Here is a 144,179-nt window from a genome sequence, read left to right on the forward strand (position 1 = left end):
TCAATTTTTTTTTCTCTCTCTCCCTCTTCCTTCCTCTCTCTCTAAAGAAATAAATAAAAACATTAAAAAAGATGTTATCATATAACCATCAGATTTACTTACATTTATTTAAAGTTATATAACTTGTATATTGGAGTTGGAGAGAATATAATATATACTATGGTAAAGAATATATTTTTAAGAGTTTAATTAAAGGATCAGTTTGTCATCAACTAGTGGCTATATTAAGAATTAAAAAGCAGGGGATAGAGAGAAGCTCAGATCTCAAATTATTTACATTGCAGCATTGATAATATACTTAAATAATTGTCTTTCTCAGGTTTTGTTCTATAAAATTGACTTATTTTTTGTCAGATTGGGCTGGACTTAATGTTGGATTTAGCATTTGGCAAAAGTGAGCATGTGATTTACAGGGCAATTTTTCTCATCAAAACCTGGGCAGAACCATTTATTTTAAAACCAATATTTATTTTACAATGGGAAGATGGAGCAGATTAAAGGAGCATAAAACCATGATAAATTACCCAATCTGTATCCCATAGAAAATCTTTTAAATGGCTCTTAAAGTAAATGGCAGTAAAACCGTCTCACAGGGTTTGTATTGGGATGCTTTTCCAGCATATGGTATAGTTATGGAGATTAAAGTCTAATTAACAAGGAATTTATAAAAATTTAGATGTTGTCTGCAGGATTCTTTTTTCAATAAAAAGTTCAATGTGTTTTTTTCCTTAACTAAGTTTGAGTCTTACTCATGAGTAAAGGGATTCCTATTTCATGTTCATAGCTCTTTCAAATCAAAGACCCAAGAAATGAAATCTTTTAGTCTTTTTATATAATAATCAATTTTTATATTAAAATTTAAGAACATATATATTTATTACAGATTGTTATGCAAGAAAGGAGTTTTTACAACATCTCATTTTGTTTTATTTGGTTCCCATTGATATCTTAGGTTATAATAATTTCTATAGTTAAAATAATGGAGCTACATGTCTCTAATTGTGTTCTTTAATGTTATTCTAATGGTAGGAAAAGTTATATGACAAAGAACCTTTGGGATGATTAAAATATGCTGAAGAGTAGAAAATATTTGAAGTCATTGTGCATTTTATAAGATGGAGCTTGTGTCCTATTGTGGAATAGATATCCTATTATGAATGTCTGTCTCTAGCTAATTGTAGATTCCAGGTCCATGGTTGGCAAACTTTTTCTGGAGAGGACGAGAGACTAAATATTGTAGGCTTTCTGTCTCTGTTTCAACTCTGCTCTTATTGGGCAAAGCAGCCTTAGGCAATATATAAATGAATGTGTATTTGTATAGCTTTTGACCTAACAATTCTATATCTAGGAGTGTTTCCTAAGGAAATAATCAGAGGTTTGGGTATAGAAGTGTGTACAAGAGAATTTGTTATGGTATTAGTTCATAATGTGGAAAGCTGCTTATGAATCTTGGTTGATTAAAAGAAAAGTAACAGAAAGGAATTTTTGATATAATGTGCCTATGTGTAATAAGTTGAGATATGGAATTACTGATAATCAACATGTGAATTTTATATGGTCAACCTAAGATGAATGCATAGAAACTGAAAGATTATCCACCTATAATTTTCTGAGAGAAAGAAATAGGATAACTTTTAAAAAAATTATTTTTCATGTGCTCATTTGTTATAATGCATTTTAATTAGCAATGAGAAAAATGATTCACGTTTTCAGGACAAACTGTGGTTACACAGGGAGGAAGCAGTTCTGTTTGGAGGAGCTGGGCCTCTTAGGAGGAACTTGGAGCTTTGTTTTTCTGTTGGCAAGGCCATTCCTGTTATGGCAATGGATCCACAGAGCCGCCGCCAGCACACGCTGCGTATTCTTCCCCAGACTCTCTCCATGCCACTAACATCAGTTCATCAGGTGAACTCCTCTTGTTCGGAGCCCTTCCACATCAGATCGCTGTGTGATGAGGATTTGGCTTCAGATGGAGCGCATCTTCAGGAAGGGGACGCCCTGGTCATTCTTACGTCTGTGTGGCAGTTATGTGGCAAAGCGTAGACTTCTGCTTGAGCACTCTGGTTTTGTGCAGTGGTCTTGTGAGCTTCTTTATAGCAGACCACGTCCTCAGAAGGAGATTCATACTGTGTGTTGAGGACACCAAGGCCCAGGGTACCAAATCTGCTGAAGGAACTTCCCAGGGGATCGCTGACCTTTAGCTGGGCCTCCTGCTAGGGAGCCTGTTTGTCCTTCCCCAGACAGCGTCTACATTTCTGCACAGTAGGGCACCGGATTCTTTTCCTGCTTGAGACTTTGCCCCTTTTCAGCTCTCAAATTCTGCAATTGTTTTTTTTTTCTTCTCTCTCTTCAGCCCTTGTTTGCTGTTTTCCACATTGCTTCTTATCAGCTGGCAGAAACACAGTGGGGAGGGCCTGATACACAAGAGACTTCTGATGCTGGTATTTAACTTTCTCCTGCAGTTTTCCTTGGTTGACATTGATTTCTAGTGCCAGGGGCACTCAGCTTTGGAGCTGACCTGTGGAGAGACAGAGCCCTCTGGCCTGCTGCGAGGCTGAAATCCCGAGCCAGCAGCCTCAGGGGCTGACATTTGTGTGAGCCTGCAGGACAGGCTCCGGTGCCCGTGCTCCTCCGGGTGACCACAGGTGTGGAGGGAAAGCAGCGGACCATTTCTTTACCTGAGGGAGGCAAACTGTGTGAGCTCCCGTGGTTTTCTCCTCAGAATCTAAGATCTCATGTGGTTGTATTTTGATACAAATGTTCACCTACACATCAGGGCTAATTTCTGCTCCATTTGGAGCACAAGTCATATTGATTGTGCCTCCCTTAGAGAAAACGAAGAGGCCTCAGTAACTGACACTGCTTCGTTAAAGAGAAGGTATTTTCTCAGTAGCAGAACTCGCTGGTTAACATTCAGCCCCAAATCAAAGGTCATTTCTCCCAAGAACTCAAGCCAGCTTCCTTTTTCGTGAATTAAACTGGGTCTGTGGATTTTACATTTCCTACAAAATATTACCCATTTCCTTTTTCTGCAGGTAAGAGAAAATCCTAAGTCAGGACATTCTTCTGTCCTTTGGGAGGCTGATGGGGAGAAGAACTCTTTGTAGTTAAAGGAACCCCCAACGCTACTGGTAAAACTGCTCACAGAGCTTGAGGTTACACATCTTGTGGAAGATTCAGGTCTGAAAATTTAAATGACTTCAATTCACCGTGTTGATTGCATCACTCTGCTTAGCAATTGCAGTTAAGTCATTTTTTAAAAGGCAAGTGAATACATTTTGGCCTCATCTATGAAATGTATCAAGAAGCATAATGGTGTGAAATGACGTTAGGAAAAATAACATTTCATTTTTATTTGCGTTGGAAAAATGAAAATGACTCTCTTTTCCTTTGAGTTCATGCTACAAAAACTTATCAAGTTTATGTTAAACATTTAGATGTTTATGTGAGGGAAACATTTATAAATCTGAATGCTACCAAAATGACAATTAATTTCAGAAAATTGTCAGTCAGCAGACATGCTGGGCCTAGAATAAGATGATTCATTTACTGTATAGGCAATAATGTATGTTATAAAAATTCAGAGCATAGTCACACAGAAAGGGGGAAAATGAATGTAGATCAATAATTTAATTTAGCTCTTATCTGGCTAAGTTCTCTATAGCATGGTTCATAATTTTTCAATGAATAGACCGTTAACATTTTACATGTAGTGCCTCAGTTGTGTATTGATCTTCTCTAATGCATTCTTCATTTCACAGAAGGAATAGCCTATCTCAAATCCTTAGGAAAAATGCACTGTGTCGGCCTGCAAATGTTAACCAAATATGACAACCTATTAGTGTTATTTATCCTGTTTTCAGAACTATTTTTTTCACCTGGATAAATAATTTAAATTTTTAGAAGCAAAATGGGTAGTAAATGAATGATGACTTGGAGGGCAAGTTCATGGATTTCTCACTTAGTTAATAGATTCTTAGTCTTTCTGCATTACTTAATTGCTTATTAAAAGTGGAACTCTTGATGTACTATGTATAGTGTATATTTATTCTGTAGAAAATTATTAATTTTTAATGGAACTAAGTGGCTGCTTGGACAAGAGACTCTAGCTATTAATCATGAGGCATGTGATTGACTTTCATGATCATGAATTATTCAAGAAAGTTCAATTGTAAGGTTTGAAACATTAGAAGAGAGTTTTTATTAGTAATCTACACTTATATATGTGATTACATTAGTACATTTTAGTATAGAATTTATTCGTTCATTTAAGAATACTTTATATGTGCTATGTGCCATGAAGTGATGATCCAGTGATGAACAAGACTATCATCCTCTGTCCTCATGAAGGTTGCAGAGCAGTGAGTAATCAAGAGTGTATCAGTGCTGGGAGGGTAGGTGCAGAGTGCTGGTGTATCAGTGCTGGGAGGGCAGGTGCAGAGTGCTGGTGCATCAGTGCTGGGCAGGCAGGTGCAGAGTGCTGGCAGGGCAGATGCAGAGTGTGGTGCTTCAGTACTGGGAAGACAAGAACATCAGTGCTAGTGAGCAGTTTAGGAGATTTAGTTTTGCTTGACTGCCCTGTACATAGAAAATTATTCTTTTCTGCATAAATTTTCTGAGTCTCCTGGAAATTCTCTCTGGCAAGTTCTAATTGCCATCTGAGAAAATATTTTGTTTAGCATGACAGAGGCACAGGTTCTTAGAGCTGAGGAAGACTTGAGAGGTCACCCAGGGGCTGCACTCTTGTGTGCCCAGATGTCAGCCTGGGCACATCGAAAGCTTTAGGAAAGTGTGCTTGTTCATGGGAAAGTGTGCTTGTTCATGATTTCTGGGGTGTGCAGTTTGTTTGAAAGTTCTTCCAGATAGTGAACTGAAGCTTATTCCTGCACATTCTTTTTTTTTTCGGTTCCAGTTTTGTCTTGTCCAAAGTCTTAAAATCTCACTTACCTATTACTTGAAGCACTTGTCTCAATGTTCCAATTAGCTGTGAGATCTTTATTTTGACTTTGTTGTTCCTGTGAGATGTATGAGCCCCGCCCTCAGACTGGTGTCTGCTTTGGCTCACTGTTAATTTCCTCAGACCTACCACAGCCCTGGGGAACCAACAAATGACTGTTCTGTCTTGTTCCAAAAAGGCTTGAGGGAACAGTACATGGATGGAAACTTACATAGTATTCCATTAACTATTTGACAGAGCTGTCATGGTACTCTCCCTACTCCATTTTTTCTTATCCTCAGGTTAAGATGCTCACGTCTTTTAACTTCTGTTGTTGTTTATCTTTCTAAATGACACTAGAGGCCTATGCATGAAATCTGTGCAAGGGGCGTGGCCCTCAGAGCCTCAGCGGCTTGCCTAGGCTCTCACAGCCCCAGTTTCATCTGAAAGGTCTTCCAGAAGGTTGTTTGGCTGGCCAGTCTAATTAGCATATTACACTTGTATTATTATAAATTAGAGGCCCGGAGCTCAAAATTTGTGCTCGGGAAGGGAGTTCCCTCAGCTTGGCCTGCACTACTTCCAATCTGGGACCCCTTAGGACCTCTGGCTCCTAACCACTCACCTACCTTTCAACCTGATTCCCCTAACTGCTCTCCCTTGACAGCCTGTTTATCCTAACTGCTCTCCCCTGCTGGCCTCGTCCCCCTAACTGCTCTCCTGTATCTGACTGATGGCCTCTAACCTCCTCTGCCTTGGCCCCACCAATATGGTTTTGTCATGAAGGAGGTCAGGAAGAATATCTAGGAGAACGTCCGGAAGATGTTCAGTCTAATTAACATGTTACCCTTTTATTAGTACAGATACCACCTTGTCCTAAAAACTCAGGTTGTTCCCAGGTTTTTCTATTGTGGAAGTGGAGCCCCCGCAGTAGCATCCTGGTTTCTGACCAGGGCTTATGTGCTTGTGCTTTATCTCAACAGATGTGATTCCTAGGAGAAGACCCTTGGATGTACCTTGAACATTTCTATTGAATTTGCCAAATCATCCTCCAAAAATGTTGTAGCACTTTAAACTCACACCAGCAACCATGCGTGTGCCCTCTGTCCCACTTTGATGCCAATATCATTGATTTCTCCCTAGAAGCTTCCCTCTCGTCAGCCAAGACTGTTTGGTACTTGAGGCAACCTCATTGTTCAGCTGGAGACTTGATTTCCCGAGATAAAATTATGGAGGAGGAAAAATAGTTTTCCTCTACCTTTCTGAGTTCTTAGTGGAGGCCCTTGTAATGAAAGACAGATCACCAAGAGAAAAACAAGAGTTCATTAACATGTGTACCTTGTGTAGATGTGGGAGATCCCAGGGAAAAATGAGTAACTCCCCAAGGTGGCTTAGAATGCAGATTTAAATACCTTCTTCCTAGGGAAAGGATTGGGAGATGTAGGCCTCTTAGAGGAGAGTAAATGATTTCTTTTAAGAAAGATAAATGGGGGTGAGGGTAAATAGTTTGTAACAAAGTTTGGGTGCTATGCCAACTTCTACTCTCCTGTCCTGTGACAGGAGTCAGTCTTCTCTGCCTATTTACACTTCTCCCTTCAAGAGGACCTATGACATTTAAGCTCCTTTGGGGGGGTGGGGTGTGTGTGTGTGTCTGATTTTAGGCAGATCAGGAGACTTCAGTGAAATCCTATGCATGTGTTTGATGTTTTTCAAGCATCTGCAGCTCAAGGTCATCAATATAACAATACAGCATATGTTGGGGTGGCATGTTCTCTGACCTTCAGAATAAACCCAACAAAAGCTTGTTTCCTGTCTTAGATGATTTGCCACAGTAGTATTTTTCCCTGGAAACGGTATTCTGACCAGACCTTCCTGGGAGTGGTCATAACATGTCCTGTGTTAGTAGAAAGGTGTGGGCCACATCACTAAATAACCCAGGGGCAGTCTTCTCATCTTGTGGAAAGGGAGATAAAGTTATGATAGTTTATCTCCCTTTCCACAGTTTTCTTGCGGGTTTGTGTCTCTGCTGCCCACCCCTACCCCTACCCCTCCAGCAGCCCCAGCACCTCCACCTTGGGCCTTGGGGCTGCTGGGTGCCAGGCCTGCAGGTTTGTGTCTCCAGCCCCCCCCCCCCCCCGCCCCGGTCTGCGGTGGTGGGACTTGGGGCTTCTGGATGCCAGCCTCCCTCTATGGGTTTGTGTCTTTGATCCAGCCACCCCCAGCCCTAGCACCACGGTGGCAGGGCTTGGGGCTGCAAGATGCTGGCATCCCTGCAGGTTTATGTCTCTGATCCTGCCCCTTGCACCCCCAGCACAGCCATGGTGGGGCTTGGGGCTGCTAGGTGCTGGCCTCCCTGTGGGTTTGTGTCTCCCATCTACCCTGGCAGCCCCAGCACCAACTGACCACTATGGGCATCGCCATCTTGGTTGGGTTAATTTGCATACCCACTCCTATTGGCTGGTAGCGTAGCAGAGGTAAGTCAATTTGCATGTTTCTCTTTTATTAGATAGGATGGTGTCTAGCCCCTCCTATCAAAGTCATCTCCCTCCTAATGCACCTCACTTTGTTGATATAAAACAATGCTGAACTTACCAGGTGGTTTTGGGAAACTTCACAGAAGAGGTGCACATTGGTCCTGCACCAGGTCTTAGAGAATGAGAAGGTGCTCCCTGTGTCAGGGAGGGAAGGGTGCTGTCACAGGTGCACCCAGAACATGGTCTCAGAATGTTCCCCTGCCTCTCAGACTCTATGGGGCCATCTAACCTCCTGGATCCTCTTTGAGGAATGTTTCCTCTTTAATTTTCCATCTTCCTCATGAACGTCACAGTTCTTTTATCTTTGTCACTTCCTCACCATTGTCTCAAAGCTGAGGCAGAGCAGCTTGAACCCATATTTTGCATGGCCTTATTAAGGTAGGGTACTTCATTGAGATTTGGCATTTTCTCCTTTAAAATGGAGAAAGCATGTTCATCTTATAAAATAATTGTGGCAATTATCAGATAAATTACCTGTGAAGTGCCTGACTTGTGGTAGGTACCTAACACTTTGTAACTATTATGCTTGTGCCCCTCTAGTGAACTGCAGTAGCTCACTTCTGGTGGTTAACCACCTGTCCTGAGGCCCAGCATGTGCAGTGGCTCACACATATTTCCATGGAAACCCATCAGAGGATAATAGAGGGAGAGCTTTTTCAATTTCTTCCAAGTTCTCAGTCCAATGTCTTTTTTTCTAAACCTCTCTGCGCATAAGATCAAGTGACTTTTTTGTGAAGGGAGGGATACTTATCTGATCTGACACATTCTTCTCCTGTAGTTCTCTCTCCAGTTCCATGTCACCTGGTTCTACAAAGCCCTGGGTTTCTCAGATCTTGCCTCAGCTTCATCTGGATGACAAATGGATTCATTTCATTTTGGTCAAGATTTACCTCAATAGCTCTATTGCAGATGGCTGCAGCTGTGATCAGTGTTTACAATCTGATGACAAGTTGGAGATTAAGGCTTGTCATCATTATTTAATTAACATAAAATTAAGTGGCTTCTGGGCCCAATCCATGCCCTCCACAAGCCCAGGAGAGCTGCTAAGACAGTGCCTGGAGTCCTCCTAGATTCTGTTTGCAACACTGCAAGGCAGGGGCTGGCTTACCAAGGGCTCTGAAGAACAGCAAGTTTGATCCTTCCTGCCTGAGGGCTGAAGCTAGGCAGCTATTCAAAATGTATGTAAAGGGAGGAGAAGAAAAGAAGTCATTTTTCTAGTTTGAGGAAGCATGTAGCCTGTGAACCACAGGGACCGTGAGCCAAGAGGTATTCAAGAGACAGAAAAAATGCCTCTGGTCTTAATATTTAGAAACAAGTTTATTTATTTTTTTATTTTATAGAAGTAGTATATGTCAATAGCAAAATTATAAATGATAATTGTAAAATAAGTGAGAAAAAGAAGAAAGTAAAAATTATATAAATTGCTGCTCTCCACACCTGTTTTTAAGGCTCACCAGAGCTGTCCGATCTAGAAGCCACCAGCCATGTGTGGCTCATGAACTTTTAAAATAAGGAAAGGCTGGATCGACATGTGCTATGAGTATAAACTACACACCTGATTTCAAATGCTTCATATAGAAACAAAGATTTTAAACTATTACTATTTTGTTTATGTTTGGTTAATTAAAATATAACATTAAATGAATTTCACCAATTTGTTTTTTTAATTAATTTATTATTTTTTAAATATATATTTTTATTTCAAAGAGGAAGGGAGAGGAGAGATAGAAACATCAATGATGAGAGAGAATCATTGATTAGCTGCCTCCTGCATGCCTCCTACTGGGGATCAAGTCTGCAACCTGAGCATGTGCCCTTGACTGGAATCGAACCTGGGACCTTTCAGTCCACGGGCCGATGCTCTATTACTGAGCCAAACCAGCTAGGGCTGTTTTTAATCTTTTAAGAGCCAGAACATTTATTGTGCAAATAATCACTGAAATCCTTAGGGTGGACTGGACGCTGCAACAACTGCCTGCCCGGGTTTATGTGTCATTCCCTCATGGAACTCATGCCCGAATGTGCATCGCATGGTTCTGGTGTCTCCTTGAACCAATCCCGGTGGTATTTTGTCTTTTTAGCCTTGGCACTCCAGTTATACTTTGGCTTCCTCCAGGCAGGGTAGCCAGGTTTGCACAGGCAGACGTCTGGAGGTGGCAGCCTTAGAGCCGCAGCAGTGGCACAACCTGTGCATCTTATTGTGACACATTCCAAATGATGATGTTCTCTTCATTATCTTGCTTCAGCAACCGAGACCAAATAACTGTTTTTACTTTTTTTTAATGTGACTACTATACACATTAAAATTGCATAGGTGCCTTGTATTATATTTCTATTGGACAGTGCTATTTTAGACTTTTTCCTTTGCATACCTTAAATTTTTAAAAAAGAAAAAGTGGGTTATTCTCCATATAATTCTATATCCTTGTGTGTGTTTTTTTCCAGGTAATAATATATTGTGATGTTCATGTCAGGAAATGTATGATATGATATTATCCATAATCATTTGTAGTGTTTCATTATATGGTGTTTCATATAATTGAATATTATTGAACACTGAGCTTATTACCAGTTTTTAAAATTATAAATTATTCATGAACCTACTTATAACTATATCTTTAGGCTCATTGTTAATTATGTTCCTAGGATTTGTTTCTGGAAGGCAATTAGTTGAGTCACAAGCTTGCTTGTGGTGTTTAAGCAAATTGTCATACAGAAAGATGTCACTGATTCATAGTTACTCTAGCTGTTTATGGGAATGCTCATTTTACTTTATCTTTAGCAATACCAGCTATCATCATTTTTCTTAATACTTGCTTTAATGAGCAGCATTGTTATGGGTATATACTGGCCCTAAAGATGCTTCAGGAGACTTTCTTCTTTCCATCAACTTTTTAGCATAATTTTATCAAGAAACTGTTGAGAATCTGTAATGTGTCTAGCACTGTGGAAAGATTTGTAGATGACAGGGTATTTTACTTCTAAAAATTCCTTATCCCATATAATAAAAGCCTAATATGCTAAGTGTCTGGTTGACCCATAGCTGTTCAACAATTAAAGCATAATATGCTAATGATATGCTAAGGACACTCAGCCACTGGCTATGTTGTGCATTGACCACCAATGGGTAGATGCTCCAAACAGTAGGTTAGCTTGCTGCTGGGGTCTGGCTGATTAGGACTGAGCGAGATGGGCCAGGCACACCCTGGAGTTCTCCTGCAGTTTCTCCCCAGTCTCTCCCCAGCCCCAATCATGCACTGGTGGGGCCTGCGCCTTGTGGCAATCCGGGACCCCACTGGTGTACAAATTTGTACACTGGGCCTCTAGTATTTAATATTTAAGTTGGGAAGTAAAAGAAGAAATAATACATAGGGCATTGGCCATATAACTCATATTTACTATAATATTCCCAGCATCTGAACTGACTGCCTGGTATGTGGTAGACTCTCAGTAAATATTGTTGAATGAATTCATAAATAAGTATATGATAATAAGTGATGAAAAACACAAACAAAATAAAGGAGCAATGATTTAAAATAGGTGCAATTGGGGAAAACTTTGTTGTTTTGTTTAGTTTTGCTTTTTTTGTAGTTTAATGAAGGTAGAGAGGAAGGGTAGATAGACCTGAACATATTAAGAAATATTGTCATTATTGGAATAAAAATGTGGATGTGGAGAGTGAGAGAACCTAGTGGGGGAATGATAGCCTGGTCTGGCCTGGCTCTGTTTGTGGGTGTGTGTATGTGGAGGTGGGGTCCTGGGGTGAAGGGTGTCTTGTGAAATCTCAGGTGGTGAGATTGGCTCCATGGGAGAGGTTGGGTGGCTGTTTTCAGATGTGTGATAGAAGGGAAGGCTTGAGAGAGATAAACCAACTGCTAGAGGCCACCTGCTTTCTTTGGCAGAAAATAGATGACACGTTCAAACTGAGGGACTGTAGGAGAGTTTAATTAAGGAAGTATTGACAGAGGTATGTATAGAGTCAATGTATCCAAAAAAGGTGGTGAAGCATCTGTGGAAAGTCTGAAGGGGCCAAAGGAGAGAGGAGAGTTGCCCAGTGAGAGCCTTAGCTACGGAAGATGGGCTTCCTATAGGAAGTGGAGCCACAGGTAATGGTCACGGGCACTTTCCAAAACTCACAGCTGTGTGGTAGGAGGTGTTGGGGAGAGAGAGGGGGTGGGGATTAAAATCCCCCAACTCTTTCTCGCATTTCGGTCCTCTGATGCTACCTACTCTTGTCCTAGTCCAACAGAAACCACCGGGCAGGGGAGCTGAGTCTGTAGAGGACAGGCCACCAGCAGCACAGAGAAAGGAGCCACAGGGACAAATGAAGGGAAACCAGGGCTCCAGCTCTCACACCTCCTCTCTGGGATGAGGCGCTTGCTTACCCTTCTGAGCTTTGGTTTCTTCATCTATAAAATGTCCAAATAACCAAAGGAGAACACTTACCACAGTGGTCTTTTCTTTACTTGTATTGATCAGTGCTTAGCTATATCAGCTTTTCATCATCTTGTGCACTTATCCTTTCTTATAAGTTAATCAGGAGAGAAGACAGAGGAGAAACTTACCCTGAGAGACCTGGACCTTAGGCTTCCATTTGAAAGTGCTACACACCCCAGTAAAGTGGCCATTTGCATTCTGAATTGTGCATCTCAAACCCTTACATCCTGGTAAAAATACATGGAATTTTTCACGTAGTTGGATAATTAGGCCACATGCTGTTGGCTCTGCTCAACATAGGTCATTTAAGTGTCCTTTTATTATTTTTGGCATCCATCGGGAAGTTTAAACGGCCGCTGCCGGTGTGGTTTCTGTATGCTCTTTAAAAAGTGCTGAAACTGAGCAGTTTAATAAAATTGCTGGACTGTTAGCTTTAGCAAGTTCTCCTGGAGATAAACCTGAAACAACAAATCCCAAACCCCAAAATAAATACTTCTGTGGGTCAGGGACTGCCATAGGCGTTCCCCGGGGAGGGTAGTTAGACTCCTACGGAGTTGGTTTACAGGCCAGGGGGGAAGTGGACAGTGTCTGAAGCAATTTGACCCCTTCATTCTCTTTGCTTAGTGGAGCTCTGTACTAAAAACGAGTGGCAGAATTTGAAGCTAAGGGATGCTGAAATATCATCTCCTTAATTCTCATGCAGAAAAATGAATAGTGCCGCAGTGTAAGATAGATTATCATAATTGCAATATATGAATGCTCTTAAATTATCAGACCCCTTCAGAGAGTCTAATGATTACGTGAATAAGGTTTCAGTTGAGAAGAACATCTTATATTCATTCAACTTTACTAGGGCCTAGCCGCTATTTAAAAGGCTTTACGTATAATATTTTATTTAATGCTTACAGTAGCCCTGTGATTGGACAGTGTTTTCTTCATTTTGCTGATAAGGAAACTGAGGCTGCAAGAAATGAAGCCAAGTGATGACAGTAAGTAGCAGAGATAGTAAGTAGCGGAGATAGGGTGGAAACATAATATTCAACTCAGGACTGAACTCTGGGCTGCTATTCTATGCCATTTTTTTCTTAAATGTTTATGAAGTAACTTGAGAATGTGAGAAAGTTTGTAAAAGATGGCAACTCAGGTAAAACTGTTGGGTGCAGTTTTAATTCCCATAGATTATTTTCAGATTGTAGACTTGTTCCTTGGATGATTACTAGAAAAGACCTTCATGGATTTCAAATCTACTAGTTGAACTAAAGGAATTTTACAGCCAATGAAGCAAGACATTTATCAAATATTTGGTTCACATGAATGATTTTCGATTTTTAATGGCCAAAGGTTATTAAAATGTGACTTCTGTATTATGTGTTGAAAGGTGTACTAATTGTGCTTGTGTTGACTGTGAAAGGATGTGAAATGGATTCATGGTTTTAGTGTACATGCTGCCAAAACCAGCCCAAGGACTCCACAATTTTAATTAACAGTTCCCCTATGACATTTCATTGCTGGTTTTAGAAGTGATAGAGGCAGACATTTGTGTGTCAGAATTTCTCTATAAAGAAGCGAGGATAGAGAAATGTTAGCGTTTTCTTGGTAATTGAAGAGGAAAGGCATAGAAAGGAGGGAATGGCTAGAGTAACATTAATAACATGACCCATAAATAAAGCTTCTGTCATTTTAGGTAAATTAAAAAAATTTGATCATGTAAAAGGCCAATTGAAATAGAAAGTAAATCACTTACTTCAACTGCAATTTTTATATTGAAAGAACAGTACCTCTCTCTCTCTCTCTCTCTCTCTCTCTCTCTCTCTCTCTCTCTCTCTCTCTCTCTCTCTCTCTCTGTCTCTCTCTCGACAGCACCTCCCAGATATCATATATCTTTGCCTGAAAGAATTTCTGAGTCAGAAAAGGCAAAAATGTTAAGGTCAGCTGAAACCGGTTTGGCTTGCCGAAACCGGTTTGGCTCAATGGATAGAGCATCGGCTTGGGGATTAAAGGGACCCGGGTTCAATTCCGGTCAAGGGCATGTACCTTGGTTGCAGGCATATCCCCAGTAGGGGGTGTGCAAGAGGCAGCTGATCAATGACTCTCTCTCATCGATGTTTCTAACGATCTCTCTCCCTTCCTCTCTGTACAAAATCAATAATATATATATATATATATATATATATATATATATATATATATATATATAAATGTTAAGGTCAAAGAGAATGGGTCTCTATCTCACACTGGGCTGATTTGCCAAGCACCTAGGATATATTTTTATTTCTGTTTTTTTTATGGTAAAAGCCAAAGAACACCACAGAGTTTAAGCACAGTCTCTGTATCTGGTGCCCACATGGGAAGGAGAGGATAAGGAGGCCAGTTTACCCAGCAAATGTGCCCAAGCACATAAGGACCTCCCTTGCCACCTACAGAACCTTCCCCAACCCCATGGAAAATCTCTGGGCTTTCGTTCTGAGTTGTTTCAGAGCTTTCACCATGGCCATGGCTGTGAGCTCGTTTAGTTTATTTATTTCCATTCTCAGAGCTTTACCTTTCCAGACCCCCTTTTAAGGTTTACCTCCAGCATAATGAGTGGAGACAGTCGGTGTTTCATTACCAGGTATCTCCCTGCTGCAGGCTCTGCCTAGAGAAGGTGCTCTGTGTTTGGCTTGCGAGCCTCATTTATTTTCCTGAGCTTCCTAATGTGGGCAGAGCCCAGCGGATACATTATTAAATTACCATGACACACTGTGATGCTTTGCCATGATCGCGGGAAAAGTTGGTGTTGGGCGGGGAACATGTTCTCTTCGTTTCTGGAGCTGCCCCCTGTGGTCCTCGGCTGACTGCTGGGTCTGTGTCAGCACTGAGATTCCATGACGACAGAGGGGAGACCTGTCTATCCCCGAGGCACTTCTCCAGCTCAGTGTAAGGATTGGGCATTGCACTGTTTAGTAGGATGCTTTGATTTGCGACCAGCTAGACAATTCATAGTGTACAATTTGGGGGAGAAGTTCAGCATTTGACATTCAAAGTTATTAATATATTTGCATGTGATTCATTTACAGTTTACAGAAGCTTTCAAAGATGGTCTATTCTCAGCAGAGAAGTTTTAATTAAAAATATTTTATTGCAACGCCAAGCCTCCTTAAATTAAGGAACTGCTCTTTGCTGCTCTCACATGCTCATGTAACCAACCTGAGGTTATCTGCAGTGATAACCGCTGTTGTTGTCACATTGTGAGTGTTTTCTCATTCATCACTGCATCGCCAGTGTCTGCAAAGTGCTAGCACATAGTAGGTGTCCAGGAAATTCTTACTGATGGGTGGTTCCACACTGCCCACGCATTTTGTGTTCTAGCCATACTGGGATATGTTTCATCTCATATGCCCTGCTTGCTTCCACTTTTGAAATTGCACCACTCTCAGACATGTTCTTTGCCTTTCAAGCCTTAGCACTTTTCACACTGCTTATTTGTGAGGTTTCTTCTCCCTATCTAAGCACAGTGCCAGGATATATTAGATGTTCCAAAAATATATTGGTTAATGAATGACTTTTCCAATGAACACACACATATGCAGTTAACCCAAGGAAACTTGTGTGACTTTTATAAGCCATTTTAATAAAAATGCTAGTTTTAGGCATTCAGTAAAATGATAAAAATTAAGTTTGAAACACCAGTTGTCTTGTTCAGTCCTTGACTCAAAATTTTTCAATGGCTCCCATTCCCTTGTGTAGTGTTTTATTATTTATTTATTTATATATTTTTTAATATTTCTTTTTGTTCTTAACTGTTATTGATTTTAGAGAAGAGGGAAAAGGGAGAGATAGAAACATCAATGATGAGAGATAGTCATCTATCAGCTGCCTACTGCACACCTTCTACTGGGAATCAAGCCCTGATCTGGAATCGAACCATGATCTCCTGGTTCATGGGTCGATATCAACCACTGAGTAACACCAGCTTGGCTTGAGTAGTGGTTTTTAAACTATGATGATCTGAACATGGGATCATGTCTTTTCCTTGCTTAAAATTCTTCAAAGGGCTTCTCATTGTCCTCTGGAAAAATGTAACTCAAACTCTTTAAACATGGCTGAGAGTTCTACTTCTCTGGCCGCAGTTCTTCCCAAGCCCCCTCTACACTTTCATGTCTTGTTTGAACCTCTGATGTTTCCTCTTCCGCAGGATCTTGGCACTTTGGGTTCTCCTTGCTGGGACTACTTTTCATCCACTTCTTTCCTTAGCTAATGCCCACTGTACTTCAGCTTGGTCTTATTTAAATACCACCTTCTCCAGGAGTCTTACTGCCCATCCCCTGCCCCCACCGCCTGTCACTGCAGCCGGCATCACAGTCCTCCTCTGCTTACCTAGATAATGTTCCTCCTTTGTACGCCTTTGAGATATTTTATTGGTAAAATAGAAAAATGTTGGTTTGGGTCCAATTCACATGAAGCATTAAGTTAATTCAATCTAAATCAAGAATGTTCACAATTCAAGTCTTTTTTCACATAGTTTTTCTTGAACATTTTTGGTGGTTAATATGACCCTCTCCCCATTTCCGCTTCCCCCAGCACATACTTTTATTATGGGCAAATACTGTGCAAAGTCCTGGATGTACATTTACTCATTTGCTTCTCACAGCAGCCTTGTAGTGAATACTACTTAATTAATACTACCCCCCACCTTTAATTGAAAACAAAACAAAAAACGAAAGTCAGTGAGCATAAGAAATTCACACAACCAGTAAATGGCAAGCTGAAGTTTAAATCCAGGCCACTGTGCTCTTGTTCTCTCTCTATAGCCCAAAGCCCAGCACAGCTAGTGATTAGACAGTGGTCAATAAACAGCAAATATTTGAAAATACAGGGTGGGCAAAAGTAGGTTTACAGTTGGGAGTTTGTGAAACAACAGAGTTTATTTGTGTTTTTATTTATTTATTTATTTATTTATTTATTTATTTATTGCATATTTTATTGTTACTGTTATTAACCTACTTTTGCCCACCACTATATTTGCAAATAGCCTGTTTGTGTGCTGGGTCTCTTCCATCTATCCTCTTACACCCACTTTCTACTCTGCTTTATGCCTCCAAGCTTCTCCTCATGGACTTTATAAAGAGGCTACTCCCTTATCCCCTGGCATTGCAGTAACCCTTGGTTTCCCCACATCATCACCATGTCTTTGTAAATAGTCTGGATCGGCGATTTTCAACCGGCCTGCCACGGCAGGCACTGGTGTGCCACAGACATTTATAAAACATGCAACACCTGACTGTTTAGTTGGGGGTATTGACCTCTTTTCCCCTAGATTAGTGGTCGGCAAACTGCGGCTCACGAGCTACATGCAGCTCTTTGGCTTCTTGAGTGTGGCTCTTCCACAAAATAACTACGGCCTGGGCGAGTCTATTTTGAAGAAGTGGCGTTAGAAGAGGTTTAAGTTTAAAAAATTTGGCTCTCAAAAGAAATTTCAATGTTTGTACTGTTGATATTCTGTTGACTAATGAGTTTGCTGACCACTGTCCTCGATCGTCAAATAAAAAATGACAACGGCCAACACAACAATAGCTGACTGATGTGAATGAATCAAAATTATAAATATATTTTGTCAGATCAGTAAAAAATATATTTTTTGGTGTAGTACAGAATTTGAGTAATTAATTTGTGTGCCATGAGATGGAAAAGGTGGAAAATCGCTGGTCTGATTACCACAGGTGAGTGTTTCATCTGCTTCTTGCCCAGATCCTAATTGATATAGGCAGGGTTTTTTCCCATTAAATCTGTAGTCACAGTTGTGCTTTTTTTTTTTCATGCAGTGTGAAATTGTGTGCCTTTTCTGCTTTGTCTACCTCAGTCCGTGTTGACAAGAAGAGGCATACCACCTGCAAAGGGCATGTTTCCAAGGAATTTGACTTGTAAACAGTTGGAAAACAACCGTCCTAGAGATTATTTTCCAAAATCCATAGCCTGCTGAGAGGCATCTTGCATTTAAAAAATATATATTTTATTGATTTTTTACAGAGAGGAAGGGAGAGGGATAGAGAGCTAGAAACATCTATAAGAGAGAAACATCGACCAGCTGCCTCTTGCACACTCTCTACCGGGGATGTGCCTGCAACCAACGTACATGCCCTTGACCGAAATCGAACCTGGGATCTTTCAGTCCGTAGACCGAATAACTCCATATATAATTATATGTTCATTAAATACTTGCTGAGTTGAATGGATCTGACACAGAGTAAGTTAGATGATGTTTTCTCAACTATGGGTATAGTTCACAATCATAGTATGATATTGTGTCTGGTTAGGGTGCACGATTTACTTCTTCTAGTCTTCGTGAAAGTTACATCCTAGTAGGGGATATAATTAATAAGTTGATACACATAATGCAATGTAAAGTGGAGCAAATGGTATAGGGAAAGTCAATCAGCGTGCATTGATAGAGCATTGGGTTGCTTTTTAGATTGGGGAGTCAAAGAATCCCTCTCTGATGATGTGAGATTTGAGGACAAAGGTGAGTGAAGTAAAAGAAGGATAATACTTGGGGGACAAGTATCCCAGCCAGAAGCAACAGTAAGACCTGGGAATCTGAATTGGGTCTGTGACTGTGGAAGCCCATGTGGGGAGGAGGAGGAACAATGGGGTATGCTATCGGAGAGGTGGCCTTTGCAGCCATGGTAAAGATTGTAGATTTGTATTGTGAGGGAAACCGCTGAAGGACTGAAAGGAAGGAAATGACATGGCATGATTTATATTTTCAAAAAATCATTGCAACCGCTGTAGATCACAGAGGCAGCAGGGAACAAGAAGAGAGGTAGACTCTGGCTGTATGCCAGGGGAAGTGAGTGTGGCTTGGGGTCTGTGATCCTAGGGGATGAGCTGACAGGTGGTTGAATCAGGAATAATTTCTGAGGCCAGAGCCAACATGCCTGCCATGCCTTCTCATTTACTTACTACACTAAAGTCCTTTCAAAGTAGCATGCTCTGTTGGCATTTGTTTTCATGTTAGAATTCTGTTTACGACAAGATTTCTTTTCTGTTTACCAAATATTCTTATATTTATAGTTGTTTTTTAGGTGACAATTATTAATTAGCCCATGAAAACCTTAGTTCTATCTGGGGCAAGAATGTGTTCCTATGCTAAATTTATTTATCCATCATTTTCAAAAGTAATTGCATTTTTTTTATTCATTCTTAAATACTGTTTCAGAAATGTTATCTTCCTCAAACGACTATTTGGGAGGTGGAGTTTTTAACGCTAATCTAATCTGTGTCCTCTTTCTTGTAATACCCCCATCTCTACTTTGTATTACAAACTTCATCATACTGCTGCACGCTGTTATAGCCGTCATCACCACGGGGAGAAAATGACTAATTGAAGCTGCTTATTGATATAATAGAGCAGGTTGTGACACTTGGCGAGAGTGCTGGAACGATGGGCTCCAGCTGATGATATGTAAAAATATGCAGCCATGAAATATGCACTTAGGGATGGCTTTTTGCAGATGTCTGCAGAATGCAGATAATCTGTATTCTGAGGAGATCTGCAAATTAAAGATCTATCTGACCAGTTAGAATTATAGTACAGTAAGGACAGAGCGGTGCGGTGGGTGATGAAATGGCTTTCAATCTTGGGCAATAACAATCACAACCTGCCTATACTTATAAGCAAAGATAAGGTGATAGTGCCCTGGACGGGTGGCTCAGTGGGTTGGAGCATCCTCCCATGCACCAAAAGGTTGTGGGTTTGGCCCCTGGTCAGGGCGCATACAGGAGGCAACCTGTCAATGTTTCTCTCTCACATGAATGTTTATCTCTCTATCCATCCCCCCTTCCCTCCCCGTCTTTAAAATTAATAAACATATCCTCCTGTGAGGACAAAATACCGCAGCCTCCAGTTAAGAGGGAAAGGAACAGTTGGCAGAAAAAGGTAGATGAACTTTTGGTCATTTTTGAGTTCCTTCAGTGCAAGATAGATTGGTCTCATGAGTGGCAGTGTGAATGGGTACACTGTTTCTGGAAAGCTAGTTGGCCATAAAGTTCAAAATAAGAAGCACACCAGCCTTTGACCTAACAGTTTCACTTCTACTAATTTATCTCAGAAATACATTCATGCAGGTGCACAGAAATATTCATTATGGTATTTTACTTAATAATAAATTATTCTAAACAGCTTACTTGTCTAAATTATGGGGGCGTGGAAGTAAAGTAAATGGAGGATAGGAAATACTATACTTTATAATACAATGAAGGTTTTACAAAGAATGAAACCATGTAGAAACATTTCGATGACATTGTTAAGCGAAAACATGGTTAGAATATGATCATAGAAATGTGCAACATATGTATATATATTTATATATGCATATGTTGAAGACTGCATAAGAGATTGTTAGCAGCATGGATGGGAAGACTTATTTTTCACCTTACTTTAGTATGGTCTCAATTTTACTTTGTGTGTATTATTATATATTCAAAAATTCAGAAAATTTTACATGACATATTGGTACCCTTTTACTCCCTCACATAAATTTGTCTTTGGTTGATTCTAGGCTATATTGCACCTCACTTCTGTTTTTTGCTTTTCTTTCTTTTTATTGTTGACACTATTAAAATGTCTTCATTTCCCCTCCTTTGCCCCCCTACACCCAGCCCCACCCCTGACCTTCAACACACTGTTATTTGTGTCTGTGTTTATGTACACATGTTCTTTAGCTAATCCCTTCACCTTCTTTTGCACAGTGCTCCCCTCCCACTTCCCCCTGCCTCCTGTCAGTCTGTTCCATGTGTCCATGCCTATTTTGCTATTTTGTCAGTTTACCTAGTTTATTAGATTCCATATGTAAGTGAGATCATATGGTATTTGTCTTTCTCTGACTGTCACTTCTATTTGAGAGTGTTTCTTGGCTTGGGATTTATGACTTGTATTAGCACACCTTTTATTAGGGTATTATTGCACTGGCACTTTTAGAATTGATGTGGTGATGCCCCTTCTATTTATTTCTTGTCATGACTCTACAGATTATAGCTCTACCACTTTCTTCCAACATTCCCATCTTTCCTGTCCAGGACAACTATTTAGAAACTTGTTTGAATAAATGGCAAAATCATTCAAATTCACTGGCTCTGAATTTCTTACGGGTACATTTATGAAAATGTCAGGGAGCCTGTGGAGTCATGGGCCTGGTCCTTTTCAACAACAAACAGAAAGTAAGAATGATGCCTTTTATCAACTTTTTAAAAGTCCTCTTTACCCCCAACGAGTTAAAGAGCAATTGTTTGAAATGTATGGCCAAACACTGTGTCATTCTCTGCGATTATAATGTGGTACAATGAAGCCCTAAGAATAATGTTTAAAATCGTTTTAATCATTATGTTAGAAGGAATTAATGGTGATACTATTCAGAAACCCCCATTGCTCATGTTATGTTTGTGAGAGAGGAGGACAAAAAATAAGAAAGAAAAATAGATTCCTAAGGAAGTTAAATAACAACTTATAATTTCATTCTCTGTTGCTAGAAACCCAACTCATTATATGTGAATGTATAATAAAACAAGTGTTTGGCACATTGAGGTCTATGAACTATGTTGTGTAATCAGAGCTTATTTTCCTGCCGTGGAGATTGAAATTTATATGTTTCCTTTAAACAGCACCTTTCATTCCATGTTTATTTTCTAAGGGAGAGTGAAATGTATAAGTTTCTGCTTAACAATACCAGAAGTGCTAGTTCCTATGCAATGGCTAGGAAATTTACAGGTTGCCAAGGGACTATCCCTGCATTTCTGTTTGTTTGTCCTCCACCCTCCCATAAGGATAGTAAAATTTATAAGGTTAGTAATAACCTTTCATTATTAAGACAAGGTGATATTGCTGGAGGGGATTCCACAAATGACTTATGAACATGTCTAAGGGGAGAAGTAAAGGTGGATGTTATGAGGCAGGACATTCTTTCAGGAACATTGAATTTATAATCATCACCAGAGAACATGCAGGGACACTCATTCATGGTGTCGTGTCCCCATGACCCTGTTCCCTTGGCTCCATGGATCTTCAAGGGTATTTCACTGGGCCTTCTTTCTTAACCTCCCTCCTACCCTCCTGTGCACAGCTTACCTAGGCTGCGCTTCCCTCCTCTTCCTGGTCCTCTTCTTCCACCTCTGTTCTCTGAACACTCGGTGTGGTTATTGTACACAAAATAAGCTAAACGAGTAGTTCATAGCTTGGGGCATCATTTTTTATTATTTTCCTGTGCTGCTATTTAAATATTTCACTATTATAGTATGTCAATATTAACATTTTAGGTCTGTATGCCTTGTTTCACCAATTTTATTATAACAAGCTCCTTGAGGGGAGACATCATGCTTTAAAATTCCTTATGCTCCCAATGGGGCTTGTATATAGTTGTGTGACTGAAATGAAGTGAATGTTTTACTAATCATGAGAACAGGGAGTGGAAGAAAGTGAACAAACAACAGGCGTCTTGTTACAGTAGCTGCTCTGTGAAATGGTTGCCAACAAAGTCGTTCCATTCCTGGCTGTGCATTCCTCTTCTCCCATCAGGAGAGGAAGGCTTCTTCCCCTCCTCTTGAGTTTTTGTTGACTTTTTGACTTGCCCTGGTGAATAGGAAATAGTGAAAATAACACTGTGGGTCTAGACTTTAAGATGGCTGCAGATGCCATGCGCTAGGAGCCCTGTGCCACTATGTAAACAGTGTGATTATGTTGTAAGAGAGAGGCCACTAGGAGAGAGTCCTGGAGGACCACAAGACCTGGTGGGAGGCCCAGCCAGCCCTCAGCTTCCCAGCCATGCCACCCAAGGGGCAGCATTTATTTTTTCCTCCTCCTTTTTCTCCCTCCTATTCCCCCAATCCCTACCCTTAGCTTGGATCTTGCAGTCTGTTGAACTTCCCCAATCAACATCATGTGGAACAGAGATGAGCCCACTGAGCCCTGCCCAAATTAAAGAGTAGGGCAAAGGCATGGTGGTTGTTCTTGTAGTTTTAGTCACTAAGTTTTTTGTTTTTGTTTTTTAATATATTTTATTGATTTTACACAGAGAGGAATTGAGAGGGACAGAGAGTTAGAAACATCGATGAGAGAGAATCATCGATCAGCTGCCTCTTACACCCCCCCCACTGGGGATGTGCCCGCAACCAAGGTACATGCCCTTGACCGGAATCGAACCCGGGATCTTTCAGTCCGCAGGCCGACGCTCTATCCACTGAGCCAAACCGGTCCCGGCTTAGTCACTAAGTTTTGGAGTAGATAATTATGCAGCAAAGATCACAGAAATATACCCCAAATGGGATCAGCTGTACATTAAATTCTGTGTTCTACAGCAACACTCTTCAAACTTTAATATGTGTACAGAGGATCTTGATAAAATTCTGATTCAGGAGGTTGGGGTGGGGCCTGAAATTGTGCATTTCCAAGAAGTTTTCAGGTGATGCTGATGTTCTGGTCTTTGGGCCACATTTTGAGTAGCAAAGTTGAAAGCAGGGAAGACTATCCATTCAAAGATTAACAAGTTCTTATTACAACCAGGAAGGTTATACTTGCCTTTCTCTTAAAACTTCAAATCTTGCACTGACTCTATTATCTGCACTACAGACATCCCAATTCCAAGAAGATATAGTCAGACAAAGATATGCTTTGACCAAGGTAGTGGGCTAGTTGTATTTCCTTCAAGTCTAACTTTCCACAGAATCCCTTTATGCCCCCAGCATTGGTGTCTGCTTAATGGAGATGGATGCTCTGTGACAGTCTTTAATGATGAGAATAGTAACAGCAATCACTTCTACATACTAAGCACTTTATATGAATTTCCTCATTTAAACCCTGTAACATACATGACTGTCACCATTTCACAGATAGGGAAACTGGGTTCATGGAGGGTCAGGGATTAGCACTGGTCACCAGTGAGTCTCAGGGTAATGTTCTATGGCTCACATAGCTTCTTTTTTCCTCCTCCTCCTCTTCCTCCTCCCTCCTTGTCTCCCTCTCTCATGCTTTCTCTTCCTTTCCTCCTCTTCCTGCTCCTCCTCCTCCATCTCTTCAGAGCAGTAGTAGTGATAGTATAGATATTTTCCCTACCTGCAGACTTGGGAATATCATGACAGAGTATCTGAAATATTCCTGTGCATGTTTAACCCAGAAGTGGAAATATCTATGAAACCTATTAGTTGAGAGATTTAATTTTTATAGCAACATTCACATAATTATTGTCAGCGTTTTTCAGTGGTATTTAAAGTGCTGACATGAGGAAACTTTTTGCTAGAATAAATATAGATTATTCTTTTAAATTTCACTGTGTGTTGCCTATTACAACAAAATAATTCCCCCTTTCCCTTTGCTTCAGACTTATTGTTTCACTCACCATGGCATTTATTCGACAGAAGCTACTACTGTTGAGGTTTCCATCAGAGTAGCATAAAATGCTTTTTTAAAAACCATAAAAAAAAAGACTCTGAAACCTACTTTGAAATTAGACAGCCAGGACATCTCTTTACTTGTCGGTTTGAATGCCACTTCTGTGCTCTTTTAAAGGTTAAAGAAACCTACAGTGTTGGAAATGGCAGTGCTCTGTGGCCAAAGCCAGTGCCCTGCAGAGAACCTACCCCAGGGGCTACCTGGATTTGAATGAAGACACTAGACACCAGCAGCTCTGGCCAGGAGGTGTTACTTAGCTCTCAGAATTCTTTACTGCAGAGGTGACTGTTCTCCAATATGATGAAAATGGTGGTGGCGACAGTAAATAAGAATGTGTGAGAGAGTATGTGTGAGTGTGTATGTGTGTGTGTGTGTGTGTGTGTGTGTGTGTGCATGTGTGTGTGTGTATAGAGTTTCTTTAAGGCATGATAATTTGGCTGCATACTTTCTGATGGGTTAGAACAGGTTTTATGGTCTTTGGGTGAGGGAGCAGGTGTATAGAACTGGTGATAGGACCTGATTGAGACTTGAATCATTGCTTAGAACTAAGGAGTTATTTTTCAAAACTACAAAATCCATTTTTCTCTCATTGCTTCAGAACTAGAGCTGGTCATTTCCTAGTAAAACAATGATATCATTTGTCAAGATAAATGGTCCAATTTGATTATTTCCTAATCTTTTGGGCATGAAACATTTGATGATGCTTTTGGGGATAATATCTAACTATTTTTTAATAAATGTGATATTGTAAGTAGCTTTTGAGAAATATTTAGTAAGAACCAATTTTCATTTTCCTTGTATTCTTGAGATATACATATGCGGAACCACATGGAAGAAAATCTCTGGACTTTTATTACTTTACATGTCTCTAATCAGAAAACCATAGAATATCCTCTACTAACTTTTATTGCCCTTTAACTTCTTCAATGAGAAATCCCAAGAGAGGTTTGATTTAATGGAACATTTCTAAAGATATTTTTCTTGCAAATTTCCAAGAATCTTGGATGTCTAATATAACTTGTCCGGGGAGACATGGACTAGTGCAGATGTGACACATACTTGTTCTCCCTAAATTTTTAAAAACCCACCCCAACCCTGTATGGGGGTTTTGGGTGTTTCCACCACAAGCTGCCTCTTCTGCATTGTGTAGCAATATGCCCTGAACACCACTTTCTTTCCCTGCACCCCGGTGTCAGGGCCATTGTCTATCGGCAGCACCAGGTGGATGCACTGTTTGCTGGGTTACAAGACGATAGCATTGGGTTACAAGATGATCCTGTGGACTGGTGGAGGAGAACTTAAGTGCAACTCTCAGTAGGAAATAAAATGTAAATGCCCTTTATAAAAGGGTATGCTCTATTATGTACCCTGTGCAATGGAGAATGAAAATACATGTTTGGTAAATGAGTAGCACAGAAAAGGATGTTGTTAAGTGAGACGTTTTGTAGTGTCAACTTAATCCTTTTTTTTCATTTATAGCTAATTAAAGGACACAAGTATTTGAAAAATGTATAAAGGCTGTCTGTCCCATGACTTGTTTTGTGAAAATTGGTTACACATCTGATGTTGCAACTTATTGTAAACCGCAACCCAAAATGTGTACAGAAACAAAATAATAGCTTGTAGTAGATATTCTGGAAGTTGAATATAACATTTTGGTTCCACCCTTTTTTTTCTGCCATAAAGTTAAGATATATTATTTAAACTTGTCTTAAAATCTTCAGATTCATTTGGTTGTGTAGGGGAGAAAAATAATTTTCCTTCTACTTTTCTGAATTTTGGGCTGAGAGCCCTGTAACAAGAGGAAAACAAGCAGACATTTATTAACATGCATGCAGGGGAAATACCGAGAAAAAGAGTAAAACTCCATGAAATGTCCCAGGTCACCACCCTAAGTACCATCTTCTGCTAAAGTTAAAAAACAAACAAACAACAATAGATCAAGAGTGAGCTACAGTTTAGAGAGGTTACCAGGAAAAGCAACAAAACCAAGGTAAGATTTCCTCTTCCTGGTATAGAAAGGGAGACATTTAAAGAGAGATTTAAAAATAAAATATAAATGCCCTTTATAAAAGGGTATGCTCTATTATGTGTTCAGAGATTTCTTTCTGTGGTTTCTTAAAAATAATTATCTTCAATAATTCTTATGCCAGAAAGGCATATTTGGGGATGGCATATTCTGCTACTGTTTAGTTAGGTGGGCAAAATCTAATTCAAATTATATCAAGAGAAAGGTTAAGGTGAATATCTGCTCACATAATTGCAGGGTTCAGTGGGGTGAAACTGGCTTTTGTCATCCATGGCTGTGGGTGCTTCGCTGTGTATTCAAACCTGTATCTCCCAGGGGTATACCTAGCTTTTGTGTGGCCTGAAGTTTATGCAGCTTTATATATATATATATATATATATATATATATATATATATATATATATATATGTGTGTGTGTGTGTGTGTGTGTATATATACATATATATATACACACACACATATATATGTGTGTGTGTATAGCTTTATAGCTATATATATATATATATATATATATATATATATATATATATATATATATATAGTCAGGACCCTGTGCCCAGAAAAATAGCAAGATAATTGGATAGTAAAAAAAGTCCCCTCCTCCATGTCCCTATAAGAACCTCAGGTTTGAGCAGAAAAGGAGATGAACTTTGAGATGGAGGGGATGAGATTGGTCTTGGAGGCTAGAGTCCCCCATTCTTTCCAGTCCTGTGGCTCCTGCATAGTTCTCTTTCCTTTTGCACCAGCACTTGCCTCATGAGTTGATTTTCCTTGCTGCACACAGCCAAGCCTCAGTTGTTGTTTGATTACAGTATTAGATAAGGTATAGCTGCTTGGGAGCCTCTTTCTGTTGTATCTTCCTTTACCCAGAACTATTCTCAGATATGTTATGACAAATAGTCATTCTCTTGGTCTGTAGGAGTCCTGTGCAAATGACAAAGGAAATAAACATCTGGCCCTAAAATTCCATATTTATTTTTTCATTTCCTTTCCATTTCCTCATTCCTTGTTCACTTCTCTGAATTGGAATGATGGAATGAAAATGGGATGATATGGAAGTGTGCTGTATCCAAAGTTGCAAGCATCTGTGTATACATAGCACCACTTAATGATGCTTCCCTGTATACTATCAGCATATCAGAAATATAAGTACATCCATTCCCTCATGAACTTAGTACAGCAGATGCAATAAAATACCCTCTTTTATAGATGATGTAACTGTTATAATTTTTAGAAATATACATATCCTATCTATTTCTCTGGAGAACTCTGACTAATAATTATTTATAAAATCAAATCTCTCACTCTCTCTCTCTCTCCATATATATATATATATAATATTGTTTCTGTTTCAAATGAATCATATATATGATTTATTATATATATGATTTTATATGTGTACTAGAGGCCTGGTGCACGAAATTAATGCATGGGAGCAGGGGTGTGTGTCCCTCAGCCCAGCCTGTACCCTCTCCAATCTGGGATCCCTCTCGCAATCCAGGACTACTGTCTCCCAACTGCTCACCTGCTTGCCTTCCTGATTGCCCCTAACTGCTTCTGCCTGCCAGCCTGATCACACCATAACAACTCCCATGCCAGCCTGATTGATGTCTAACTGCTCCCCTGCCAGCCTGTTTGCCTTAAACTTCCTTCCTCTGCTGGCCTGGTCACCCCTAACTGCTCTCCCCTTTAGGGTTGGTCACTCCCAACTGCCCTCCCTTGCAGTCCTGGTGCCTCCCAACTGCCTTCTCTGCTGGCCATCTTGTGGTGGCCATCTTGTATCCACATGGGGGCAACCATATTGTGTGTTGGAGGGATGGTCAATCTGCATATTACTCTTTTATTAGATAGGATAGAGGCCTGTGCATGGGTGGGGGCCAGCTGGTTTGCTCTGAAGGGTGTTCCGGATCAGGGTGGGGGTTCCTTTGCAGCATGGGGTGGCCTGGGCAAGGGGCCTGTGGTGGTGTGCAGGTCAGCCACGCCCCCTAGTGACCTATGTGGAGGCCCTGGTATCTGGAATTTATTTACCTTCTATAATTGAAACTTTGTAGCCTGCAGCGGAGCCAAACCTCCTGCTCACTCTGAGGTGGCAGTCATTTCTTTTGGGGTTGTGTATCTTGTATAATTGAAATTTTGTGGCCTTAAGTGGAGGCCTGGGCTGGCCAGGATGTACAGAAAACTTTGCTTCTTCCATTGCTGGGGGCAACCCTAGCCTCATTCTTAGCTCTTTCCAGCTCTGTGGCTGCTGCCATTTTTTGTTTGGATTTGTTTACCTTCTATAATTAAAACTTTGTAGCCGAAATCGGTTTGGCTCAGTGGATAGAGCGTCGGCTTGGGGACTGAAAGGACCCGGGTTCGATTCTGGTCAAGGGCATGTACCTTGGTTGCGGGCATATCCCCAGTAGGGGGTGTGCAAGAGGCAGCTGATTGATGACTCTCTCTCATCGATGTTTCTAAATCTGTATCTCTCTCTCCCTTCCTCTCTGTACAAAATCAATAAAATATATTTAAAAAAACAAACAAACAAAAAAAACAAAAAAATTTTGTAGCCTTGAGTGGAGGCTGAAGCTGGCAAGGGCAGGCGGAAAGCTTGGCTTCCTCCATTGTCTGGGAAACCCAAGCCTCCCTCCTGCTCTCTGTGGCTGTAGCCATCTTTGTTGTATTTATTTATATACTCACTCTGATTGGCTGCTGGGTGTGACTGGTAGGTGTGGCTTGTGGGTGTAGCAGAGTGAGGATTGATTTGCATATTGCTCTTTTATTAGGTACACACATATATATATTTATTAGTCATAAGGAATTAGTTCACATATGTATGGAGGCTGAAAAGTTGCATGAACAGCCATCTGCAAGCCAGAGACCCAGAAAGTTGGAAGTACAGTTCCAACAACCAGAATGTTTAAGAACCAAAACTGATGGTGTAAGTCATGCATAGTTGAGAGCAGGAGACAGATGTCCTGGCTCAAGTATTCGGGCAGAGAGCATGAATTCTGGTCTCTGCCTAATTGTTCTGCTCAAGCCCGGGGGACTGGATAATGACGTCCACCCTGGGGAGGACCGTCTGCTTTACAGGTCCATTATGCCAATGCTGATCTCATTTGAAAAACCCTCGTAGACACACTAGAAATAATGTTTAATCTGAGCATCAGTGTCCCAGGCAAGGCAGCACATAAAGTTAGCTATCACAACTGAGGTGTGGCAGAAATAATTAAAATTATACTTAAAAAATAGGAACATGTGCCTGACTGGTGTGGCTCAGTGATTGAACATTGACCCATGAATGAAGAGGTCACTGGTTGGATTCCCAGTCAGCTCAATCCCCAGTAAGGGGCGTGCAGGAGACAGTCAACCTATGATGTTTTTCTCTCACCAATATTTCTATCTCTCTATCCCTCTCCCTTCTCTCTCTCTCTCTCTCTCTCTCTCTCTCTCTCTCTCTCTCTCTCTCTCTCAAAATCAATAAAAACTTATTTAAGTAAATAGGAACATGCTCCAAGGAGACTCTTTTCAATAGCTGGGGTCTCTGAGGGTAAGGGTCCCCACTTTCTCCTTCCTGAGTCCTTTAAAGCTTCGCAAAGTACCTTCTATTGTAGGTGCTGAAGGAAAGTGAACGAGTGGCTCAATGAACAGCTCTGCTCTCACTGATCCTCTTTGTCTGTGGCCTTGTGTTTTCAGGTTTCCACTCTACTCATGATTTCTATCTCTTCGCTAGTCCCTTTTCATTCTCAAAAGCCTTATATATCTTTTTATTTTAAAGCCTGATATTTTCTCTTTCAACCTTTGATTCGTGACATTTCCCTTTTTCATTTCTCACTTTCTTTTATAGTACATCTGCCTTTATCTGTTTCAGTTTCTTCTGAAGACACGTAGCTTTTTGTGTCTATTTTTTTTTTTCTTTCATTTTGTGACTTTGCTCTTTTTTAGATACTGTTGATGACCTGGTTGCTCTGTTGAGTTAAAAAGGGCACCCATTGTACCATCATGAGAGAAAAACTGATTATTTGACTAATGATATAATTTCTACTGTGTCAGGGTCTTCTGCAGCTACCAACTGAGGAAATAGAGCTCTTTAAAAGGGCATTTTTAACATAGTCCAAACCTCAGAGCACAGGCCTGGACTCTTTTTTCCTTTTTCTTTGATTTATTCAACCTACTAGATATAAGTATTGATCCTTTAACTTTCACTGTATTCTCCTTTTTAAAACTAATACCCATAACTGAAAATGTATACTTTATATGCTATGTTTATAAAATCAAACCCCATCCCTACCCCAAAACTGATCGTATTTTCTAGCATAAGAAAAAGAACTAATCAAAATCAGTTGAACCCTCCAGAATTCTATGTTGGGAAATTAGGAGATATTATATGGATGTAATCATTAAAAACTTATCTGATTAATATGTTTGCTTTACTAATCAGCTTATTTCATATTATTTGACAAGCATGCTCAGTAATCTGATATAGTATTTATATAAAGGGAGGAAAACTTTGTGGCTATGATAATGAACTGTGAATCTAAATTTCTTAGGTTCAAATCATAACTACTCTGATTACTAACTTGAGAAAGTTATTTGACCTGTATAATACTAAACTTCTTTCTGTATAATGAAGATATTATTAGTATCAATCATATATAATTATAATGATTAACTGAGTGTTATTGAATTTCCCTCTGAATAGGGCTCACAGATGATAAATTTTAAAATTCTAATTTTTCTTGATTTACTGTTTTTATAGGCTATCCCAATTATTTCTCCCCAACTTTTTATTTTGAAAATATTGAAACTTTCAGTAGAGATAACACACATACCTACCTTCACACAAGAATTCAGTTATGAACATTTTGTCACAATTGTTCATTTGCTTTCTTTTTCTCATTCATATAAATACATTTTAGTTACTAATTTTTAAAACATGTTTTATTGATTTGAGAGAGAAAGGATGGAATGGGGAGAGAGAAGCACCCACTGGTTCTTTCCCATACGTACCTCAACCAGCATGGAACCCAAAATCTGGGTATGTATCTTGACTGGGAATTGAACCTATGACCTTTTGATGCATGGGATGACACTCAACCAACTGAGCCACACTGGCCAGGGCCATTTACATACATTTTGTTTTTATTTTTTAATTACTAGAACTGATAAATGAATTCAATATAGTAGCAGGATACAATAAATATCCAGAAATCATTTGCATTTTTATACACCCATAATGAACTATTAGAAAGGAAAACTGAAGAAGCAATCCCATTTGTAGTTGCATCTGAAATACCTAGGAATAAATTTAACCAAGGATATAAAAGTCCAAGTCCTGTATTGGGAAAATTATATGATACAGGAGAAAGATACAAATAATGGAAGCATATACTATGCTAATGAATAGGAACATTGATAAAATGTTCATACTGCCCAAAGCAATCTGAAGATTCATTGCAATTCCTATCAAGATGCCAATGGCGTGTTTCACAAAAATAGAACAAATATTGCAAAAATGTCTATATGGAACCACAAAAAATCCAGATAGCCCTAGCAATCTTGAGAAAGAAGAACAAAGTTTGAGGAATCATACTATCAGATATCAAGCTATACTACAAGATCATAATAATCAAAACAGCATGGCACTGGCATAAAAACAGACAAAGAGATCATCGGAACAGAAGTAAAGCCATTCCTTTATGGTCAATTAATATTTGACAAAAGAAGCAAATACAGTGCAGCAAAGGTAGTCTATTAAATAAATGTTGTTAGAAAAATTGAACAGATACTGTGTAAAAAAATGAAACTAGACCATCTTATATCATATACAAGAATAAACTCAAAATGAATTAAAGACTTTAAAGTTAGATGTGAAAACACAAAAACCCTAGAAGGAAACAAAGGCAGTCAAATCTTTGACATTTCTTGTAGCAATATTTTTTTCTGATATGTCACCTCTGATAAGGGAAACAAAAGAAAAAACAAACAAATATGACTACATCAGGGTGAGAATTTTTGCATGGCAAAGAAAACCATCAACAAAATGAAAAGACAATCCACCGAGTGGGAAAACATATTTACCAATGAATGATACATCTACTAAGGGGTCAATGTCCAAAATTTATAAAGAACTTATTAAACAACACCAAAACAACTGCAACAATAAATAATACAATTAAAAAGTGGGCAAATGATCTAAATAGACACTTTCCAAAGAAGATATACTGATGGCCAATAGACATATAAAAGATGCTCATTGTCACTAATCATCAGATAAATGCAAATCAAAACCACAACTAGATGTCACCTGACACCTGGCAGAATGGCTATCATCAATAAATCAAACAATTGTTGCTGAGAATATGAAGAAAAGGGAACCCTCACGTACTCTTGGTGGGAATGCATATTGGCGGAGCCACTGTGGAAAGCAGTATGGAGTTACCTCAACAAATTAAAAAATGGAACTGCCTTAAGATCCAGTGATTCCGCTTCTGGGAATATATTCAGCCTTTGCCGGTGTGGCTCAGTGGTTGAATGTGGACCTGTGAATCAGGAGGTCACAGTCAGTTACTGGTCAGAGCACATGCCCAGGTTGCAGGCTCCATCCCCAGAGTACGGTGTGCAAGAGGCAGCCAATCAGTGATTCTCTCTGATCATTGATGTCTCTATCTTTCTCCCTCTCCCTTTTTCTTTGAAATCAATATATATATATATATATATATATATATATATATATATATACTCCAAAGAAACCCAAAACACTAATTCAAAAAATTATCTGCACCCTATGTTCATTGTAGTGTTATTAACTAAGATTTGGAAGCAGCCCAAGTGTCCATCAGTATATGAATGGATAGAAAAGCCATGATACATTTACACAATGGAAAGCTACTCAGCTGTGAAAAAGAAGGAACTCTTACCCTTTGTGACACCATGGAGAGCAATATACTAAGCCAGTCAGAGAAAGACAAGTACCATATGATTTCACTCGTATGTAGAATCTAATGAACAATATAAACTAACAAAATGTAAGCAGATTCATAGATAGACAACAGACTGACAACTGTCAGAGGGAAGAGTGTTTTGGGGGGAACTGGGAGAAAAGGTGAAGGGATTAAGAAACAAATACCATAATTCATAGACATACACAACAGAGTATGTTTCTTTTAGCTAAAATAAAATAGGTTCCTTTGCTGTTTATAACAGATCTTTCTCCTTTTCTCCTTTCTTTCTTTCTTTCTTTCTTTCTTTCTTTCTTTCTTTCTTTCTTTCTTTCTTTCTTTCTTTCTTTCTTTCTCTCTCTTTCTTTTTTCCTCCTTTCCTTCTTTCCTTCCTTCTTTCTTTCTCTTTCTTTCTTTCTTTCTTTCTTTCTTTCTTTCTTTCTTTCTTTCTTGTATTTATTTTTTAAATCTTTATTGTTGAAAGTATTACATATGTCCCCCCCTTTTATTCTTTATCAGCCTATAAAAGGTCTTTTATAAGAAAGCATCATTACATATATACTTTGTATTGATATATATAGCGAATCTACAGAAAAATGCACAAATCATAGGTATAAACCTCAAGGAAGTTTCACAAAACAAATATAAATATATAAACAGCTTTTTATTTAGTGAGGCTCAACCATCTCCAGTTTAGCCAGTGGGATTCCTTTTAGGGTATTTCCTGTTTCTATTTGACATGATTCCATCAGTCTGGGAGTATGCCTTGAGCAAAGTAAAATCTTTTAAGCTTAACTTATTTTTTTCCTATGCTTGATCACGAACAGCAATTTCTTCAGAGAATCCTGCCTCACATTAGTGGGGAATGGAATTTAGAAAGAAAGATTTGGCTATGAGGGAGGGCTTGTTGCTACTTAACTATCATTGTTTCTAGGGTATATATATTATACTACAGGCCTGGTGCATGAAATTCGTGCATGGAAAGAGGGTGTCTCTCAGCCCAGCCTGCACCCTCTCTAATCTGGGACCCCATGAGGGATGTCCGAATGCCTTTTTAGGCCCGATTCCACCGGGCTATTAAATTTTGTTTTAATCCAGGACTGCTGGCTCCCAATTGCTCATCTGCCTCTGATTGATTGCCTCTAACCACTTCTGTCTGCCAGCCTGATCACCCCCTAACGATTCTTCTGCCATCCTGATCAATGCCTAACTGCTCCCCGGCCGGCTCGATTGCCCCTAACTGCCCTCATTTGCCAGCCTGGTCACCTCTAACTGCCCTCCCCTGCCAGTCTGGCCCCCCAACTGCCCTCCTCTGCAGGCCTGATCCCCCCAACTGCCCTTCCCTGCAGGCCTGAGTCCTACCCCAACTGCCCACCATGCTTGCATGATCACCCACAACTGTCCTCCCCTGCAGATCTGTTATCACCCAACTGCCCTCCTCTACTGGCCCAGTAACTCCTGACTGCCCTCCCTGCTGCTCTGGTCTCCCCAAACTGCCCTCTTGTGCCGGTGTGGTCACCCCCATCTGCCCTCCTCTGCTGGCCTGGTCAACCCTAAGTGCCCACAACTGCACTCACCTGCAGGCCACATTGTGGCAGCCATCTTGTGTCCACATAGGGGCAGCCATCTTTGACCACATGGGGATGGCTATCTTGTGTCTTGGAGTGATGGTCAATTTTTATATTACTCTTTTATTAGACAGGATATGCAATAACCTACAATTCACATCCAACAGTATAGGAGTCTCTCATCTTCCCTCATTATGTATTGTACTTCCTTTAGTCCACAGTAAGAACCAAATATGTTGATTCATATGCTTTCTCCTGTAACACCCAGAAAAAACAGTTTCAGATTACTGTATCAATACTCCCAACAACCCTTAAGTAAAGTTCAAGATTTATTTGCATTTTTCTCTGTGCTAATATTCCACTCTGGACATATATTCAAAGTATGGATTCAGAAGTTATTTGCATACATTTTTGGTCCTTTATTTTATTTTTATCAATATGACATATCCTTCATTTCATTGATTTCTGTTTGCATGCATGATATCCTTCATTTCATTGATTTCCCTGTTTGCATGCATGCTTAAATTTTGTTTTAAAAATATTTTTCTGTTTTCTGTGTTGAATATGTAAAGATTTACATGGTTCAAAAGTCAAAATTCGATCAAAAGTTGTTCAACAGGGTCCCACTCCATCATACCCTTCCACCCATTATCAATCACCCTCTGTAGTAAACATTTGCAGTCGTTTCTGGTTTATCCTTCACACGTTTAGCACAAAAACTAGCCAATACACCCATATGTACAAGTATATACCTTGTATTCTTTCTTATGCATAAGTTACCATACTGCACAGACTCTTTCTCACCTTGCTTTTTTATCCTGGAAGTTATTCCATATAATTTTATAAGATCCTCCTAATTCCTATTTCAGCTGACTGGTACTCCTTTATTGATATACCAGGCATTTTCCTGGCATTGATGGTTTTCGTTGTTCCTAGTATTTTGTTACTAGAAATAATGCCACAGTGAATAGCTTTGTGTCCATGTTGTTTTTTTGTTTGTTTTGTTTTTGTTGTTGTTGTTGTTGTTGTTTTGTATGTTTGAAGGTATGTTCAGGGTGAATTGCTATCACTGACATTGCTATGTGTAAACAAATGGATAGGCAGGTGGATCGATATAAAGGTTAATAGATACATCATTTCCCTAACTTATACCTCATTTCCCTGCACAGGTTATACTGTTTTGTGCTCTCATAGCAATGTATAAGAAGGACTGTTTCTCCACACCCCTTGTCAATAGAGTATATATCGTAAAGCTTGGAATTTTTGCCAGTCAAATAGGCAAGAAATAATTTCTTGGTGTAGTTGTTTTTACTTAAAAAAATGTCACTTGAGAATATGTTCTTATTGATTTGAAAGAGAGGAAGGGAAAGGGAAAGGGAGAAGAGAAAAACATCTGGTTGCCTCAGTACACAACCTGACTGGAATTAAAACTGCTACCTGGGAATGTGCTGAAACCAGAAATCAAACCCGAGACCCTTGGTGCACGGGATAATGCTCCAATCAACTGAGCTACACTGGCCAGGGCTCAGTGTTGTTGCTTTAAAATAAACATTTTATTTTAGGATAGTTTTAGATTTACAGACGTTAGTACAGTGTACTCATGTCCTCCACACCCAATGGTGTCCTCCTGTTAACCTCTTATGTCAGTGTAATACAGTTGCTATAATTTCCACTGTAGTTTTCATGTGCTTTTTCTCTTATTATAACTTAAGGTAAGCATACTTTTAAATATAAAGGCCATTTCTGTATCCTTTTCTGTGACCTACTTATTCCTTTATTTTGCTCATACTAAAAACTAAGTTTTTAAATCTAAATATTTTTCCTTTGACTTTTAAGAATTCAAAAAACATTTATTTATATAAATATTAGGATGATTGGAGCCTAATTTTTGCTATAGATTTGGCTGGATTCCCATTCTCAAACCATGTTATGATTTGTTTCATCCATTTGGTTGTACTTTGCTTCCCTTTGGCATTTGCCTCAAGCTAGGAACTCTTTTGTAGTGGCAGAAATACCAGCTCAACTTCTCTTTTCATTATATCAACACAGTGGCTTGTTACCAACAGTTCTTTCAGTTGTCTTGCATTGAATATTATTAGATCAAACTGGGCCATGTGCCTGCCTCTCAACGCATCCCTGTGGTTGGTGCTGGAATATACATCTTGGTATGAATACCCTGTATGTGTAAATGTGTTTTTTATAGCATGCATATTATTTTCTAGCTGCTATGGTATTACTTTTTTGTGCAAAAGAATGTTTAAATATTGTATGTAATCAAATTTTTTAGTTTTTTCCTTTTTTTCTTAAACATTTGGATTTGAGTCATAATTAAGAAGTTTTCCTCTTGTCCAAGTTGTAAAGGAATTCACCCATGTTTCCTTCTAACACTTGCTTCATTTTTTTTTATCTTAATCATTGCCCTTTATTTTAAAGCTAATCCTATAAAATCTCAAGGTCTGCTGGAACTCAAAGGATTAATTCCTGCAGAAGCTGGTGGCTGGAGGAAAGGGGGAAGATGGAGAAGCCAGATCCATACTTCTCCTAGTTTCTTAGGCAGGGAGGTTGGGGCTTTGGGTCCCAGCCAAGGCTCTTCATTGAATAACTGAAACAAAGATTGTGTAAACAAGTTCTTGATAGGAATAATGTGTGGCTTAATAATTGGGCTCTCTCTGGAGAATCTGATGAGCACCAAAGTTAGAAAACCAGAAATGGAAGAGCAAGCAAGCAACACTGGTTTCTAGGTCAAGTTGACTACAGGTTCCTTATGCCATGAGAGTGAGGCTCCACTTTTATGCTGTATTTTTTTATATGACTGACAGGGAAGTAAGTTTGTTTACATCAGCATCACCATAAACACGTGAGTAATACATTGCACTACAACTTTATGATGCTCACACCTTCACTAGATGATAGGAATTTTTTGCTCTATCATAATTTTGTGGGATCTGTGGTTTATTGAAACATTGTTTTGTATCACATGACTATACTTCATTTGTGTGTACAATTAATAACTTTTATTTTATTTTTCTTTTTTACCAGTAATCATTTTTATATTCAAAATAATATTGTGGAATGAAATGATTTCTCCTTTTTGGAAATGAGGAAACAAAGATTAATGGGGAGGAGTAAAGAGAATCCTTGAGACCCTGTACTTACAAAGTGAAGAACTGGGAGGCTGGGATATGTGATGTGAAATCCACTTACACCTTATTTCCAAAATACTCTTGTAAGCTTCCTGCTGTATGAAATATGAAAATTTATTTCTAGACTGTAGAGTTAGGAGATTTTATTTTTAGGAGTGAGGAGTAGAACTTGGATCCATTAGAACCCCAGGACACGGATCGCCATGCTCAAACCATTTTATGATTTGTCTCATCCACTTGGTTGTACTTTGCTTCCCTTTAGCATTATCCTTAAGCTAGAAACTCCCTTGTAGTGACAGAAATACCAGCTCAGTTTCTCTTTTCATTATATCAGTCCAGTGGTTTGTTACCAACAGTTCTTTCAGTTGTCTTGCATTGGATATCATTAGATCAAATTGGGTCATGTGCCTCCTCTCAGCGCATCCCTGTGGTTAGTGCTGGAAAATACTGGTAGATCACATCTTGGTATGGATACCCTGGAAGTAAGTAGTGTTGGGCCAGCCTTTTACAAATCACATGACCAGAGAGTGGTTGATTTGCCAAATGAAAATCAAAATCCTATTACATGAATAAATAAATCCTGGTACACCCATTCAATAGAATGATACTCAGCAATAAAAAGGAATACATGATTGATGCATGCAACAAATAGATGAATTCCAAACACTAGAGTAAATGAAAGAAGCCAGACACAAAAGGCTTGTAATTCCATTTATATTTTATGTTTAGAAAAGCAATTATAGGGACAAAAAACAAATGAGTGAGAATAAGGTGAAGGCTATATGATAGCAATGTAAATGGAAACATTGTTGGGGTGATGGAAATGTTCAGCATCTTTGTTGTGGTGTTGGTTATATGACAATATGGGTTTTTCAAAATTCATAGAAGTGCATACTAAAAATGGCAAATTTTCCCATTTTAAAGTTATACCTCCATAAACTTTGCTCAAAGAACAAGCAAAAAATTGCTATTATTGAAAAGAGAGGGATATTGAGCAAGTACCAAGGAACCCCAAAACAAGAAAAAGTGCTTCTTACATATCCCTAGCTCATGTACCTCATTATTGCCTAGATAAGTGGTTCTTAGTTTATTTTTCATCACCATGGTTGAGATGCCAGGAGTTCCCTTGAACCCGTAGTAGTTGCTTATAAGTCCCAGTACACATGCTATGACTCCACCACTTTCTCTCAAATTAAAAAAATATATACCTAGGCCCTGGCTATTTAGTTCAGTTTGTTAGAGAGTTGTCCCCGTATGCCAAGATTGTGGGTTTGATCCCAGATAAAGGTATTGTGGGTGGGAAATGGAATTGTGAGAAAAAAATCTCAAGGATCCATGCACGGGAGATTGTGATGTGGCAAGGGGGTTTGTTGGTGATGTCTGTCCGTGTCCTAGGGCTTCTAATGCCCTGTTTCCCTCCATTCCCCATGGAGAAAGTCTAACCATGTCTACAGCAGGGCCACATAGAAACCAGTGCCCGAGTTTCTGTTTCACAGTCCTTGGGAGCCCATGTGGTCTGCCGGCCCCCGTGGTCATGTGCTCCCAGGTGGGAGAGAAAATGACCAAATGGGACAAGTATGGCTCCAAGCAATAGAGAGAAAAAGGGAAGGCTTCTTTGTTCACCTGGGATTATGTATTCTCAGGCCTGAGAGGAACCAGAAGCTTATTAAAAATAATGAATTCGTTTTAAAAACTTTCCAGGGCTTGCATTAGGATCCACCACTAGCCAATGATTTTCTTCCCAGGTTGGATTGACAAGCCTCTATGGTGAAATACCTCCCCCTGCCCTTTTGAATTTATTGTGCATGTGCTTATCAACCCCCCCCCCCCCCCCCCGCCCCATGCACACAAACCTGAGTAGGGAAAGGGGGGTATTAATTTCTTTGGAAGGATAATCCTGCAATTTCTTGGGGTGTGAAGCTATAGTTTTCTGGTAAAGAAAACAGGCATCTGCTTCCCAGCTGAATATGCTCAACAATTTCTGACTTTCCTTTGCTCTTTTCCTTTCAATAACTAGGGAACGATGGTAACAACGGCACATACAAGAATCAGCCAGTGAATGCATCAATAGGTGGAACAACACATCAATGTTTGTCTCTCTCAAATTAAAAATAAAATAAAATAAAATAAAATACCTGCTCAAATGAGTGAGAATGACATCACAAACCTTGAGTTTTGCAATGGGGCGAGTGCCTCACTCTCATCACCCTGATCCTGGCCCCGGACCCCATTTCCCTGACTTTTTACCAAATTGGAAATGGAGTTAAGTAGGAGAATCAATGAGAGCTGTACAAGGCGCAGTAAAGAGTGTGCTACGTGTGCTCTGTGACAGGGCATGTTGTGTTTATCCCAGTGATCAGGTGTCTTGTCCCCAGCTTTTCCTCTGGATTGCCACTTAGGTTTCCAGGCCTTGCCCAGATTGTCAGTTAAGCAGATAAGCTGCTGGCTGTGAAGGGGAACAGAATGAATGGGCCATCTTAAATGGGCCTTTTTGACATAGGATTATTTTGAGCTGATTATTTTTTATACCTGAAACTCAGAAAAAGCTCTGAAAACAGAGTAAGAAGGGAAATTTACTTTTGTAGATTTATATTTTTGTAGAGAAAATCTACATTTGTAAGGGAAATATATATTTGTAAAGGAAATTTATATCATAAAGGGGGCCTATACCAGGAAGACAGCCATTACCAGAGGGCAATCTTTGTTTACTAAGCATGCCTTCTCACCTTTTTATGAATGGCTTTTCCCACTTTATAACCCAAGATACTCTACCTTTTCATAGCTCAGGATGGTATATAAACCTCAATCCAATCGCTGCCTTTTAAGGCTTGTACATTTGTGGAGTTCCCATAGATATGTACATACTATAACAATTTTTTCCCTTTTAATATCCTTTGACTACAAGAGTGTTTCAGTCAGGAACTCAGAAGGGTCAAGGTAAATTTATTTTTCTCCTCTCCAGGAGAGAGAAGTGGGGAATGCATCTTCGTCTAAGTGCTATTTCCAGAGATTTCCCTTTTCTGCATTTGATTTCCATTTTGGAGCTTCTCAGTTGTTCCTCTAGGGAGATTCCGCTTTTCAGCCCGTACCATCCTCTTTCTCTTGGTATTATTCCATCCCTATCCCATGTGTTCCAGCTGGAATTTTACTTTATTTTTATATTTTTAAAAATATATATTTTATTGATTTCAGAGAGGAGGGGAGGGGAGGGGAGGGGAAGGGAGGGGAGGGGAGGGGAGGGGAGGGGAGGGAAGGGGAGGGGAGGGGAGGAGAGGAGAGAGAAACATCAATGATGAGAAGGAATCATCAATTGATTGCATCCTCCATGCCCCTTACTGGGGATAGAGTCCACAACCCAGGCATGTGCCCTTGACTGGAATCGAACCTAGGACCCTTTAGTCTGTAGGTCCACACTATCCCCTGAGCCAAACCAACTAGGACCCAGCTGGAATTTTAAATATCCTGGGTTCGTGGTCAGATTTTAACATTGAGGGGAAGTCACATTATCATTGGCTGCATTTGGCGTCCTTGGTGAAGGACCTCTGGCCTGAGCTCTGTGAACCCTGGCCTTTGGCTCCCGTACTTGGAGCGCATTTTCTTTATTTGCTGGGCAATCTTTTCCATTATGAATTTTGCCATTTTGCAAGACCAGTAGATTTTGCAAGGGTTTATTAATCTTAATTTGATGCATTCATATGAAAAAATGTAACAATGAGAGAATAAAGCTTAAGTAGGCATTGCAGGAGTCCCTTTGGGGGTTCACTGTCTATATTACTCCTAGCATTGAAAAGTAAAAATGGCAAATTATATTAGCTGAGCTCAAGATACAAAAGGCAATGTTAATTTCATAGGAAGTGTAAAATGATATGCAAATGTGATCAACTCCCAGGAAAACATTGCAATATACCACTCCAGGCTGTGAAATTATGCGGTTTAATAAACACTTGTTAAGAAGCTTCACACACCAAACATTGAAGTTTAAAGGAAGTGTTTCTGATCATGTACTGTTTTTGTGGAACAGCATTATTTTCTGAGCTTTGGAACCCTAGCCAGGAAGATTGGGATGTGCAAAGTAGTGGATTTATCAGTAGCAGTCACATGTTCTCAGGAAAGCACAGATGGTTTAAAAAAACACTTCCATGTTGTTTTTCAATTAAAAGTGTAATTTAGAAGTGTGGGCCATTAGACTAGAACCTGAATGCATTTCTAAGGCAAATACATTCAGTCAGTAACTGACAAGGGAGAGTTATCATGGAGTTTTAATTAGTGCAGCTCTGATGGGAGAACCTTGCACATAAGTTTCTTCTCACAACTTCCTTAGGACTATGCTTGTTGTCTAGGAATCTTTCGTTTTATTTATAACCAGAGCCAAGCTTGGGCTGCTGCTAAGTGGAGGAAGTTGCTCCAGATTTTTAAGGTTTTACTACTGGGCTGTGCAGGCAGAGTAAAAAAAAAACCTCTATCTTCTAGTGAAGTGGTTTCTCAGATGTTTCAATTGATTGTTTAGAGTCTGGGAGGAGTTTTACAATATTTGTAGACATGCACTAAATTTGCTTGCTTTCTGTGCTGTTGCAGAGCTTTATACTACTGAGTAGTCTTGTGTTAAGAAATCAAGAGATAAAAAAAGGATTAGAAAAATGATAACAGCAAGTAGGTGGGATGTAAGTGAAGGGAACAGTTATTTTCAGACACTGCTGGTGGCAGCTTAGCTGTGCATACAGAAAATATTGTGTGCTATTTGATTCAACAATTCCATGTCTATATATTTATCCCAAAAATATTTGGACATGTTCACAAGGGTATATCTCTTTAAGTATTTTTATCACAGAGTTGTTTATGATATTAAAAAGAAAAACCAAATATGCTAAGTATGCAACATTTGATTAAATAATTTCTGTCTTTATAGAGTGGAATTTCATGTGGCTTTTTAAAATGCTGTTATAGATGACTCAATAATATGGAAATATTTTTATGTAATGTGAGAATGGGAACAGATTACAAAACAGGAAGTATAGTAAGTATAGCCTTATTGGAAAGGGAGTTTTTAATAGGTACATATTGATATATTAGTATGTCCTAAAATATTAACAGTTTCAAAATTTTTGTTTTTATGTAACTGTTTTATTTTTCAATAAATAAATATAGATTATGTGATAATTAAAATAATATGAGAAAACGGCCCATCAATGAGGGGAAATAAAATATGATACAGGTAATCTTTGCTTTACAAAAGCATGTGATTATCAAACAAATTTTCACTACAAATTATTATTCGCTCTAGGGAAATATTCCTGTGGTTATGAGTGCCTTCTTTAGTAATTTAGGTCTGGCTTGCTGAGGAAACTTGTGCTAGAGAAAAATCAAAGCTACACCCTAAGAGATGAAGAGGCTACAGAATAAAGTTTATTCATCTTTGAAATTGCTCAGAGGTCAGTAGAAAAATAATATTTATTCCTATAGACATGCCCATGTATAGTATAACAAGGGACATATACATTTAGCCAATGGGTGGAATTCTTTCATAACCTGGCTGCAAGGAAGACCTTCCATAATTCAAATTCCAGATATAATAAAGTTTGATTGTGGAAAATTATAATTAAACATTTTATTTTGAATGGCTAGAACATAAAGTCATGCTATAAACAATAAGCTGAAAGAAAATATTTGTAAAAATATATTACTGATAAAGAGCTAATATTCCTACTATAAAGAGTTATTATAAATTGAAGAGAAAAAAGAGGCCAAAAACCAATAGAAAAATGGTAAATGACCTAGATGATCCATAAATCTTGATATAAAAATACTCCTTTAAGCATATGAAAGTATATTCAACTTTACTCACAGTAAGAACTATGCATAAGTATTAATATTTGTACTTATGAAATATTGGGAACATCCTAAATGTCTGTATATAGATTATTTGAATGAATCATAGTATAACACACACAGTTACGTGCTATAAAGTAGAATGATAAAAAGTCTTATGAATGATATGGAGTGATTTCCAGATATTGTTAATGCAAAGAGCAGAAGTGTATATACAGCATACAATATTTTATGTAAGAAAGAATTGAAATAAATATGCATGTTTGACTATCTAGTGATATCTCTGATTATTTTTGCAAAAAGAAACACAGGAAGGATAAACTAAAGAAATGAAATTGGCAATTGGATGGGAGTGAGATTAGAAAATTAGGGAAGGAGTGATACCATTCTGAATATACTTTTCTAAAAAGTTCGACTTTGAACCCCGGTTAATATTTTGTATACTCAAAAAAAAAAAAATAGAATTAATTTACAAGATCCAAGGGAGGAGGATATTAAATAAAAACAGAGGTAAATGAACCTAAATATATTCAAAGGGTGAAATGATCTCACATAAGGGGAAAAAATACTAATGCAAGTTGTCTTGAACATAGTACCTTGAGTTTACATTTTCAGTTTAAAGACAAAAGAACTTGAAAGAAGTCTTATCACTGTGGAAGAAGAGTAATTCAAATATGGAATGAGGAAAGGTAAAGAACACTGAACTATTGGATTTGAGATTATAAGTGTCAACATGAATACAGGATTTCAACATATGCTTATAATTTTATATGTTTATAATTTTTAGTTCTGCTCTCTGAAAGGGCTTATAAACAGTGACACTACCAGTAGCAATGAGCACACTTAGTTCCCTAAGTTTTGGTTTCTAATCACTATTCCCCAGTGAATGTAACCAAGGCCCCATGGAGAAATGGCTGACTCTAGGTCTAGAGTAAGGAAAGTAAAGAAAATCCTAGAACATTTTGTTGTGCCATCAACTAAGAAAATGCTCAGAAAAGTTGATGAGGGCATGTCTGAATGACCCAGGAGCAGGCTTGAAACAGGACTTTTAAGAATCAAATAAATAAGCTATATTTAAACAAAAAAGAAAGAGTTAAAAAGGGGAGGGGGAAAGGGAAGCTCCTCTTGCAGTAGAATACCTACTAATAGGTGTCAAGGAAATGATGGAATTAGAACTCACTATTCTGTTACTACTAAGGTAGTGTTAATTCAGACTGGAACCATTAATAGGTGACAAAAGCACTGAATGCAATTTTGGAGGGACAGAATTTTATTTGCAGTTTTAAAATATCTCCCCACATATTATACATTATATGTATTTATACTGTAGGAGAGAAAAAAATTTCTTAACCCATTTAGAGTCCCTGGCTGGGTTTGAAAATTAAAAGGTATATTAACAGAAGAAAATCATGCAAGTTTATTTAATACTAGAGGCCCTTATGTATCTGGTCCCTCGGCCTGGCCTGTGGGGATCAGGCTGAAACTGTCAGTCCAACATCCCACAACAGGTCCTGGTATGCGAGAGGGCACTCTGCAAAGTTGCTGTCACTTGACAACTCCTGCATTGAGTGTCTGCCCCCTGGTGATCAGCACACATCATAGCTACCAGCCAATTGGCTGGTCGGCCAATTGCTTAGGCATATATATATATATATATATATATATATATATATATATATATATATATATATGTTTTATATGACCTAGGAGCCTTCCTAAGGAAATGAAGACCCAAAGAAACAGATTGAGTGTTTTTATGCTAGCTTTGATGGAGAGTGACAGTCATGTAGAAATATGATAGATCAAAGAACACAAGGTAAGTGTAGTCAGCTGGGGGAACTCACCAAGGCCTGTTTGTTAGGATTCTTCTTAGCAGCCTTTTATCTTCAGAGATAGGGATGCTCCTTTCCTCCAGGTATAAGGGAGGCACCTCTCACATGAGAGTTTTATGACCTGCTCCAGAGGAGAAAGCCAGGTGAAAGATCAGAATGACATTCCTGCTTCTGCCATTTTCTCAGACTTCTTCAGCTTAAAATATTTAATGTGCTAAGGTGTCCTAACCCCAATCAATACACACAAAACACCCCCCCCACCCCCCCCCACCCCCCACCCCCCACACACCACCTTATCCAAAAGATCAAGGATCAAAGTTAACATTACCAATAATATAATGCAATAAGGACATAAAATCACCTCAGTAGTATACCTTGCAAAAATGTGTAGTGTGTGTAAGATGGGAAACCATAAAAATGCTAGAGGAATCCACAGGCAGCAAAATCTCAGACATATGCCAAAGCAATTTTTTCACTGATACTGCTCCTAAGGCAATGGAAACCAAAGAGAAAATAAACAAATGGGACTACATCAAAATAAAAGGCTTCTGCACAGCAAAAGAAACCATCAACAAAATAATAAGAAAGGCCACTGCATGGGATAACATATTTGCCAATGTTATCACTGATAAGGGTTTAATCTCCAAACATTTACAGGGAACTCATGCAAGTTAACAAAAGGAAGATAAACAACCCAATCAAAAAATGGGTAATGGACCTAAATAGATACTTTTCGAAAGAAGACAAAAGGAAGGCCAAGAGACATGTGAAAACATGCTCAAGCTCAAAGTCACTAATCATCTGAGAGATGCAAATCAAAACGACAATACAGTACCATTGCACACCTGTCAAAATGGCTATCATCAACAAATCAACAAATGACATGTGCTGGCAAGGATGTGGAGAAAAAGGAACCCTCATGCACTGCTGGTGGGAATGCAGACTGGTGCAGCCATTGTGGAGAACAGAATGGAGTTTCCTCAAAAAACTAAAAATGGAACTCCCATTTGACCCAGTGATCCCACTTCTAGGAATATATCTCAAGAAACTAGAAACACCAATTAAAAAAGATATATGCACTCTTATGTTCATAGCAGCGCAATTCACCATAACTAAGATTTGGAAACAGCCTAAGTGCCCATCAGCAGATAAAGTGGATTAAAGAACTGTGGTAAAGCCCTGACTGGTTTGGCTCAGTGAATAGAGCGTCGGCCTTCGGACTCAAGGGTCCCAGGTTCAATTCCGGTCGGGGGCATGTGCCTTGGTTTCGGGCACATCCCCAGTGGGGAGTGTGCAGGAGGCGGCTGATCGATGTTTCTCTCTCATTGATGTTTATATCTCTCTATCCCTCTCCCTTCCTCTCTGTGAAAATCAATAAAATATATTTAAAAAAATAAAAAATAAAAAACTGTGGTACATCTACACAGTGGTATACTAAACTGCAGTAAAAAGGAAGGAGTTCTTATCATTTGCAACAGCTTGGATGGAACTGGAGAGCATTATACTAAGTGAAATAAGCCAGTCAGAGGAAGATAAATATCACATGATCTCACTCATTTATGGGAAATATAATGAGCACCAAAAACTGATGGACATGAACAAAAAGCAGATCCAGAGACAGAGAAACATCGATCAGACTGTCAAACCTCAGAGGTAAAGTAGGGAAGGGTGGGGTAAGGAGGAGAGATCAACGAAAGGTCTTGGATGCATGAATATAGGCCTAACCAATGGATGCAGACAACAGGGGGTGAGGGCGTGATTGGGGGAATGGGGGAGGGCTAATGGGGGGTGAGAACACATATGTAATAACTTAATCAATAAAGAAATTTTAAAAATATGTAATGTATAATGTGAACCTAATCCTAAGGAAGTATTCAGATCAGCATAAACCAAGATATCAATGACATGATAGGCAAAGGAAGACTAAGGAGCTATCCCAGATTCAAGAAGACTAAAGAGATATGACAACTAAAAGCAAGACCCTGGATTGGGGGAAAATAGCCATATAGGACATTGTTGGGAATGAAGAAATATAAACATGAACTATATTAAGATAGTATTTTAAAAATATTAATCTCTGAATTTGATCATTTCTTTGTGGTTATGTGAGCAATTGCCCTTATTCTTAGAATATTTTGATATCATACTCTAGATAAGAAAGATGTTTCTCTCTTTACCCTCCTAGATTTAATGGCTAAACAATGTACAATAAGTAAAAGTCTGGTTATACAGATGAACGTCTCTCAGGTGATAAGAGTGGTCTCCAAGAGTAGCTCTCTTCCTGATAAAGAGACATTTTTACAACGGAAATGTCCTTTATGAATGAAAATTCTCTTTACAAATTAGGAAATTTATACTTTATTTTTTGACAGTTAGAGGGAGGTAAAGAGATTTTCTGTGTTTGCTGGTTTTCAGTTGCCTTTAGTTCAAATTAATCCTTCTATCAAAGTGGGTGCCAAACATATCATTTTGGAGTAATCTGGGATCATATTCTGGTCCCTTTCAGCACTTACACACAAATGGCTAGCAACCATCAATTTTTCTGTTTTTGTTTGTTTTTTGTGGGGGGAAAGAAGGAGTCAATGGGGAGACAAGATAAAATAAATACAGCAAAGAAATAGCAAATAATAAATCTAAGGAATGGTATATGGAAGTTCATGATATGATTCTTATAAGTTTTCCATTGTTTTACCCGTATTTTCCGGCGTATAAGACGACCCCCTAATTTTACAGTTAAAACATAGGCTTAGGCCTATATTCGCTGTATAAGACTACCCCCCACTTCAAAGAAAAGACTTACTTTGCCATCAAGATCTGCAGGTAATTTTTGTGCAATTTTGGTCTTTTGCCCCCGATTTTCGGTTGACTTTTTTTCGTTTCAAATGTTGTCTTATACGCCGGAAAATACAGTAAATTTTTTTCTGAATAGAAAGTTTAAAAAACCCCAAAGCCTTTAGTCTTAAAAATTTTCACCAGGCTCCAGAGCTTGACTGTCAGGGATCCTGACTTCATGTGCTCCTTCCCTCCTGTAGATACCATAATTGTTTGTGTCCCCAAGGCAGACTTGAGTACATTTCTTTGTTTTGGAAAGAATGCCATCTCTGCTGAAATACTTCCTCTGTGTGGTTAGTAATAAGGGAAGAATTGTATGATAATGTCCATTTGAAATAATACCATTTGGAACAAATGTATATTAATGTTTCCTTGCATCTTACTATAGCCTTTTCTGACTTGGTTAATTACATGAGACTTAAGAAGTGATATCATCCTTTGTAGTCTTGATTTTCAGATGTCAGGTAAAACCACCCCCAGAATAGCATGCTGGATGTTTGATGCAGTTAATGAGGATGAATTGGGAAGTTGTCAGTAGTAACTGTTGATTTCAGGAAAGCCCGGTATTCAGAGAATTCAGTTTTGACATTTTGACAACAGTGAAGCTTTCCCATTATTTTAGAGTGAGCCTCACTAGGGAAAGAAATTGTGTAACTGCCCTGCTGGGATTTCTACCCGACTTTGATTTCTTGTGCTAACTCCTTTGTGACTAACTCCTTGATTTCGCTGTGTTGGTTTGCACTAGGCTAGCCATTGGGCATGGGATTCTTGACCTCTGTACCTGTCCAGTACAGCTCCGTATATCGGCATGCCCTTGGCTCAAAACAGGTTAAGGTCAGATGTGTTTGGGAAGAAAGCTAGTTCGGGTACAGTGTTGGTCATTAGACATTAAGGATGGCTTGAAGAGATTGGCTATTTGGCTTAGTACAAGTTATTCTCACTGGCAAGAATAAAGCAATGGCAATATTGTCTAAGTCCTTGGCAAATCTTGTCTTGCAAAGGGAAGTATCAAGAGAAAGTGTCGGTCTTGGCTTTTATAGGATGGGTAATCAGTAAATATTGGCTGCCTAAATATGGGAATCTAAATTTAATGAATATGTTGTTCTACATTTAAAAGTTATGTGTTTCCATTGTGGAAAATATGGATAACAGATTTCTGTAAAGGCAAAAATATATATTACCTATAACTAAAGTGAACAGACACTCCGCTTTTGGCAGGACAGTCCCGATTTTTAACAATATAACCCCACTATGCAGTTTAATCTGTGTGGACAGTGTTATAATTTATTTATGCATGGACATTTTATATGTTGTATTTCCATAGTTACATATCTTTTTACTTAATCTTATAAGCAATTTCCCATATTATTACAATCTTTTCATAACCACAGTTTTATCAAACTGTAGATAATTCTCCCATAGAAGGAAATTTATGTTGTAGGGCAGGTAGGTTTTACTTATTTGTGATCAACAGATCTTTATTTATAAGTACTTTTAATTTTCCCCTTTCCCATCTTCTTAAGAATAAGGATAGCCTCTTTTGGCATCTGACTTAAGGAGGTGCCGAGCAGAGTAGTAGGAGGAGATTCAGGAGGGGGAAGTCAGAGAAAATCCACTCCAATCTCTGTTATGAAACACAAAGGAATTCCCAAGAAGAACATCACCAGAGGTGGAGAGAGCCCAGAGGGGTGCATTGAGAAAGAGGGGGGAGAGGTGTAAGTGAGGAGGAACACAGAGCAGCTTTCAACGTTAAAGCTTGGGGATATTGGGAGTATTGGGAACAACTAGGTCACTGGGGATAGGGTGGCCTTGCCTACTTTATAATTCATTAGAAAAGATTACTCAATCTACTACTGCTATCATTTCACAAAGCAAAATATGTTAACACTAAAAACCTGGAAGGATGAAATCTCAGAATTAAAAAATGAAACGAAATAGCTTCATTAAAACCTATTAGAAAGTCTTTATTTTTCTAATTATTCTATGGACTGTTGATGATTGGTCACACCCTGGCAACAGATCCCAGACCATGGACTGACATTTGGGTCCAAAAGAGCAAATGATCTGTGAGGTCCATTGATTCAAACTGATGAATCCTTGCATTTAGTAAAGAATTGGATCCCAGTCTTGGTGCCATGTTTGACTTGATGCATGAGCTTGGAACCATATGGCCCATAAATATCTCAGTTTTCTTATTGGCCAGCTTAACTTTATGATGATCAAATATGCATTGTTTGTGGAAATGCTATTGTCTAAATGCCTTGGCACTTGTTGATCTAAGGTTCAGAAAAAGGCATGAAATAAATTGTACAGATCCAGAAAAAAAATGGCATTCCATCCATGCATAGTTTGTGTAGTAGCACATGTTTTTGCAATTTCTGAGAATAATTGCAAGAGATTAGAAAACACAACTCAAAATGAACTAAATTAAAGAGGTATTTTATTGGCTTATACAGTTGGACTTTGATCTTGAACTTAATTCATTCTGGTAGGCTGTTCAAGAAGCAATCTGTTAGAAGACTGAATCTTTTTCCCCCCATTATAAATTATTTAAATTGAATTAATCTGTTCCAGACCTCCATGACATTATTAGCACTCACTTTGTTAGAACTGGCAGGATCCCCATTTCTCACTACACATTGAATGCCACTTCTTTTCTTTAATTTATCAAACTACCCCCTACTAGTCTTAAACGAATCACATTTGAGAACCTAGATTTGACTGTATTGAAAAAAAAATATGGACACATGACTTCTAGAAGTGGTGGATCCAGAATCTCATCCTAAAGTCTAGAAGGCTTCCAGTAGAGTTTCTCAATTCTGATAGTTCTGGTGAATGTTCAGACTTTGGATCTAATTGGCACTGACCCAGGATTATTGACCAGACCTGTGTTATGTACCCATCTTTGCATCTGTGGGTGGAATCAATTCCTCCTGAATATGGACATAGCAAAGGGGTGGAATCATTTCCCAAGAGAACATTGGTTTTCTGGTAAAAGAAGATGGGGAAATGGATGATGGACAGGCTGAACAGCAAAGACCTACTGTAGAGTAGAAGTAGCCTGCCATGCCCCTAAATGCAGCCAGTAGAATTGCCTGGCATATTTGGGAAGGCGTATGTATAAGACTTTCTACTGACTGCCGCAACATCGTTAGTGACAGTCAGTGTCTTTGGCATCAATTAAATCCTAATACCACTAAGCAGAAATTTAAAAGCTTTAATGGGATCTTGGACCTATTGATGAAAGTTCAGGACAGTAGCTCATGCTATTGATGTGCAGAGTCAAATATCTTTACCCACTGGGGATGTCATCATGTAAATGGCCCTATTGATTTTGGATTTTGGCAGGGCTTCTTTGACCCCGGAATGCTCCAAGTTGCCCAAGGGGACATAGTCTAAGACATAACTCCGTGTTATGTAGTCCTGAATTGGACCCAAACTAACTTAATCATCTATCCTAAATAGGGTCCATGGGAAAATGAGAGCAGCTCATTTTATGTTTTATGTCTTTAGATGAATTACTTTGGACAAGCTGCTTCTAGGCATTCAGACATTCTAGTTATAGAATAAGGACTATCTGTTTGGAAAATTTTAATTAATATACTAACAAGTGTATCTTTTTTCTCAGCTTCATTGAAATATATTTTAAGTGTACAATGTGATGACTTGATATATGTATACATTCTGAAAGGATTCCCACCATCAAGTTAATTAACACATCCATCACCTCACATATTTACCTTTCTTTTTTTGTATGTGAGAACACTTAATTTCTACTCTCTTGGCAAGCTTCAACTATACAACATATATTATTAACTATAGTCCCCATGTTATACATTGGGGCCTCAGACTTATTCATTTTATAGCTGAAAGTTTGTACTATTTTTCCACGCTCTTCCTACCACCCCACCATGGGCCCAACCTCAATCACCATTCTACTTTATGCTTCTGTGAGTTTGTCTTTTTTCCATGATACCATGTAGTATTTGTCTGTTTCTGTCTGGCTTATTTCTCTTAGCTTAATGCCGGCCAGATTGATTCATGATGACACAAATGGCAGGATTTACTTATGTTTAAAGGCTAAATAATATTACTTTATACATATATACATATTTTTTTTCTTTATCCATTCATCCATTGATGGACATTTAGGTTCTGTCCATACATTGGCTATTGTGAATAATGCAGCAAGGAACTCGGAATGTAGATATGTCTTCAAGATTGGTGATTTTATTTCCTTTGGATATGTATTTAGAAATAGGATCGCTGGATCATGCGGTAATTCTATTTTTAATTTCTTGAGGAACCTCCATATTGGTGTCCATAGCAGTAGTACCATTTTACATTCTCAATGTAATAGTGCACCAAGGATTCCCTTTTCTCCACATTTTTGCCAGCATTTGTTATCTCATGTTTTTTTTTTGGATAATAGACATCCTAATAGGTGTGAGGTGATTCTTAATTGTGGGTTTGATTTGCACTTCCTTGATGATTAATAATATGGAGCTCTTTTCATGTACCCATTGGCCATTTGTATGTCCTTCTTAGAGAAATATCTATTCAGGTCCTTTGCCGATTTTTTAATTAGGTTATTTATTTTCAATTGAGTTATCTGAGTTTATTGTATATTTTGGATATTAATCATTTATCAAATATGAGGTTTTTCAAATAATTTCGAAGGTTGCCATTTCATTTGTTGATAGTTTCCTTTACTGTGCAAAGCTTTTTAGTTTGGTAAAGTCCAATTATTTACTTTTGTTGCCAAAATAAAAGAAGGCATTGCCAAGATCAGTGTCAAGGAGGTTACCCCCTGTGTTTTTTTTCTAGAAGTTTTACATTATTAGGTCATACATTCAAGTCTTTAATCAATTTCAAGTGGATTTTTGTGTATAGTATAAGGGCCAAATTTTATCCTTTTGCATATGGCTGTCCAAATTTATCAGCACCGTTTATTGAAGAGACAGTCCTTTTCCATTATATATTCTTGGGTCCTTTGACAAAAATTAAGTGGCCATATCTGTGTAATTTTATTTCTGGGTCCTCTATTCTGTTTAGTTGATCTGTGTCTGTTGTTATGTCAATGCAATAATGTTTTGATTACTATAGCTTTGTAATATAGTTTGAAATTGGAATTTGTGATGCCTCTAGTTTTGTTTTTCTATCTGAAGATTGCTTTGTCTATTCAGGGTTATTTGTGGTTCCATATACACTTTAGGATTTTATTTTATACTTTTGTTAAAAATGCCATAAGAATTTTGAAAGGAGATTGATTATATTGAATCTGTAGATCAATTTGGATATTATGGTCTTTATAACAATATTAATTCTACAAATTAATGAACATGGAATACTTTTCTATTTATTTATGTCATCTTCAATTTCTTAAATCATTTTTATAGTGTTTAGTTACATCTCTTTCATTCCCTTGGTTAAATTTATTTCTATGTATTTTATTTTTCCTGATGCTTTTGTAAATGGGATTGTTTTCTTAATTTCTCTTTCTGGTAGTTTATTGTTAGAGTACTAAAACAACTGAATCTTGTATTGAATTTTGTATCCTGCAACTTTACTGAATTTGGTTATTAGTTTTAATTTTGTGTGTGTGTGTGTGTGCGTGTGTGTGTGTGTAGTCTTTGGGGTTTCCTACATATAATATCATGTCATTTGCAAAGAGAGACAATTTTGCTTCTTTCTGATATGGATGTCTTTTTTGTTTTTCTGTCATTTATCTATTTATTTACCTACTTATTCTAGCTAGGACTTCCATCACTATGTTGAATAAAAGTGGCTAGAGTGTGTTTCCTTGTCTTTTTCCTGACTTTAAAAGGAAAGCTTTCAACCTTTCACCATTGAGTATGATGGTTGCTGTGGCCTTGTTATATATGACTTTTATTATATTGAAGTACATTTCTCCTATACTCAGTTTGTTGAGAGGTGTTTTTTTGTTTTGTTTTGATTTTTTATCATGAAAGGATGTTGAATTTTGTCAAATACTTTTTATGCTATAATATATATTGAAATGATCATATGATTTTTATCTTTCATTTGGTTAATGTGGCATATCACATCAATTGATTTATTTGCATATGTTGAATCATCCTTGTATCCTAAGAATAACTTCCACTTGATTATTTTGCATGGTCCTTCATATACTTTGAATTTGGTTAAGCCAATATTTTTGCATCAATGTTCATCAGGAATATTGGCCTGTAAATCTCTTTTCTTGTAGCGTCCTTGTCTGACTTTCATATAATGGTAATGCTGGCCTTGTAAAATGACTTTGGAAGTGTTCCCTCCTCTTCTAGTGTTTTGGAAGAGTTTAAGAAGGATTGGTATTAATTCAGTAAATGTTGGGTAGAATTTAACAGTGAAGCCATCTAGTCTTGGACTTTTTTTTGTTGGGAGATTTTTTTTATACTGATTCCATTTCCTTAATATTAATTAGTCTGTTTAGATTTTCTGTTTCTTCATGACTCAGTCTCGGTAGGTTGTATGCTTCTAGGAATTTATCCATTTCTTCTAGGTTGTCTAATTTCTTGGAATAGAATTGTGCATAACAAATTCATATGATCTTTAGTATTTTTGTGTTGAGTTGTAATGCTTCCTCTTTCATTTTTGATCTTATTTACTTGTTTCTTCTTTTTTTTTACGTTAGTCTAGCTAAGGTCTTGTCATTTCATCTTTAGAAAAACAGCAACAACAGAAAGACCCCACCCTAGCTCTCAGTTTCATTAATATTTTCTATTGTCTTTTTAGTCTCTTTAATTTTTTTCCACTTTGATTTTTGTTTTTTCCTTCTTTCTGCTAACTTTAGGTTTAGTTTGCCATTTTTTTCTAGTTCCTTGAGGTATAATATTAGGTTGTTTATTTGAGACATCTCTTGCATGTGTTTTTTTTTTAATGTAGGTATTTACAATTATAAATTTGTTTCTTAAATCTGGTTTTGCTGTATTTCATAAGTTTTGGTGTTTGTATTTTCATTTATCTCAAGATATTTCTATTTTCCTTTGGTTTCTTTTTTGACCCATTGATTGTCTATGATCATGTTGTTTAATCTCCAGACATTACAAATTTTCCATTTTTCTTCTTGTAATTGATTTCTCATTTACTATTGTGTTTGGAAAAGATACATGATATTATTTTAATATTTTTAGATTTATGGAGTTGTTTTGTGGCCTTTAATATATTATCTAACCTAGAGAATGTTCCATGTGTGCGTGAGAAGAATGTATATTCTGTTGCTGTTTGATGGAATGCTCCTTATCTGTTAAGTCCATCTAATCCTGAAAGTAGTTTAAGTACAATGTTTTCTTACTGATTTTCTGTGTGGACAATCTATCTATCATAAATGGGGTATTGAAACCTCCTACTATTATTATATGTCTGTTTATATTCTTTTTCATATCTGTTAATATTTGCTTTATCTATTTACTTGTTCTAGTGTTGGGTGCATAAATATTTATAAGTACTATATCTTCTTGATCCCTTTAGCGTCTTTATATATAAAAGCCTAAGCAACTGTTATGACGGAATGACTGGAATGCTGGACAACTGGCTGGTAGTTATGACGTATAATGACCCAGACTTTGCTGCTGGGGCCCTAACAGCCCCGAATCTGGTTCACCCGCATCCAAGACTCAGACAGGAGGAAGGAGGGAGCCCTGATTCCTCGCAGAATCAGCCATTGGTTAGCTTGCTTCTGGGCCCCTGGCATTTCTGAATCTGGTTCACCTGCACCCTGGACCCAGACAAGAGAGAGGAAGGAGCCCAGTTCCTTGTGGAATCTGCCGTGCCTTAGCTTGCTGCTGGGGCCCTGATAGCCCCTAATCTGGTTCACCTGAACTCTGGACCCAGGCAGGCGAGAGGAGGGAACCTGATTCCTTGCAAAATCGGCTGTTGGTTAGCTTGCTGCTGGGGCCAACCTCCTGCTGGCTGGCCAAACTCCTGGGTCCCTCCCCCACCACCGATTGGCATTGATTGTGGGGGAGGCCAGCTGGCCAACCTCCTGTGGTCCCTCCCTCAGGCAGGCCAGCTCCCTGATTGACCCCAATCATAAGCCAGGCCATAGGACCCCACCTGTGCATAAATTTGTGCACTAGGCCTCTAATTATATAATAACATTCTTTGTCTCTTGTTGTAATCTTTTATTTATTTTGTCATATATATATAGCTACCTCTGCTTTCCTTTTATTTCCATTTGCATGGAATAGTTTTTTGCATCTTTAAACATGCAGTCTGTACGTATCTTTAAAGCTGAAGTGAATCTGTTTTGGTAGCATATTTTTATTTTTATTCATTCACCCATTTCCCCCCCTTCAATTGGGGAATTTATTCCATTACATTTAAAGTAAATATTTATTATGAATTTATATTAACATACTTTTAATTGTTTTTTGGTTTTGGCTGCTTTGTAATTCCCTTGTTCCTCTCTTCCTCTCAGACTATATTCCTTTGTGATATGATGAATTTCTTTGTATCTTTTAACATTCTGCATGCATTAATGAATTATTGTATCAATAGTTAAAGTTATTTTAATAATTTTGTCTTTTAACCTTTATATACTACAGTTATAAGTGACAATATTAGAGCATTCTGAAATTAACTATATACTTTCCTTTACCAGTGAATTTTATACTTTCATATTTTCATACAACTCTTTATTAGCATCCTTTTGTTTCACCTTGAAGAATTACCTTTTACATCTTCTCTAAGGGGAGTCTCTGGTGTTTAATTCCTTAGCTTTTGTTTGTCTAGAAAACTATCCTTCAATTCTGAAGGACAACTTTGTAATGTATTCTTGGTTGGTGGTTTGATTCTTTAAACAATTTGAATATATCATCTTATTCCCTTCTGGCCTACAGTTTCTGTTTAAATATCCACTGATAGTCTTTGGGATACTGTTGTATATAACAACTTATTTTCTCTTGCTGCTTTTAAGATTACTTTGTATTGAACTTATGAAAATTTAATTATAATGTGTATTCATGTGGATCTCTTTAGATTCTTCTTTTTTAATACATTTTTAGCTTTCTGTGTATGGATTTTTATTTCTTTCCTTAGTTTAGGAAAGAATTCAGCCATTATTTATTTGAATAAGTTTCCTGCCCCCTTTTCTCTTTTTCTGAGACCCTATAATCTTATAATGTATATATTGGTCTGCTTGATAGTGTCACATAAATACCTTAAACTATTCTTACTATATATTTTTAAATTATTTTTTAATTTTTCTCCTCTGGCTGGATGAATTCTACTGCCCTGTAGTAACACTTGTTGATTATTTCTTCTGCTTGATCTAGTCTGCTATTGAACTTCTGTATTGAATTTTTCAATTCAGTTATTATATTATTTCATTCTATGATTTCTGGTCAGTATTTTTGAATACTTTCTATCTTTCTGTTCAAACTTTTACTTTGTTCATGCAATTCTCTCCTGACCTTGGAGATAAACCACTTATCTCCATTTCATTAAGATTGGTTTCTTGAAATTTATCTTATTCTCTTGTTTGGAACATATTCACTTGTTTATTCATTTCTATTGATTTACTAATTTTTGTACATCAGATAAAACAGTCACATCTCCTAATCCTGACAAACCAGTCTTCTGTAAGAGGTGAGCCTTGTCAGTCATCCTAGGCCAGACTCCTGGTTACCATTCAAACCTTTGTGTAAGCTGTTGTCTTTGTTCTTAATGGCTCCTGGTACAGAGTGGATCGAAACCTGTCAGTGTTTTAAAGGAGTGGATCACAGTCACAGTCAGCACCTGGATGTAGGCTAATTTAGAAACAAAATCCTCAGGTTTCATCTAGAAGAGTATGAAGTTAAACCCTTTTCAGGGATAAACTGGGAGATGGGCATTTTACCTGCTGTCTGTGTTAAGGCCAGGTGTATAGTCATGAGAATTTGCACCTCCACCTGTTTTAAAACTGCTTCTTGTTTGCTATTGTCCTGTGGGACTTGTGAATACAAGCTCCTTTGGCTGTGAGAGCTATGTATGTAGGTGCCTGTGCCTTCATAGAAGCCACAAAGCTTTAGACTCAGACTTGTGTACAAGCTCCTTCCAGAGAAATACTTGTAACCTGGTTTTGTCATCAGTGTAAGCTGGAGAGAAAAATAAGGGACATGACCTTTGGCTCCTTTGGGTTTCAGGGAGGATCACAATCAGCCATACATGCATTCAGCTAAACTGCAAGCTTACAAAATAAATTTACAGAGTATCCATTTTGTTCATTGTTTCAGTTATCCATTGCTCTTAACAACTACCCCCAGTATGTTGTATACAAATAAACCTATGTATTTTTTTCTTGAAAAAATTTAAAAAGAGATCTGAAACACAGGGTATTTTCAGGAGGAACTTGGAGATACTGATGGTTGATCCCAGTAGAAATTTTTGGAATTATGTGGAAATTTAATTATAATCTTTGTATTCTTATATTGAATATAAATTAATAATAACCCCACCCACTGCACATAATTATTATTAGGATCATATGCAAAAATATACAGAAGTGGCCCTGACGAGGTGGCTCAGTTAGTTGCAACGTCCTCCCATACACCATAAGTTGCAGGTGTGGTTCTGGTAGGGGTGCAAATGTGAAGCAACTGATCGACTTTTTTCCTATCATATTTCTATTTCTTTCTCTCTTTCTCTCTCTCTCTTGCTCTCTAAAAATCAATAAACGTATCCTTAAGTGAGGATAAAAATATAACATATTTTACAAAGCTAGGATAGTTGGGAAGTGGAGACAATGTTTCCCACATACCGTATAAAGACAGTGATGGCAGGCTTTTAGTGTAGGCACTTGCTTTGAATCCTCTCACCCAGCATAATTCAAAAATTCCACAGCAGCAAGTTCTGCTGCTTAGCTTTCTGTCCAACTTCCTGTACATCATGGGAGTTAATTTAAATTTTGCAAAGGGATTTGGTGGTGAAAAATACTTTCCAAAACTGAAAGTTCTCATTACACATGACATGTCTTCATTAGCAAATTATAAAATGAATACTTAGCATGTAAACGGCGTCTTTTCCTCCAAAGAACTTGACAGCTACTAGCCAACTAAGCTTCACCACACCCCCATGGGGTAGTCGATAAGGACCCGTTCTTGAATCACTATTAGGACCCTGCACATGCAGGACATCAGATAGAGTCAGCACAGATGGGTCCTGTACTTTGCAGACACTGTTCAAGGGAGAGAATGGATATTCATTTGTGGAAGTCTGGGCCTTTGTGAGAGCGCACACAAAGCCACAGAGGAACCTGTTGAAAGCAGCATTACAAAGCGAATCCTCAGCTCCCTGGCTGCTGTGAGCACGCACTCTTACAAGGCTGTTACTAAAAATTTCTTGACAGGACAGAAAACAAGTTGCCTAACTTTACATGTGTCTGTTTGGGGAGAGCCATAGGTGGTTATCAGAAAAGCATTCAGGGGTTTCAAACCTTTCTTTCTCCAGTGCAGTCATCTAGAGCAGCTGTCTTCACGGTTTTCACCTCATGGCACACAGAAACTGATCACTAAAATCCAGCGGCACACCAAAAAATAGATTGCATTTTTTTTTTTTGCCGATCTGACAAAAAAAAAAGGTATAATTTTGATTCATTCACACTGAACGGCTATTGTTGTGTTGGCTATTGTTATTTTTTATTTGACAATCTAAGGGAAAAGAGCTCAGTGACCCTGACTAAATAGGCAAGTACTGCATATTTTAAAAATCCTCATGGCACACGGTTTGGAAATAGCTGATTTTGCGTTCTGATTCACCTGCTTTGGTTCTGATTTTTATGTTTCTTTTTGAAGCTGTTATGAATTCAATCTCTCTCCTCCTGCTCCTCCTCCTCCCCCTCTTTCTCCCCTTCCTCTTCCTCTTTCTCTTCTTCCTTCTTTTCCTCCTTCTTCCAACAAAACAAAATAAAAAAGAAACAAATAAAAACAAATTGGCTGGCTTGCCATCCTACCAGTTTTCCATTCAGAGACCTTGAAGCTCAAACTTAAGAACACAGGAGTTATAGGTATGTTGCAGGAATGCCCAATGCACAGGATGGTAAATGACAAATAATCTTTATTTTTTGAAGAGGAACAATTTAAATTTCATTGCCTACAACTCAAAGGCAAAACTCTTTAGACGTTTGGGAGTTGTGGCCAGTCCTTGGTTATATTACTCCTGGTGCATGACAATTCCTGCACTCAGGGGTGGGCGGGGTCCCTCAGCCGACTTGTGCCCTCTCAAAGTCTGGGACCCCTCTGGGGATGTCCACCTGCCAGCTTAGGCCCGCTCCCTGGGGGATTGAGCCTAAGCTGGCAGGCATCCCTCTGGCCCTCAGGAGATGTCTGGCTGCAGCTAAACAAAGCTCCCCCTGTGGGAGCGCACTAAGCACTAGCGGGGAGCTCCTGCATTGAGCGTTTGCCCCCTGGGGGTCAGTGCATGTCATAGTGACTGGTCTTTGGCCTTTAGGGTCAATTTGCATATTGCCCTTTTATTATATAGGATCTTTCAATTCAGAGGCTCTTAAATTTTAAAGCAATCATAAATCTTATTATTTCCAGGGATGTGCTACTACTCCCCCTCATAGGTTGATCATTACATTTGTATTCCCTCTGAATCATTCTGAGTGAGGCTTTGTCTCAAAAAATGATCAATATGTTTTGTTATGTTTCCAAAAGGAAGATCGGTGTCACGGGCTAATGACTGAGGACAATGATTTTTGAGAATAATGTAGGATTATTTGTGAGGCATACTTTTCTGTGTTCAGATATCTCAGAAGTCTCGCCTGGCCTATTTGGCTCAGTAGTTGAGCATCAACTTATGAACCAGGAGGTCACCAGTTCGATTTCCAGCCAGGGCACATGCCCGAGTTGCAGGCTTGATCCCCAATGAGGTTGTGCAGGAGGCAGCCATCAATGATTCTCTCTCATCATTGATGTTTCTATCTCTCCCCCTCCCTTCCTCTCTAAAATCAATAAAAATATATGAAGATAAGCAAACAAACAAATAAATAAATAAACAAAAAACACTCAGAAACCTGGATGCTAAACTAGACAGCTTATAAAGATTCAAAGAGGGATATATTTTTGCTCCTTGAGGATTTTTCTCAATAGAATTAAAAAGAAAAAGAGGGAAAGCAGGTAGGGGGCAAAGGGAAAAAGCTATCTCACCGGTGTGAGTATCGCCCTTTCCCCAAAGCATCTCACAGACAGGAGGTGTTTATTGGAGTCCGAGTGAAGTTGTTTACACTGAATTACAGGATTATAGACCCCTGAGCTGGACAACTCATGTTAGCACATTAGCTTCCTGCCTGTCTGCTACACGTTTTAATATGTGAGGACTTGTTTACTGCCTGAAAATATTTCAGATAGAGAAACAACGGGACTCTATTTCTTTGTAAAAATAATATTATTAATGCTACTATTGTGCTAACTTTTTGGAAAATTATACAAGCAAGCTGATACATGTATAAATTAATACAAAAATGCTCACTGAGGCCACGTTGACAAGTCCAAGGCTTCATTGTGAGAGGCTGTTGTGGTGGCTCTCTTGGAGGGGGTACTCATTTGCCAGGGTCCTTAGTCTGACTCAAGGAAGATTCTTCTTTTCAAGACTGTCTCATGTTACTCAAGCTTGTGAGACAGAACACCAGTCCCAGGTGCCCTGTTGTGATTTTACAATGAGCAGTTGAACCACTGCACGGAATATTGGGTCTGTACTACCAGTGCATTCCATTTTCTATGCAGGTCTGAACAAAGCAGGGACCCAGAGCATCAGAAACTGGTCTGTTTTGATTGAGAAGAAATTAAAAGTTGAGGTACATGGGTATATTTCCTTATGACTTGACATAGGATATGACTGTTGTAGGGGTTCAGAATGTACCATTGTCATGAGGATTATTTTGAGCTGAAAACCATCAAGGCCCAAAAGACTCTGGAAGAAACTTGGGTCTTCTCTCTACTGCCTAAGAGAATTCAGCCAGAGGACCTGCTCCAGGAAGAGGGCTATCCTCACAGAGAACTACCGCACAATATGCACTAAGTGTGGAGGACAGGGAGGAACCTAGCAAAGTCCGCTAACATTCCTCTCTGTGTCACATGGCTTCTGGGTGGTCCAGCACACGTTTGTTTATGAAGCGTTTGCTTTTCCTGTCTTCCTGTAAATTGTTTCACTCCACTTTGAAGTCCCATTTCCTGCCCCCTTTCTCCTATGCTCTGGATGGCATATAAATACCAGTTGCCTGTTTTTACAGAGTCTTCATGTGTATGAAATTAAATTTTATTTCATTTTTTCTTGTTAATCTGTCTCATTTTAAATTAATTCTTAAACCAGCCAGAAAAACCTAGAAGGGTAGAGGGGAAACTGCTTCTCCTCCCCTACCCCCAATAGCATTAGGCTATCAATAGCCTGTACCAGGGCTTACTAGTACAATGAGGAAAGATAATTTTCCCTCCTCCCATCTGAGTTCTTAGCTGAGACCCCTGTAGTAAAAGATAGATTAACAAGAGAAAAACAAACAGGAATATATTAATATGTATACCTCATGTATACATGGAAGATACCTAAGGTAAAATGAGTAATTCCCGAGATGGCTTAGAATTTATACTCAAATATGGGCTCAGTAGGAGACTGGACGGAATGGATTTAGACCTCTTGTAGGAGAGGAAGTGATTTTTAGGAAAGATGAATGGGCCCTTAGAAGAAAAGAAGAGAGTTGTGTTAGTCTGCACACAGCTTGTGTGGGTATGGTATAGACTTCTAGGACTTCTCCTCTCCTTTCTTATGATGATGGCCAATCCTCCCTGGGTGATTAAACTGGTGGGAGCAGGTCTAGGACAACTTAGTTTCTTAGGAGGCTTGATTTAGGCAGATAAGGGAGTTAAGAGAAAGCCTTTCCTTGCACTTGCTGTGTTTCTAGTGCCAAAATAGTCAATATTCCAAAGTATATTTGGGGGTGGCATATTCTGCTACATTCAATGACCTTTTCCATGGAAGTGCAATGCCAAGGCATCAGCTGCCTGAGCCTCCTGCATCTCTTAACAGATTAGGGATGCCCAGCTCCCTACATAAGAATGTCAGATGGGCCTTAGCAAAAACTTCTTTTCCCTTAAAAGGAGTCTTAAAAGGCTACTGCCAACATCTGTCTTTATAGCTATTCATTGTCTATTTTTCCATGGCTGAGCATTTCCCCCCTTTTTAAATATGTTAATATTCTCTACCATTTGAAAGTCAAGTTCTGCTGACCTGACCTCAGGTGATTAAATATCTACATATTTATCCATTATGTATATAAAGAGCAACATGAATGTTCTCATTTCTAAATTCTTGTGGCATTGCTCACACAGTGCAAACAGCAGGTGACAGAGTTGAAAAACCAGATGAATTTAAGTATCAGACCAAAGAAGAAAATGAGGACTGAGCTAAGTCAATAGTGCACGGTGGTGGATTAGTTTCAGGTGCCCATATTATTTATGGTAAATCTTTATAAGAAAAAAAGAAAAATAAAGTCAAAGTTGCTTTATTTGTTCTCTTGTCAGAATCCCACAAGGTGTTGGTGGCCTTGGAAGCCAATGAAATGACACAAAAAGGGTCATTCTTCTTTGTTGGCATCAGATAGGAGACTTGCAGTTATATCACCTCCCCTAACAGGAGAAAGTGGGTAAGACACCTTGCAGTCATTGTGGCCTTGCTTAAACTCTGCCTTCCGTTGTCTACACTGGCATATCTGGGGTGGCTGTGAAGTCTACAAACCACCCCTTCTTTTAGGAGGGTACTTTCCTCTCTCTGTGAGAGTAGCCCACTGGGCCTTTGCACCTATATTTGGTTTCCATTTGGTTCCCTGGCAAAAATTATTTTGTAGAGCTTGATACCTAATCCAATCTTTGGCCCCTAAGGTCTCATTGTAGAATTTTGGATACAGACATAGACAGTTAATTCCCTGTGTGTGGTGGGAACTATGATAGGTACACCTGAGACCTGTGGGGGCCATATTTTTCTATGATATGGAGGAGCAGAGACAGGAGACAGTATTCCTTGGCTTCATGCCTTCCGCTTCCTGGCATCAGGGGAACTGGCTGCATCTCTGCCTTTGAGTCTGTGGGGTACTCTTGTGCCCACTTAACAACCCCCCTTCCATTTTATCCTAGTCTAACAAAAAAAGAATTACTGATAACACTGTCCATAGAAGGTTCTAGGATTTAGGTGAAATGGGTCATTTTCAAATTTGGAATTTTAAAGGCATTTTTGAATCTCTAGTAAAACTCAGAACCTTTACTTAGGGGACCAAGCTGAAGTCAATTCCTTGATACTTGGTTAGCCAGGCCAATCCCTTCAAAATGAAAAAAAAATCTGCACTATAGTAGTGTTTAGAGACCAAAGACTGAGGCACTCCAAAATGTACAGAATTAAAATGTGTTTCTCAAAAGTGCCTTTTTCTCCTTCTTGCCCTCCCCATTCCTTCCCCAAACACACAGATATTCAAAGATATTCAAAGCTTAGAAGGGCTTTTGAATTTCTATTTGATGTTGTAATACAGATCTTGAGATGACTGGCCTGTAGCTTTGCTTTGGGAATAATAGTTAGGAATGGCGAGGCTATTTGATTGTATATTTAAACTCTTAAACTCTATAGGCAAATCAATTTCAAAGAAACTTGATTTAAAGAGGTAACATGGGAAATAATATCTTGATGAAAAAAAGTTTAGGTAAAACTTTATCACCATGACCTTCAGAAACCATTTGCTACTCATGGAGAAACAATGGGTAACAAAGAAAGTAAATTGTCAATGAATTCCACCCACAACTTGGAAAGTGTTATTTGTTCTTAGGAAAAAAGGAGCTCTGATTATAAGAGGACGGGCTTCCTGGGGGTCTCTGCTTCTTATAGGTTGTTTCCAAGTGTTGAATTTAATAAGGCACAAACAACTGGGAAGAGAATAGGGAGTGACAGGCATAGAGCAGTAAGTGTGATATACAGCGAGGGAGGGGCATCCATCACCCAGGAACACTTTCTTGGTGGAGAGAGAAAGCATTGCTGTGTAAATGGGATCGCTTTGAAGGATTCTGAGCCTTTGTTTTTGGCCATTCAACTGTAGATTAGGGTTTTCACAGGACTCATGTTAGGTTTAGAGGTTATTAAATACTATTTTCCAAATGGAAATATATAGCTTGTAATCTCCAAGACAAAAAGTGAAGCAAAAGAAATACTCCTTGCCAAAGCATCAATAATCCTGTTATTCTGAGATCTTTAATGATCACCTGAGGCAGCAGCTCATTCTCCTGCTGCCTTTCTATCCCTCTTCATGTTTCTATTTTAAAACCTTCAATTCTATTAAGATGTTTCATAACAAGATATGTCCTGCTGTGCACATATGTCATTGAGAAAGGTCACGTAGCACGTGACTTACTAGCTACCTCTACCGTTCTCTGCATTTCTTCACTTACTAGCTACCTCTACCGTTCTCTGCATTTCTTATCCTAACTAAAGCAGAATCTTTCTGCTTTAGTTAGGATAGCCTGGGTTAGGCTACAAAAACAAATTAATCCCAAAACCCCATTGGTGGAGCACAAAGGAAGGTTTATTTCTTGCTCTTAGTACATATCCAACCTAGATTGTCAGGGGGCTCTCCTTATTGTAGTCATTCTGGGACCCAAGGTGTGGGTCGCTGCACCAGGTGGAATATATTACCTTCTTAGGGAACAGAGACTAGAAAATTAAACATGGGTGTTTTGGGGTTGCTTATTTGTTTTTTTCCTGACTTAGCCCTGAAATGAAATGTTACTTTTCCTTATAATCATTTAGATAGAGCCAGCCACATGGTTCTGTGCAATCACAGAAGCTGAGATGTGTAGGCTTCTCTATGCCCAGGGCCAAGGAGACCTGGAGGAAACTGACGGTATCTATAATAACTTCTACCACAGCGAAGCTTTCTGAAGGCCTTGCTCCTCCAAAAAGCCTGCCTTGATTAATTCAGCTCACAGTGATAACCTCTTCCTTTGAAGATGGTAACACTTGTGTATACCGTTCATTTGGCCCTTAGCTTTCACTCTCTTTGATATGTAAATGTACTACTTATGCATGTATGTGAATATTAGTAAATACTTGCATCTCTACAACAAGTCACTTATATCTAATTATGCATTCCTTGAAAACAGACAGTAGTAGTGCTTTGTATGTCCAATAAGTAGAGAATGAAAGTAGTTTATGGGTGAAGCATGTGCCCAAAGGCTGGGAAATGGATAATAAGCAAATTTGCTAAGTTTTTAAAAGTTATTCCACTGTGTCTAGGAGCTGTCTTATGGAAAGAGATGTTCATAACAAATTAACTAATAGTTCTTGCAATCTTCCTTTGGTCTCTTGTTGCAGAGAGGAAGAGAGAGGGGGAGAGATGGGAACCTCAATGAGAATCATTGATCGGCTACCTCTGCATGCCCTACACAGGATTGAGCTTACAACCCAGGCATGTGCCTGACTGGAAATTGAACCATGACATCCTGATCCTTAGGTCGATGCTCAACCATTGAGCCACACTGGCTTGGCTTGAATTGGTTCTTTTGATGGCTTCAGAATGAAATAAAACAACTGATTGGTCCTAGACTTTCAAATGAAGACTGTTTATGTTTTGGCCTCATCTGCCATCAGTCCTCCCTACTCCTGATACAGGACCTCTTTTGTTCCCTGATATGCTGCACCCTTCATCATGCACCTTCTTCCTGAATCGCTGATGCTTTTTCTTTCTGCTGTTTTGTTTTTTCTCCTTGATAAATGTACCCATCCCAAATCTTCAGCTCTCTCTTCTGCACTGAGAGAGAGAGAGTGAGAGCAGTAAACTCTATAAAAGCATGAGTCTGGAGTTAGACTACCTGGGTTAAAATTCCAGCTCCACCAATTATGACTGACTTCACCTGCCTACACCTCAGCTTCCTCATATACAAAACTCATGGTTCTACATAGGCTTATTATGAAGATAAGTGAGATAAAACTCAGTAGATATTATTTATGAGTTTTATTCCATACTTCCATGTACTTTAACTATTTATACTACATTAATATTTATATTAAGTTGTGTTAAGGCTTTTATTACATCCTCTGTAAGGTTTCTGGGTATACGTTTCAATCCTACACTTCCATTATGAGCAATTAGAAAAGGACAGTATCTTTTTCACTATTTTATCCTCAACATTTTGCCCAGAGACCAACGAAGAAGAGGTGCACAACATTTATTTTTAAACAAATGAGTGAATATATAAATGAATTAATTCATTCCACAAGTGAACACCTATCAAATACTTAGCAAACCTGAGGTTGATGAAGGATAAGGCATATATTAATATTAGAGGCCCAGTGCAGAAATTTGTGGACGGGTAGTGTCCCTAGGCCTGGCCAGCAAACAGGGCTGGCTGGTGGGTCAGCGTGTCATGGCGAGTGGTTGAATTCCCAGTCGGTTGAACCCTCAGTTAATTGGGGACAATTGTCTGAGGGGACAATTTGCATATTAGCCTTTTATTATATAGGATATGTTTTATTTGACCCATTGTCTTTTGTGATATTTAAGGCACAGTGGATTTATTAATCTTCTATTGCTGCCATAACAAATTTCATGAAGTTAGTGGCCTAAAGCAATTTTTAAAATCTCATAGTCTCTGTACATCAGAAGCTCACTGCCAGTCTTAGTGGGCTAAAATCAAGGTGTGCTTAGGGCTCTGCTCCTTTCTGAAGGCTCTAGGGAGAACACTTCCAAGCTCAGGCTGTGGACAGAGTTCAGTTCTTTGTGGATGTGGGACTGAGGTCCCTGTTTTCTTTCTGTTAGCTGGGGATTTAACTTCCAGCAGCCACTCTATGGTCCTGAATGTAGCCCTTCATGTCAGAATTATTCATGGACTGTGTAATTTCTCCTGCTTGGAATCTGACTTCCCATCTGCTGCATCTGTCCTGGATCCCTTTCTGCCACCCCCTGTCTGATGGACTCTTCCACTTTCCACTATCCACTTACACTCTTGAGGCCTCACATACCAACACTGGACAGACCCAGGTACTCCAGGACAGTCTCTCAATGTTAAAGTCAACTGACTAGTAATCTTAATTACATCTTCAAAGTCCCTGCACAGCAGCACCTGGATTAGAATACACAGGGCACAGGAATCTTACAGGGACATCTTTAAAATTCTGCTTATCACAATGATTAATTAATAGCTATGTTTAAGCTGTTAGAAAAAGCCACCATATTTTTGTTTACCTTTTCTATCGATAAAGGCAGAGCTTATATTGATATCTGTTTTATTCACCAGTTTATGTTCAGCATAGAGCCTCTCTCATAGTAAGTGTTCTATAAGTATTACAAGTTAAACACATGGGACCTCCCAGATCTAGATGTTTAGTTTTCTTTTTTGAAAGGATAATTTTGTTCTAGGTTACCAAAATAATCACACAGCCTTTAAAAAAATGGTTATATTTGTTTTGGTTTTGAGTTTGTTCTTTGGTCCCCTTGTAACTCTGGGTCTAACCTTTGAACTCCTCTTCTATTAAGATTTGGTTTCACTTAAACTTTTCTCCTAAAACAAATATGCTGGATCTCAATTTGGAGCTTTCGGGCTGTGCTGTTAAAGGGCTCATGAGGGACTGGGCTATCAGTAATGATGAGGGCGATGACAACAAGGGCCAGCAGTTTTCAGCCAAGGGTGATTGTGCCCCCCAGGTGACATATGACAATGTTTTGTTTGTCACGGTTAGTGGGAGGGTACTGCTTGCACCTGGATGGTAGAAGCCAAGGCTTCTGCTAAACAATGCACGGGACTGCCCTCCACACTGCTTCACTATGTTGTCCAGAATATCAGTCATGCCCAGGTGGAGAAACCCTGAGGAAGGCTACCTGCAGGAAGGAGCCACATCAGATCTCAGTAACTAACGGAAAAATAAGTTTATTTCTTACTCATTCAGAGCCCTCACAGATGTTTCTGAGGATGACTCTTCTGGGAGGTTCTAACTTCTTCAAGAAGCAGCCATCAGGGAAATTGAGGAAGGAGTAAGGGATGGAGCGGGGAAGATTTCTGTGGCCCAGCCAGCAAGAGGTGTGCACCGCACATCCCACTGGTCAGAACTCGGGCATTGGGACCCACCTAGATCTCAAATTGGAGCTTTCGGGCTGTGATGATAAAGGGCTCATGAGGGACTTATCTATCACTGATGATGAGGACGATGACAGCAAGGGCAGCATACCCAGGACCTGGGAAAGGTGGTGTACGGGATCTGGGAAAGGTGGTGTGAATGTGTACCTGGGTGAAATGAGTTCACCAGAAACCATACAATAGCAGCAGCAACAACAACATTAATACCAGTTGACATCTTTTATTGAGCTCTTCCATGACAAGCATGGAAAATATAATTTGCGTAATGGTATAACTGAGGCTCAAAACAGTTGAATACCTTGTCCAATACATGTAGAGTTCTATGGGGAGCTGAGAAGTGAACCTTGGGCTGTACCTCATCCCAAAGTACATGTGCTTACCCACTACTCTATACCCTCCTGTGAGTAGGAATTAAATATTGTGGGCCTTAATTTTTATGAAATATACCTGTAAGCGCCATAAATGCAGAGTGCTGGAGGCTTCTAAAACTGCTTAGACAAGCTTTCCTAAAGGGCTGCTGAAATTCTTTTTAGGGAATATCAATAACAGATTGCATTCCAAGTTTTCATCTGGATTACAAAAAAAGTAGATAGGAGGAGATGAATATCACGGGCGAAGTCTATTGTATTGCTTTTAAATCATCCTGTTGCACTTAGGCATCGCAGCCCGTGATTATATATATTTCATGTCCTCCATGGTCCACAGGGACTGCTGGCCGAGGTAATGAGGCTGCTAGGAATCCTGACATAAACTCTAAATGCTCTCAGTGACGCAGAGTTTCAAGAAAGTGGGCCTGTCTTTAAGGAAATGGCTATTTCTGTCCCATTTGGGTAATTTATTCTTTGCCATCTTGCATTAGTAGCGGGCCTTGTGTCACACGTGGTAGTTATAAAGCAGCACTCGCCAAAGCCTCCTTGTAGGGTGGAAGGCACTTTGGGCTTTATTGTCGTGGATCAAGAAGGAAGGGGGAGCAGAGCCCTCACTCCGTTAAGGCCACACTGGCAGACAGAGCAGCGTGAGCGGGTAAGATATGAGCAGAGTGCAGCCTCCCTTCAGAGCGGGCTGCAGCAGTTTCCAGGAACATTCTAATCAACTCTACAGGCTCTGAAAGCTGGTCCTACCCGTGGTGCTTCTGAATGCCGCTGCCTTTATTGCCAGCTTCTGCTCTGACATATCATAGCACACATTTCTCTACTTTGCACCATTAAAATTGAACTTTTAATCTTATGCTTCAAAGCTTTTATTATTTAAAAACCCTTGTTCTTCTTTCCCATCTCCTCCTCTGCTGAACACTGCCATTCTCTTTCTGCTTTCTTACAAGAGTATCTGCATTTTCACACTGGTTTAGACCTTTGAGGCAATCACCCATTCGGAAAGTGGTTTATTGAGGAAGATGATGTGTTAAGCACTGTCTGGCATTGGACCACAAGACAAGCATGGACCTACCTACAAGGAAGCCATGGCTCAGGTGAACCCTAGTACTTTTTGCCGCAAATAATGACATCAGGGCAGTATTATCTAATGTTTATTAAGCTCTTACAGTTTCAACACAGTCAAGTTTATATTCAGTGTGTCATGATGATGCCAGAACATCAAAGAACCCCCACTCACAATATTGTATGCTCTCTTTGTGGCAGCCCCAGGGTAAGTGCTTGCCATGTATTATCTCATCCACACAAACCCCTGTTGGGAAGGTTTGTCATCATCCTCATTTTACAGATGAGAAAACTGAGGCTTCAAGGATGAGAGATTGATGTTAAATCACATAGCTAGTAAGAAGAAAAGCTGGAGCACAAATCCAGGGCTGTCTGATTCCTTCCTTGTTCTCTAAACTCAGTCATCCAGAACTAAGGAGCATATTAGAAAGGACACTGATTTTTCCTTGATTTCCAACTAAAATAATAAAAGGTACAATCAAGTCACTTAAACCCTCCTTAATAATTTATTTCTGTTCTTATTAATTTTCATGAGTCTGTTTTTCACATGAGTCCTTGAACTGTTAAAAGTCCTCCTTTCCAAGATGGTGTGAGCATAATGGTAAGTGATTAGCAGTCATTTAAAGTAGGTACATTGGAGCTTTACTGTGACAGGAATTGGATGAAAGAGTCAGACATGGTCCTTGTCTTCATGGATCTTACAATTTAGAGAGGGTGTGATGAGTGTTATAAAGAGGGGGGAGAGGGTGCCGTGGGAAGAATACCCCATTGGTTTTGGAGTGGAGCATGGTTAGGGATGACTCCCTGTAAAAATGAAGTCCACTAGTAATCTCAGAAGCCAAGAATGCAGAGACCTTAGACCAGTTTAGAGGTGTCAAGATGCTGAGTGGTCTTGAGGCCTGAGAGAGTAAGGTGAGGTCTGTGATCTGAATGAAAACAGCAGGTGGCACCATGGAGAGGAGAGTGTGGTGGGAGCTAGGGATGGTGAGGCAGGCAGGAGCAGAATAGGAGAGGCTGTGTGGATTGGGATAAGTAAGTTTTAGGGTTTATCACATAAGCAATGTTAGCATTTGGAGATCTTTAGGCAGAGGAGGGATTTGAAATATTTGGATTTTTACAAGATTACTCTGGCTGCAGTATGGAGAAAGGGTTAAATTAGGAAAACTGGAAATTCACAGGTAAGTTTGAGGTCTTACATTAGGGCTGTTGCAACTCTGCAGTTCTTAGATACGTGAATCAGCCCTGATTTCCCATGTTGCGCCTTTTGTAATGTTGAAGACATCAACTTTATCACCACTTGTCCCCCTCTGTCAGCTCAGAAGCAAACTTACCTGCCTTGAGTGCATTCCCTTTCCTTTGACAGCATCTGCACCTTTTCTGTCGCAGTGTCACATCCACATCCATGTCCTCTGCCAAGTAAGCGTTGAGCACAGTCCCCTTCTCTTCATCAAAGTCTTTATCTGATGCACTCTCATGATTACAATTTAATTGTACTCATCTAAGCGGAGGTGATGTGTTTTCTCCTTAAAGCCTCTTTAATCTTATACCATCAGAATATGTAGTATGGATAACTTTGCTTTTTTTGCTTATTTGATTTCTTTTGGATTGGTTATACTTTAGCTCTACCTTACTGATCTCTTAAGTCTTAAGTGAAATGTTCCATAAGGCTCTTAGGGCTGGAAGGAAGGGGACATCAGTGGTGTATATTCCACTGAGTACCAGAACTTTAAAGGGTGCCATAAGGATAGGCAATGGATGTAATTACTTTTGGCTAATAAGAAATGGAGGTTGATGTTGGGATGTTATATGAATTAGGAATGTTTTTAGCTATGAATAACAAAAAACTCAAGTAATTTGGTTTAACCCATAGGATATCTATTTACCTATAAGAAAACAGGAGGTAGAGTATGCAGGGTTGGTTTGGTAGCTCACTCATGTCATGAAGGGCCCCGTCTCTTTCATCTTCAGGATCTTTTATCTTTTGCTGTCTCATTGTCAAAGGATGGCTGCCACAGCTCCCAGCACAACTTTTTTTTACCTGACAGTGTTCGTTCAAAACAGGAAAGAAGAGGTGGATGAAAAAATGGCTTTCTCCTCATGTAACTCTGGCTTTTTATCCAAAGTGAAAATTTATCATGGAAAACACTTGAGCATTTCCACTCATTGGTTAGAACTAGCTCACAGGCCCACTGCTGAAGATCCATTACTAGCAAAAGGCAGCAGCATTGCCAGGTGGCTTAGACTAGTCATTGTCTGTTATCTAAGTCTGGGCACATCGAAATTTGGCTTCTGTTACTAAAGAAGTAAAATATGTTTTGTCAGATTTGCATTAAAAATAATAATCATAAAGCTACAAAATTAGAATTTAAGAGGAAGCCAATAGCAAGGAATTTTCAGAGATGAGGAAATCGAAGCAAATGAGGTGATTAGCTCCTTGGCACAAAAGCAACCTGGAGTAATTCTCCTAACTCTCCCAGATAGTAAGAGGCACTCTTCTACTCACTCCACACATCTTCGTTGCCAGACATTGGTGATTTCCTTCCTGAGATCCATTTTCCCTCCATGGCTCCCTAACCAAAATTTGATTTTGTTTGGAGCAGCAGTGCCCAGCTCAAATGCCCAGTTTCTCACCCCCTTCCAGTTAGCAGACACTTTGTGATCCATGTCTACACACAGAGATGTGTTGGAAGTCACTGAATAGAACTTGTTGGAAGGAATGACTAAGAACTTTCAGAAAGGAATGACTAAACTGGCGTTCTGCCTTTCGCTCTTACCCCTTCCTGCCTGGAGTGAGGATGCCATTCCTGGAGGTGACCATGAACGTGAAAGCCCCATCTAAGGACAGAAGAGCCCAAAGATGGAAAGAGCCTGGGCCATTCATGCTGCTGTGGGGCACTGTCTCAGCGCCAGGCTGTTTACCTTCATTCATCTTGACATGTGGGAAACAAAAGAGAAAAAACAAAGTTGGCAGGGTTCAAATCACTGTTGCACTGTGGGTCAGGTTACGATTACCTGCAGCTAAAACAATCCCAGTTGATACCCCTCCAGACCTAGGAGCAAGTAACCAGAGAGTGAAAACACGTTAGTCAGTGACCAAACTGCCAAGGAAAATCTGAAACACTTAGTATGAGAAAAGTTAGGGAAAAGGGGAAGGGAAAGCTATGACCAGCCTGACGTGATTATGAAACAGTGCTGTGTTCTAACACTTGAAGCTCAGTCATCCTACCAGCCAGTTCTGTCAGCACTACCATTGGCTTGTGGGAAAGTGACACTCCAGAGGCTAGATGATTTGCAGGAATCACATCACAGGAAGGTTAGGTTAGCTTCCAGTCCACTGATGAATCGAGCATTTACACTTCCTTCAATCTGGATGTTATTATTTTTAGGTATTTGGATATTGTGTTTGCTTTTGTTTGGTGTTTGTGGTTATTAACACAAAGGTAATTAGGCTCCAATTTACATTTTATTTAAAGATATTTTTTGCTGTGTTATTGAGACATGGAAGAGATGATGAACAAGTTTTAGAAGGGTGGAAACTCGAGGCTTGTTTGAATATGGAACAGATAAATACACTACAGGTGAATGTTAATGCAAAAACCAGCCTTTAATTATTGTTTGTGATTGCAATGCAAAAAATAAATAACTAATAGAATAAAAGGCCCTTCTCTGTCGCAGGAAGTTCAGATGTACTAACTAGTGGATAAATAGGTAAAAGATGAAATGAAGCACAGCATCAAAACTGTTATTAAATCAATTGGCATTTCATTTTAAAATACAACAGGTATGTTCAAATACAGGTGTGACATTTGCCTCCCCCTCTGTGAAAAATTTCATAGTTCATAAAGAGACATGTACTTAAGGTGCCAAACTGATAAAGAAAGTTGCTAATCTTTTATTTGTGTTTAACACTTGTATTAGTCAGGATTCTCCAGAGATACAAACCCAATAGGAAATGTATATTTATTAGTTTATTAGGCCCCCCTTCCCCAATTTATTCTCTCCCAAGAAGAGATGACTTTGCTTTCTATTTGGGTCCTTTTAAGCTTTGTTTTGGGAAGTCACAGTGGGCTGAAATGGTCTCAACCAATGATTGTTTTTGGATACTTATGAAGGTCTACTGCTGGGATCAATAACAAAGGAGCAAAGAAATCGAACACAGAGTCAGTCATGGTTCTGAAGGCTGTGACTTCATAGTTATAAGTATCAGATGTTGTTCTAAAGAGACCTTCTGAAAATCACTTTAAAAAGCAGCACAAGAGATGGGTATATCACAGGCATCAAAATATATACCTGTGGGAGGATGATTTTTATTTAAAAGAAAAAGCAGCTTCTATCAATGGGTACTTGTGTCTTTAGAGACCACTTTCAGAGACAACATCACACATGAGTCAGGAGGGCCCTGTCTCAAACCAAGAGAAGAGGATGTGCTCTGGCAAGGTCTCCTGGAGGAATGAAAAGGCAGCTCTTATCTGGCAAAGACACACGCCAGAGTTTGAAGAAAATGTGTGTTTTTCAGCATCCATTTACTTTAATGAAAAAAAATAGATATTGAAACTGTGTTATTGTTGTTTTTCTACATCCTTGTATGTACAAGCTGGCCATCCTCCCTGATAAATATTTTTATTGAGAAAATGAAATATTTCTTTATATTCAAGATTGCCTTATATTTGTCATTGCTGACTATTCCTTTTAATTTAGTATCACTAGATTCTTTCTTGATGTTTTACATCTTAATATAATAAAGTTTTAAGCACCTAAAGAAAATCTGGAGTAATTGATAGAATGCATATGCTAGTTCCTGAAAAAAAAATTCATAGTTCATAAAGAGACATGTACTTAAGGTGCCAAACTGATAAAGAAAGTTGCTAATCTTTGGATTTGTGTTTAACACTTGTATTAGTCAGGGTTCTCCAGAGACACAAAACCAATAGGAAATATATATATATATATATATATATATATATATATATATATATATATATATATATGTGTGTGTGTGTGTGTGTGTGTGTGTGTGTGTGTGTGTGTGTGTGTGTGTATATATTATAAGGAATTAGCTCACATGAGTATGGAGGCTGACAAGTGCCAAGATCTTCAGTCAACAAGCTGGAAACTCAAGAGAGATAATGAGATAGTTCTTGTCTGCGTCCAAAGGCCTAAGAACCCTGGAACTGATGTATTTCTAGTCCAAATGTAGGCAGGCTCCAGACCCAGGAAGTGCCAATGTTTCAGTTTGAGTCTGAAGGCAGGTAAAACCAGTGTTCCAGCTTGAGGGCAAGAGGAATTCCCTCTTATTGGGGGAGGGTCAGCCCTTTGTTCTCTTCAATTGGTTGGATGAGACTCACCATACTGAGGAGGCCAATCTGTTTTACTTAGCCTTTCAATTTACTAAATGTTAAACTCATCCAAAATACCCTCACAGACATACCTAAAATAATGTTTTAGTTGTTACATAAAATTAACCCTCACAAAACTTATGAAAATGTTGGCTTTACTCTTTTTCTTAGGGTTTATATCAAGCCTACTTCCAAGAAAACAAAACAAAATTGTGTACTTTGAACTTTCATCAATTTAGCTATACAAATTGACAATAAAGGGAGCAGTATGTATCAATTTGAATAATATAGTTCATTCTTCTAGACATTCCCCTCAATGAATACAAGCCTGATGGGGGCTGGGAGTCAGTCTTTTGTCCTGAATCTCCTAGTGTGAGCACCTTAATGCTGAGTGTTTCAATGCCAGTGTTGACATACTCTGTTATACATTAAAATATACAGTATGCATGGCCAATAAACTCATGCCAATGACTTCATCTCTCTTCAGCCATGCAAGTAGCTATCAGTTCTAATGGTAGAGGAAAGCCTCTACCATTACCTCTACCAATAGATCCTCTATTAGACTTGAGGATCAGAATTTATATATAACCTACTCTTTATTTGAATAGTTTCTTATTCCATTTACCTTATTTGTATTTTTAAATAAACTCCAATATAAGGGGCACAGCTTAGTGAAAGTCACCACATACCAAGCAGAGAGTGGCTGATGCCTTTCTTAACCACAGGTTAGTCTTAAAAATGCCCTTTTACATCTATGCTCCAGCCCCAAACACACAGGCACACAGTGGAAAGCCCACGTTTGCAGTCCAGATAATCTCTAGCAGGGGGGAGAGGAAATGCTGTTTAAAAGGAACAAACCTTAAGCCACAGTGCTCTTGAAAACATTGCCAGGTAACATTTCCTCTTGAGAAAGCGTCAATCCCAGCATCACCAAAGGTGGCACATTGGCATCTTGAGTTGGGGATAGTTTTTAAGTTGGATCTCTTTTCTGCAAAATAAAACATAGCACAGCCTCTTAGGTTGTATCCTATACCAGCTGGCGTCCCAGGTCAGCTGAAGAGAGGAGCTTTCAAAGAATTTCCTTGGACCTGGTTTGGCACAGGAGGTGACTGGAGCGAGCACAAGAAGAGAGGATAATGAGAGATATAATTAATTGAGGATCTACTTTGTGATAGGCACTGGCTCTGGATATATATGTGGTGAACAACAGAGGAAATCCATGCTCTCTTGGACCTACCTTTTAATGGTGCATTTAGAAAAGAGGTAGGGATGGACAATAAGCTGACAAATGAAGAAAGTAATGTGATGAGAGCCTTTAATAGAAGATGAATGTAATAGAGTGACGTACGTGGTGGTGGTGGTGAAGATGCTACTTTAGATTAGATGGTCAGGGAAGGCCTCTCTGAAGAAATAGCATTGAAACTGATCTCTGAATGATTTAAAAATCTATAATTTAAAGATGCAGAGCATTCTAGAGAGAGGGAAGGGCAGATTAAAAGGTACTGGTATGGAAATGGTAACGAAGTACCACCTTGCTATTTTGGTGCCAGTGTAGAAGAACACCGGAAGGGGTTGTAGGAGTCTTTAAGTGGTACTTACTTCCACTTCCTAAATAAACCATATGCTCAAGAATTCTGAGTGAGGAGCCAGCAAGAACGGAAGTGTGGGTGTCAAAACTAGATCTCTGGACTTCATTTTGGCTCATGGATGCCAGTGCCTGAAATTGGAAAGAAGGCAGGAGAGAGAAAGGGAGATGGTTAGTCTTCACTAAAAACCAGAACTTTTCCCAGCTTAGAAAAGGGGGAGTGGAAATGAGGCAAGGGACCTTTGTACAGAGAGCCTCAACTTAGTAGACTCAATGTACTTGAACATGGCCAATCAAATTGGAGGAACGTGAGGCATAGGGAGAGAGAAAAAGAGTGACAGGTCTGGTGCCTTCTTCCTTACAGATATTTTCATATCTATTTTAGGTATGAGGAAGTCAAATACATAAAGGATGAGTAACTTGCCCAACAGTAATGGCAGAAATAGCATTAAAAGCAGGTCTGTTTGATACAAAAGCAGATCGGACTCCTCTTTTTACAATCAGAATAATCAATGAATTTTTCTTTCTTGTGCTTTAAAGGAATATATTCATCTCCCAGAGTAAAACCTCACTTATTCTGGTGTATTGCTCCCAGTTAGTTTCACCATTAAGTTTAGATATTTAGCTTTTTTTTTTTTTTGCTCATTATATATTCCATGTAGTCAAAAGTCCTTAAGGAATTGACAATTTTATTCTCTTTGTGTTGAGAGGTGGGAGATGTCTCATTGTTCAGTTTCCATGGGGAGAACTGGCAACAACCATAACTGGGATGATCACCCTATCTACTGGTACAGAGAAGGGCCAAAGCGTATTCCTCAGCACACCCTTTTGCTTTCATTCTAATTCTCCCTCTTTCTCTCTCCTTTTCCTCTTTCCCTCTCCTTCCCAGCATCCTGCTGAATGTTTACTTCTGTTCTTCCCTTAAATAAAAGGTTAACATGTGAAGTCAGCTCTAGTTATAATTATACAGTTTTCTCTTTCAGAGACAGTTTTGCAGCTGATGATAAAAATATTCTGTCTCCATGGTTAACTGTAGTAAATATATTTTAAAAGAGATGTACTTTCTGAGAATAGAGGCTTTTAATGATATATTCAAATTTATAAGACTGGTTATCTATTCCTTTGGTTCTAAATCCTAACTCCCTGTTTATTTTTAATTTTAATTAAAATATTTATTGACTCCCCAAGTGTGATAGCATTGAGCTGAGTGGTATTTGGAACTGGGGTCTACAAAATAATACAGTAATGTCTGCTCCAAGGTCAGCTTTGTGAGCTTCCTTTAAGAAAAAGTCATTCTATCCAACATTTAAACTCATAAGAATAAAAATAATAGCTACCACGTTTGCATGTTTACCATGTGCCAGAAATTATATGTGTTTTATGAAGATTACCTCATTTAATCTTCACAAACAATCTCATTAGGCAAATACTTGTAGTCTCATTTTCCAGGCAAGGAAATTGAAGCTCAGAATGGTTAAATGGCTAATTCAAAGTTGTCCCCAGATTAAGTGCCAGAGGCTGGATTGGAAGCCACCATAACTTCAAAGCCTATCCTTCAACTATCCCAAAGAAGCCCAACTGGAATCTCATGGAGTTAGAGAGTGGCCATTTTGGGGGAGTCCGGCTTGGGTTGAAAGAACATGCTATAACTTCAAGTATGATCTTGCAGTGTGATCAAGGTTAACAGCTGAGAGTTGAGACAGGGAGCCCTTGAATTTCAATTCTAAAGGTTTCCTTTTCTTAACATTGCTAAAAATTACCATAGAAAAGGCAGTTTGATAATAATGTTCTCAAGGGTTTCTAAATTTGGAGATGTAAATCCCTATGAATGTAGAGGAACTGTGCTTAGGCCAAGGAGAGCATACAAATGAAAGGAGGAAATAAGAGATTCAACTTAAGAGGAAGAGAAGAAAGCTGAAACTTTTTATGAAAAATAATCAGAAGCAGATTTCAGTCAGAAAGAGGAAGTGAAAACAGACTCCCAAAGAGGCTTAGAGACAGTGCTATCTGGATCGGGTTACTCAGGAGCACCTAGAGGCTACAGCCACAGGCTCTGGGAAAATGCATGATGGAGATGATTGCGCAGCAGTGAGCAGGAAATGCAAGCTAGCAGGGAGAGGAAATGGGAGAGATGCATTCCACCATAAATTCAGGAAAAAAATATTCTCTCTACAAGTCAAGGTAAAATTGTGCCACAAGTTATTTATTTCATTTGGCCTACCTTATTTCCATAAAGGAGCACCCTGAAGGGAGTTCATATGAGAACCAAAAAAAAACACGAGTATATCCCAGAGATGCCGGCTAATAGGAAAATCCATTTGATTTTCCTTCTTTTTTTTTTTTTTTTTTTTTCTCCTGTTTTTTTTTTCTTACTGTAGGCAGATATTTGAAGGAAGAAAAAAAGGGAAGAAAGGAGAAGGAAAGGAACAGAATTCTAGTTTCTAGATTTTAGTGGCGTCCCATTGTAAGTAAGCAGGAAGTAAAGAAGACCCATGGGTGGATGAACTGAATTTCCTGGGTTCAACTGCTTCCCCGATAGATAGAGTTGATAGGAATGACTTTGTGGAAAAGAAATAGACCCTCTGACCACTCTATGGTTTTAGCCTAATGTGCTGTGTTGTAGCTTTGCAAAGAGCAGGCCCAGGCAGAGAGCCAGCTGCTGAGGTGCAACCCAATCTTAAAGAAGTGCTTCTCGTGTGCAGTGGATATGCCGTGTGCCCCCTTAGAGCCTGTGCGGGGGTCCGATCTTCTCCACTCTGTGCCTCAACGGCAACTACTACTAGCTGTTCATCAGGCATCAACCGGAAAGGCCACTGTGTTACCTTATTTAATTTTAACAGTAATGAATATATCTATTAACAAAGTAAAAGAATAAACATTTCATGCACAAACATTGAAATAAGCCTATTGGAGGGTAAATAAGTTTACTCTTCATCACCTTCTTGGCAAAGACTTGATAATTCCTTAAAGACAGGTGATTTGAGTACCCTCATATCTGTAGGTGGACATTTTATTTTCTTTCTGGAGAGTAGCTCAGGTGTTTGTTCTGAAGTATCTACTGTCAAGCTTGACTACACAGAGCAATGTAACTTATACCCTACAGGTGATTTAAATGATGTGTGTTAAGTTTGACTCAAGGCAATATTTGCCTTAGGCTCTGGCTTTAGAAGTTAAGTTCCTTGCCTAAGACATGACCTACTGGGTTTGTGTATAGGCTGTGGAGATCCTTGGGCATGCCCTAAAGTTTTCATTTGTTATATTTATATGTTTCTGATTCTTCCATTCTTTCACACATACCCCTGCTATGTGGTACATCTTCATTGGTAACAAATTTAATTTACAAACATGTACCATATTGGTCTGAAGGCTGATAAACTTTTAATTTAGCTCCAGATTCTCCCTTTTTATGTGCTTTCTTAGGTATAATAAATAGTATATCATTCCGTATTTATTTTTAATAATATAACTATAAAAAGGCATGCAGAGCCATGGCAGGTGTGAGTTCAGAGGCTGGGTCTCTGTCTCTGTGACCCCTTTACTCTTAAATAGACACACAGTTTCTGTTAAAGCTGCAGACTAACAAAAAGAAGCAAAAAACAAACAAACAAACAAACAAACAAAACCAACAAAAACTGCAGTCTTAAACTTTTCCTCTCTTAATTTTATCCCAATTATTCAGTTCTGTTTTTCTTGCCATTTACATAATTCTGCACAAAAAGATACTTCTCTTAGAAAGTAGGTGAAGGAAATCCCAAGCTGAAATAAATGTATTTTCAAGGGGAAGGAAGGCTTAGAACACCTTAATATTTTAGTGAACTTAAACAAAATGATTAGATACAATGCTTATTAAATTTATTATTAATACCAAGCTGAGAATAAAGAATTATGAATTCTTTTAAACACAAATTTCATGTTCAGAGTGATTTAGGACAAATGTGGAACAGAGTATTAGAAAATCCAGCAGGTTATAAAATTGTTATGTAGTTAGTGAACAAATATGCACCCTCAGAAAAAGCTGCTCCGGGGGTCACAGAGGACACTGAATAATAAGGCAGCGTGTAGCACTAATGAAGACCAAGCTGAATTCAGAAATAAATTAAGAGAAATGGCAAGACTTTCTACCCTTATATTCATCCTGGAAAACCATCTTTTAGCTTTTGTACTGACTTTGAAAGATTCAGGGAGATTTAAACTAAGTTTGGGAGACAGTGACAGATGTCACATCCCATTTGAAAAGAAAAAGCTGACATCTGATTTTTATAAGAGTGAGGCTCCTGGTAACTAGTTCTCTGTCTTCACTTGCCGCATTAAGAACTGATTTATGTAATGGGGAGGCATATTTAGTTAGACATTGGTAAAAATTAGCACATAACAGTAAATGTCAGAAAACAGGCTTTTTAAATAGACACGTTGAATCACACTTTAGGGAAGTTTTAAGAAATAGGTTTCCTTTGGAGCATTTGTAACTCTGGAGGCCACAGTAAGGATGCTCTGGGTTCAGAAATGCAGGGTGTTTTCTGCCCAGAGTCAATGATTTACAAAATACCTAAAAAATTCTGTTCCCCAAGATTTTTTCTTTTTTAAAATATTTTTTTTCAATTACAGTTGACATACAATATTATATTAGTTTCAGGTGTACAACATAGTGATTAGATGTTTATGTAGTTTATAAAGAGATCAACTCATAATGTAAGTGCAGTGCCCATCTGACACTATGCATACTACATTACTAGAGGCTCTGTGCACAAAATTTGTGGAAGGGGGCGTCCCTTAGCCTAACCTGTGCCCGATCGCAGTCTGACTGATGCTTAGGCCTGCTTTCCATTGGAGCTCTTTCTCTCCATTCGTACAGTTATTGTAAACTATCTTCCCCTCCTTCCTGACTTTGTGGGGAGCAGATCCCTCATTTGGTTTGGCTTTGGAATGTCTGACAACAGGGTGCTCAAATGCAAACCTTTGGTGCCTCTAGCATTGGATGGCTCTGCCAGTCTGGAGATCAGAGCATTAAGGAACCCTAAGTTCTTAGTAGCACCTCTGCCAATTAAAAGAGGTGCTTTTATGGAGAACCATGAATGGACAGAGAGATTGTAGGATGCTCCTCTGCTCCTGAGCTCCCAGGCTGCATGCGAGGTCTTTCAGATGGCTTAAGGAAGTGATTGCTCCTTTAGATATTTTACCCACAGTAATTTGAGTTTTCATTCTTTCAGTATGTAGATCTCATTTTTTAAAGTCTGTGTTCTTTGCCTATTAAGATAAAAAAGAGACACAAAAATTCATTTAATTTCTTGTATTCTTTAATAGGCTTAAGTAACTATTATGTGCTATTTGAATATCAAAAATTTCGTATATTGAAAAGAAGACAATGTGTATCCTTGGCTGCCTAGTTGATAAAGAGTCTCTGGTTAGGGAGTATGCTAGAATGTGTGAGTAAATGATGCTGAGTTGGGTGTCATTTGGTCTAAGCTAGAAAAAGAGGTCACACTCTGAATTATTTTTTTTTTCTGGTAGGAGATCAATACTGTCTAGACATGGTCTCATTACAACTTTGCATTGACAAAGGCAGACACAGTCAACAGTGGGGCTGAGATTCCTGTAATCCTGGTCCTGGGTGGCAAGTCGGGGGGGCGGGGATATTTATGTAGCCTGTTATTACAGAGAACTTCAGATCACTGGTGCCAACACTATGTATTCCAGCATCATTCCACTCAACCATCGGGTTATCATTCCACTGAACCATTAGGTTATCCTTAAGGACAGCGTTTGCCAACGCATGACCCTTTTTTTTTTCTTCTTCTTCTTCTAGAGATTCTAAATCCTAGAAGTCCTGGGAGATGCCCTTTAGGATTTCATAGCATGTTGGTGATTACACAGGACATGGGAGAGGCTTGGAGCTTGACTCCCGTGTGGGCTCTAAAACATAAAACCAGAGACAGTAATTCTACTCATATCTAAAGGCCTAGCCCATTTCTGAAAGCCAGGCATCTTCCCTGTCATACAGCCTCTGCATTAATTTCTGCAAATTATATCTTCAAGTATGAAAATGTCACCAGTTATTCATTTTTAAAAACTCAGCAGTCTTCTCATTTATAAGAAATTTTCATCTGTTTAGATATATTCTTATATTGAGGAAGTTTATGGCTCCTCACTTAGGATGGGAACCGAAAAGTCTTACCTTCTCCCTGTGAAGACATTCCGACTGCTGGCTATGCTGCTCTGCATGGAATCTTAAATCCTTCATTTGTGGTTATTTGTTGGCATTTTGCAAGGGAGTGAAGCAACGTCTGAGCCACTGGAGGCCAGAGGTGGCCCAGCCTGCCCAGCTTTCTAACTCTAGAATAATAAATGTCTGTTATTTGTCCAATAGCTTTACTTTCCAACTTTGGGGAAAATGAGCACAGACACTGAGAAATACTGCTGATTACACAAAGGATTGCTCATGATAAAAGATCTCTTTCTGGGAATTTAAGTGTTCCAGTAGATTAGCATTATTGATCATTCTCTTTCCACATGGTCTACAGATGATCTTAAAATCCTGAAACTATTATTCTCCCTTGTCTAGTGTAATTACCAGAACAAGGAATAATCTAATTAAAAGACAACAAGGATGTGTTCTAATTGTTCTAATAAATTATGTTTTATGCAAGGCATGCAGTTATTTTCCAACAGGAATTTATTTAACAGATTGACAGCTTGTCCTTTACTGCCACAATCTTAACTTTCATTTCTTCAAACAAGACAATTTATAACAGGAACTTATATAAACAAATATCTGGTGGATTGTTAGGAGAACCTAAGGTTCAATATAGCACATATGAATGAATAAATGGGCTTTGGATCTGGCCAGTGTGGTTCAGTGGTGGAGCATAGACCTATGAACCAGGAATCACAGTTCAATTTCAGGTTAGGGCACATGCCTAGGTTGCAGGCTTGATCCCCAGTAAGGGGCATGCAGGAGGCAGTCGATCAATGTTTCTCTCTTATCATTGATGTTTCCATCCATCTCTCCCTCTCCCTTCCTTTTTTGAAATCAATAAAAATATATTTTTTAAAAAAGAAAGGGGTTTTGGTTCTCTAGATAAAGTAATGATGTAATGATGCAAAACAGAAGAGGGTAAAAACTAAGAGTCTTAAGGGAAAATCAGCAATAGATTGTTGCAATGAAGGTAATGACTTTTCAGTTTTTTATTATTATCTAGTGTAGTGCTGCATGATAATCCAATACCAGCTCACGTAACTATGTTTGCTTAATTGTAGGCATTTTGCACAAATCTACTGACCCAGATTGTGTATTACTCCATTCGAGATGGTTCCCTTAGTAAGTTCATGTCCTGTTAGGGGCAAAATTCAGGAGATCACCTCTGATAGGGCATATGTTTTCTCACAGAAAATCCTACTCTCCCTGCTTATTTGAACATAATTCAGATACAGTATCTTGTATGAAAAAGGCCTCAAGGCAGTATAGAAAAAGATGTCAAGAAGGATAAAGGAGCAGATAAAAATCTGTGTAGAGGGAAGCGCACAGATCAATTCTAATACATACATACGGCTGCTGCATGTATTCCTGCAAAGCAGGTTTGCAGGTTGGTTTGTGGGGTTGTCCCTTGACATAAAACCTTTGAAATTTAATTAACAAGCTCACAGGTGGGAAGAGATGTCAGCATTTACCAATCCTGGAAAGTGTTTCTGAAAGGGACACTTTCTCACAAGTCGGGGGTTTTGTGGGAATGATTTTCCACTTCCGAAGGACTGTCCCATTCAAACTGTCAAGTTTATCAAAGAGAATGGAGCTGGAGCACGTGAAGATTCCGGTTTAGGCTCATAAAGGTACCTTTTTTGAGAACAGCAGCCACAGAGACAAAACGGAAAACAATGGGCGCGCAATGAAATAAATGGAAATAAAGAGGAAATGATCTTTAATGGAAAAGGGATGCGAGCAAATGTCTTCCCTTCTTAAGTGCTTCAGCCAAAACAGGTTGATGCTTTTTGGCTCCTTACTTCCTGTCTGTGAATATTCTAGTTTATGTCTTCATTTTTAATGGCTATGTTCATGCTTTCTCTTTCTGTTTTAAAAAAAAGTTTGATACTTCTTCGAGGCCATCAGGCTCTGAAAAATATTTTTTTCTTCAAAGAAGACTGAGTAATAGAGAGCTCCTAATCCAACCAGAGAACCCCACCTCCAGTCTCAGTGAGATTAAGTGCCCAGGGCAGGTCTTGCTTTTATTCTCTCCGAGGCAACAGAGAGGCAGTATGAATGTGACACTCTTTTCTTTTCCATTGACAGTATGCTTTTATTGTGGAAAAATAACAATAACATAAAACCTTCCATTTTAACCATTTTTAATTACACAATTCGGTAGCATTTATTTTTATCTATTTTAAAATTAATTTATTGCCTTTTTGAGATAGAGAGGAGGAGAGAAAGAGAGAGAGAGGGGTAGAGAGAGAGAGAGAACAGTTTTTTCCCCTACTTATTTATGCATTCATTGTTGATTCTTATATGTGCCCTGACCAGGAATTGAACCTGTAGTTAGTTACAGTGTATCGGGATGATGCTGTAACCACCGAGCTATGTAGTCAGGGCCACAACTCAGTAGCATTTAAATGTAATGTTTCTTTCTTTTAAAAAAAAATATATTTTATTGATTTTTTACAGAAAGGAAGGGAGTGAGATAGAGAGCCAGAAACATCTATGAGAGAGAAACATCGACCAGCTGCCTCTTGCACACCCCCTACCTGGGATGTGCCCGCAACCAACGTACATGCCCCTGACCAGAATCGAACCCGGGACCTTTCAGTCCGCAATCCGATGCTCTACCACTGACCCAAACCGGTTTTGACTCTTTTTAATGATTGGACTGAAAAGGAAATAAGGCTGTAGTGAAAGCACTTAAGTTATCATATGAAGATCTTTTATTCTGCTCTCTCTTTGTTTTTACCCTTTATGAAATTATTTTTTTTTCCACCAAAAATACGCTAGCAATTATAATCAGCGATACCCACCTCCATTCTAGGAGGGACTGTAAGATGCTCATGATGGGTGGGAGGGTTGTACAGCTGGGCACAGGGTCAATGTGGGCACTGGGCAGCGGGACAGGGTCTGTCTCTGAAGGCCCCTTGGGCATTTCTGGAGCTTGGATGTAAACCTGACATGCTGCCCATAAATCTGCTGTTTTACTCAGCTGCTGGCCTCGGAAACATTTCATTTAGAAAATAATGCAAAATATACATTAAGTAATGTTAATGTTTTGACCAAAACTGACAAAAGCCGGGGAACTCAAAGCCCCAGGAAAGCTGCAGCATTTCATTAGTGTGGTGCCATCTAGCCATGATCTGTCCATGCTGCCTGATTCACTGACCACAGAGACATTGAAATCATCTGCCTGCATGAGGGAGCACATGTTAGCCAATCAGAGAAAGACAGATATCACATGATCTGTCTTATATGTGGAGTTAGTGAACAAAAATCTGAGGGACAATATAGAAACAGAGACATGGATACATGGAATAGACTGATAGCAGTCAGAGGGGAGAGGGTTTGCCACCTAGGTGAAAGAAGGTGAAGGGGCTAAGCAAAATACACACACACACACACACACACACACACACACTATATATATATATATATATATATATATATATATATATATATATATATATATAATAAAAGCCTAATATGCTAAGTGTCTGGTCAGCTGGTCATCTGTTCAACCAATCAAAGCATAATATGCAAATGATATGCTAAGGCCACTCAACTGCTCACTATAATGTGCACTGACCACCAGGGGGCAGACACTCCTACTTGTAGGTTAGCTTGCTGCTGGGTCCAACCAATTGGGACTGAGACAGGCCAGACAAGCCCTGAAGCCCTCCCATAATCACTCCCAGCTGACCAACCTCTCATGTTTTTCCCTGGCCTCGATTCTGCACCAGTGTGGTCCCTTGGCCTGGCCTGCACCCTCTCACAATCTGGGACCCCTTGAGGGATATCGGAGAGCCAGTTTTGGCCTGATCCCACAAGCCAGTCCGAGGGACCCCACTGGTGCACAAATTTGTGCATTGAGTCTCATACACACACACACACACACACACACACACACACACACACACACACATCCTGGGAAGCACCTGGGCCCCCCTTGCATCTGCCTTGGCCTGATGCTGCCCACTCACCTGCTCCACCATCCCACCAGCCATGGTGCTGCTCTTGTCAGGGCCTGTTGGGGCCAGCAGAGCCTCCACTGCCACCTGCTGCCAGTGCTGCATTACCCATGCCCGCCATGTTCTGCACTGCCCCCTGGTGGTCAGTGCACATCATAGCCAGCAGTTGAACTCCTGGTCTCCCAAACTCTCAAAAGACCACCTGATGGTAAAACTTACATATTAGACTTTTATTATACAGGATAATATAGATATAGTCAACAGTGTGGTGATAGCCAGAGGGAAAAGGGTGTGGGAGGAGGTGATGTTTTATTGAGTTGTATACTTGAAACCTGTACAGTTTTGTGAACCAATGTCATCCCTTAAAATTGAATTTTAAAGAAATACAGTGTAGAAAGCAGGACTCAGTTGTCTCCTACTTTTATTGGTCATGACCATATCTTACCATTACATAAACTCAATTTTGATATATATTAGAACAAAGATAATATTAATAATTCAGTAACAAGATACTTTTAAAAGGGCGTAATAGTAGCAGTCATTGCTGTGAATATTATATTCACCAGTTTCATCCATTTAGCAGCTCTCGGTGGTGCAGAGGACAAAGTCTGTATTCCTTAGCTGGGGCTGATTGCCCCCAGCATCCGCCTTTCCTGTTTTCCCACTTCATCTCCCTTTGGCTCTATAGATGCTGTGCACTTCAGCCAGGTATTAGTTTGTATCATTTCCCAAATGTGCCAGCTTCACTTTTCTCAGGGCTTTTGCAAATGTTTTCCCTCTACTGAGAAACTAGTTCCACTGCCCAATCCTCAAAATCCAGCTCACTCATCTCCTCCGACAGCTTCTGCTGATTCTCCCAGCACTGCTGCTCACTCTCTGTCAGCCCCATGACCAGTACCTGCCTGCAGTTTTGAACTTATCACATCTAATTGTAATCATTCCTTTGCAAGTCTGTTTCTCCTACAAGAATCAGAGTTGCTTGTCCCCTGGTGACATGTTACTCAGTATGCTCCAGGTTTTGGGTCTGTATTTTTAGCTCTCCCTACATGTCTTATTTTTGAGTTTTTGCTGAAACTCAGGAGCTTCCAGCATTTAAGTACTGAATGAAAATTGCAGTCAATGCAGAATTTACCCAGAGTCCAATGAACAGTGAACAGACCCTTCAGGAGAGAAGGGAAGTCAAGATATTCTCAGATGAAGGAAAACTAGGAGAATGTGTCACCAGTAGACCTGCTCTGAAAGAAGGGATAACAGAAAGGAAATGATTTAAAGATAGAACCTTGGCACACCAAGGAAGGAGAAAAGCACAGAAGCAAAGATATCAGTAAATGTAGTGGCTTACCTTTTCCTCTGGAGATTCCTAAATTTTGTTTGAACACTGAAGCAAAAATTATAATGCTCTGATGTGGATGGAAAGGATGGAAATCTTTAAGATAAATATATTATAAATGGGAGTAAAGAGACATAAGAGGAGGTAAGGTTTCTAAACTTTGCTCAAACTGGTAAGATGACACCAGTAATTTGTGATAATTTGTGAATAAATAATGTAATATTTAAAATAACCACTAAATAAGCTATACAAAGAAATGGATTTAAAACACTTTAGGCAATTCAAAATAGAATTCCAAAAATATTCAAATAGTATGCAAGAAAGCAGAATGCATAAAATGGAGAAAACACAAACCAGAGAGGACAAATAGAAAACAAAACAAAACAAAACAAAAAATAAAATGGTAGATTAAGTCCTAAAATATAAATAATTAAATTTAAGCTGCATGGTCTAGATATACTTCTTAAAACCAGAGATTGGTGGTTGTTTTAAAAATATGATTCAACTATATACTGTATAATAAGCTCACTGTAAATATGATAATTGTACCAGATTAAAGTAAAATATGAAAAGAGTTATATCAGGCAAACATTAGATAAAAAAAAGCAAAAGTAGCCGGCTCCTTAAAGAAGCTAATAAAATTGACAAACATTTAAGAAAACTGACAAAGAAAACAAACACAGAAGGCATAAGTTATCCATATCAGGAATGAAACAGGGGATATCATTATGGACCCACCATATATAAAAAGGATAATAAAGGAATACTATGACCCACTCTACACATATAAATTTGACATTTTAGAGACAATAGACCATTTCCTCAAAAAATAAATTTTCACAATTCATCCAATATAAAATAGAGAATTTTAATGGCCCTATAACTATTAAGAAGATGGAATTCATAATTTTTTACTCTTAAAAAGCAAATCTGCAGGCCCAGATGTTTTCCCTGAAGAATTCTACCAAACACTGAAAGAGGAACTAACACCAACTTTACACTGACTCTTCCAGGAAATAGAAGAGAACACTTCCCAATTCACTTTATTAAACCAGTATTACCCAGAGAACAAAGCTAGGTAATAGCAATCTAAAAAAAAAAAAAAACAAGAAAAAAAAAAAACCAAGAAAAAACCCCCCACAAAGAATCTAAAGACCCATTAATATAGACACAAACTCCCTAACAAAATATTAGCAAATTGAACTCAGAATAAAAAAAAGATTTTACACTATAACCAAATAGTAGACTAGTTCAGTATTAAAAAGCCAATCAGTGTAATTCACCATAGAATGTATTAATTGATCCAGAAACAAGCATTTGCCAAAATTCAACATTGATTTATGATTTTAATAAAAACCTCTCAGAAAATAGGAATAGAGGGGAATTTTCTCAACGTGGTAAAGGACATTGTTTTATTACCCACAGATAACATTCTATTTAATGATGAAACACTGAATGCTTTTCTTTAAATTCAGGAAGGATGTTTATTCTTGACAATCCTGTTCAACACAGAACAGGAAGTTCAGTCAAGGCAATAAGGCAATAAAAGGAAACATAAGGCATATAGAAGGAGAGGAAGAAAGAAAGCTGTCACTATTCCAGATGACATGATTTTCTACCTTGAAAATCCTTAAGTGATCTAAAACAAAGAAAAATTCTTAAAACTAAGTGAGCTCAGTAAGTATTAGGATACAAAATAATTAAAAGCAATTGTTTTTCTGTATACAGCCAATGAACATGCTCACAATTATGAAATACTTATGTCTAAACCTAACAAAACCTTTACAGAGCTTATGTGCTGGAACTGATACAATGCTGATGAAAGAAATCAAAGAAAATCACAATAAGTGGGGAGACAAGCCATGATTTGGGAGTCATAGCATAGTAGAAGATACCAATTCTCCCCAAATTAATATACTATAGGTTTAATGCAGTTGCTATAAAAATTCCAGAATAATTTTGTTGTATATATAAGATCATGTACATACGAAAACAAAAGAACTAGAGTAGCTAAAACAATATTGGCTATCCATGGAGTAATAGACACAGACATCAAGGGATCAGAGACAATAGACCATTTCCTCAAAAACAGACCCAACTGGTTTCTGACAAAGTGCAGTGTTCCTCAATGGAATAAAGAAAGTCTTTTCAACAAAAGGTCCCGAAGCAACTGGCAAAAAATGAACCTAAAAGTAAGTCTCACATCTTATATAAAAATTAACTTAATATGTATAATGACTTATACGTAAAACTATAAAACTTTTAGAAGAAAACATAAGAGAACATCTCTAGGATGTAGAGCTAAGCAAAGAATTCTTAGACATGTTACCAACACAATCCATAAAAGGAAGAAAAGGTACATTAGACTCCATTAGAATGAAAACTTTTGTTCTGTGAAAGACCCTATTAAGAGGAGGAAAAAAACAAGTTACACACTGGGAGAAAATATTTGCCAGCCACATATCTACCAGTCCTGAGAAAGAACGGGTATCTAGACTATAGCAGTACAAAGACCTCTCAAATTCAACAGTAAAAACAAACAAACCACCCAATTAGAAAATGTTCAAGTTATGAAGACACGTATCACTGAAGAGGTTATACAGATGGCAAGTAAGTACATGAGAAGATGCTCAACATTATTAGCTATCAGGGAAATGCAAATTAAAGTCACAGTGATATAGGCCTGCACACCTATCAGAATATCTAAAATTAAAAAAGCAATAGTATGCAGAGAAATTGGATTACCATATAGGTGAGAATGGCAAAAGGCACAGCCATTGGGGAAACTAGTTTGGCAATTTCTTATAAAAACAAAAATGCACTTACCATACTCCTGGACCTTTATCCCAAGAAAATGAAAATTTATGGTCATACAAAAACCTGTTTATAGAAGCTTTATTACTAATAGCGCCAAACAGGAAACAGCCCAGATGTCCTTCACTGGGTGAATGGTTAAACCAACTGGTTCATCCACAGCTTGTAATGCTGCTTGGCAATGAACCATTGATGCATGCAACTGCTTGGTAACAACTACTTGGTTGAATCTTCAGAGATTTAAGCTGAGGGGGAAAAAGCCAATCCAAAGGTTTACATACCATGTGATTCCATTTATATAACATTCCTGAAATAATACAAATGGTGATGGGGTGGGAAGGAGAGAGATGTGGCTATTAAAGGGCAATATCCCTGTGGTGAGGGGATATTCTGTATCTGACTGTTTCAGTGTTGATATCCTGAGTGCTATTGTATTGTGTATTTGCAAGATGTTTCCATTGGGATAAATTGGGTAAAAGGTACATGGAACTTCCGTACTTTTTCTATGAACTTGCTTGTGAGTCTACGATTATGTCAAAATAAAAGGCTTGATTTAAAAAAGGGGAGAAGAAGCTGCTCTCCTGGGCCACAAAGTCACATTAAACCCCTGAGCTTTTCCCATTATTCTATCTTGCCTCCTAAATCTTAGCGCTTTTAGAGCACTCTAGCAGGTGACTGAGGCTGTCTGCAGAGTGGTGGGTAAGGGTTGGGCTCTGGGATTGGAGAGTTTTGTATTTTAAGTGTATGGATTTAAAAAAACAACAAACTTTCCTTCTGCCTTTCTAAGTTTTTCTGGCTGGACTAGTAATCAAATTAACATGAGACAGATTAACAGGAGAAAATTTATCATGAGTGTACACAAGGGGGTCCATGAGAATATGAGACCTGGGATAGATCTGCAGTTAAGGCTTCTGTGCCATCTGGAGCTAAGAGAAGGGAGGTGGCTGTGGATTGGGACCTCAGAGTATAGGATGGCAATTCACCCATTGATAGAAAAGCAAATGTTTTTATTTTGTTTTGGGCACACTACTTACCTCTCTTCTCCAGCATGGTAATTTCTCCTCATTGGTTATAAAGACTTCATTATAAAGATTGCATGAGATGTGGTAGAGAATGGAAAGTTATTGGCATACTAAGTGCTGTGTAATTATCAATTTTTATGATTATGATTTATATTACAAATATGATCTAGAGCTGTGAGCTTGTTGGTGGTGGAGCCACAACTGAAACTCTGGGAGGTTCGTCATTCAGTACTCCCTCTTCTCTGCTTTGCTGTCTAATAGGTTAGTTTTCATTCATCCTTTAGAGTCTACATGTATAGTCAGAGTCGTTAGTGAGGAATTTATAAGAACACTTCCCAAGAGTTTTTTTTGAACTGCCAAGTCCAAAGATTTAGGATGTCTTGGTGCTGAAGTAATTGGCTCTCTTAGTCTTGCATTATAAGAAGTTCCCTTTCAGAGTCTAAGGTTGAGGACCGTGAGAGGAACTCTCACATTTAGGTAATTGCTTTAGGAATAACTTACCTTTTAAAAACATACGCTATTTGACTTCTTCCTTCCCTCACCATACTGTTCTGAGAATCTCATTATCTTCAGAGTTGTATTTTCTGAGTTTCTCCTTTTAACTGTTTCCTGGAGTACCATCACTTAATACTGTTTCTTTCCAGTTTATCAACTAGTTGGTGTACTTATTAGCACTGAAGAGTTTCTTAGGAATACAGAAATGATTTCATCTTACGAGAATACAGAAGTGATTTAGTCTTAGGAGAATACAGATATGATTTACTTTTCTACCTGTCACAAGAGTTGAAACATCATGGAACTGGCCTTAGTCAGTTACCTGAAGCAAGCTATACACTCTTTTCTGCTATAATATTACTGCCATGATATCGCAGACAGTTCATGACTGGGGATTAAGTCAGAAAGTATCATTAATATGTTGAATTAATGGCAAGATTGAGTGCTTTAATACCTCCTTAAATGTAACGTTTGTTGTTTGTTGTTGTTATATGAATTGGATGGCTTTAGCTTTGAACAAGTCAGAACTCTACAGTTCTCTAATATTGATAAAATAGGTGTCTTTTAACTTCTAAAAAATAATCCCCCTTCTTCTGGTAGTTAACCAGATAATTATAGTAGTATTATAATTTTCTTTTCACAGTGTGGATTTTTGAAACAAAAGAACTAACAATCTCCCCCCTTCCTCCAAATAACTGAGAGAACATTAGGAAATAGAATTTCAAATGTATTTCCATTTTGTCATAAAGTAATTTAATTTTTTTCCATCAGCGAGAGGTCAGTTACACTATGTCATTTCTATTGTTTAAACCAGTATTAGAGTAAGAAGGAAATGTTCTCTTATAAGGGCTTCGTTCTCTGAAAGAACTCTCTAATGACACCTGAGGTTCTAGGGTTCTCTCTTGTGGTCTCAAAGGTTCGCCTGATTGGTTATTGGACTGCTGTACAGTAACCATTGTGCTGAGCTTTTCAACCATGGTTTTGAGCTCTCCCTTTCAAATGGAGATTAGAGAGAAGTAAGCAACTTTCACTTATTCTCCCCCATGATTGAGCCCAGGTTGATTCAGGAGGCTTTGTATTCTTCATTTAGCCAGTCGTTAATCAGAAGTTACTAACTGCCTTCCATCCAGCCCATGTTGGCTACCATGAAAACTGCAAAAGGACCATTGGACAATTCCCAGACCTCCAGACATCCAGAAACTTGCCCTCTATCCCTCTTTTCTTATCCATTCTCTCCCCTCTTCTGTCAACTTCCCAAAGAATTTAGGCCTCTAAGTGAAAGGTACTATGCAAGTAATAGAACAATTGATCAGAATACAGAAACATGGCCACCTTTCTAGTATAAGTTGGTAGGCCCAAGGAAGAAAGGGAATTATTTGGTTTATGTAGCATTCTTTGTCTGACCAGAGAAAGCATTACAATTTTTCCATGCACATGGAATCTTTGGAATAAAAACTAAAGATAGAATTTATTGGTTACAAAGTTAATAATGACTTCAGTGCATTTTAAAACAGAGGAATTAAGTATTTGGAGTAAGGGTGAGGGCGAGAGTCAGTCTTGCTTACTGTCCTGTCCCAAGGCTCAGCACAGTGCCTGTTCATAGTAGGTATCTGATATATTATTGTTCATTGACTAGTTCAATGAAAGTGAACTATTCAATGGACAGTTTGCTCTGACTTCCAATAACAATGAAGACACACTATCTACTCCATGCCTTTGAATGTTGTGTTCTCTCACCTTAGAAAGCCATCCTTCTGCTCCTTGTCTACCTCCTTCCCACCTATCAGGTTTCAGATTTAAATCAAATTCCTTTGTTTTGTTATCTAGAGCGCTTCCCTCAGATGGAGAAGATACTCTCCCGGTGGGAGTATCTGGCTTTTCCCACCTCCTGTAGTAACTTCCAGGAGGTGTAGATCATGTTGGACTTTGATCACCTGAGTACTCCAGCCCCTAGCCTAGTCCCTGGCACTTATTAGATACTCAATATGTAATTGTTAAGTGAATGAAAGTAACCAATTGCCAAACAAGGTAGTGAGTTGTACTTTTAATGAACTTAAACATTTTAAAATTCAATTTATTTAAAAATTTTAAAAGTTCACCCATTTCTCTCCCACCCCTTGCACCCACCAATCTGTTTTCTCTATCTCTGAGTTTATTGTTGTTTTCTTGGTTCCATATAGAAGTTAAATCGTCTGGGATTTGTATTTCCCTTTTCTTCACATCCTCACTAACACTTATCTCTTTCCTTTTTCATAATAGCCACTATAACAAGTGTGAAGTGATTTCCCATTGTGGTTTTGATTTGCATTTCCCTAATGATTAGTGATATTGACATCTTTTCATGTACCTGTTAGCCATTTGTAGGTCTTCTTTGGAAAAAAAGTTATTCAAAATTTCTGCCCATTATTTAATAGGTTTTTTTTTGTGTTTTTTTTCTATTGAATTGTATGAGTTCTTTCTATACTTTGGAAAACAGCCCCTTATCAGATATATGATTTGCAATTATTGTCTTCCTTTCAATAGGTTGCCTTTTATTTTGTGGATGTTTTCCTTTGCTGTGAAAATGAGAATAATGGATGAAAATGAGGATAATGGATGAAAATGAGAATACTGTTAAACATAATAAAAGTGATCATGATGATTTTAAAAAAAAAAAAGTGATAGCAACTATTCTTGAATTCTAACCATGTTCCAGAACATTTCCATAAATTGCCCTCCTCATAACTCTATGAGGAAGGCAAAGTTATTATCCCCATTTTACCAATCAAGGACATGAGCATGACCAAGTTTGATGATTTGGGCAGAATGATGCACTCATTTGATTGTAGAGCCCAGATTTCCAATGCACATTCTTAACCACTTTGCAAAATTGCCTCCTTATGCTAGTTTGCTAAAACATCCTCAATTTATGACCCAGAGGAATGAAATGATAGTGTCCTCATTTGTCCCGAATAGTGTGATGTTATCTTGTGACAACTCCAAGCAGCAATAGTTCCCCAACATTTCATTGTAAGGCTTCAGGATGTTAGCCAGGAGAAGAGAATGTAGAGTCAGAAGCCATATGATGGTTGTTTTCATCTTCAGGGTTGAGTGGGATTCTTTTTGCCAATCTTGCTTGGTGCACAGCCCTTTGCTGAATGCCCTTTGCTGTAGTTCCACTTATAAAGAGTCCTCACGTACTTCCTTTGTTCATTTGAAAATCCAATGTTTATTGCAGTGTAGAGCGGCCATATTGTTATAAGTACTTCTTATAAGTTAAACAAAGCAAGTGTAGTAGTTCTGAACAATCTGCTTTCCATGTGTGGAATCATGTTTATCATCACCCAAATCCAAAGGCAAAAATAGCACTTTTACGTTGGTAACTTATTCATAACATCCCTTCTACCTTTCCTGTTTTATTGATAGAAACCAACTCAAACCCCAATTGCAGCATGACAGACACAAAGGGATAATTTTAAATATTAGGGCTGTGATGGGGTGAAGCAATGGAGGCGGATCCAGAACTGAATTGGTACTTTCTGCCTCTGAGTTGCCTTATGTAAAGGTGTGGGTATAGCCAGATTTAACTTAATTGATTTGGCTAACTGCTGCTTCAAGGCCTTAAGCAAGGTCTCTCAAGTAAGTGTACATATGAGGCATTTTTAAACACAATATTGACCCAATCTTTTGGGCTTTCACTTTATGATTACCGAGCTTTCCAGTAAACTATTTTCCTCCATGGATTCTCTCTCCAGGGAGAGAAGGAACATTCTTCATACTTCCAGCCTTTTGAAAGAATGACCTCCTTATCTCAAAGAGGATCTTTTGGTTATTAGCAGCAAAAATTAATTACCAGAAAGCTAAGTGTTTGTTTGGTTTTTTTTAAAGCAAAAAAATTTCATTTTGGAGGGAGAAAATGTCTAATACCAAGTCCTAGAACATATAAGGTTAATGGCAAACTTGCTTCAAGGACAGAAATATGAAAAGCAAAATTGCTAAGTCGGTTGAAGAACTAATCAAGCATATTGTTCCCTTGATTCTAGAAAATTAAAATGAGCCTTTTGGAAGGATTAAAAAGATGTCCAGGGCACACTCTCAGTTTACTTTGAAATGTATGTTCCCTCTTCCCTGTGGTTCCAGAGGCACTGGCATGTGCTGGAGATGGTGGTGATAGGTGGCCTTCTGTTCTCCTGCTGAGGCCCAGTGTCTTTTCAAGTGACAGATGGTTCCCTCTGCTGGCTGGACTCAAATTTAGCCCTCTAAGCTGAGCCAACCTGGGAGGAGTCACCACCAGCCTCAATGATCATCAAAACATAGTTTTGAGTTTCATTCTTACAATACTAACCACCTGTGACCAGTTGAAATGCAGTCAAGAACTGGTATTCCACTTCCTTTCTCTTCTTTCCCTCCCTCCACTTCCTTTCTCCCCCTTCCCTCCTTCCTTCCCTTCCTTCATCTTCTTAGCCTGGTCTCCCACCTCTCTCTTCTCTGCTTCAGCCACAATGGCCTCCAGGCTTTGCTGTTCCTGGAACACACCAAGCATTCTCCTGCCTTGGACCTTTGCATCTCCCATTTATTCTACCTGCAACTTTCTTTATCCAGAGGCATCTTCTACACCTTATTGAATCTTTCCTGATGTTACCCTCTCAGTGAAATCTTTCTTGATCTCTTTGCTTAAAAATACTACAATTTCCCCAAACTCACTATATTCTCTTGCTGGGGGCTTCTGTAACAAAGTACCACAAATTGTGTGGCTGAAGACCATAGAATGGATTATCCCTCAGTTCTTGAAAACTGGGAGTCTAAGAGCCATGCTCCCTGTGAAACCAGAGCGGCCACCCTCGCCTCCTCCTGGCTCAGTGGAGTGGGCTGCCTGGGCCTCCTGGGCCGGCATCTGCCCAGCTCGCCTTCTCCCTGTGTGTGTCTGCTGTCACATGGCCACCAGGACGCCCGTTACATTGGAGTAGGAGATGGTTCTACTCCATATGACCTCACCCTAATTAGCTACATCTGTAGCTATGTCTGTTATGATCCCATTTCCAAATGAGGTAACATTCTCAGGTGTTGGGGATAGGGCTTCAATGCATCTTTTTTGGGGGGGAGAGGGCCCTAATTCAATCATAGCACTCAACATCTCCTTTCCCACTCTGTTTCTCCAGAGTACATGGCACTATTCAACCAATCATGCATTTTTTGGTTTTAAGTTTATTGTCTGCCTTCCCAGCCAAAACGTGGGCATCCTGAAGGTAGGATTTTCACCACTGTAGGAACAGTGCTGGCACCTTAGTAGGGACTCAGGAGTTATTTGCTGAATGCATGATTGTCTGCGTTCAGTTACTGCACTGAGCAGGCCACACAGTATTATATAAACAGGAACGATTAGATAAGAAAGAAAGTAATTACCTTTAAACACATCCTAGGAAAGGAGCAGGTGCTTGTAATTATGATCTTTTTATTTCAGAGAAGGTGAAGCAGGGGTGGCAGTCAGAGCCGCATTGAGTGGTTCGTGGGCAGGGGCCTTTCTGGCCTCCTGTCACTCCTCTGCCCAGAGCCGTCCCTGCAGGTGGGGTGGGGCTCAGGGCTCTCACTGCCTGAGAATCTAACTTGTGCCAGGAACTATGCTCGGTACTTTGTCCTCATTTTTAAAAACATATCCTCTTGGTAGAAATACCCATCACGTGTTATGGCCACTTGATAGAGGTGGAAAGTGTACGAGATACAGAGATAGTAAGTGGTTTGCTAAGGATTTAAACGCAGGCCAGGTGAACCAACAGGGGATCTGTTCCTTCCATTGTCAGATCCCCTCAGAGTCTGTGGACACCAGGGTTTCAAAGCCAAGGAAGAAAAGTGACCCACAGAATACTCTTCGCACAGATGGTTTGGCCCAGACCACCACAAAGCTGGAGAACTCTTTCTACTCATGGGTCAGCCTCACCTTTTTGCACAACAGAAAGCCCCAGTGCCGGGACTGGTAGCTCTGAGGCAGGGCAGGAATGCAGAGAATAGTCCTAGAGCGGAAATGAGAAGACGGAGTGTCCAATCTCCATTCTGTCTCTCCCTTATGTGACCTGGTGTGGGCCGCCTAAGCTAGGCTTGAACTACAATCTCTCTCACGCAGAATAATTTCCTACCTACAGACATCATCTGTGGCCTGTGGCCTGTCCTTTTACCCACACCAGTGCAGCCGCTAACTCTGTCTGGGAAGGGAATGCGCCAGAGGAATTGGACCTAGGAGCCATCCAGATCTCTGCCGAAGTCACCCGAATCTCTTGTGTTTAGTGTAGGTGTCCCAGGACCACCCGCCTGCCTCTGCCCTCTGGGAAAGCGTTCCACATCCTGCCACTGAGCACCAAGGAGGGAACAGTAGTTGAAGAGGTAGCATTTATTTACTTTTACATTTTTAACAGAGTTTTGTTATAATTGATGTGCTATGAGCATCCTTGTAAATGTAAACGTAAATTAGAGCTTTTCTCAGGGTGTGATTCCCTCTGAGAATTAACCCTCTCTCCACTTCTATTTGTAGCTGCCATTTTAAGAATGGGGTGTAAATATTATGTCAGGTTAGTGCCTTCATGTTTTGAAGGAACCATTCCCCTTCCTTTGTGAGAAGTGTAGCATGTTACCTGGTTGACATGTTGTTACATTATTTCCCTCCTCCCACCCCCGTCCAGACAGCGATACATGTTTAATAATTGGTATGTATAAAGTCAGGTTAAACAGTTAAGGTCAGGTTGTTATGCTCTGCATGGCTTTGAGAATGATCGTGGAATTGGAATGAAACAGGTAGCAGCAGGAGAATGCTTCTGACATGAAACACATCACTGAAAGCAGCGTGGGCCTGTCCTTGGCCAGAGTAAATCCTAGAGGCCTGTGTTAGCAACAATCAAGGATAAAGCTTATCAAAAGCCTTGAAGAGAGGGCAAACTAGTCCCTTGTCTTCCTGTGTCTTTGAATGGTTTCATTGGCTACCTTGAGTATACAGAAATGAGCTAATGTGGTGAAATTTCCCCAGCATGATGTCAATAGGCTGCGTTTGTAATCCCGCCTGGATTTCATGCGTACATATACACTCCTGTCCTTTTCTGTCACCCCTCTCATCTTCTCTCCCTCAGCAGCAGTTCCCACTGTGAGGTCTCAGCAAACGGTTTCACACATTTAGTAAGTGCAGACACTGAGCAGCCCCTGTGCCAGCTCACAAAGGTACTGCATTCCTTTGGCTGCTTCCAGTCAAGACCTTGGCTGCGGCTTCCACTGTACATTGCCTGCCTACTAATGGTTGACCCTGTCTTCCCTTCCATTCCACAGACACACCCTTGGGTTTATGCAAAGTTTACAAGTTAGGCAGGATTGCTCCTAGAATTTGTAAGCCTGTGAGACATTGCTGCATCTTCTAGAAGTATCACCAAAAGCAGATTGTGGTGGGAGGAGGAAGTGTCTTTACTCCTTAATGTGCCCGATTCCTCTCTGCTGAACCACCTGCCTCCTTAGAGTTTGCCTGGGAAACAGAAGGTGTGAGGAGAGTAAGTGTGGTGACATGGAGCCCTGGTATCACAGCCTCTTTACTGGAGTCTCTGCATGGAATTGCTTGGTCTTGTGCTATTGTTCTGGCTATTGTTTTTAAGTCATGGAGCAAAGCTTTAAACACACACACACACACACACACACACACACACACTGTCAATATAAAATATGCATTTTAATACCAGTAATTCGTGGAAAGAGGAATTATAGAATATAACATTGAGTGTTAGGGTCCTCCTGCTTGGGAAGACTTCTTTTCTTACCTAAGGTAAAGGGCATGTGCTCCATGCCCCGGATACACACTCTCTGCCACTCCTCCTCTGAGATGACTGACTCGGGTTTCTGTAGTTGCTGTGTGATCTCAGTTAGCTCATCTAACCTCTCTGAATTCTGGTTTCTTTCTCCACAACATGAGTCTGATTATAGGAATTGCCTCTTAGAATGATTATGAAGGATTGAATGACACTTTATGTAAAATGATTAGGAATATGCCTAGCATATAAAACCTCTCAAGAAATGGAAGCCTTAGGAAGCTTATTAGGAGGAAATGTGCATTTCCCAACTCTGTGTTGGTATTTAAGGGTGTTATTTTCAATATTCTCTTTCTCTTAGTGTATTACCTATTGCAGTTTCCAATGAGGCAATATATAGAGATATCTGAGACAAAAAATAAGGTAAAATAAAGAACATGGCAAAAATACCATGTAATCTTTGTAGCCAAGATCCTGCACAAGCCTCGTTGCTCTGAGATGAATGCTGCCCATCGACGAGCATGATCTCATTGCTGTTTATCATTCCACTTTGTGCTGTGCTTTCTTTCCAAATCTCCGTGTGTACTTGGCAAGTTGATCAGGGAAGCTCTGAGTCTGTTTTCTTGAAACCAAAACCCAGTATCACTTGATGAGGTTATGGATGGAGGCTAAGTATTTTGAGCAGAGGAACTAGGAAAAGCAAAGGAACATTTCTAAATGTTTCTACTTGTTTCCCTTTGTAGTATGGCTCTCCTGAACCTGACACTGTCACCAATGACAACCATAAAGAATGGGGCGGGGAATTACCTGGTGCCATTGGACAGTGGACATAAGCCAGCAGGAGCTAGAGGGGCACTGGAATTCAGAACTGGGAAGCAGGCACCAAGCCGAGTGAGTTCCCCATTTGACAACTGGTGGACTAAAGGCAGGCTGAGTTACATGACTCCAGATGGCTAATGTCAGTAGAAAACCCACTGCCATTTTGGTTTGAAAACCCAAAGAACAGAGTTCAGGGTAAGCATAGTCCCTGGAAAATGCAGCTAGAATCCTGAAAAAAAGAGAGAGGCAAACAAGGTAAGCTCATAGTTCTGTGTATAAGCACTGCCCACATTTTTTAAACAAATTTTTTATTGATTTCAGAGAGGAAAGAAGAGGGAGAGAGAGAGATAGAAACATCAATGATGAGAGAGAATCATTGATTGGCTGCCTTCTGCATACCCCCTATTGGGGATCAAGCCCACAACCCAGGCATATGCCCTTGACCGGAATCGAGACCAGGACCCTTCAGTCCACAAGATGACCCTCTGTCCACTGAGCCAAATCAGCTAGGGCCACTGCCCACATTTTGGACTGACCTTTGAGCCACATGCCCGCTAGCACGGCTAAGATAGAAGACCTGAACTGAGATTTGAGCTGCCAACCAAGAGAGTTTTCAATTGGAGTATAACCAGGGAAATTGTCTGCTAGGACAAAGCAATCAGTGTTCTTCAAAGAGCATTAAGGCTTCACACCATATTTGTATTCATACATTCTCATGATAGAACCCAACATGACACAACATATGAAAAACGGAGACAATGTAAACCCTCTGAAGTGAAGAGGCAACCATCTGAGACGAATCCCAGGATCACCAGATGTGTGATTAGCAAGGATTTTAAAGAAGCTATTGTCACCCCACACAATGAAGGTCAGAAAAATACATTCATGGTGAAGAAGCACACAGAAACAGAAAACAGAACGAAACAGACATTTCAGACTGAAAAGCAGATTTGAAATAAAATTCACTGAGTGGACTTCGATCATTAGAAGGAACAGGGAAGGTGCCAGTGAACCTGAACATTAATCAATAGGAATTTTCTTTCCAAAGGAAAAAGATTTAAACTACTTAAAAGAAAAAAAAAAAAAAAGGAATAGAGCCTCAGGGACCTGTGCGACAAAAATAAATGCCTACCCTATGTGTAATTGGATTCTCAGGAGAGGAGAAAGAGAATGGGACAGAAACATATTTGAAGAAATAATGGCTAAAAATCCTCAAATTCGGTGAAATAAACTCCACCAACCCCAAACAGATTGCATTTGAAGAAAACCATGCCCAGGCACATCCAAAAATGGACACCAACAATCAAGAGGAAACCTTAGCAGCAGCCAGAGAAAAATGTTGCATTACCTCTCAGGGTCAAGCTTTAAATACACGCTGACATCCAATCAGAAACTACAGAGGCCAGGAAAAGTGAAACAGTTTTTAAAATACAGAGAAAGAAAAACGGTTAAACAGGGAGAAATCTATGTATAGTAAAAATATCCTTGAGGATAAAGGCACATTGAAGACGTTTTCAGATAAAACTAAGAATTCATTGGCAGCAGGTCTGCACCAGGAGAAATGCTAAAGGAAGTTGTTCAGGCTAAAGTGAGATAAAGTGGGAGCTTACACCTTCAGGATGGAATGAAGACTTGTCAGAGATTGTAGATATAAAAGAGTATTTTTCCCTCTTAGTATCTTTAAAATATATAGAATCTTTTAATGAAAAAATGACAACACTGCAGTGTTTATAAGGTGCTGTGTACAGATGTAGAACACAGGACAGTTCTAGCATAAAGAAGCGGGGGTGGGGGATGGGTGGGAATGCGAGCAGTTGGTAAATGGACTTATACATGTGCTTGCTTTCAAATCATACATGAGTATGTATGAAATTAACTCTAAATAGACTATGAAAAGTCAAGAATTTTAATCTCCAGAACAGCCACCAAAAGTACAGTAGGTAAAATAGAATACTAAACATTGTTTAAAATGATCCAAAAAGGCCGAAACCGATTTGGCTCAGCGGTAGAGCATCGGTCTGCGGACTGAAAAGTCCCAGGTTCGATTCCAGTCAAGGGCATGTACATTGGTTGCGGGCACATCCCCAGTAGGGGGTGTGCAGGAGGAGGCTGGTCGATGTTTCTCTCTCATCAACGTTTCTAGCTCTCTATCTCTCTCCCTTCCACTCTCTGTAAAAAATCAATAAAATATATATTTTTTAAATTTTTTTAAAAATTAAAATGATCTGAAAAGAATGCAGGAAAAAAGGAATAGAGTACTAGAAATAGAGAAGGCAACAGGAAAAAATAATAAAATTGTATCTGTATATGCAACCATATTACTATCTTAATATATAAAAACCCTGGGTAGTAATGACCAAGGCTCAACCAACCCGAAGTCAGTCCTGCAATCAGCTGTAGTTGGGTGCCCCAGCACTAACTGCTGAGGGGGCTGTGAATCAGAGCCAGAGAGAGGCCTGAAGAGAGAAGCAGAGACTGATCCTTTGCCCTTGAGGCAGCTTTTGATCAGCACTGGCCTCTCTCTTTCTCTTCCAGTCTGCCCAGCAGCCACACCTCCATTTCTCTCCAGGTCTCCACCAGGGCTGCTGATCAGCCCTGCCTTTATAATAAGGCCCTATTGATAGGCCCACAGACACTGACTGGCATAGGAACTGACCAATCAGAACTAAATGTGGGTGCTGTGAAGAATCAATGGCTGCCTAGGAGGTGGAGCTTCTGACACTGACTGGCATAGACACCGACCAATCAGAACCAAATTGTCCAGAGGAGGAGGGCAGTTGAAGGTGAGATCAGGCCTGCAGGGGAGGGTATTTGAGGGCAACCAGGTCAGCAGGGGAGGGCAGTTAGGGGTGATCAGGCTGGCAGGTGGAGGCAGTTAGGGGTGATTGGGCAGGCAGACAGGTGAGCAGTTAGAAGCCAGCAGTCCCAGATTGCAAGATGGATTGCAAGAGGTCCCCAATTGGAGAGGGTGCAGGCTGGACTAAGAGAACCCCCTATCCATGCACAAATTTCATGCATTGAGCCTCTAGTTCATAATAAAAGGGTCATTCCATTAAGATGACATAATTATAAATGGGTATATTTGTCTGATAAAATTCCAAGTGAGATCGCTTTAAATATTTTTGAGTCCAGAAATTTTTGAGGACTAACTCAACTGTGAGTTAAAATACATCACTTTAAACTAACAATATTTGACAAAATCAACAACTATTTAATAAAACACATGGAATCTTGCTCATTGCTTTCTTACTAGCTAACTAAGAAATCTGTGCTTCATTTGTGGTGGTGTATAGCCAATTTAAAATGAGATTAATGGAATATAAATAGAAAATTTGGAAACAAATCCTCTTACCACTGCTGCTAATAGAGTTGCAAATACGAATCAAGCATAAAAATTGAGTCTGAGTTTTCTGGTAGACAGAGCAAACAGGAAAACACAGATGTTGCATGTTAGAAATTTGTCACAGGATACAGATCATATATCATGGAAATGTACACTTGAAACCTTTATGATCCTTTTAACCAATGTCACCCCAGTAAAATAAGTAATTTTTTTTTTAAAAAAAGACAATTTTCATATAATCTCTAAGATCCCTTCCTGTTTTTCAGATTTTATAAAAATTGAGTAATAACACCTACCTTTTCAGACTTTTGATAGGTTTAAATGAGACCACGTTGGTGCATAAATGTTAGCCTATTGTTTTCCTTCTTATATAACTCCAACTAAGCCTCACGGCAGGAATTTCAGGAAAGGCAGACTATAGGTAACTTCCTTAAAACTCCATGAGTCTATGGGTCATGTCATCTCACTACCCCAAATTGTAGCAACTGTGAGAAGCATTGTAAAATCTTCTCCATACAAAGTAGGATGTGATTGTCCACATTTTACAAATTAAGAAACTCAACTCCAGAGAAGGATGTCACTTGACCAAGGCCATATAAAGGTTTTAGTCAGGATGTGAAGCCCTTCCTATCTGTCACCGAAGCCCATGTTTTCTCAGTAGATTGCACTGCTTCCAAAATGTTGAATACCTTAACAGATGACACCTACTTTGTATGGCTCAGGCAGATGGTTGGGCAGTGCTTGTGAAGAATGGCACACACTGGGTTAGAATCGGTGTAATGTGGCATTGCCAATGGAGCCATGGCTCGGGAGGCTCCACATAAACCCTGACAACATCAGAGAACCTTTAGATGCCCCTCTTTTGTGTTCATACTTTGTTTTTTAAAAGTAATTTTTTTCTTCAAGACTTGAGGACTTGGAGAGTGACAAAGAGTAAGGTCACCCAGGACAAGCAGTGACAGCTTTGCCAATACAATTGGAATGTTTCTGAACTGTAGAGCTTATTTAATGAAAAGAGACCCATAAAACCTTTCCACTAATGTGTAGTGCTCTCTTGTCAGTCTGACATGAGCAAACTGTCAGCCTGCCGATTACCATGCATACACTATGTGCTCATTAAATCATGCACTCTGGGTTTCTTCTGGGTGTCAAACTGCTTAATTGAAAAAATGTCTGGTGTCACTCTTACAGGAAAGAGACAGAAATCAAGGCCTGGAGAGCTTACTCTTAATATCTCAGAGTTTGCTTTTAACTGCAGCTAGAAATTGTCCTGCTTTACAGTTTGATTAAGAGAGTGTTGCTTCTGCATCTTTTTTGGTTTTGTTTATAATTCAAACACTGTAATTGTAATGGAGTTGCTTTTATAATAGAGCTACTAAATCACTCTGCCAGCCAGCTGATGAAAACCACAGGGAAGGGCTAAACTTTTTGTGTCCTGTAACCATGAGGCCCAATTGCGGCTGAATGGGTCTTTGTTTTGCCTCTTCTCTCCTGCACTGTTACCATTTTGGACGATTAGGCCTTTTCATGGCCTCAGTAAGTAGGTTAAAGAGGTAATATCCTTAGGCCATCTGTATTACTTGATTTGTTTATATGGTAGCTTTAAAAAACAAACAAGCAAACAAACAAACAAACAAAAAAAAACACACAACAAAAAACAGTGCCCAAACTTCACCCCAGAAGAGATAAATCAAGATCTTTGAAGGGAATCTTTTTTGAAAGCTGATTGGTTCTAATGGGCGCCAGGGTCAAGAGAGGGTCCTAAGTTGATTCCAGTTGTACAGGATTTCAAGGAAAGACTCATTCAGCAGCTGTTATCAACCAGCGTTTCCTCTGGAGGGGTATAAACCCTCAGAGTTTCAGGAGATTAAAATTCTGCTTTCTGGGCTCCACTTAGATCTATTAAATAAGATACTTTGGAGATAGGGGCTCAGGAATCTCCATTTTAACAAGAGCTCTAGGTGATTCTTATGCACTAAGGTTTGAAAATTTGCTTGGAAAGCAAGGTTATCTTTTTGAGTGAAGTCGAGTGGAACTACAGAGAAAAGTGCACAGATCACAGTAAGATTGCAGCAGGATTTATGTTAATAGTGGGAATTTTGGTGCAGACATTTGGGCTAAAGGGGATCATCCATGGGTACAATAGCATCAGCTTTATTTGGGTACCCACCCCCCAGTGCCATATGGGTCAGACATTCCAAAGCTTCTTTCACCTTTGGACACCCAGACCTAACGACTGGAGCCATTGTGTCTTTAAAGGCCTTGAAAAATATTAAGAACTGAAAGGAAAAGAAACATTATTTTGGTTTCAGTATGTGGAGAAATTACAGAATCAGAACAAGTAGATAGTTAATGAAATGTCAACAAAAGGGAACATTATACTTTTGTTATTAGTAACTAAATTTAGTAAGAGATACATTATGAGTTAGATTTTCTCTCTTCTTAAGAATTTCTGAAAATGCATGTGGGTGTTGAGATATTTTAAAATTAAGTAAGATTATATGTTACCAAATAATTTCAAATGTAAAAATATAAAAATAGTTTCAAAGACTTCACATCTAACAGTTGTGTAATGTAATATATCTTTCATAAAACATGGGGTTAAGTCTCTCAAGGAAAATGTGCTAGGAAGGTCATATATACCCCAAAGTACACACTTCAAAATTAAAGATATCTATCGGTCTTGGACTTCATTCTCATTGACAAGGCTATCAAAATATGCCTAAGCAACCTTCTGAAGATGCAGTTGAAGCTAAACTTAACATATTGCTCACCTTCCCTCTCCAAAAAAAAAAAAATAATAATAATAATAAATAAATAAATAAATAAATAAAATAATAATAATGCCAAAAAGATAGAAGAAAAAAGTATTAGTTTTAGCTCCATATTGCACTACCTTTAAAAGTACATCACTTACATAAAAGTTGAAACATTAATGAGCATCAGCTGAGACTGACAAGCAAATTGCACACTATACTTCTTGCTCAGAAAATTACCCCTAAGAAATTGTGATAATGGTAGAGAAAAAACACATGACTAGAATAAAAGACAGAGGAATATTATTATTGGAAATTCAGAGTCTCTGAGATCAATTGATAACTAAATTGAATTCATACCATTTTTATACTTTGGACTTGATTACATATAAGGTTGCTAGTTTCAGGATTCTCTTAATCCATAGATTATGATTTCTGATACTAACATTTTTCTTATGTACATCTTCCTCTTTTCTTAGCCCCTTTTCTTAGTTGGTTTACCTCCATTTTTTACTGTCTCCTCCCCTAGAATGGCATCTCCAAGAAAGCATGAGTTATGGCTACTTTTCACTAAATCAATCATAAGGAAGAAATGGTGACAATGATCACTTCATTCTTGCCAGAAATGATCAGTCAGGAGTGTTATGCTATTAAGAACAGTGTTACAGATGCTTAACTGGTCGGAAAATATTGTAGAACATCTTTTTTAAATATAGGAGTCTGTCACTCCAAGTCATTAACACAGGAGGACGGGAGGGGAGCTACATTCAGGTGTCACCTAGACCTCTCTTACCTCCCCCGACACTCAAAGGGCAAAAAATACCACCCACATCCAATTTTTCATAAATAAGGCTACTAGATGGATAAAATGGATAATTGTTCAGTTGAAAATGACTACTTTATACTTCTGGAGAGACGCCTGCACATTTCTTGGCAATACTTCAACTGATGAATAATTTAGGAGATGATTGACTGGAGAATGGAAGTGGAGCTAACCGCCTCTCACTTTCCTCTTTATTATTTCAGACAAATTGGTTAAGTCGTGGTGGAGGTGTGGGATGCTTCTGGGTCAACTGGCCAGAAGCTGCGAATTAGAAATGGAGGGAGATATTTGGTCTTTCAGCACTGACCTCCCCCCTCGTAGAGCTGAATGGCTTTGTGACCTTGTGCTCTGCACTGAGAGGATCCTGGCAAAATCTCGGTGAGCTGCAGGAGACACTTTGTACAACTCTGCTGTGTGCCATGTCACGTTAGGTGCTGGTTCAGATAACACAATCCTAACCTTATCTAGTTCAAAAATTTGGCAAGAGAGTCATACATACCCTTATCCTACCAGGTAAAAGGTGTTAAGTGTTTTAGGAGAGGGATGAGAACACATTCCAAGGGAGCCATCAGCTTATGGGTTAAAGTGTGGGATCTGTCTAATCAGGAAGCGGTGGTTTGAAGCAATGTGAGAAAGCCACACTATCTAGTACAGATGGTGTGTGCTGTGAGCAGCAGTTAGAATGAGAAAATGGAGAAAGGAATGCTGGCATGAGAATGTGGTTCCAGTTTTCAGGGCTATATCAATCTCTAGCTTAGTATTCGGAGAGATGGGATTCAGATAAATAAGAAGTGAGCCTCAGACTAGAGCATTTAGCAGGAAGTTTCTGCTGATGTTCTTTACCTGTAAGGGAGGCATGGCTGAGCCCCTAACTGAATCTCACAAATTCTGAAGTAAGGTGGGTTTTTCACCTAAATGAAATGTTATGTATTTGATGCCAGATTTGCACCCACTGGCTGAAGTTTTTGCTAATATAATCAGGTCCTGAATTTGAGGACTCACCTTATGGGCAAAGGGTTATGAATGCCGTCCCTCCCCCACAAGTCTCCTGTGGATTTAAGTAACTTCCAGAATATTTATGTTTTGAGTGTTATGGACTGCATTTTGTCCCTCCAGAACTCATATGTCGAAGCCCAACCCACAATGAGACTGTATTTGGAGATGGGGCCTTTTAAAGAGGTAGTTAAGGTTGAATGAGGTTAGAAGAGTAGGACCCTAATCCCATTTGGCTGGTGTCTTTATAAGAAGAGAAAAAGACACCTAGGGTGCTCAGGCACAGAGAAAGACCAGGTATACAGCAAGAAGGTAGTCTTCTCAGAGCCAGTGAGAGAGGTCTCAGGAGAAACCAAATCTGCTGACTCATTGATCTTGGACTTGAACCCCCCCAGAACTGTTAAGAATGCATTTCTGTTATTTAAGTCATCCAGTGTGAAGTATTTTGTTATGGCAGCCTTCGAAGACATAAATAGTTATTGACAAATCCCTCTGGTGGGTTTGATTTGTGGGCCTAAGTCAATGACACACTAAGTCAAACTCTTAATTTGAGCCAAAGAACTATGGATGTCCTTACGAAATTGTCCTCATGTCCTTATCATTAGTAATGTCCTGCATAAGCATAGTATAAAGCTACTCATTTATCCAGAGCAATTTTTTTTTACCCAACCATCTACTTATTCAACAACTAGTCATTGAGTGCCCACTCTGTGCCAGTTATTCACACATTATGCTTAGAAGGAGCCATCAGTCTAAAAGAGGAAATACTAAAGGCACGTAAAATACTGTCATTTATTTGCAGAAATGCCAGTGGTGTGCCAAGAATGCGGGGTTTTCTTACAACTGGAATACAAGGAAAATGCCCTGCAGAGGTGGCAGTGAAGGAGGGGTCTGGTCATGCAGGCATGGGCCATTGGGGAGGATGGCTGAAGAGGGGGAGGAACGGTGAGTAAAGGCCTGGAGGCAGAAACCCTGGGAAGTGCATGGGGAGATGTACCCTGTGACTGAAAGGCAGAGTATTTCCTTTCGGACTCAAAGAGTTGCTTAAATTTTTTTTTTATTGAATTTAGAGAAAGGGGAAGAGAGAGAGAAACAGTGAAGGCTACCTCCTGCACGCCCCCTACTGGGGATTGAGCCCGCAGCCTGGGTACCTGTGCCGACCAGGAATCGAATCAGTGACCCATTGGTTCCCAGTTTGATGCTCAACGACTAAGACACACTGGCCAGGCTCAAAGAGCTTCTTTAATAAAGGAAGCATTTTATATCCATTATTAACTAACTTATCCATACTCATAATAATCCTACAGGGATATTTTTGCTAATATGATTCCAATTTAGTATAGATAGGGAAGCAATTTGTGAGGCTTAGATGGGTTAAATTACTTACCAATTGCCAGTAAATGGTGGAGCTGGGATTTGAACCTAGGAATCCTGGCTTCAGACTTTTGCTTATATGAAGGCGTCCTGATCATCTAGCCAAAGTCTGAGGGAGGCACTGGGTGTCAGTAGATTTGCAGACAGGGCAAGGAGCAGAGCTTTGAGATAGCGGACAGCTTATACTCCTTGGAGGAAAGAGAAGGGAGAGCCTCTGCCTCCAGTAACCATGAGGGGATGGCAGTGCCCTTGACCGCCTTCCTCTAAGTTAGCCATGTTTGCAGACACTGGTGGAGATAAATTATCGGTGCGGGGAAACAAAAGGGGTTTTCAGGCACTCTGCTGCCATGGCTAGCATAGGACAGAGTTATGAAAGGAGCTTTTCTGTGTCCGCTGCCTTCCGGGGTTACATTCTGAGTGACTCCCCTGCCTCAAAATGGAGCTTGTTAATTGCGTGTCATCCCAGGGAGGCAATTAGTTGCATGTGTTTGGGTGGGTGCCAACCCCCAGGGTGCCAGACCTCAGTGGGGGAGCCTCTGTTTGTCATGAATTAGTCTTTAAATAAAAGCAAGTTTTAAACACGGAGCATGCTAATTTGGGTTTTGCTAACCTCCTCTGAAGAAGGCTTGGCCTGTTCAGTGCCAGCTGGCTGAGTTGGCATTCAGCGAGAACCTGAGTCCCTACCAAAAATCTCATTGCTCGCTCCTGCCCCTTTGAGAGCAAAGTGGCAGTGAGGAGCTGGCTGGCACTGAGAAGCAAGGTGAAACCAGGGGCAGGGATAATGAGTAATTGGTGGTTAAAGGGGATCGACCCGCCATGGTTTGCCCACTTCTCTCGCTGCTGCAGGAATAAAGTCTGCCCCCTTCCCACTCCTGCTGTCCTCCACTACCCATTCACTGACTTTCTACATAAAAGGCTTCCTTATCCGACTGCTTATACACTGCACCTTTTATACCCGTCCAAGTCATCCTTAAGGGATTATCACTGCAGCTTTCACTTCCCCCAGAAAGAGCTGAATGGGCGTGAATAGGGCGGAAGCGACTTCAGTGAGAAAGTGTCCCCCACCCCAAAATGCTCACAAAACCCCTAATCATGACGGAAGAATGCCATCCTGTTTTTGGCTGTGGCTGGCTACAAATGCACTGATTACCAATACGGTCCATACAGGCGGTCCTTGCTGCTGCCCTGTCACACATGCGACCTGGCAATACAACGCGGGCCCTGGTTGCCTTCACCTGGTGCCTTGGCACTTTAAGGACCAGGCAAGTTTTTTTTTTTTTTTTTTTCTACACAAAGCTTTATTATTTCCATTTGGTCCAATACATGGGAGAGGGCTACAGGGTGCTTAAAAGAATGGCTAGTAGTTTTGGGGGGAGGCTCAGACCAAAGCAAGACACCAGGGGAGGGCAGAGGGGCCCCTCAATAGCCTCGGGCTCCAAAGGCTCCTACTGGTCTCTTTCGAAGAGATATTGCCGAGCCCAGCCAGGGGCCGGCAGCCTGCAGAGGTCAGTCAGTGGCTGCTCATCTTCTTGATGAGTTTCACCTGCTCATCCAGGCAGTCACTGAGCGGAGGGTCCGCAATGCTAGGACCCGGGCCTGCAGCTCCAAAAGCGCCTTGTTCAGGTTCCTCTCCAAGGCTGTGGCCGCTTTCGTGGCGTCCTGAGTTTTGCCCATTCCTCCTGGAAGAGGTGTGGCTGGGTTTGCGTCTTTAAGAGATGCTCAGCGCCCTCACACTTCACCTACTCCAGGCCCGTGCTTTCCAAGCCACATTGATACAGTTGAAATGGAAGCCCGGAAAGAGGGGGGTGTAAGAGGCCCGCAGGTGCAGGGTGGCCAGTGGCCAGGCGGTTGACAGCAGCCTCCACCTGGATGGAATAATTCTGATGAATCTGGGAACTCCTGCTTGTTCAGCAGTAAGAAGGTAAGGTAAAAACAAAACAAAACAAAACAAAACCTACAAAAAACAAACACAACAAAATGGTGTAGGGCCTAAGGCTGGTCCCAGAGGTGGTTCCAAAGGTGGTGACTGGAAAAGACATGGGGGAGCGGTTGGAATCTGGAAGAAAGAGGGTCCCTGGTCTGTTGGGTCCACACACATCCAAGGACACGGAGGGCACTGCCTCACCCATCAAGGTTCTGATTCTTGAAAGTCACACTTGCCCGATAAGTGCTAATGGAAGATTTGCTTTCTTACATTTTCTGGGTGGATAACCTGATCATGAGAATAGGAATTGTTTGTTTGTTTATGTATGTTTTGTTTTGCAAACATGTCTTTGTTTTCAAATAGGATTGCTTAACATTGGGGAGAGGAGCCTCACGCACAGGCCGGACAGAAAGGGGGTTTAAATAAGCTGTGCATTTGTTCTGAAGGCTCAGGAAAGATGGAGGTTTCTTCCCAGGAATGTCTGCGCGCAGCAGACTGCTGAGAAATGGCGTCACCGGGCTGCTAATGTGGTGTACAGTAAATCTCCCGGAGGCAGGGTTTTTAACCTGCTTCCTTGGTGCCGGTGCCTCTGTTCTGAACGCAGCGCATTAACTTGGCTGATACACCAACACCTGTCCCTGAGAGACTGGCCTGAAAGCCTTCCTGGCAGGACAGGAACTCACTTTTGCAAACACTGAGGCAACATTGTCAATGAAGGACGCCTGGAACGCTTGAGCACTGTAAATGGCTTTTAAGGCAACGCAGCTTGCAGTTTCTTTAAATGCTCATTTAATATTTGGGGTCTCGGCAGGAGAACGTGTTACGTTTAGGAATAAGAGCTGATAATGAGGCCGTGATGTATCTGACAGCCTTGTGGTGGATCTGCTGTGGGACGTGTGTGATTATGTCTGCGAGCTGAAAATGCACCAGCTGGGATTTGTTGTGAAAACATTCCCAGAGCACCCTCCGTTAATGGCCCATGGCTTGATCCAGCATCTGGTAAACTAATATATTGTCACTTTTACCATGAAAGTCAGCACAAACCATTAATGATTCCGGCAGCCATTTGCAGTCTTCTCTTGTCTAGAATATGCCAATTACCAGGAAATTATTTCCAGTAGCGACATGATTGAATGATAGTAAGCTGACTGTAACTTGTTGGCAGAAATTCTTTCATAATGACAATAAGGCCTGTGCATTGGAGTCCTTGCTGGGCCCTGTTAAACAGGAAGGTTGGATGTTGGATGTTTCTAACACCCAAGAACAATACTTCTTAACCTGTTAACCGGGGAGTTCCCTTTTTAATTACGCAACGTACAGTGGGCGCATACTCTTTCACTAGGACGTGTCAGTACTTCAAGCCCAGTGGATGTAATTTTATATTACTATTTTTTTATTTATACTTAATTAAAATAAATGAAATATATATATATTTGTTTATTTATATATAAAGCACAAAGGAAAATACAAAATTACAAACAAATAGAAAAGAATACCAACAAAAAAATGGAAACATCGAATTAAAAAATTATAAATTTTACAAACAATTATAAAGATTACAAAAAATATACACCGTCCCTCTCAGGGCATAACATATATTTCAAGGACGTATTCATATGTTCTACCCGTTCCCGATAGTGTTTACGTTTGACGTATTTATAGATCCCGCTCGGTTAACAGGTTAATGACTGTGAACTGAAGGCAATCTTACAGACTTGTTCCAATGTGGGAGCCTGTCATTTTTGCTGAATTAGTTGGGGGAAGGAATCCATGTTTGCCATTAAAAAGGGTGTTCAGGGACCACTTTGCAATATGTGCACTTTATAATCATCACCAGTATACTGAGCCTATTGGAGTTCATTTTTATCTCACTATGCAAAATATCTGAATTTTTAAATGAAACATTCCAAATGTAATTATCACTGAATAGTGAAATAATGCCATCAATGCCACTGACCTTAAGAAAAGTACAGAGAGCCAGTTACTGCCATGAGATTGGTAAGTTAGTTATCACTTTTCTTTTACCCAGTGTTGAACTGTTAGGCCCCATGTCCTGAAATGGATATCTGGCATATAGTACAAATGTCCAAGAGGATCATGGAGGGGACAGCTAGTTCTGTGCAAGTTACACAAGAGCAGGGTGGATTAGCCATATTCTCCAAAGGTCTGAGGAACTAATTAAGGTATTGGACACTCTGTGTGGTCCTCCTCCTATCCCCCTCTCACTATTTTGCTGGGGCTGTCACTGTGGAACCGGCTTCAGGCAGGTGTGACCTGAAGCCTCTTGCTAAGTGGCACCACTTTCTGCCCTAGAGCTGCTCTGACACCCGGTGAGGGCCTGGCAGCCTGGAATTGTGAAAAAGTCGTAAGACTTGGAGTAACCCCTGCCTAGTGGCGGACAGGAACTCCTGGATAAATGCTCTCCTTCTTCATGTTTGTTCAAATAATTCTGAAGCACATTCTTCATAGACATCTAACCACATAATGTTTCAGAAAGTCCCAGCAAGACAAGTTGAGAGACCTGTTGTGTGGCGCTAAAGAAAGTCTTAAAGCCTTGGTGGAGGGAGAGTACTTGAATTCCCAAGAAAAACATTTGGAAGGCAGAGAGGGTGGGAGAGACAGCAGGATAGAAGCTCCGAGTGCACTTGAAAATCAACAGTTCAAGGCACCTGGCATTGCCATCCCTGGAGGAGCATAGGGTTCATGCTGAAGGGCTTGGTATGACCAGAATGTGCTTTCACCCATTTGTTCCACAAATGTCTTCTCAGTGACTTCCCCTTCCAGGCATTGTGATGGGCACTGGAAGTGATAAACCAAAGAGAAGGTGTCCCTGCTCTCTAAGAACTTGCCGGATACTAAATACATAAGCAAATAGGTAAACATATATAATTACAGGCTTTTTTCTCAGGCTCTGTAGGAAATGAAGAGGGTGCAGTAACAGACAATAACACATACAGTATGTTAGATCAGGAAGTCCTCTCTGAGAAGTCCCTGGGTAAGCAAAGCTGTAAGAATGGGAAGAAGTCAGCCTTGCAAAGGGGAGTGGGACAATGAGATTGCATATGCCATCACTGTCAGCCACAGTGATGGCATATGCAAAGCTCCTGAGGCAAGAAATGCCTCAGTGTGTTAGAGGTACAAAAAAGGCCAGTGAGCCTGCACAGTACTGGATAAGAAGGGAGTGCGCAGATAGGTGGGGATGAGCAGGATTTTATCCTGAATGTGATGTAATGGAAATGAAATGGAATGGAATAAAAGCAATTAAAGGCTCTAAGGGCAGTAGTGATAGTTTCAAATTATGTATTTAAAATATTACCCTGTTTTGTAGAAAATCGGTTGAGGGGAGGGGCAAAAATAGATGTGGGGAGTGCAATAAAAAGGATATTGCAATTGCCCATGTGAAAAATTGTGATCACTGGTCTAGAGTAGAATTTACTAGAATGTAATTCAAGACAGTAGGAACTTAATCTCTTGATCACTGTTGTACCCAAGTCTATACCCGAGGTTTGTAGGGCTCAGGGCAGGGGTACAAATAGAGGCCACATACCATCTGTCTAAATATTTGAAAGTTATAAATCCAGTGAATAAACTGTTAAAGGAATGCCAATTTAACTTTGTTTTTACAACAAAATGTAAAGGTATATATAGGTGGAGCTATGATTTTTATATGACTGAAAATAGGCAAAATATCAAAGGCAACTGAATTTAATTATTATTGTACTTGTTCTATTACTTATTAGGCTTATGGTATTTGGATGAATATTTAAAAATAATTCATAAATTACTAATAAGTTTTCCAAATAAGTTCTTTTTTTGTTTTGTTAATCTTCATTTCAGTAAAATAATTAGTGTTATAAGTCATCATAGTTTGCTTCTATAGACAGGAGTGATCTAAGGCCTGGGTCACATCTGTCTGCAGTTCCTCTTAGCCTACCAGGGCAGAGGCCAGAGGGGCAGCAGCGACATTGACTCTCTGGAAAAGTTTGCTGTCTCCTGGTCGAGAGAATTAAAAATTCACCTGCATGTGTATTCACAGTGTGTAAAATTTGAGTATATTTTCATTAAGTATTTAAGTGAATTATAAAACTGGGAAAGTTAAAATTATTTCTTGAATGTTTTCAAAAAGTTATTTTTTAAATAAAAATTCACAATGATTTATTGGAATTAAAAGGCAAAATGCAGAATATGTTAATCAATATAAAATCTTTAAGTCAATTAAATTGCTAGATTTAATTTTTTGACATTTTAATTAAATCTTACTAAATATTTTTATGAAGATAAAACGATTTCCAATTTTGTGTTCAAATGTTTATATATTTGCCAATGTGAATAATTGATACCTGGTTTTATGCAAGTTATGTTGCCACCTACATGTATTCAGATTTTAGGAGAGTGTGTTATTTAATTCTGCAAAATGTGCCCAAGCTATTATGTGCATTAATTGCAAATGCTGCTGGAATTTGTGAGACCTCCAAAGCTATGAAATGGCGCCAGAAGATTCTCTGGAAGGAAATAGAGGTGCAGCATTGTGGGGACTAAGTCCCGTAGGCAAGAATATGTTGCACTCATACTGTTGGGGAGGAAGGATATGACATTGATTTGTTCATTTCTCACCCAAACCTATACCACACAGCAGTGTGCACCTGTTGTCTGCATTTTTGCAGTTGCATGATCCACACCTCACAACCCTTGATGACATTCAGACTTGGCCTGAGTGAAAGGTGGAAGAGGTTTCCCGGGTTGTGAGTGGCATTAGGCACAAGAATAGAAGTTACTGGCTGTGTTGTATGCAAGCCATCAAATCCTGAGTGACAAAGGCCATTTTTTTTCTGACCATATTTGGTGGGGATATGTTTGCGGCACGGAGGCCCTTCTAAAGTGTGGAATTCAGGGGATACAGAATGATACAGTAATGTCACACAATGTGCAGACTATAGAAATGTAAGGAGAAATAAACAGAAACATGATGGATTTTAACATCTGAATCTTTGGAAAAGCAAGTAGATAAATATAAGCTGAGCAAAATAATTGATAAAGATGAACTAGATGATAATATTTAAATTTAAACCCTGATGATAGAGAATATATCTTTTTATGGGCCTTTGGAAAATTTGCCATAGATGTCCTTAATAAGCTACAAAGAAATTGCAGGAAATTTTAAAAGGTTGAAACAGCAAAGTCCTCATCACTTGATTGTAATGCATCAAACTAATCAAATTTTACAATCTAGACATTTTTAAATGCTTTAACAAACAACTCTTAATTTAAAGAAACATTCAAAACCCAGCTCTAAAAAAATCTAGATGCCGTTGATAATGAAAATATAACATATAAACTTATGTGCTATAGCTAAAGATGTGCTTAGCAGAAAAAGTATAGCAATACACTTACACCCAAATAACCAATAAAAAAGTACAAAAATAAACTGGTCAGTCCACTTGGGCTGCTGTAACAGAATCGCAGTCTGGGAGGCATAAACAACAGACATTCCTTTCTCACAGTTCTGGAGGCTGGGAAGTCCAAGATCAAGGTGCCAGCAGACTCAGTCTGTGGAGGGCCTGCACTGGTTCACACAGGTGACCTTGCAGTCTCACAAGGAAGAAGGGGCGAGGGAGCTCTGGGGTCTCCTAAAGGGTACGAACCCCACTCCGGAGGCTCCACTCTCATGAAGTTCCCACCTCGAAGTACCACCAGCACCTTGGGGATTAGGTTTCAACATATGGATTTGGGAGAAATAAGCTTTTAGTCTATAACTTAAAGGAATTAACATCTGATTTAAAAGAATAGCAAAATATGTGGAAGGAATGCAGAAAGAATCAAACAAAGTAAAAAAAAAAGAAAAAAATGCTTTCTGCCTTGGCCAGGTACCTCCGTTGATTGGAGCATAGTCCTGTATACCAAAAGGTTTTGGGTTTGATTCCTGGTCAAGGCACATACCTAAATTGCAGGTTCAATCCCTGTTTCTCTCCCCTCCCCCTTCTTCTCTCTCTAGAAATAAAAAACATATCCTGGGTGAGGATTAAAAACATTTTTTTTTCCTTTTTAAAAACAAATCCAGTAGTTTCCCTGACAACAGTGCTACACAATGAACTAATGCATTCACTACTCTAATCAAGGAAATGGTAGGAGGGCATAGAAACACAAAATTAAAAGTGAAGGGGAGCGGGGAGGACCCATGGCTAAGGAAGAAATGAAAAGAGTCAACAAAGAACCTTTGCAAAATGTTTGGCATACGACTTAACAAAAATCTTGCTGAAATGAATTTTTCATAGATTAAAAAGTTACCCAAGTTTACCGAAGAAGAATGAGAACAACTTTAATATTATTGGAAAAAATCTAAGAAATTATCAAGGATCTGAAAAAGCCCCAGGCATTTATGCTTTCAGAAGCAAATGATTTTGAACTTTTAAGGAACAGGTAATGATAATACTATTTAAAAGGAGAACTGATATGATTAGTTTTATATCTGCGAAATGGAAAACTGTGCAGTTAGCTAAGATGCAGAGATTCTGTATGTGGCTATGGAATAATCTCCAAAACTATTAGAGGGGCAAAGGCAGATATGGAGCAGAGCACTGTCTCTGTTATGCCACCATTTGAATTGTGTGTGTGTGTGTGTGTGTGCAATATCTGTAAAGGAATATGAAAGCAATGGATAACAATAATTGGCTCTGAAGAAGAAACTTGTAGCTAGAAGACAGGCAGGAGACAGAGATTTTTAAATGTATGCCTTTTTGAATGTGATAATGTGTACACATACTACAGGGTCAAAGAATTATAAAAAATGAAATTACCCATAGCACAAACAAAGGAAAACTGCTGATGTGTTTTTATGAAGCAAACATCACACAGATACCACAGTCTGACATTGACACCACAAAATAGAAAACTATAAATCAATTTCATTTATGGCTCATTATGCAAACGCATTAAAGGTTAGTAAACCACAGACTGGGTGGTTCTCACAATTCTGGAGGCTAGATGTCCAAGGTCAAGGAGATCACAGGTTTCATCTGAAGCCTCTCTCCTTGGCTTGCAGATGGCTGTCTTTCCCACTGTCCTCGAGCGGTCTCTCCGCTGAAAATGTCTGTGTCCGAATTCTCCTCTGGTAAGGATACTAGTCATTGGGTTAGGGCCTACCCGAATGTCCTTAACTTAATCACCCTTTTAAAGACTTGATCTCTAAATACAGTCCTACTCTGAGGTATTGGGGGTGAGAACTTCAACATGGGAATTCTAGGCAAGGATAGGGGCACCCCACACTTTATCCCATAACACCAGGCATGACTTCCCACTGTCCTCCTAACAAAATGAGAAGTAACTCATGTCCTGCTCAATTTCCTACATTACAAACACCCCCCCCAAAAAAAAAAAAAAATTAAGTCCTCTGCTAAGTTATCGGTCACTCTTGTTTCCTAAAAATTTTCAACCCTTTTGTTTTTATTCTGCCTTCCCCAAACCAAGATGGCCTCTGTGACGCGGGCCCTTTGGAGAAGAGCTGCAGTGACAAGGTGCTTCCCTGCGCTCATCCTTAACAGGTTTTTGTCCCATCCTCACCTCCCCCCTCTCACCCCCACCCCCATCTTTCCCAGGCCCAGTCACTTCCTCAGCTCCCAGGGATCTCCCATACGTTTATAAAGGTTTAAAACCACAGGCTGGAATATATGCCCGGGTGGTGTGAAAATGGGGAAGGTCTTTTACTGCTGGGGACAAGGGGCACTCATGATGTGATGGGTGTTACTGGTTTGGGAACAGCAGTCAGTTATCAGAAGCTCCAGTAGCTAACAGCAAAGGCCATTGTCCTGACAGTAAAGAATGGGTGTCACTGGCTCAAGCAGAGCTGAGGTCTGCCCAGACTCCCTAGAGGGCGTGGCAATGGGTTTGGTTGCTGAAATGGAAAACAGGAGACTGTTTTTGTGTTTAATTACCTCCGTATGTGATAGAAGTCAAGAGGTAGAAGAAAAGTATGAGAAGTTGCTTTTTTAATACCTGACCTTCTGATAGCCTATATGTTTTAGGGTCAGATAACTTTCTAATGAGACTTTTTATAATAGCACCTTCATTGCTTTGGAAAAAAAAAAACCAAAAAACTAATTTCTCTGATTCTTCCAGGTGTATCAAACAGACCCTGCAGTTATAGTTACAATAACTTAAACATTTAGCCTCAGTAATAATGGGCAGGAGCATTTGCATCCCACAGGCCATTTGAAATGTTAAGAAGTCAGTAAATGTAATCATGTTATTATTAAAATAATAGTAGCTTCCACCCTCACCTTTATTTTTAAAAACCAACAAGGGATGCCATGGTAGGGAGATGGGGCCATTTGTTGCTTTGCTGTAGCGGCAGGTGCCAGAGGTCCACCCAGATCCCCTCAGAGCCGTTACCATTTCCGTGAGTCCCACCCCAGCTTTGCTGCACCATTGGGCTGCACCTGCTCCCACCTTTTCAGGCCCACCTGAGGATACACTCACTCAGCCTGGTGTGCCTGCTGCTAGTGGGCAGTGCAGCCCTTAGCCAGTGATTGACTGGTGAGTGGTGTGAAAGCCCAGGTCCCTTGCCCAGGAGGGGTCACTATCTTCAGAGGACTTTACCCAAATCCTACCCTGGCATGGCTTCCTGCCTTCCCCAGTCACTATTGCCACTAACAAATTTCTGACCATTTTTGGTGGGGATATGTCAAAAATATCACTCTTGTCACTCAGCAGTTTCTCTTAGGAGCCCTTCCTTACTAACTCACTTAATACATCATGACTGGTCTTAGCATCTGAGTTGAGACCTAAGACATTTGTGCTCTGCTTTGAATTTATAGGTATAATAGAACCTCTAAATATCCTTTGTATGTATGTGTTACTATGCAAATAAAACAAAAATACACAGTAGAATACATGGGGAAAATCTGTATTGAGACAGCAAGGAAATGAGGACTGGCTTCCTTCCATTGGGCCTTCCTGAGTCTACAGAAACCAGAAGTTTTCATTTGGTAAAAGCTGACTTTGTCTAGGCTTCTCCAGTTGTAGCATTAGGACACCTGCTCACCAACTTCAGCACAGCCATTCGTTTCCCGGCACCTACCTCAAGCCCACTGTTCGAAGCTGATAGCTAATGCACTATGCAGGTTGCTAACAACTCCTAGGTCTCATCCTGGTAAAACACAAGCTGTCAATTCTCCTTGAAAAAAATGGTGTGATTGAAGGATAGTTTCAAAGTGGAATTGCTAATGGCTGTAAAAAACTGCCTCCTTTAAGAGGGTCCTTGGTAGTGGGTCTCAGTGGGCACGTGAATTACGGAAAAGCACTTTGATCGTGGATTGCACTGGTGCCTTGGAGTCCCGAGTTGTTGTCAAATAAAGCATGTCGTCGTCGGGGTGCAGCCTTTGCATTTTTAATCATGTTTGATCTCCCCGTCTCCCTCTGCAACAGGTCTGCCGGCCACCAGTGTGAGCCTGCAAGGCTGTGCTGCAAATGCTTATGCTCCTCAGGCACTTTATTTATTCTAGTAATTGTCGAAGCATTTATAATCCTCCCGTCTTTATCCTGAGTGTGTGTCTGCATTTAGAACCGTAAATTTCTCTGGAGTTGAGTGGCTGTCGACAACATGGCTTTAACTGTAACATACTGTGTGTGTGTGTGTGTGTGTGTGTGTGTGTGTGTGTGTGTGTGTACACACACATCTATATACAGGGATATATATTTTCACACCCACCAAGAGTAATTTATAGCATAACTTAACACATATAGGCTTGAAAAAAATCCCAGCACCTGTCATAAATAGCCGAGTGTTTTCTCTTTAGTGTGGGGCTGGTTTTTCAGGGAGAAGCCCATCTAAGGTATTTACTTCTGAAGTAGCCACCCAACCAGAAGCTGCTGCCTCTGCTGTAGGGACATTTCCCAGCGGCCCCTGGGAGAGGCCATTCAACCTCGGACCATGGGCCACTGGGCCTTTGTTTGGAGCCAGTTGCCATCTGTAGGATCCTGGGTCCTGAGTCCTCTGTGAGGACTGATGGGGAGACACCGATTTTGAGAAGAGGCAGGCGTCCAGTTGAAGATAAGACAGGGGCACGGCACTTGCATTCAGCTTCTGTTCCTTTTCAGATGCCTTTCATATGGACACTGCCCATCGCTGATTGTCTGACTGTCTGACTGTTCGCATGCACTACATTTTCTCCCCTCTCCTCCCCTTTCCTCCTCTACTTTCCCACTGCATTTTCTAAAGGAGACAAAGATTTAGAAAAGTGAGATTTAGCTGAGCATTAGAGTGTTCTCATCTGGGATTGTCCTGGCTTCATTCTTGGTTGCCAGTCTGTTGATACTTCACAGACCAGAAGTCTGGTTTCAGCTCATTAAGTTGGGTACTGGGTCCACAGACATTTTCTGTTGTATTTGTCTTTTGTTATAAGTATTAGTTTTATCTGTCCTGTAAGATTATAAGCTTCTTGGGGGCTGGACCCTGCTTTGCAAGGCCCTTATACCTCCAAACTGTGTTGCAAATCCTAATGAAGCCCTGGGTGCCTAGCCAATGCCAGTCCTGGTCAATGGGACTTAGCCACAGGCTGTGATAATGGTCAGGTGCAGAGATGAGTTTTTTATTCAATAGCTCAGAGTATTAACGTATGAGATTGTTAGCGAAGCATTTTGTTGGGTTGATGTCACTTGTCTTCATGCCATTTTGTAAATTTAGCTGAGGAGCCTTTTCTTTAATGGATTTCAGGGTGAAAAACAATTTGTTTAACAGGTGAGAGGGGAGTTGCCCCTTTGAAACAGGATGGAGACCTCATTGGAGCAGCGTCCTGTTCATTGCTGCCTCCTCTCCTGCTCCCTTTCCCCAAACATGCCCCAGCCAAGTGCTCAGTGAGTCCTTTCCCAGGGCCAGTATGGCTCCTCTGAGCATAGTCTGTAAGCCCTTTATCTAAGGAAGGTGTCTTTGGGTGGTATTATTACATGAGGCTTAACAATTTAAAAAACCTACTTTAATTCCTAGAGCAGCTTTAGGTTTACAGAAAAACAGCATAAAGAACACTTTCTACATACTCCCTCCCCCTGCCCACAGCATCCCTTTTATTAATACCTGGCATTGGTGCATTTGTTATTATTGATGGTATAGTTATTATAGTTACTATCAGAATTTCTATTGAACCATTTACTGGGATTTTTGCTTTCTATTTTCATTGGTGGGCCATTTGTTACAGTTTAGTTAACATTATGGTTAACGGAAGTCCCCAGTTTATATTAGTACTAGAGACCTGGTGCATGTAATTCATGCATGGGGCTGTGGGGGGGTGTCCCTCAGCCCAGCCTACACCCTCTCCAATCTGGGACCCCTTGAGGGCAGTCGGACATCCCTCTCATAGTCCAGGACTGCTGGGTCACAACCGCTCACTTGACTGCCTGCCTAATTTCCCCTAACTGCTTCTGCCTTCCAACCTGATCACCCCCTAAACACTCCCCTGTCAGCCTGAGAGACACCTATCTGCTCTGTTTCTTAATTGCCTGATTGCCCATAATTGCCCTCCCCTGCAGGACTGGTGGCCCCCAATTGCCCTCCCCTGCAGACCTGGTCATCCCTAACTGCCCTCCCTTACAGGCCTGGTCCCCCCAACTTCCCTCTCCTGCAGGCCTGATTGTTTTCAACTGCCCTCCCTTGCATACCTTGTTCCTCCCAACTATCCTCCCCTGTAGTACTGGGTCTCCCCCAACTTTCCTCCTCTGCTGACCTCGTCACCCTTAACTGCCTTCTCCTGCAGGCCTGGTCCTCCCATCTTCCCTCCCTTGCAGGCCTGGTCCCTCCCAGCTGCCCACCCCTGCAGGCCTGGGTCCCTCCCAACTGCCCTCCTCTGCCAGCCTGGTAAATCCTAACTGCCCTCCACTGCTGACCTGATTGCCCACAACTGCCCTCTTCTGCCGGCCACCTTGTGGCAGCCATCTTGTGTCCACATGGGGGCAGCCATCTTTGACCACATGAGGACAGCCATTTGTGTGTTGGAGTGACAGTCAATTTGCATATTACTCTTTTATTAGATAGGATTGCTCTGTTGCATGGGAGCAGGTGTTTGGACAAATGCATAATGTCATGTATCTACCATTATAGCATCACACAGAATAGTTTCACTGTCCTAAAAATGCCTTGTGCTCCACCTATTCATCCTGAGGTTCAACATTTTTAAGGTACACTAGTGTTCATAAGAGGGGTGGTGGTTTTACCCCTTCATCGCAGTTGGAAAAAACTCTGGATTTATACTCCAAAGAGGCCAATTAGGATTAGATATTGTGATCATGAACCCCTCTGGTAACTCCCAGACCATTACAGCTTTTGTGTTTTGGAAGAGCAATAATTTATCAGTGACACTAAATACCAAAATAAATTTCACTGGAAAGATGTCAGGTTTATTTAGAGTGTGTTGTGATAATATTTATAATAATAAAAGTGTAATATGCCAATTAGACTGGACGACCTTCTGCACAAAGCCAGGGCTGCAAAGGAAGCCCGAGAGAAGCTGGTGCTGGCAGCTGGGGGAAGAAAAGCCTATTCTTGCACGAATTTCATGCATCAGGCCTCTAGTGTATTAATATGTGGGCAAAGGTTAATTTTGACTATTTTCATGTCCAGATTCTAGACTCAATCCTTCCAAATACTGATTTTTGAAAATAGGTTTTTTCTTACTCTCTGACTTTGGTGTAATTAAGCACACAGTTCTTAGAGCAACATTGACAGTGAATACAAAATATTAATAAACCAACAAGACAAGTAGTTTTTAAAAATCACATTATCTATACTTAATACTATCTGACCTTTTCTGCAGTTACTTAAATCTTTTAAAAATTCATTTAATTTCAAAGCCAAGTATTAGCTTATTTATATGTAAATTATCTTTAATTCATGCATTGATTTAAAAGACTAATCCAAGAGATCTTTTACCACAAGTGTCCTTTTTGACTCTATACTTCTGGGAAAACTGTGAAGTGGTATCTTGGTGCCCTCACATCTACCTACAATATGTGCCAACTCTGGTCTGTGTAAATCACTCAGAATTGCACAGGTTTCAAATGGCATTGGATTATTGATGGTAAAGTTGTTAGTTGCTACCAGAATTTCTACAGAACCATTTACTGGGATTTTTGCTATCTATTTTCATTCCCAACAAACATATCTAATTAGAAGCTTTACTAAGAAATATTGTCTGTTATTCGGGGACCAGTCAGGTGCTCAATAGCTACTGTCTACAAAGAGTCTAGATGTCAAAGAAGCTTAAATTCCCCTACTGCTCCCACACAATGGAACGGCTACCATCAATATTCTTGTGTGTGTATGTCTATGTATTTTACTTAGCTTTTCGTTTTTTTGCCTGTGTTAATTCACTTGGGGCTCATCTTAAGTCAGTGCTTCATAGCAAATTATCTTTCTTCTGGAGATACATGCAATTTGGAATTGTCTAATGTTTGCTATTAGTGGGTAAGATGCGAGTAATTTAAATTTTAGTCATTGTAAAACATTTTAAATAATATTCAATGTGCCATATATGATATGTATTTATTTATCTATTCTAGTCTCTATCCCTCATGATATTAATGCCTCTATCTGCCAGATTTTTACCTGGTATACATGATAGAAAGCCATACATGCCCACAATCATATGCAAATCATGTGAAGTGTCACCACATTGAACAACTCTTTGGGGTCAGAGTGTTCCCTTAGACCAGTGGTTGGCAAACTGTGGCTCATGAGCCACATGCGGCTCGAGAGCCATGGTTTGTTGCTCTTTTGACTAATGAGTTTGCCGACCACTGCCTTAGACTAAGTGAATACCAACACCCCACCTTTACCCTGGACTTGTGTGCACATAGGGACCAAGATATGTGCATACCTCCCTTCATATTGCCCCTCACCACCTCCACCCCAGAATCCATCTCTTTACAGATTTTAAAATAGGTTTGATGACTCTAAAGTGGTTAAGAACTACTAAACATATATACACATGCACATACACACAAACTGAATAAATATGCATATATATGTCCAATATATATGCCGTTGGTTCTCAATTCTCACGGTAGTGTATTCTATAAAGTTGCCATAAACATGTACTAAAACCATTGCTCTTAGGGGAAATAGGGTTAGTTTCCTGGGAGCCTCTGGTCATAACATTTCCATTGATTGAGCAACATATAACTTTGTTTTAGTTTAAAGACACCTTATTTAATACATATTGTTGACTTATTAACACTGAACTTGTGGCGCTAAATAGACCACAGAAAAGACACTGTTTACAATATGAGAACTGGGATAGGAAGCCGAGTGTCACCATTTTTTATCTCAGTAGAGAATGTCTGCGTCTGGCTTCAATATTTTTTACAATTGCACATGTTCACAATGGCTGCAAAGTGCCACGAGGGTTGATTTCGGGGTTACAAGTAAACTGTAGCGAGATGGCAAATTCACAAATACAGAATCCACAAATAATGAGGATCACCTTACATGTATATTTGCTTATCTATTGCATTCAAGGCATTTGCACGTGTGGGTGACCTCAGTGTGAATGGGCAGACGAGTATTAAACAGTTAATTATCCAAAGAATTACTGAATTGCAACAGAGGTAAATGCTCTAGTGCAGTGTTTCCCAACCTTCTCTCATGATGAGAATCACGTGGTGGAGTTGTTAAAACACAGATTCCTGAATCCCAACTAAGAAGTGCTAAACTAGAATTTTTGGGAACATATAGGTAAAATTGTATACTTAACTAGTGCTCTAAGACAGATTTTATATACAGAGCACTAAGTTAGGTATGCAATTTTACCTATATGTTCCCAAAAATTCTAGTTTAGCACTTCTTAGTTGGGATTCAGGAATCTGTGTTTTAACAACTCCACCAGGTGATTCTCATCATGAGAGAAGGTTGGGAAACACTGCTCTAGTGGAAGGGTCCGGGAGGCTATTAGCTCCTGTAGCACAGCCACATGGGCTGAAGAGGAGCACGGAGGGCTTCTCAGAGGAAGCAGCATTGAGCAGTGCTTGGAGGATAGATAAAGACGCAGGAAAACATTAATGTGTGCCATAAGCTGTGGCTAGGATTTTATGCCGGTTCACGTTTCCTGATACATTGTTCTTCTCTTTTAGGTAGAGTTGGTGCCAGTTATATAAATACCTGTTTTCTAATATAAGAAAGCATTTTCCTTTACACCTGTGAAATTTCACCCTCTCTTCCCCCCATGTTCTTACTGGAAGGAAGCCCCTGCGCTTTGCCCCTAGTTGAGAACTGTAGCTGCAAGTTGCTGACAGAATAGTGTACCTCCCTGGGTGGGGGTAGGGAGCTGTATCTCTAAAATAAGGAGCTCTTTCTCTTCTCCATCTTCTGTTTGTTTGTTTTCCTTATTTTTGCCTTATTTCCTTCCTCTTCTCAATTCTTCCCTGCTTTCTTAAAAAAACAAACACGCATATATTTTTATTGATTTCAGAGATAAAGGGAGAGGGAGAAAGAGATAGAAACATCAATGATGAGAGAGAATTGTTAATTGGCTGCCTCCTGCACACCCTACACTGAGGATTGTGCCCGCATTTATGCACAATCCCTGGCCCAGAATTGAACTGTGACCTCCTGGTTCATAGGTCAACACTCAAAGCCTGAGCCATACCAGCTGGGCCTGCTTTCTTTTTTTTAATTGGACTTTTCTCTTAAAGGTGACTATCAGGATTGTGAGAGACAAAGGTAACCCTCTGATTCTTCCCAGTGGGTAGACTTTTTCCTGGAAGTTGAATAACCAGGTGGTATTGTTAAGCTGGCAATGCCTCAGGCTTCTCTCACCGCTTCCTGAGCAATCTCATAGAACTTGCTGAAATGGATGAATTTTTAAACTGGTTGAATGGAAAGATTTAAAATGTACCTTTATGTGTGTGTGCCCAATTTAGCAATATACATACATGGTCCTTGATGGAATGGAAAAAATCACACACTGACTCATTTCTTTATTCACAAGTATTCATCAAACTTCTTGCAGTGCCAGATGAAAAAGACATGGCCTCTTCATGCCTGTCTTCTCTCGATCTGTCTGGAATAACACCATCCTTTTCAGATGATGATGGTAATATTGTGTATCAACATCACTTATTCTTTGTCTGGGATAGTGTTAGCATTTGGCATGCTTTATCTTTCTAATGTCCCAATGAGGTGGGTTTCTCTCCTCATCCCTCCCACTCTCTCTAAAAATGAATAGAAAAAATATCCTTGGGTGAGGATTAATAACAACAAAAAATGATAATGTCTTTAAAATACAGTCCTCCCGTTCTCTCAGGTGTGTAGGGTCCTCTGCAGTGTAGTGGCCGTTTTGGGTCAGCTCTTTGCTGAAGAAATGACTTTCACCAGTCATATTTCTTGCAGGGGTCTTCAAACTACAGCCCACGGGCCACATGTGGCCCGCAGAGGAGTCTGATCCGGCCCGCCAGGTTTTTCGGGCAGTGAGCGCAGCCGAGGTGTTACAGTAGGAATTAGTAGTTCATATAGTCCGGCCCTCCAGCTCTCTGAAGGACCGTGATCTGGCCCCCACTTTAAAAAGTTTGAGGACCCCTGATAGAGACATCTAGCTTGTAGAGAGCCTAATGTTTGGCAACCAATAAGAAGACTATTTAAAAATATATTAAATTGATAGAAATTGGCTCACAAAATGCATTTTCTATTCTTTTGGCATTCTTCCTCTCATGGAACGTAAGTGTATTGGAAACAAATGTTTGCCCTTGCTGGTAGGAAACCTGGGTTGTTTTTTTATGCTTTTTCAATTATTTACTATTTGACTTTGGTAAGCTCAGTTCTGTGCTGAGCTTCGATTCCTTCCTTCACCTATAAGAAGCTTTCAAACTTCCCTTATTTAAAAGCCAGAGTACCCTTTGTTTAAATGAGGGTCTTATTTAGACTGTTAAAAAAATAAAATGATAGAAAATGAGCTATGTTTCTATAAACAATGTCATGGGCATGGTTTGCATTGACACCATTTGGGAATCAGTGACCAATAAAATGGACATAGTAATATCTATTCTGCTCAGCTCTCTGAGTCCTCTTAAGGATCATATGAAATAAGGTACATGAAAGAGTTTTATGAAATACTAGAGGCCCAGTGCACAAAGAGTCATGCACTTGGGGAGGGGGTCCCTCAGTCTGGCCTGTGCCCTCTCGCCATCCAGAACCTCTCAGGGTATGTCCACCGGCTGGTTTAGGCCTGCTCCTAGCCTAAGCTGGCAGTCAGACATCCCTCTGGCAGCCCAGGAACCCTTGGGCATCCTTAGTACTGCCATGAAGACAGGAGAAGCTCCCACCACTGCTGCTGCACATGCAGCTGTTATCCCAGCTTGTAGCTGAGAGGAGGTTCGCCTGTGGGAGCACACTGACCACCAGGGGGCATCTCCTGCATTGAGAGTCTGCCAATCATAGTTGTCAGTGCGCATCATAATGACCAATTGTTCCTGGTTGTTCTACTGTTTGGGTCAATTTGCATATTACCCTTTTATTATATAGGATACCGTTCTGTTCTATCAATTATGATGTCATCATGAGCATAAATTTACCATTTTTATATCTTTCTTAAGCTCATCTATCAAATATGTAACTGCAAACCCAAACTGAGAAATTTAGTCTTAAAACAGCAGCCACATTTCAGTAGGAATGTTTTAATTCAACAGACGGACTGATTTCAGTAACACTTGCAAATACTAATCAAGAAGTTTCCTGAACCCAAATTGAGGGTACAATCATGTGAAAGAAGATGATTTTAAGGCAGAAATTGGGCTGACATTGTTTATAATTAATTAAATTTGGAACAATACAGTAATTCCACTGTACTTCAGTCTGGGAAGCCATAATCTAATTCCCAAGCAAATAAACTGGAAGGCTATAGGCCAAATAGATTAACAAAAGGGAATTAGATGATTGTCTTGTAAACTAGAGGAACATTTTGTGGCTTAATTAGAGAGCTTGGTAGCAAGATCATGTTACAGCTAAGTCTTAAAGTAGTTGCTAGGTCATTCACAAGATGCTGCAGTGGTTTAATTTATGAGAAAAAAAAATGAAAAATTACCAAATGGCCACTTACCTCTAAGGACCGAGACTCAGGGAAAACAGATATGCTTTAATAACACAATGGTAGCTGGGGGAGAATTATTTAATATAATGATTATAAAGAGCAAGGAGCATTTTCTTAGTGACCAAGGAAATCGTATTGAAAGGTATTAGGCACCCATATGATCAGGGGATTAAGTCTAAGGAGATGTAGGACTTAATTGGACACAGAGCTAGAGAATGGTGGGTGCTCTAATAAATAGCTATTCTGGGTTTTGACCTTGGGTTAATTGTTGGGTTTTGACTGTTTTGAAATTTCTTTGGTTTGACTGTTGCTATGCAGATCATAAACGTTAATGTCTATTTTTTTGCCTGAAATATTTTATTAAAGTTTGATTTTTCCCTTGAAATTCTCTAATTATTTTCCTATGATACTCCATATGTTTTTAAAAAAAATATATTTAATGATATTTTACAGAGAGGAAAGTAGAGGCATAGAGAGTTAGAAACATCGATGAGAGAGAAACATTGATCAGCTGCCTCCTGCACACCCTCTTCTGGGGATGTGCCCGCAACCAAGGTACATGCCCTTGACCGGAATAGAACTTGGGACCTTTCATTCCTCAGGTCAACGCTCTATCCACTGAGCCAAACCGGTTTCGGCGATACTCCATATGTTACTTGATAATTTTGTTCTTTGACTCTTCTCATTATGTTTTGATATGACTCTGTAGTGCCTAAATAAATACATACAGATGAAGTGTGAGCAATCCACATTGTCTCTCATCTGCGTGTTTAAAGTTTATCTCAGAGATACTCTGCATGCTTCCGAGTTCCAGATTATAACGCTGGTCCTGTGTGGCCATCATGGGGACAGGACATCTCTTGAGTTTCAGTTGCAACATCTTTGCTTCTAGGCCATAGACATCCATAGGACAATATAAACAAACTTATTGGTTCAACTTAGAAATCTTTGTAAATCGTTAGTATTTTTTTTTCCTTCCCAACACTGCTAAGCATTTGTCAGCAGAGCCTGTACTGATCCGCTGATCCTCTGAGTTTCCTGCAGAAGAAAAGCCAAACGTGTTTGCAAATTTTCAGCTTGATGACACCTTGGCTTAATGAAAATTCTGGAAGAACAGAATGTGATTTGTTTTTTAAGTTCTACTCTGGTGAAAATGAACGATTTTGCATAAGAAATAAATCCTTAGTATTAAGATAAATGAGACACACCAGTGATGTGAAACTAAGTTTGCTTTGACATAGAGAAGGGGGCTAAGTAGGATTCTATGGGAATTCACACACTGGATCTAAATCTTTAATTACTACACCAAGGAATGTGCTTTTTTTCCTCCCATAAGATGATTATCTAAGTCTCTCCTCCAGCAATTTTTAAATAACCTTTTTTTAGTGGCTTAGCTTGACCCTGTGCTCTGAAACTGGAAGTCCAAGAAGCCCCTGGGACCCTCCTGGGGGGGGGGGTGGGACATGGATGCCCCTACGATTTGCCTGGGCCTCACAATCAATCACCATGCTGGGAAATGACACAATTCCTGGCATCCGCCTACTTTAACACATGGACCACTCTGCTCCTGTTTGAAATTACTCTGACAGATTTCTTAACACTTTGGAAGAGTTATGCAAAGTGTAACAGCTACAAAAAAGCAGACAAAATTATTGTTAAGGAATGGGATAGATACATGTGTGTCCAGGAACATATTACAACTCAAATGGTAAATGAAGAGGTAGGCTTTTGAATTCACTGAAGATGTTCCCATGTTGACTGACAGCAAAGCACATCTCATACAATAAAGAGGCAGCCTTAGGCTAAGAAAGAAGATTGAGTTGAAAAGGGGGTGCAGGTGGGATTCTAGAACTAGGAGTCGGTTTCTTTGACTACTTGTGGCTTATAGGTAAAAGAAGGGCAGTAGAGATTCTGCAGAAATGTTGCCAGATTAGAGTCTTTTGCCAGTTGGGTTGGAAATGGCTAAAACAATTATTTTCCTGGATACTGGAAGTGGGAGACAGGGACATATGGTCAAGGGTGTTAGTTATAAACACCAGAACCTGCTCTGGCTACATTAAATAGAAGAAGAGTTTATTAAAGGATATGAGACATTTCAAAGAATCATTGTGAATCCCAGAGATAATCTGGTACTTGGAAGCATGCAGAGTATCACTGAGATAGGCTTGAGGCTAAGCTTCCAGGAACAGTGCCCAAAGCCATACTGTAGCCCTGGCTCAGGAGAAAGTAGCCATTGATGCTGCATCAGGCTGCAGAATTAGGCTGTGGTGCTTCCTGGTGAAAGACCTGTCAATCTCCCCTCACTAGATGCCAGACAATTTCCTGACCGTAACTCCTATGGATACCAAGGATTTGGTTTTACTGCAACTTCTCCTATTACCCTACAAGCTGGATACCTCTCCCATGCCCAACACAAACTAAGTAGGTACTCACACTGGACTAATTTTTCTCATTGCTCACTTTCTCATTGCGGTGAGCAGACAGACACACTCTCAGTTTGGACAACATTTAGATTCACTTACCTTTCTGGTTGAAACACAGTATACTTTATATGAAAACATTTTCATTATTCTTATTTTATCTTTAACAATTGTAATTATCTATTTGTTTAAGGGCGGAATCTCTCCATGTTAACATTTGTAAGCTCATTTCAATATGTGTATTTTGCAAGACAAGTGGCTCAATGATGAATTAAACTTGGGATATGGTCTAGTAAAGAAACAAAGTTACCTTGTGATTAGGGTGAGTATGAAAATATCTTGAAAGATATTCAGTATGCCACAGTTCCTAAAGTATGTGGCTGTAGAGCCTGTTATACAAGGACATTTGTGTTCTAAGGCAGTGGTCGCCAACCTTTAGGACCTCAAGGACCACTGGTTGGTGACTGCTGTTCTAAGGAATGCAGTTTGAGACATGCTGCATTAGACGGAGCTCTTTGAGGACAAGGATTTTGACTCACATCTCTGTGTACCTACTGCCTAGCCCAGTGCCTGGCATATGGTAACAGTTATTATCTTGGTGAGAATGATGGGAGGGAAAGACCTCTTTTCAACCCTAGTTCCTATTGTTATCTTTGATGAACTGGCCTCACACTTGAATCATCTGCAAATCCTGGGATTTCCAGTTCTTTGTATGCCATTTAAAAAGGCTCTTGGGTTAAACAGCTAGATTTTTAGATAATGAAATTCTCAGAGACAAAATGAAATAATGTGTTGTAGGTGAAATTATTAATGTGTGGATGTCATGATTTTCACCATTTCCCTAGCTTCTCTACAGGAAGAAATTGTGGTCTCTTGGCAAACTCCAAGGTCTTCTCAAAACTAAAAATAGTGGAAGAAAACTAAAAAAAAAAAAAAAAAAAAAAAAAAAAAAAGAGAGGTTGTGCTGAACAACATAATAAAGAATTGAAAGACAGAGAGAGCAAGTGGGGTGGGTCCAGGAGGGAGCATGTTCATGAGCCAGCTACAGACCACGTAAAGAATCCTGAGAGCCAAAACTGGTTTGGCTCAGAGGATAGAGTGTCACCTGCGGATTGAAAGGTCCCAGGTTCAATTCCAGTCAAGGGCATGTACATTGGTTGTGGGCACATCCCCAGTAGGAGATGTGCAAGAGGCAGCTGATGGATGATTCTCTCTCATAGATGTTTCTTAACTCTCTATCCTCTCCCTTCCTCTTTGTAAAAAATCAATAAAATATATTAAAAAAAAAAAAGAAACCTGAGAAAGGCAGCAATGAGGAGAAAATAAGTTTATGGTGCTTTCTATGCATTAAGATTGGACTTTTTCTTTTTACAGTTTCTCATGTCTCTAAGTGAAAGTGTGAAGACTTTTCTGGGTCTTGGATTGTATGACCCTCTCTGTAACATGTTACAATGTTTGGATTGGTGAATCCCAGGATTAGCAGTGAAAACATGCATGATTGATTTGCTTCCCCCTGGCTTTTCCTTCAACTTCTCCTAATATCCTCACCCACTCCCAAACCCCAGGCAAAACTGGTGGGCTTCAAGTCATTTCTGATGAGATTTGCCTTTTTGCTCTTTGTTTAAAAGGCAGCTTGGTCCACATTTTGAGCATCAGTGAGTCTGTGGCAAATTCCATTTGAGAAGGTGACTAGTCTCCAGGTGTCTAAACTTCCTTTGCTAAAGTAGCAGGAAAAAAAGACCCGTGAAGTCTCCTGATGACTTTCAAGGTTAGGTCATTCCAGGCAGCTCAGCTCTGAGGGCTGCTCCTCCCCGTGGGTGGCGGGAGGCAGCTCTGGCTGTGACACAAGTTTAGAAACCTATTTGTTTCTTCCTAGGCACTCCATCCCGATGCCAGTCTTTTGTCTTTAAATCTTTTGAGCTTTAAATCTTGAAGTTCTTTCTGCTTTCTGACGCTCATTCATCTAACCAGTAGAGATAAAAGAAGCTACCTTCTGCTTTGCCATGACCAGTCCCATCCAGGCAGATCCCTGACTGCCTGCCTCGCTTAGGAAAAGCAAATGTTCCCATACGGAGGTCCTGTCCTGGAAGCTGAATTGACAGTGTAGTATGTTACCTTCATTTGTACTTTCTTTGGTATCAGGCAAGACTAAGTAGGACCAGAATCTCACGTTGGGATATATTTATTTATATTATTTTTTGTTGTTGTTAATCCTCACTGGAGGATATTTTTAAAGTTGATTTTTAGAGAGAGTCAAAGGGAGAGAAGGGCAGAGAGAGAGAGAGAGAGAGAGAGAGAGAGAGAGAGAGAGAAAGACACATCAATTAGTTGCTTTCCACATGCACCCAGACCAAGGCTAAGGATGGAACCTGCAACCAAAATACTTTCCCTTGACAGGGATTGAACCCATGACCCTTTGTGCATGGACCAAAACTCTGAGACACATGCACCAGGTCTATTCTTTTTTCTTAATCAGCACTTCCCTGCTCTTGACCTTTTACAAATATTGGATAGAATGGGGGGAAATATGCATTTGTTATTCCAAAAGAACCATGTGTAATTCACTGCAATTTAGGAAGGGAAAGTCACAGAGGGGTCCATGTGAAACTTTTCTCCAAATGCTGTCTCGGATGTGCCTCTTTCCCATCGGTTTGCATGGTTAGTACTTAATGGCAATGAGTTAAAAGAGCTTTTACCCTGCAGTCCACTGTCCCACTGTTAATGCAGCCCATCACTTACCCAACCACCCAGACCCACAGAAAGGAAGGAAATCTTATTTCATGATGAAATTGGCCCCCTGGGCTCTGTTTCTGAAAAGCAGTCTGGGAGTTTCTGCATCCTTGACTGGACTGTTATAAAACCATTTTGTCAGATGCAATTATAGTGTATGTAGTGTGTGTGTGTGTGTGTGTGTGTGTGTGTGTGTGTGTGTGTGTGCATTTTCCTACCCTGGCAGGACAGTTTACCCTGAGGGACTGCCAGCATGCCCCATCAACCCCAGCCCCTCAGGATGGCGGAAGTGACAGGTGGAGGGAGCAGTGTAATTGAAAATGCACTGGGCTGGATGCTGGCAGACAGCCTTCCAGTCCTGCTTGTACCACTACTTTTCTGTGTGACCTTGGATGACTTACTTAACCTCTCCAGGGGTCAGATCTTTCACCTGGAAAGTGGAATTAATAATACCAGCCCTTTTTGATTGGGGGGGGGCGGGGCTATAAGAAAAATAAAGTGAGATCTTGCATGTGTGGATAGTTCGAAATGGATCAACATCTGAATACCCAACAGAAGGAATATCCTTATCTGAAGTAAAGGAAAGCATTAGCAGGAGTAGATAATTTGGAAGAGTCTTCTTTCTCATTTCAAATTAAAATGCTATTATGGGCAAGATAGCTAGCAGCTCTGTAATACCAGAACCTGCATTTGTTTGTATGCTAAACAAAGTACAGGCACTGTTTTTACTCATCTAAAGGTTACCCAATCACATTCCAAGTCTGTGTGAGCAAATGCACTGTTAAAGACACACCCCGTCATCTGCTATGTGGTTGATGGTTAAGTGTTGGGACTTTGGCATTATTCAGACCTGGGGCTGAATCTGCTAGAGTGGGTCATGGACAAGATAGGCACTCCTCTAAACCTTAGTTTTGTCATCCACAAAATGTGCCCAAAATAGTACTTACCTTCGTAAGATAAAGATAATGCATTAAATTACTTCCCACACCACATGGTACATAATAAGAACTCAGTAAGTGCTAAATGTTACTAGATAGTAGTAGCTATGGTGTAGGGCAGTTGAGTTTTTATATTCTTGTGCTTCTTGAGACTTCCGAATGTTCTATAACGTCCCCACCCTGGATGATTGACATATAATTGACAGGGTATTATAACTGTTTAATGATCAGATGTAAAGGCCTATTTTTCCCCATCATGAATGAAGAAGAATATGGTTGTGACTTGACACAGTGAACTTGTCAGGAAAATGCTTCTTAACATTTCCATTGGGCTTTGTAACTTACACAGCACTTTTACATATGTTGCCTCATGCAGCTCTTACAAAGAGCTGACAGAGTCGGTGTTACTCACATTTCATTCTGCAAGTCTGGAAGTAGAGGCTCACAAAGCATGCACACACTTAGCCCACAAAGTGGCAGATCTCAGATGTGTCAAAGATTATTGCAATCAATGGCAATGAACCAACACACAGTCAGGGTTCTCCAGAGAAACAAAACCTGTAAGAGAGTTAGTTATCATATCTTTATGTCTCATACACACACACACACACACACACACACACACACACACACACGAGGGAGAGAGAGAGAGAGAGAGAGAGAGAGAGAGAGAGAGAGAGAGAGAGAGAGAGAGAGAGAGAGAGAGAGAGGAGATTTTAAGGAATTGGCTAACATGATTATGGAGGCTGGCAGGTCCAAAACCTGCAGGGGAGGCTGGCAGGATGGAAATGCAAGGAAGTGTTGATATTGCAGTTCAAGTTTGAAGGCAGTCTGCTGGCCAAATCCCTTCTTTTTCAGGGGAAGTCAGTCTTTTTCTTAAAGCCTTCAACTGATTGAATGAGGCTCACCCACATTGTGGAGGCTATTGCACTTTATTCAAAGTCTACTGATTCAAAAATTAATGTCACCTTCATAGGAACATCCAGAAATATTTAACCAAATACCTGGGTCACAACCAAGCCAAGTCGACACATGCGTGTTACCAACACAGGTGCCTTGACCAAAGAGGGCCTTGTTTGCCCCATGAAACTTCTACAAGTTCAGAATGCCATCAGTACTCAGCTCCTGTCCTTCTGCTCAGTTATGCAGAGTTGGAGCAGCCAGTTTGTGGCCATCGGGCTTGTCCACATGCTTACATGCTGACTGTTCCACCTCTGACGATCACAGGCAGGAGGAAACGGTAAGGGCAACAGGCCAAAGGAAAAACTAACAGACGTTAAGTCATCTGAGTCTTCTCTTTTTAATATACTTTCCTGGAAGCCCCACCTGGCAACTCCTCAATGAGCTTATGACCAATTAATAGCATTTTGATCATTCCTAGATTCAAGGAATTCTGGTGCTCAGTATTTTATCTAGACCACTCCAAAATTAAAAATAAAAACCTGAGTTCTGTGACTAACAAATAGGGGAGAATAGAGATTGAGCAGGCAAGTGCTGGTGTCATCCACCACGTGTTTCACTGCCACATAATTCACTCTGTACCACACCGAATTGCTCACCATTAACATATGGAGTGTCTACCCTTAGCTGCACTGCTTTTGAATTAATCACTGCGTTCTCTTTAGATACGTGAGCCCAGAATCTGTGTGAAATCATCTTAGGTTTGATGGCAGCCTGTGGAAAAGTAAGGAGAAATTATTAGACGTTGGCTTTTCTTTTCTATCTACTCATGGGCCAAATAGTGAAACTTCTCTCTCTTTCATTCTGTGGATGGAGGTGGGGGACACACAACAAGGATGAGGCCTGAGGATGTGGAGCAAGCGTCAGTAAATGTCTGTGCAACTGACATGTAATATGGCCCAAATAATTTCAAAACTTGTTTGTATTATTTATTTATTTTAAACATAATAGTTTTCATTTACTTCAGATAGAGAAAAGGAGAGGAAGAGAGAGAGATAGAAACATCAAAGATGAGAAAGAATCATTGATAGGCTGCCTCCTGCATGGCCCCCACTGGGGATTGAGGCCAAAACATGGGCATGTGCCCTGACCAGGAACTGAATTGTGACCTCCTGGATCATAGGTCAACACTCAACCACTGAGCAACACGGGCTGGGCTTATTAGCATTACTTAATATGTTCTCACTTTAGGGCATAAAATAGTCCACTTCTCTTTCATTGTCACAGTCCAAGTTTTTAACTGTAGCCCAGAAAGAAATGTCTGTAGCATTGGACTTTTGTGATGCCTAATAACATAGGAAATAATTGAAAGAAAATAGTATCAGAGAATATTGGAAAATCCATCTTGATAATTGAATTGCTTGAGTTTGTTATTTTTCAAATCAGATATTCAGAATGTCTCCTTTATATTTATTTACAAGTAAATATTTCAAAAATCATTTCATAAAAATCATTTGGAACTAAAATAGGAACCATATGTCATATTATTGAAATGTGACCAAACCAGTGTCTTTATTTTAAATTTTGCTCAGGGAGAACAAAGTAAATAAATAAATAAATTTTTATCTTGCTGTCTCTCTCTCGTGCACACACACACACACACACACACACACTCACTCACTTATACATACATAATAGTAGCTTCTGTCTCTCTGTGTTACCTTGTATTCATTTCATATTCCTTTCTCAATATCAGTGTGAAACTACGTTGTTGTATGATCTCCATGTAGGTCTTTGGGCATTTTGCAATTCTAATTCTCGCTGGTTATTACATTACGGAAGAGTGGGGCACAGTGGGTTTGCATGCAGGACATTTTAAATCTAATGTCAGGGGCCATTAGTCTGTCTCTGTTGTTGTTGCATTTAGGAGCTGGCTGTTTTACATACCAGCGATAGCTCACAACAGAGCTTTTATAAGTATTTTCAGATTTATTTTTCATATTCTCAGACTGCGAAGGGCTGATTGAGAAAGAACCTAAAATAAAGATCATTTCCATAGATTTGAATGTTGTGCTAGTAGAATTGCTTAAATCTGTTGGGGAAAGTGGGGATCCCACATCCCCTTTAGTTCACCTCCCTTTCAGTCTCCTTACCTGGGTGGGAGTGAGCACCTCTGGTGGAAGCTGGAGGAAAACAGCATCAATGAGACCTTTGGATTTTTCTCACATCTTCAGATCCCATGGCTTCTGTACTTTCCTCACATGAGATCTTGCTTTTTCCCCACCATGGGTTAATATGAGTGCTTTTCACTAACATAAATGGCATTTACGGATTCACATCAAAGGCAGTGTACAGCCCAGCACACAGCCCAGCAATCCCCTACCTGTCCCTACGACACACTTCATAGATGGCCTCATGCAGGCTAATACTGATGTTTTTCAAATTTCTGTCTCCAGTTCAGGTTGGTACCATTGTAATTAGCTTGCTAATAACAATAGGAAAGGAGCAAAAGGATAGGCAGACATTATAGGCTTGTCATTGGGCAGCTTCGCCAGGAAGTTGCAACGTCACACTCCCCAGGGAACCACCCTGGCCCATCTCTTGCAGATTACTGGGGGAAGGGACTGGACAAAGGGGACAATGGGCACATGGGCAACAGAATTAGTGTGACATAGGGAAGGTACTTACCTATTGACCTCACCTGGTGAGCCATGGATTGACTAGAGGGGGCAGGGCCAAGGCAAACCCATGAAAATTTGGGAATACATAATCCCCTAGACCAGTGGTCGGCAAACTCATTAGTCAACAGAGCCAAATATCAATAGTACAATGATTGAAATTTCTTTTGAGAGCCAAATTTTTTAAACTTAAACTTCTTCTAATGCTACTTCTTCAAAATAGACTCACCCAGGCCATGGTATTTTGTGGAAGAGCCACACTCAAGGGGCCAAAGAGCTGCATGTGGCTCACGAGCTTCAGTTTGCCGACCACGCCCCTAAACAAAGGAGCTTGCTCTTGGTTCGTGGCTCTCTCTTGGCTCTCTGGTTCTGTTGGCTTTGCTCCTGACCCTTCCCTGCATAGCTGTATGGCCCTGTGGATCCCATATGCTAGGGGTGTCGAACTCAATCAGAGAAGGGGCCAAAATCTAAAATCCAGCCTAAATCGCGGGCCGAATGGTTTACTGAACAGTCATAAACTGACAATGTCATAAATTGACAGCGGAGTGCAGTGATGACAGCGCGGTGCGGGCCACATTGCAAGGCCTGGCGGGCTGGATTTGGCCCGCGGGCCTTGTGTTTGACACATGTGCCATATGCAATGGGCTGATGGACTGCACAAGGCAATGCAAGCTAAGCTAGCCTGATGCTGGACTGGATCTGTGCTCCAATAGGGAGCGGAAACTCTGGACACTGGCTTTGATTCTAGCTCTGCTGAAGCCCTAGCTACACTTTATCTATGGTGGGATGAAAGGAAAGGGTACCTTAGAAACTCAGGGGTGTAATTCCACAGACATAAAGCTTTCTATAATATCTCATCCTCTCAGGAGGGCCTCTAGAAATTCTTACTCCAGCAGTACCCCAAGAATCTCACTTCCACTGATAACTAGTTGTTATCAGTACTCTTCTCAAAAACACTAATAGCTTCCATTAATCCCTGTAGAAGCCAAAGTTCTACAAAGGACTAGTGGCCCAAACCCTCTCCCTGTAGCACAGACCAGGCACTGTCCTTGCCTCCCCTGCTCCAGCCACACCAGCCTTTTACTGTTGCTCAGAAGCTACCCAGCAGTTCCCACCTTGGCCACTAGTAGTCTTCTTCCCTAGGTCATGCTTCCCCTGGATATAATAACTGCTTGCTTCATCTCTTAGTTTAGGTCCCTGTTCAAATATGACCTTTTAAGAAGGCCTTCTTTCTCATCTGGATCTCCCACCCTCTCTCCTCCTTAATGTGTTTTATGAACACATAAGATATTGTTGATTTGTTTTGGTGATCATGAATTCTTATTTTGTTTTCTGAACCCTCACCCCCATGATTTTGGTATTTCATGGGTCGGTTCTCCTAAAGAGGTAAAGAGGTATATGATTCTTGTTAATCTTCTTGGGTTTGTGACCCTCACATCACAACCTTAGAGCATTAGCAGAACAGAATGTTAGTCAAGGATCATAGTAACGAAGATCAAATCTTGTCTCTCTCTTCCTGTGTCATAAAGGAAACAAGCAGAAAACAGAAGGCACATAAATTGGGTCATTTGACTAGAGTTGAAATAAAGACATCATTTAAAAAACACAGAACCTCCAGTGCACTGCCTCTTCTGGTCACACCCAGGTTCTGAGAGGGGCAGAGTCCTGGAGTCCTGGGGGAGGGCTGGAGGAGAGCCTTTGGACAGGTCAGCAGCTGTGGATTGAAGGGCACAGCAGCCTCCGATAAACCCTGAGTGTGGCATGGAGCCGAGGGAATAAACATTCAGCTTCTCTCTTTCTTCTCTTCCTCTAAACTTGGCTGGGCTTCCCCTTGAAAGTCAGAAGGCAAGGGACCTTGGCTACAATCTGTCTAAGCTGGACTCTGAGGTAGATGACAAGATAGGAAAGGGCGGAGGACAAAGCTGGAGGGCCGAGGGCACATATCCAGCAGAACATGCAAGTGCCATCTCCCAACTACAGGCTGGTCTCCAGATTCCACACTCATCCCGCTCCATCCATTCTTCACACAATGGCTAACGCAGAACAATCAATCTATTCATGGCGGTCCCTTAATTAAGACCAAACCATTCTACAGTTTTCCACTGAGCCTGGAATAAAACCCAAACTTCTTTGTATAGAAGACCCATGATAGTCTACCTGGATCCCACCGCCACCCCCTCAACTCACACTGTACACCCCTCTGGCTCTCTGTACGAACTCACAATGGCCGCCACCACTTCCCAGAATAAGCCTTACTGGCTTGGCTCTCTGCATACTCATAACCTGCTTGTTGGAACACCTTTTTCTCGACCCCTTACATGGTCGATTCCATCTTATGATTGAAATCTTACCATTTAAACAGCATCACCTCAGGGAATTCTTTCCTGCCCTCTCAGCCAAAAGCATAGCTTCTATTTCATCCCGCTCAGAGCACCTAGTATTTGCATCACAGCATCTGTCACAAACCTATAAGTAGCTCCTCCCTCTCCCCCCTCTGCTTTGTTTAGTCTGGCTCCAAACAAAGCAAAACATGTTCCTCTGGCCTGCCTTTTCACTCTCTCAGCCTTGGAGTCCAGAGCAGTTCCTGGCTTAACTCAGGTGGTTTCTCAATGAATATTTGGTGATTGAGTGAACAAAGATTCTTTTTAATGAACATATCTTTCCATTTATGCGATAATGAATAAAACAAGGTTACTTTTGAGTTTATCTTGTATTTGAATTTCTGCCTCTATTATTTGGAGGATCTCAAATATATGAATAAGTGCGTAATATATATTTAAATAAAATATATTTACTAGCAACAGGGTTCGTTTTCTATAGCTTTGGCAGTTTTTCTAATGGTTGGTCTATTATGTCTTTAGCACAATAAACAGTTACCCTCTCCTCAATCTGTAGTTTCTCAGTTCAGCTAACTGATTGGAG

This window comes from Pipistrellus hanaki (genome assembly GCF_964339955.1).
Source record: "Pipistrellus hanaki genome assembly, chromosome: 13".
Taxonomy (NCBI): domain Eukaryota; kingdom Metazoa; phylum Chordata; class Mammalia; order Chiroptera; family Vespertilionidae; genus Pipistrellus; species Pipistrellus hanaki.